At 50.3% G+C, this 117,275-nt stretch overlaps 2 protein-coding genes across 8 annotated transcripts; both read right to left on the minus strand.

Moving 5' to 3' along the window:
* Positions 1–9,765: 9,765 nt before the first annotated feature.
* Positions 9,766–41,523, minus strand: ARHGAP27 (Rho GTPase activating protein 27). 6 transcript variants are annotated; one of them, XM_059906990.1, is made up of 19 exons: positions 41,329–41,523; positions 40,257–40,389; positions 39,156–39,354; positions 38,292–38,966; positions 17,880–18,287; positions 17,449–17,631; positions 17,151–17,231; positions 16,995–17,078; positions 16,531–16,598; positions 16,135–16,225; positions 15,500–15,604; positions 12,841–12,939; positions 11,769–11,874; positions 11,501–11,623; positions 11,329–11,427; positions 11,061–11,138; positions 10,840–10,974; positions 10,577–10,682; positions 9,766–10,470 (listed from the first exon to the last, which is right to left on the minus strand). In XM_059906990.1, exons 4-19 carry the CDS (start codon positions 38,946–38,948, stop codon positions 10,293–10,295), a joined length of 2,601 nt encoding a protein of 866 aa, XP_059762973.1. In that variant the 5' UTR covers positions 38,949–38,966; positions 39,156–39,354; positions 40,257–40,389; positions 41,329–41,523; the 3' UTR covers positions 9,766–10,292. The 6 variants fall into 6 exon arrangements, with proteins under 6 accessions (XP_059762973.1, XP_059762974.1, XP_059762972.1 ...); XM_059906991.1 differs by lacking the exon at positions 39,156–39,354 and having other exon boundaries at positions 40,272–40,389; XM_059906989.1 differs by lacking the exon at positions 39,156–39,354 and having other exon boundaries at positions 41,329–41,522.
* A 1,660-nt stretch (positions 41,524–43,183) lies between these two features.
* PLEKHM1 (pleckstrin homology and RUN domain containing M1) lies at positions 43,184–94,225 on the minus strand. Of its 2 annotated transcripts, XM_059906861.1 has the most exons (14): positions 94,071–94,225; positions 91,200–91,361; positions 86,998–87,086; positions 84,105–84,352; positions 81,708–82,334; positions 73,744–74,149; positions 61,596–61,857; positions 57,312–58,235; positions 54,790–54,935; positions 51,384–51,631; positions 46,872–46,935; positions 46,185–46,342; positions 45,735–45,845; positions 43,184–45,422 (listed from the first exon to the last, which is right to left on the minus strand). In XM_059906861.1, exons 3-14 carry the CDS (start codon positions 87,043–87,045, stop codon positions 45,311–45,313), a joined length of 3,354 nt encoding a protein of 1,117 aa, XP_059762844.1. In that variant the 5' UTR covers positions 87,046–87,086; positions 91,200–91,361; positions 94,071–94,225; the 3' UTR covers positions 43,184–45,310. The 2 variants fall into 2 exon arrangements, with proteins under 2 accessions (XP_059762844.1, XP_059762843.1); XM_059906860.1 differs by lacking the exon at positions 45,735–45,845 and having other exon boundaries at positions 51,384–51,577; positions 94,071–94,224.
* Between the last annotated feature and the right edge of the window lie 23,050 nt (positions 94,226–117,275).

Below are 117,275 nucleotides of genomic sequence, written 5' to 3' on the forward strand. Positions count from 1 at the left end.
CTGAACTGCCCCATGACATGATGCAGGACCAGAGGAGCCAGGTATGACCATTTGGACTTGAGTCCTGAGAGCAGAGTTCCCTGAACGCCGGCCATTTGCACTCCATCTTCAAGAGACCTGTCATGTCCTCAGACTTTCATTGTCTGAATGCTTGTCTTTATTTTTTAAAATTTTTCTTTATTTTTAAATTTCTTAATTGATTTACAATGTTGTGTTAGTTTCAGGTGTACAGCAAAGTGATTCAGTTATACATAAATATTTTTTTTCAGATTCTTTTCCCTTATAGGTTATTACAAAATATTCAATATAGTTCCCTGTGCTATAGGTAGGTCCTTGCTGGTTATCTATTTTATACATAGCAGTGTGTGTATGTTAATCCCAACCTCCTCATTTATCCTTCCCTAAATGCTTGTCTTTAAATGTTTCACTTTTTAAAAACTTAAATTTAAGTAATTTTTTCTTGACGTACAACACATATGAAGAAGTACACAAAGTTAACTTTCACTCATGTTAAAAAAAGCAATTTTTCACCTAGGTCAATAACAGAATATTATGAGCCCTCAGCAGCGGGCCTTGTGCCACCTGCCAGACATAGCCCCGCAGGTAACCACTCCCTGACTTGTAACAGCATAGATTAGTTTTGTTTGCTTTTGAACTTCATATAAATGGAACCATAAAGGCTGTTCTTTTTATGTGTCTGGCTCAACATTTGTGTAGTTTAATTTATTCATTCTCACTTTTATACAATATTTCATTATGTGTATATACCAGAATGTTATTTCTCCATTCTACTGCTGACATGTAGCTTGTTTTCAGTTTCTGGCTATTATGAGTAAAGCTGCTATGAGCATTCTTGTGCACGACTCTTGGTGAACACATGTACCCATATGTGTTGGGATCATACCCAGAAGTTGAATTCCTGGGTCAGAGGGTAGTATGGAAATGCCCAACATGAGTGGATATGGCCAATTTCCCAAAGTAGTTGTCATAAATTACATCCTCACTACCAGTGAGTCAGAGTTCCAATTACTCCACAGTCCTGCCAACATTTGATACTGAAAATCTTTTTCATTTTAGTCCTGGTGCATGTACAGGGATATCAAACTGTGATTTTAATTCATACTTCTCTGATGACTAATGTAGTTGAGCACTTTTCATCTGTTCATTGGTCACTTATATATGGTCTTTTTTTTTGAAGTGTTTAAGTCTTTTGCTCATTTTTCTATTTGATTTTTAATTTCTATTCCTTTTTTCTTACTGATAAGTAAGAGTTCTTTATATATACTGGATGTTAGTCCTTTGATGGATATATGATTTACAATATCTTTTCCCAAATAAATTTATTTTATGGGCCATTGCTACTATAACTAAAAAACCAATATCACATGTCATAGATAGTAGGCAAAATACATAAAATAAAAATAAGACCATGTTATTACATTCTAGCTAAATATCTCATGGCTGGCAGAATGGATAGAATCCTGTTAAGAGATTAGCAAGTGAAAAAGAGGTGTTAAAGACATTCTAGCAGCACACGGAGACTTTCTCCTTGATGTCTTCAGAAGGTTGGAAAACATTAGAAAAGTTATAATTTTCTCATTTTGCAGCTCCATGTTAATTATCACCCCAGTGTACCCTTTGTCCTTGAGCCTCCTATAATTATGCCACCCACTGTGTGAGGTCTGCACAACAGTTAGGAGATGTGGATGCAAGGAGGGTTTTAACGAAGGGGTTTAAACTAAGGGGTTGACATAATGAAACTGATGTTTTAGAAAAATCGTTCAGCTAACAACGTGAATAAAAAAACAAAAATAGAGGTGAGGAACCTAAGTTAGGAGAAGTTGAAGAAGTCCAGGTGGTAAGTGTCAAGGGTCTAAACCAGGGGTGAGCCAGGGACTGGGGGTGAGTGTGGGGACTGGAAAGACAGGAGGTAGAATCTGGGCAACGTAGTGACTGATTGATGTGTTAAGAGAGAAAAAGAAGATGTCTGGGTGACTGTGGGATTTCTAAGTCGGAGGACTGGGAGGAGGGGGAGAGCAAAGACTGGAGAAGCAAATCATGGGAGGGAGGAGGTGGTGAAATCTATCTGGAATGCGTTGAATTTGAACTGTTTGCAGGACCTCACAGGGAGAGTCTCCGTTTTTTTATTCATTTCACAAATATTCACTGAACACGTATGGGTGCCAGGGGTACAGCAGTGGATCAGACAGATAAGATTTCTGCTCTGATGGAGCTTAACGTTCATGGGAAAGATGGACGGTGGGAAAGACAGATAAGGACCAGCAAAGTGTGCACGTGGCTCAGGGCTCTGGGCCGTGGGGTGGATTGGGGGCCTGCTGGAGTCAGCGCAGCAGTTAAAGCTGTCAGTGTGAGTGAGCTTGCCCAGGGAGAGGGACAGAGTGAACTGTGCAGAGGGGAGGGTGGAATGCCAGCGTTTAGAGGCAGCAGGGGAAGGAACACCCTCAAAGTAAACCACGGAGGAGTCATCAGGGGAGGAGGAGGGTGGAAGTGGGCCACAGGAAGAGGGTTTCAAAGATCTTTCAACTGATGCATTCATTCATTTATTCAATCAAACTTTACTTGGTGCCTTCTGAGTGCCAGGCTCTGGGGAATCAGAGATGAATGTGAAGTCTCTGAGGGAGGAAGTTGTGTGAACTACAAATGATTAGGCAAGGCTGCATGAGAAAGATTCTATTATGGAAGCACAGTTGATGTATGTCGTGGGACCGCAGAGGATGGGAACTCCCACTTTTTGAACCTACTATGCGTTAGGCTTCCTGGAGGGGTGGGCACGGAGCTAGACAATGGGGGCAAGGGCCTTGACAGAGAAGGACCAGCCTGAGCAAGGGCGAGGAGGTGGAAAGCTGCTTGGTGAGTTCTGGCAGCCAGGATCCACAAGCACAGGAGGGGTGGAGCAAGCCAGAGGACCAGAAGCCTGGGACAGGCTTAAGATCATGCCGAGACAGTGGGCTCAGTTCAGAAGGTGATGGCGCCAGTGCAGATTTCGAGGAGAGTGCCTGCCACTCGGCACAGTTCCACCAAGCCCACGGGAGCCAGAGCCCCTGGCAACGCCCCTTCTCTTCCCAGCCCCCAGCGGTTAGGAGGCGCCCGCACGCTGCGCAGCCAGTGTCCACTCTGCGCGCTCCACACAGCCCGGAGCGCCCTGGAGAAGCCCCGGGAGAAGGGGTGGGCACGTGCTGGAAGGCATCTTTCAGAGAGGCATGTGAGAGCCGGGTAGAGTATGGGGCGCTCCAGGGTCTTGGGAGCGTTCTCGGAAGAGTGGACGGAGAACTGAGGGCATCTGTCAGGGATGGAGAAGGGTGGATGGGGCGGGAGGTGCCAAGGTCCAGCCCGGGGGCCTGAGCTCCGAGCCACCTCCTGATGGAGAGCCCCGGGCTGACGAAGGGCCAGAGCTCTCTCCCTCCGCACCTCCTCCTAGTCCAGGCCTCACCTTGCCTCCTCCCCCACTACGGGTCATCAGCCTCATCCCCCAGCCTTGGAACTCAGGGCTGCACTGAAACTTGGGGGCTGAGGGCTGGAGGGGCACAAGACTCTAGGTTCTCTTGGCGCACGCCCACAGCGGCCCAAAGCGCCAGCAAATCCTCCCTGGTGTTCAGGGTTGGGAATCGCCCTTTGGGCGAAAGACCTCTGGCGCCCCCTACTGCCAGCTCTGCTTCAACAGCCCCGATCCCTCCTCTCTGCTGCCGACCCTGACCCATGTGGCTGGAACACATCGAGGGCCAGTTTCAGGGGCAGGAAGTGATGAGGAGCCCCGTCAGGACGCAGGTCTGGCTTGTGATGTTTACCTGGACTCCAGCAGCTTCCTAATTGGTCTCCCTCCCTCCCTCCTCCACCCACAGCTGGGAGAATCTCTTTAAAACGTATCGGTGGAATACTACTCAGTGATAACAAGTAATGAACTATCCGTACTCGCAACGACTTAAATGGCTCTTCAGGGCATTATGCTGAGTGCAAAAAGCCAACCTCAAAAGGTTACATACTTTATGATTCCATTATATAACATTCTTGAAATGACACAATTATAGAGATGGAGAACTGACAAGATTGCCAGGCCTTAAGGAAGGGGAGGGAGCGTGTGGCTATAAAAGGGCAGCAGAAGGGACTTCTTTTAAGGTGATGGAACAGTTCTGTATCTTGATTGTGGTGGTGGTTATATGAATCTATACATGTAATAAAATGTCATAGAATTATACACAAAGACATACAAAAAAATAAGTGCATGCCCAAAATGGTGAAATTGAGTGAGGTCTGTAGTCTAGTTGTGTCTAATGTCAATCACTTTTCTGGTTTTCGTAACACTAAAGTTATGTAAGTTGTCACCACTGGGGGAAGCTAGGTGATGGGTACACGGGACCTCTTGGTACTATTCATGTGACTTCCTGTGAGTCAATAATTCTTTCAAAATAAAAAGCTTATGAAAAGAAAAAGCATACCTGGCCATATCACCTACCTTTTGTTTTTGTTTTTTTTATAAATTTATTTATTTATGTATTTATTTATTTTTGACTGTGTTGGGTCTTTGTTGCTGTGCGCGGGCTTTCTCAAGTTGTGGCGAGCAAGGGCTGCTCTTCGTTGTGGTGCGCGGGCTTCTCATTGCGGTGGCTTCTCTTGTTGTGCAGCATGGGCTCTAGGCACGCGGGCTTCAGTAGTTGTGGCACCTGGGCTCAGTAGTTGTGGCTCTCAGGCTCTAGAGGGCAGGCTCAATAGTTGTGGTGCACGGGGCTTAGTTGCTCCGCGGCATGTGGGATCTTCCCGGACCAGGGCTCAAACCCGTGTCCCCTGCATTGGCAGGCGGATTCTTAACCACTGTGCCACCAGGGAAGCCTCCACCTACCTGTTTATCTCTATCTTGTGGCACCTGGTGGGCCACAGAGGATGAAGTCCATGGAAGGAAAAGTGCCAACTCCTTTAGTATACCAAGCCCTCCTCTGAGGCTGGCGACAGAAAAAGAATATTCTCTCCTGGAGGGCACAGGGGGCTGGACCTCACAGCCCTGATTCTACCTGGGGAGACTCACTTGTTAATCCCAGTGCATCCCCTCCTGTACTGGCCTGAGGGGGTGCTCTTCCACCTCTGATGCTCTGGTCGCCAAGAGGACAAAGTACCCTTCCCTTAACACTGCTGGGCCTCAGTTTTGTTTTGTTTTGTTTTTATTGTTTTTCTCTTTTAAAAAAATTTTTAACAATCATGTAAATTTTTAAATCAGGAAATAAACTTTTTTAACTTAAAAAATTTTAAGACACATCAAGCTTCCTGTCTAGATACAGTCATGTATGAAAATCGTATCTTAGGACTTTTCTATATCACTTTTATAAAAGGGATCATTTCAATGGCTGTGTTCCTCTATATGAGTTAGAGGGCTAATTAAGCATTGAAAGGCAAGTTTTTCACCAGCTAAATACTTAGTCTTATTTCAGTAAGACATTTCATTTAGACATAAAATTTCACAAAAATACAGCTTGGGAGTGGTATAGCTATCTATTGACAGAAGCTACTTACATGTGTAACACAGTAATAAACCTTTATGAAAATGTTTCTGCAGGTATGCTGGTGTCCTCCTGGGTATCACAAATACATCTGTGGGGATCAGTCTTGGAAAAAAGGCTGCTCTGGAGCTCCGGGAAACAAAAGCTGAAATAAATTATGTTTTCAGACAATGCAAAGTAAGCTTTCAGGCTTCCACGATGTTGGGTGAGGCATTATAATGAGCTGGTTGGTCCCCATTTTTAAAGTGCAGCAAAGGATAACCAGAATGAATTTTCAAGATTTCTTATTCACTTTCCCCTTAAAATGAAACTGGCGAATGGTAGTCAGTGTTTGACTATTGTTAAGTTTACCCCCCAAAATGTTGATGAATGAATGAATAAATAATTTTTACTCTTAAAAACAAAAAAAGAAAAGAAGAGGAAGAGATGAGCTCTCTCTCTCCCCCCCGTGCCGTGTGAGGTCACAGCAAGAAGGCAGCCATCTGCAAGCCAGGAAGAGAGCCCTCACCACAACCCCACTCTGCTGGCACACTGATCTCAGACTTCCAGTCTCCAGAACTGTGAGAAATAATTTCTGTTGTTGAAGCTACCCAGTCTATGTTATTTTGTTATAGAGGCCCATGCTGACTAAGACCGTATTTCCAATAAAAACTCGCACCTGAATGTTCACAACAGCGTTATTCATAACAGCCCCAAAGTGGAAACAATCCAAATGTCCATCAATTAGTGAATGGATAAAAAAATGTGGCATATCCATACAATGGCATGCTATTTGGCCATAAGAGTGAATGACGTACCTCCATGGACTACATGGATGAACGTGGAAGACATGTAGCCCTTAGCCTAGTGGGGAAGAGAAGGCTATGAAAGCACAATTACGTTACAGCGAGGCAAGTGTGATGAGGCAGAGAGGCACGTGTCAGAGATCTGAGGAGGGGTGTTGGGGCAGGTGTGAGCTGAGGCTGAGAGGAGAAGGAAGAATTAGCCAGGAGAAAGGGAGGAAGACAGGGGACTGTGGGCCCAAAGGCATGCAGGCAAGGAACATTCTGGAGTGTGCTGGGAGCTACAGGCATGGGCACAGCTGGTGTGCAGAGAGGTGGGAGGCGTGGCTGGGGAGGGCCTCAGAGGCCACACACCAGAGTGCCATGGTCAGATGGCTGCTAAGTGGACGATGGAACTGGAAGTGGAGGAGTCCATCCAGATGAGAGGCTGAGCAGGGGTGGGAGAGGCAGACCCAGGAAATCTTTACGGGGTAGAAGATAGGGACTTGGAGGCTGCCCTGAAATAGGGGGAGGGGTGGCTTCAGTTTTGTTTTAGGCAGGTTGCACTTGGGGTGCCTGGCAGCCACCCGTGCAGGTGGACATTTGCACTTGGAACTCGGAAGCGAGCGGTTCAGGCTGGTGACAGAGATCTGAGTGATGCACATGCAGGCTTGATGACAGTCCCCAGAGTGGAACGGATGAGCGCCATCAGGGAGGGTGGAGAGGAGAGAGCAGTGGGCCGGGGCATCACCATTTACAGGCTGGGCAAAGACCCATGTTGCTGTGAGCAAAGGACAGCTTGTCTAGGAGGATGACAGGCAGGCAGTTCACGAGTCCACTCACATGAGGGCTGGGCGCGTCCACGGGACTTAGCAACCAGGTGGACACCGGAAGCCTTTTCTAGGGCAGCATCAGGGCAGATGCCTGGCTGTCGGAGGACCTGGGGTATCTGCTGGGAGGGGGACAGAGGCTTGGGGAGAGGCCCCCCTGTGACAGCCCTTATCAACTGTGTCACTTATTTCTGTCTATCCCCCAACCAGATGGCACTTCAAGAGGGCAGATACTCTTTCTCTATATGTGAGTATATATATACTCTTTCTATGTATCTTTGTGCCTCCAGACAAAATCCAATTCACCCCAAACGTATTCACTGTGCACCTGCAGTGCTCACCATACACTGTGCTCGCAGTTGAGGGTTTATGGCTGAGCTCAACCTTCTGGTGGGGCTCACTGTAGGTGCTCAGACTGTGTGCATGAAGCTCTGGGCAGGCTCTGCTGCCAACCTGCCGTGTGACCTCAGGTGAGTTACAGCTTGTCTCTCCAGGAGTTTACTCTTTGGCAGTAGGTGATTTCTGAAGCTCCTCCTGGTGATAGTATGTGATGATCCTGGGACTTCCGTGCCTGCAGCTGCCCACATTACTTGCTGCCCACCAAGCTCTTGGCAGGGTCAAAAGCTTGGGGTGGGGTGGGGAGCTGACACTTCCCAAGACCTTCCTGCCCAAGGATCCTCCTGCCACTGTCCCGCCACAGGTCCCCATTCGTCGTGGTCCACAAGGCCCCGTGCACTCTGCCCCCTGTCAGCCTCTCCAGCATCACCTCCCACCCAGGCCTGCTGGCTTTCTGGGCTCCAGTCACGATGGTCTTCGCTCAGATTTTGTTCTCCCCACAAGCCTTCTTGCCTCAGAGACTTTGCACATGCTGTTCCCTCTGACTAGACACCTTTCCCTTAATTCCTCACCTTGTTGACTCCTCCTCATTCTTTAGTGCTTGGCTCAAATGTGGCTTCAGCAGAGACATCTTGGCCCCCTGGGGGACAGTCACACCCCAGTGACACACCTTCAGAGCACCCTGCGCTTTTCTCAGCTCCTGTACCAACATGGTTAACCAAGTAGTTGGGTGTTTAATATCCATCCAGTTCCGCCCTTAGACCTGTGAGAAGGGTCTCTGCCCTGCCATGGGTCCCACTTTAGCTCTGGACCTTCTCTGTCTGTGCCTCTCCCCCCCAGGATGAGGAATCTTTGAGGCCCCCTTGGAGCCCAGGCCCATCCCTTTAGACCATGCTCCTGACAGGTGGGACCCCAGGCCCATTCCCTCAGAGGGTGGACCATGTGAGGTGACCAAGGGGCAGCAGTTTGCACTGCTGTGTCCACCTGTGTGCACCTCCCCTTGGGCCAGGATGCTCTGAGGGTGGGAAGATATGGTGGGTGTGGCTGAGAGCAGAGCCAGCTCTTCTCATGCCAGCCATCTGGGCATGGAATTCGGAAGAGTCAAAGAAGTTTATGTTAGAACCTGGCCTTCAGGGATTCCCTGGCGGTCCAGTGGTTAGGACTCCTTGCTTTCACTGCCGAGGGCGCAGGTTCGATCCCTGGTTGGGGCACTAAGCTCCCACGAGCCACATGGCAAGGCAAAACAAAAAACCAAAAAAACCCTGGCCTCCCAGGTCATTATGAAAGATATTTGTCAAAGTAGGAGAATAGAACACATTTTATTGAACGCTTGTTAGCTTGATTTATAGCTTTACGATATGTTGACGTATGGTATGAGGCCTCCACTTGTACTCTTGCCCCAGCCCCTCTGGCATTAGGGGTGGGCTTCGGTCAGCCCTGCCCGCCCAACCATAAGCTCCACCAGGGAGGCAATGTGCGGTACCCCTGCCCCAGAACACAGTGCCTGGCACAGAAGAGCAGATAATAAATATTGGCTGTGAGAAACAAATGAGATAATCCAAGTAAAATGCTTGGTATGGTGCAAATGTCAATAAATATTAGCTATTATTGTTTGAACACATGAACGGGTAGGTGGGGCAGGGTGCTGAGACCCATATACTGAGGTGGTTTGTGTACAAGAAGGGAAGGGGGGCTGATGACCCCAGGGTTCACGCTTCCTTTTCTGAGGATGTGCCCTCCTTCCCCCTACCCATCAGGCCTCTCCCTCTCAAGGTGGGCACCAGGGAGGCATACCTGACAGCCAAGGCACTGAGAGGGGCTAGGAGCTCCTGCCAGGGCTATTTCCCCTCCCCGCAGAGAAGAACAGCTGGGGCAGATTCCCTCTTTGCCTTCAGGGACCTCCCCAGGCCCAGACAGAACCCACTCAGCTTAGTTTCCCTGCTTTACCATAAGGCCATGCTGGGGTTGAGGGGTAGCTGAAAGGATTGATTTCACCCTCACAGGAGGCTGTGCTCTGGTGTGAGAGGAGCCTGAGCTGGGGAGTCAGATCACCCACCAGACCCTGAACAAGGCACTTTGCCTTTGTACGCCTCAGTTTCCTCATCTGCAAGATGGGATTACTAGTAGAAATGGTGCATGTCAAGTGGCAGGTGCAGGGTGCACATTTAGTGACCAGGAAGAACCCTTGCACAGAGCACAAGTGGATCAGGGAGGGCAGAGGCCCAGAACCCCAACAGGAAAGTCAATGAAGAGGGTCTACAGCCAGCCAGTGATTGGGCCTGGCAGGAGCTTCAGTCCAGAGGCCTGGGGAAAGGCAGCTTCAGTTGCCCGCTGGAGGCCCGGCTCAGTCCTGTTTCCGCAGCAGGGAGGTTGTCGATTGCTGCTTCATGATGGGCACAGTGCCATGCACGGGGCCGGGGACCCACAGGGTCTCCCTGAAGGCCTCCACCAGGTGCAGGCCTGACGAAGCCAGGAAGCCCTTCGGCCAAATTCCTCCTCGCAACAGCGGCCATCCCAGAAAACTCTCCCCCCACCCCTCATTCTCGCACACGCACAGTAGGTGGCGCTATGATAAAGAACAGAGCCCAATTAACCCCCAAACAGGCCAAATCAGAGAAAAAAAAAAAAAAAAAAAAAAAATCACATTTTGCGCACTTCCCACCAGGGGTCACCATACCCTCAGAACCGAGAGGTGCAGAACTCGCACCGGCCTGCGGACTGGTGGGAGGCGGAGGGTCTCAGAGATAGAGTCCAGCCGCGTGGCTTCCAGCCGCCCCGCTTCTATGCAGGACCACTGTCGCCGCCCCCACTCCCAGGTCCGCAGCGCCAGCAGCGGGGGTAGGGGTGCGGGCCCGCGGTCAGTGCGGCGGGAAGACGTCTGAGCACTGCTGCAGGATGAGCTCCACCACCTGGTTCTGGAACACCATGGTCATGGGCATGCTGGTTTCCTCTGTCTCGGGCCGCAGCAGCGTGGGCCCGAACACTATGGCCACGCTCTGCACGGACATGCGGTTCTGTTCTCCGTGCTCGATCACCCTGCGGTGGGGGTGGGGTGGAATCAGGGCCCAGAGCTGGGGGGAGGCGTGCGGGGGAGGGTCCTATCAGGCCCGCCTCCCCATTCCCGTGCGGCTCCCCGGCTCACCTGCACAGGTGCTGGAAGAGCAGCCGCAGCGTGTCGTGGTTGGGGGCGGGCAGCGAGCGCACCAGGTTCCGAACACAGCGGCTGCGCTGGGCCTGGTCCTGCAGCTCTGGGCAGGGGAAGGGTCAGAGGCAGAGAGAGGAGAGGGAGGGAAACAGAGGGGGCTGACTTCCAGTATTTTGCGGGGGCGGTCCCAGCCAGAGGGGTGCCTGAGGCAGCCCAGCCCCACCCCTACTCCATCCGCCCCACTTCCCCCAGGCGCTCACTGATGGCCGCGATGAACTGGGGGAAGTGCGAGAAGGGGAAGAGGGGCTCGGGCAGCTCTCGAAAGAAGAGCTTCAGGGCGCCGGTGATTACGTGGACGTCCTCCCAGCGTCCGTCGTCCAGGTCCAGGCGTTCATCTGCGGAAAGCGGGGAGGGGAGGAAGAGGAGGTCAGCATCCCTTTGCGCCTTCGGGCCTGGGGCAGGGACAGGGGACGGGCCTCACCGTGGTCCACCTTATAGCGCAACTTCTGGATGGTGGCCAGGTTTCCACTGATGCGGTATAGACCGTCGATGTCCAGCCCTGGAGCGGAGGGAGGCGCTGACCGCGGGTTCGGTGGGATGGCGCTAAAGCCCCTGCTATGATTCCTGCTCAGGAACTCCCGTTCTTTCCCCCTCGACCCTGCGCTCCCCGGGGGTTCCGTCTGGGGTCCTGGAAGGAGGCCTTCAGGCTCCCGGAATGCCAGGCCCAGCCGGCCGGCGCGCGTACGTACCCCGGGCCTCGACGGTGCGGATGCACTGCTGCACGAAGCGCGGCACCTGGCTCCTCTCGCGCTCACACAGCACGGCCAGCGCGCAGCCGAACACCTGGTCTGGGGGAAAGGCTCGTCAGCGTCGCCTCGCCCCTGCGCCACCGGTGCCCAGCTCTCCGGGTCCCTCCTGTACCTCTGATGTAGCCCTTCTCCCGCAGTGACTGCAGCGTGGGCCGCCTCAGCAGGAACTTGCGGAGCTTGTGCCGGACCCTGCTCAGGTCGCTCTCCAGACCTCCGGGCCCCGGGGTGGGCACGGCTGCCCAAAGGGAATGGGAATGCGAGGGCTGGGTCAGTCGGTGGCGCCGGGGACCACTGGCAGCCCTAGCCTGGTCGTCACCACCCCGCCCCCACCCCGCCCAAAGGATGCCCACCCCCTCCACCAGCCTCACCCCCAAGCACACCTGCACCAGGCCGTGCCTCATCCTCCCGCCAGCTTCCTAGGCGCTCACTCGACCCAAAGTCCACGCTGCTGCTCTCACTTTCCTCCTCGGGGGGCAGGTCTGCGGACTAGAATCACACAGCCTCAGAGAGGCAGAGCCTTGGGCCAGCTGCGGGTCCTTCTGGGATGGGGTGAGGGACCCGAAGTGCCCTCCCAGCAGGCCTGGACTGGAGACCCCCAGGCAGAGAGTTTGCTGTTTCCTTATCCAGGTCAACCCCCTTCACCTCCACCAAAGAACCCCAGAAGCTCACCTCCCTTGGCTGCATGGAGCCCTCCAGGTGTTGGAGACAGTCATCCTGTTCTCCCCCACCTTTTCTTATCCTGACTACCCCTACCCACCTCCCCGTTCCTGGTCCACTTCCCCCATAATTTTCCTTAGCTCCTCTGTACACACTCCAGTAGGTCAGTATTCCTCAGTATGTGGCTCCCAGTTCGAGCTTGCAGTTTGAGCTGGGGCCAGAGCGCTGCCAACAACCTCACCGGCATCACCTCCCTGGATCTGGATTCCTACCTCTATTAATACAGCCAAGCAGGGCACCCGGTGTTGCCTAGTCCCTTAATAGGGAATTAAGGATCAAAAAGCCTCAGGTTGTTTCCAGGTGAAGAGCTGTCAGAGCGGGCCTGCCCCATCTCTACTTATGCAATTGATATATTGAACTTAAAAAACAATGCTACAGTAATCATTTCAATCCTTTTATTCTGTCTTCTGGCTTCAGCCTGTCTTTCCAGCCTGAGGCTGTTTAGCAGAGTATTTACTTTTCTCTTGCCTCAGTGTGGAATGGGACACTCCTCTAGGATATGCCCACCTGGAGGGTCCTCCTGTGCGGCCAACCCCAGAGGCTGGATTCACTTCCTTAAGAAAGGCTATTTCTTCAGCAGCCCATCTGCATCTGCAGAGAGGGCTACTTACCCACCGGTGCCATGGAGCTCCCAGTGCCCGAGTGGAGGGCCCCACCCACAGTGGGCACAGCTACCCTGCATAATGGCTGCCCATCCCCTCCCCACCAGCCTTGGCGGTCCCCAGCTCTGCCTACCAGCTCCTGGATGCCCTGGGCGATGGCCTTGTGCCAGGTGCTGATGATGGCCTCCGAGTCATGCTGGATCAGGTACTCTGAGCCATCTCGGCTCCGCAGCTGGTGGGACACAAATCACTCAGTCATCTCTGGTTCGCTGGGTCTGTCCCAGGGGGGATACAGAGGTAGAGGTGATCTGTTCCTGTCCCCAGGAACTCAGAGCCTAATATAGCAAGGGCCTCACCCCAAGCCAAGGTATTTCACCTCATTAAAGCGGTAGGTAACAGCATCTCCGTGTTACAGATGGGCAAACTGAGGCACAGTGAGTGTAAGCAACTTCCTCATAGACACACAGCTAGTGAATGATGGAGCAAGGACCTGAGTGCAGAAGATCTGCACATCTGTCAACAGTCTGGTGTGCTTTTCCCTGCCCCATCCTGTCTCTGTATGAGCCACAGAACACGGCAGGCCTACCCAGAGCACAGGCCAGCAAAAAAGTCAATGAAAGAAACTCCCGGTGGGAGACCCCAAAGCCACTATTTTATACTATTGAGGAGCAAGCAGATATTAACAGCCTGGGCTATTTTTCAGCTGACTGCTGTTTCCCTAACAAAGTCTACAAAGAACAAGGTGAGGCAACTTGGATGGATCTCTCCTCAACCTCTGGCTCTGAGAACCAAGCGTTCAAGGTTGATGGGAATGGTTGGTTGCCACAGCTTTGGGTCAAATGAGAGTCAGAGTCAGCAAAAACTGTCTCAGACAACAGGGTACAAACTTCCAGAATCAGAGAGGGCTGTGTTTTGGCTGTCTACCTATTTAACTCAGACTTGAATGCTACTTAAAATGCTTTCCAAGACAAAACCAAACAAACCTGCATGTTCTACCCCATCCCCCTTCCTGCAAAGACTAGAGAATCTTCAGTGGGCAGATAGCACAACCTCGTGCTAACCTAAACTGACTGTCTGTTATCCCAGAGAATGGCCTAACAATGCCTCTAAAACAATAGCCATTATTTCTGGCAGCTGTCTCAAAACATAATCAGTTCATATTTGAGTTTCATACAGAAGGCACATCTGTCTAGTTACATATCAATATACTGCTCAAGACATTCATTCTGTTGACTGCACAGGCAAGCCGAGCTCAAACCAGCCATTCTCAGGGGACTGTTACTGAAGTTTTCTGTGACTCTGGGGTGACTAGAAAGACCGGCCATCCTCAATGATATAGAATTTGGGGCGGTCTCTTGAGAAAAATCCAGTCACCTACAGGTCACCCCTGAGTGGAGGAAGGATGGCTGCCAGCCAGTGGGAAGCAGGGGGCTCCAGGATTTCCATTCAAGACTGTCAGCCTTCCCATCGGCTTGAGGAGCTCTGCAGAGCCCCATCTGCCTTCCAGTCCTTGCCAGAAAAGACAACTCAGAAGCGTCTACTCTGAAACTTTCATCAAAAGCCCGGTCAGAGAGGTGACATTCAGAGAGCCCTGTTTGAAGGATGTCCCTCCAGATCAGGAAGGAACATACCTAGCAAATATGATGTCCCTCCTCAATCTGACGTCCACGGCAGACATTGCTAGTCGATTACAGCGCTAAGCCTGGAGAAGGCTCCAGACCTACTGATCAGAGTGGCTCATGAGACAAAACAGGTTTCCAGCTCTGCTCTGTGGATACTCTGGTTCTAGAACTGAGTGAAGCTGGGTGAATTATCATTAAATGACACACTCAAGCTCCTTGCAGAATTGCTTTTTCTGAGCTGAGATGGAAGGTCATGCTTTCTGGGCTTTCATCAGATGTTAGCTGAAGCAGCCCAAGAGTCCCTTTACTAAATTAGAACGGAGCTGCACACTAGAAACTGATTTTCCTCAAAATCTAGGAAGGTTTCTCCCCACCCCAATAATAAGAGCCATGTAACTGATTGCCGTTCTCTTTTCACTCTGGCAACCAGGAAATCTGGAGCTGATTTTTTTCAGCAACAACAACCTTAGTACCTGTACATCATCCTAATCTCTCTCCACACTGCCCTCTTCCTCTAACTTGTTTTGTGGGTCCTGGCTTTCAGTGGCTTTTACCAGCTCACCATATACATTTTTGTGGTGAGCTGCCTCAAAACATTTGGGGACTGAGGTGAGGGTAAGAGTAGTTTAAAAACAAGACAACACACGGACAGTGAAGGGAAACACAACAGTGAAGACGGTGAAGACAACACATGGACAGTGGCCTGGGAGGGTCTTGCCTGGGCCCCACCTGGCCTCTCTCTTCCTGCTGCAGAGCCTGAGAAATGTGTCCACTACCCTGGTTTATTCACTGCCAGTTGGAAGCTGGGCTCTGACCAGCTAGAGCAGGTGTCCCAGCCTACCAGAGTAAGTAGTTGGGGACCCAGAGCCTCCTGTCTGTTTCAGGCCGAAGCAGCTGGGATGAGGACTGCGCTTCTAGGCACGACAGTTCCATTCCCCAAGGACCCCTACTTGGGACCAAGGGCCCCAGTGAACTCCACTCCTGGAGAGGGAGCTGCAGAATCTGTGATGCCAGGAAACACTGTGGACGGATCCCCAAGGTGGAGGCAGTTTTGGTTTTGAGCCCCGAGAATTCCAGCCCTAACTCCCCAGGTCCACCTTTTTGGGGCTTGCTTAGTGAGGGTCCCAAGCCATCAGTAAGCCCCTTCTCCTCCCCCACCCCACCACTCACCTCCAGCACATTCTTCTTGCTGGATTTGTCTTTGGGGGCCCAGGCGAGAGAGGCCCCCTTCAGCTCCACCGTGTACTCGGGGGTGGAGAGCTTGGAAGGCTGCCTCTGTGGGAAAGGGAAGAAGGGTTGGAGGGAGCATGGTTACAGGGCACCCTCAGCTCAGCTTGGGCCTGTCACAGCATCCTGGCTCCAATCTACCAGGCTCCCTTGGCTTCAGGGACAAAATGGGGTCACAGCTCTGGGGGCAGGGGGCCCAAGCGTTCCTGGAACCCAGAGATCCTGGTACTTCTTAACCATGGAGCCTGCAGGCTGGCTGGTTGTTTGCTACCTGCCCACCTAGGAGAGGAAAGGAGAAAGGAGTGCAGCCCCATCTCCGCGAGCGGGTGTGTCCAGTCCCCAGCCTCCCTGCCCACCAGGCTGGAGCTGTCCATCCTCAAGGACTGGTCCCCACGCCCAAGGTGGCTGGAAGTGCTTGTCCTGGGGTGATCTGCTCTCATCACCCCCTGCCAAGGCCCAGCTCCCTTGACACTCATCTTCCATGGTCTCAGACCTAGCCTTTGGCAAGCCTGATGCGGTAAAGACCCACAGGAGTCAGAAGCAGATGGGGTGGTCCCTGCTGGGCGCCTGGGCCTTACCAGGCCACCTGCAGTCGAGGTCTTCGAGTCCTTGAAGAATGTCAGGATGCCGCCCTCCAGCACTGTCCAGGAGGCACTCCAGTTCTTCTTCCTAGGCGGGGCAGTGGTGGCAGGGCTTGGGTTTGGTCCTGGGCTGAGGCCCCCCTCCCACCCCCAGGAGCAGGGCGCAGAGTTTAAGAACACAGCTTGGGGCACCCAACCGTAAGGGGTGGACTCCCAGCGCTAACACCTGGTAGCCAAGGGACCTGGGGCAAGTCACTTCCTCAGTGCCTCAGGGTCCTCACAGGACCTCATAAAGTCGCTATGAGGGTTAACAAGAGCCTGGCATACGGGAAGTGCTCAGTGAACGTCATCGTTAAGGCCCACCGTGGAGTCTGGGGGCAGACGGGTTCTCACCGGAGCCGCTTTCCTTTGTCCACCGTCTTGGTTCGATGGAGCACGCCTGCCTTGTCCAAGGTCTTGATCTTAGAGAAAGAAGGGGAAGGAGGAGGCAGTTAAGGGGGGAGCCACGGGGGGGCAGGGGGGGGGCGGCGAGAGGCTAGCCTCCCTCTCAGCCAGCCACTCCCCACAGGTTGGGCCTGAGTCTCCACTGAACCCTCTTTGCCGGCACCTGGCCGCCGCTTGGTGGGGTGCCTGCTCCCACAGCAGGAGCAGCGGCAGGAGAGACTTCCTTCCAGCTCCGAGCCTCGCCCAGCTCTGAGCCTGGGATGACCCAGAACCCAAGTTCATTCAGCCCAGGCTAGTGCTCGGGGCTATGGTGGAGACGTGCCTCCAGACCCAATCCCAGCCTCCAGAGCCTCCAGAAACACCCCAGTTTTTCTGTGGGGGTCCTGCCAGGTCCTACATGCCCCCTCCCTTACCTTCTCCTCAGGTGGGCTGGCCTGGGCCGGGGTCTCATTGTCCTGGCTGGATTTGCGGATGCTTCGAGGGGCAGGGACAGGGACCTGGGGAGAAAGACACTGTCATATATAACCCCCCCTCCTCTCCCCGGCACTCTCCCTTCCCCACCTGGTTACCTGGGGCAGCTCCCACTGAACGGAGGCGTCATCCGGATTGTAGAAGTAAGGCTTCCCGTGTTGGTCCTCCAACCTCATCCACTGTGGGGAGAGGGATGGTCAGGGACCTAGCTCACCTCATGATGGGGGAGCAAAAGGTTCCCTCCAACCAGAGCCCAACATAGCGCCAAAGAGTTTACACGGGCAGGTGTGGGTGATTCGGTCTTGGGCTGACTTGGAGCCCGCGCGGGAACTCAGTTTAGAGTGTTAAGGGGAGCGACCCCGCGGCTGTCTGGGACCATCCGCCCACTGCCCCTACCTGTTCCTGGGTGAAGTTGTTAGTGTACAGCGTCTGCCCATCCTGGCTCACGTGGCAAGACCAGCCTGGGGGTGTGACCAAGGGAGAGGCGGGGCCGGGCTCACCGAAGGAGCCCACGGGGGAATAGTCTTCCTCTGGGTAACTGGTCAGCAACTCGGGGTAGTCCGTCTCAGGGGTGGGGGGCTGCAGGGAGCAGAAGAGTCAGAGGCTCTCAGAGCCAGCAGTGACCCCAGAGGCCCGGCCCTTTCGGTCCAGGCCACGCCCCCTCACCCTAGTTCCCCGGAGCTGTGGGAGACAGAGGCGGGGTCAAAGTCTCTCAGAGATAGCCCCGCCCACCCATGACCACGACTCCTCTCTCTCTGAGGCCCTCAGAGCCAGCCCCGCCCACCCTGGCCAGGCCCCGTCCTTTCAGACGAGGCCCCGCCCCTCACCCTCTGGTCCCTGGGGCTGCCGGGGCTGAGGCCAGGCTGCATCTCCTGCTCGTCCTCCGGCTGGTCCTCGGACTCGTCCTCCCAGGCCGTCTCGCCCGTCAGCGGGTTGTAGAAGAACACCCTGCGGCTCTCCTCATCCCAGTACTGGCCCCACTCGGTCTCGAGGCTCTCGTGGCTGCCCACCGAAGCCGGAGACGTGGCCGGGCTGGCGGCGCCCTCGGCAGCCTCGAAGGGCGACTCCCAGGTGGTCACGCCCGTGTCCGGGTTGTAGTAGTAGGGGCGCCCGGTGCCCGCGTCCGTGTGCGTCTCCCAAACCGAGCCGGGGCAGTGGGCTGCGGCGGCGCCAGGCGACGTGGCCCGAGGCTGCCTCTCTACGTTCGCGTACACGGGCTCTGGGAGGTCATCCACCTGAGGCAGGAGGAAAGAGACGTGACCTTCAGGGCAGCCCCGCGGTCACATCGTCCCCACTCGGGCACTCGCCACTTGGGCGACTTTCAGCAAGTCACAGCACCTCTCTGCCTCGGTTCCCCCAGCAGCAAAATGTCTGCCCTGCCCACTCCGGAAATTGTAGTGAAGAGAGAATGAGGAAATGTTCTTGAAAGTGCCTTGTAAAGTATGAAGTGCCCCAGATGCATGGGACAATTAGATTAATTATTTATCAACAGTAGTAAAATATCGATAACGAAGTTCTCCAGCTGCACACTCACAGGTGTGAATCAAAGGTTGCCCAGGAACAGAGAAATGCCCTGGGCCCAGTCCTTTCTCGCCCCAGGCTTCAGGACACCTGGGGGCAGGGCCCTGCTCCATTCTACAGCCCCCACGAAGAACCCCCAGCCCTCCTTCCTCCTCTGCCAAGAAAGCTCTGAACTGGAACCAGTACTGCCTCCAGTTCCAAATTTGGAGCTGGAACTTCCCCAGTACAGGGTTTGCAGGCCTCAGAATCAATTGCAGACAAGAGAAAGAGAGCCAGATGGGAAGGAGGAAGGAGGGCAAAGAAAGGTGAGCCCCACTTCCCCCTCCAAAGTAAAGTGAGGTGGGCTGGAGGGTCCAGTCACACAGAATATAAGCCTGGTAATGCTTTACACCCTCACGGCTTCCTGCTACCTGCTGGGCAAACTCTAAGCCCTTACCAGGGCACCAGAGGCCTTCCGTCACCTGCCTGTCTTCCCCCCTATTTCCTGCCACTCCTGACCCTTGCCTTGAACTTTAAGCTCCAGTAGCACCGGGTTGCTGGAGGCCCCCAGCCTCTCTGCTGTGTCTGCTACAGGCCTCTGCTCCTTCACAACCTGCCCCTCCTGGCTGACTCCTATTCCTTCTTTAGGACTCAGCTCAGGTGTCAGGTTCAAGATCTCTCCCGAGATTTCTCCTGTGTGCCCACCACACCCAGCCTAGCACCCACCAGAAAGATAAATAATGACACTATCAAACCCCAGGCAGCAGAATAGCACGAGGAGATTAATACTGTTTTCTAAGAATACATAATGGTACAAGGGAAAAGCAGATTTCAAAATGTAAACTTAGCACAATTCCAATTTTGTGTTTTTAGAAACTCTCCAAAATGCTAATGGAGGTCATCTCTGGGTAGTGTAATTATAGGACTTGGATTTGGTCTTGTTTAGTTTTTTTCTCTTCTGCAGCATCAAAATTTTGTGCAATAAATCTTTTTTTAAAAATCATAGAGGGACTTCCCTGGTGGCGCAGTGGTTAAGAATCCACCTGCCAATGCAGAGGACACGGGATCGAGCCCTGGTCCAGGAAGATCCCACATGCCGTGGAGCAACTAAGCCCATGTGCCACAACTACCGAGCCTGTGCTCTAGAGCCTGCGAGCCACAACTACTGAGCCCACGTGACACAACTACTGAAGCCCGCGTGCTCTAGGGCCTGCATGCTGCAACTGCTGAAGCTTGTGTGCCTAGAGCCCGTGCTCCGCAGCAAGAGAAGCCACCGCAATGAGAAGCCTGCGCACCGCAACGAAGAGTGGCCCCCGCTTGCCGCAGCTAGAGAAAGCCCGCGTGCAGCAACGAAGACCCAACGCAGCCAAAAATAAATAAATTTAATTAAAAAAAATCATAGAAGTCCCTCTGTTGCTGTAACACCTTCACTAAGCTATAAACCAGGGGTCCCCAACCCCCTGGCCACAGACCGGTAGTGGTTCCCAGCCTGTTAGGAACTGGGCCGCACAGCCCGAGGTGAGCGGTGGGCGAGCAAGCGAAGCTTCATCTGCTGCTCCCCACCACTCCCCATAGCTGGCATTACAGCCTGAACCATCCCCCACCTCCCCCCCACCCCGGTCTTCCATGAAACCGGTCCCTGGTGCCCAAAAGTTTGGGGACTGCTGCTATAAACTACTCGAGAGGGGAAGCACCTCCCACTCAAGGCAGCCTCTCACTGGGCCTTGGGCAGGCGCCTACAAAAACATTCACTTGGCCAGCAAAGATTTGCCTGCTCTGTGCCAGGCACTGTTCTAGGCACTGGGAAATGCAGCCGTGGACAAATCTGCCCTGGCGGAGCTGACACTCTAGTGCATATGTGTGTAAATGGTGGTGGGGTGAGGAGGGCACTAAGCAGGGTGATAGGGAAATGCACCACACCTCAGTGATGACTGCTGTTAACAAGAAAACAAAAATGGAAGGGGGTGTTGCCATTTTAGACAGTGTGGTAGGCCCCAGGCATGGAGGGGGCAGGAAGAGCTGCGTACACCAGTCCACCCCTCTCCCTCGCACCACAAGCTCCTGTGTGGCTGAAATGGGACCTTCCACACCACTTCTTTCTCTCTGTCCACAACAGCCCTCCGGTGGCATCCTGTATTCCAACCACACTGGTCTGCTGACCCTCCCCCAAACACAAAAGGCATCTTCTTACCCCTATGCCTTTGCTCCAGATGTTCCTGCAGCCTGGAAACCCACCACCCTCCCTCCGCATTCCCTGCTGGTCCAAATCCTGCTCCTCCACTGGCACTCTGCTTGTCGCTCTGTTGGGGCCCGATGGCATTCTGCCTTGGTGGTCCGTTCATTGTCCACCCATCTGCCTAACTTCTCTGCCCCCAAAAGGCAAGAGTTTCTTGAGATCAAGACCCAGGATGATGTAACTGACCATAGTCGACCCCCAGCAGATGGTCCAATGCCCTGAGCCACACAGCCGATCCATCAAAAACTCTTACTGAGACTTCCCTGGTGGTCCAGTGGTTAAGACTCCGTGCTCCCAACGCAGGGGGCCCGGGTTCGACCCCTGGTCAGGGAACTAGATCCCGCATGCCACAACTAAGAGCCCACATGACGCAACTAAGGATTCTGAATGCCGCAACTAAAAGGTCCCACATGCCGCAGCAAAGATCCCACATGCCGCAAATAAGACCCGGCGCAGCCAAGTAAATAAATAAATATATTTTTAAAAAACGCTTTATAACAAACAAAACAAACAAGCAAACAAACGAAAACACTTACTGCATGAGTACGCAAGTCAATTCCATGCCAAACTTCAGTAACAAACAAAAACCAAACACACCCGATATTACAGGAGAGACTGGGGTTAGCTTTGAGCAAGAATTTCCTGAAAATGAGAGTTCAGGCACAAGAACCAGGGAAATCCTTGGGAGAACAGGATGCAGGCAGCGGGTGGAGGAAAGTGGATGACCGGACACACCTCCTACCCACCCCAGCTGGACCCACTGAGGTAGTGGCCTTGCTCATCCTGGGGACAGGGGCTGGAAGGGTGCCAAGGAAGGAGACAGGCTCTTGGGAGTGGGGATTTCCACGTGGCCAGGCTGCTGGCCTTGCCTCTGAGTCCACAGGGAGTCCCGGGCTGGTCGGGATCTTGTACAAGGAACACCCCCAGCCGGTATAGAGGAGATTTGGGAGGTAGAAGTTGAGGCCCCCCACGTGACTGTCACCAGGAAGAGAAGACACAGAATTACACTGGGAGCTCCAGACTGCAAATCAGAGGCCAAATGGGGGCAGGGCAATGCCCCTTGGAGGGAAGCACAGTCTAAGGATTGGAGCTGCCCCAGAGACACAGGCAGCTTTGGAAGGTTGTGAGGGGCCTTCGTTTGAGGTGGGCAAGCAGAGTTGAACCACTGCTCGGGGTGCTGCAGCGCTGTGGAAAGAGCTGGACTGAAGTAGCCCCGAGGCCCTTTCAGACTCTAGAACTCTCTGTAGAGCCCCCGCAGTGCTGAGATAGAGGTACTTTCCTCTCCTGGCAGAGCCTCAGACAGGCTCAGACTGGCTCCTGGAAGCCAGGTGGTGAAGCCAGGCCCTCCAGGCCCTCAGGCCTTCAAGGAGGAGCTCTCCCCGCTTCGAGCAGGGCTGCCGCCCATCCCCCAACTCCTGGAGGCCCAGACTAGATGCAGACACAGGGGTCTGACTAGGGCACCAGGGGCTCTTGGGCCCCAGATCCCAGTCATGTTAGAGACACAGGGGACACTGAGTGGGAAAGAGAAAGTGGTCTCCCACCTCAGTCCGGAGAACAGAGCCAACAGGGGCCTGGCTGTCACCACACCCAGCTGCCCCCGTGCCCCTCTCAAAACCAGTCCCCTCCCCTTGCCCACAGGCAGGTGACAGGCCTGCCTCTCCCCTCCCCGCCCCCAGCCCTGAAGCAGGTCACCACCTCTCAGCATCCCTATGCCGCCCCTCTCAGACAGGCGGGGCCTCAGAGAAGGAAAGAGGAAAGAAGGGAGGAGTCCCAACCTCCATGAGGCTCCCTCAGCTCCCAGCGGGGCCAGAGGATGGAGGCCCACTGGCAGCCCCTGACCCCATAGCCCCCTCTGCCATCCCCATCAGAGGCTGAGCTCTCCCCCCGATGCCAGGGTCCCCTACCTGTCCCCGCAGGCCCCGACTCTGCCTCCTGGTCAGTTTGGCAATGATGTCCACCATCCTGTGCCCCTGAGCTGCTGGGATGGAGCCCTGGGAAGGCTTTGGGGGTGGAGCTAAGGGGCACAAGCCCAGGGCTGGTACAGGGCAACAGGGAAACAAGAAGTTGCCTTGAGATGGCGGGAGGCTGAGCCTCCAGCCCATTTCCTGTCAGGGCTGCGGAAATGCTGCCTGAGAAGGAGGCCGCCTGAGACAGGGTGGGGTGGAGTCGGGTAGGGGTGCCTCGGGGCAGGGGTGTTTTATGTCCAGGGAAACCACTGACCACCCCACTCAGTGCTCTGATTACCAGTGAGTTCTGAATCCCAGGCCCAGACACAGACGTGGAGCAGGCCGCACAGAGGACGGCACTGGGCCTGTGGGTGGGGGAGGGGTGGGCTGCACAGACGGGGGCCGGCAGAGGGGGCAGCTGGGCGCTGGGGCCTGGGCTGGTGTAGACAGGACAATGAGTGGCCATCAACTCCTCCAAGGCCCAGGGAGGATGTGATGGAAAAGAGGAAGCTTGTATGTGGGGGGATGTCTCAAAGAGGAAGGGGTCTGGGCAGATGTGGTATCAGAGGGAGCTGGTGTCTGGATCCCTCCAGCCACGCGGAGGACAGGAGGGACTCTGGCCACACCACAATCTACCCGCCTGACCGCCTGGGTCCACCTCCTCCAGCCTTGGTCACCAAGACGCATGCGTGCACCCTCACCTGCGTGCCCACACACACGAGCAGGTACGCCTGGGCCCCTCCCCCGCCCTCCATGGACCCAGAGAAGGGGATGGGGACTAGCCCCCCAACCCACTCTACCCTAAGAGCTTTCTTCTGGCCTCCCCTCTCTTCACCCCCTCACCAGGTGGGTGCTCACAGAGGACACAGCACGTCCTGGATGAGAAGCTGCGGCCTCTCCTCCGAGCCTCTGGGGTCCATCTTGTCTTTATTAACCCCCTCAGAGGTGCTTCCTCCTCAGCCCTAAGTGCCCACCACCCGGCAGCCCGCAGGCTCGCCCGCAGTGGCTGAACAGGACGCTCTGACCCTCCCCCTCCCCCTCGCATCCCAGGGCCCTCATCTCCCATTTCAGCAATCCCTCATCCCCCAGCCCTGGCTCTCCTTCCTTCCCGGCCCACATCCCCCAGGCTCTCCTCCCCTGCACCCACTGTGGGCTCAGGACGGGGACACCCAAGTCGAGCCAGGCATGGTGTAGATTTGGGGTGTGGAACACTTGGGGAGACCCCATTCAGAGCAAGTCTGAGGGCTATGCCCTACTCTGCCTTCAGGGCTCTAGTATCACTTCACTACCATCCCCTGTGCCCCAACTCAGAAGCCAGCAGCCCAGGGGCAAGACTAATGCCCCAGAGAGGCCTGGAGTCCTCACTTGTCACACATATGGCACAGCACATTGTCCCCACCCTGAGGGCCAGGGCACACACACACACACACACACACACACACACACACACACACAGCCACCAAGAGAGATGGAGCCAAGCCCCAGAGAAGGGAAGAACCTCTGTAAATTCCAGAGCAGCTGAGCCACCAGGGAGGAGCTGGGGTGGGGAGGGAAGACAGGAGGACAGGTGCGGGAACCTAGGCCCTCAGCACTGCCCTGCGGGAGGAACTGGGGAGCAGGGTCTCCCTGTGGCAGGGACCAGGAGTGACAGTGGGGGGATGGCTAGGACCACAGAAAAGGCAGCCAGCACCCCGCCCACTGCTCCTCCCCTCTAAGAGGCCTGGCCCCCACGCCTGGGACCAAGCAAAACCCACCCACACAGCTCTGGCCTGTCCTGGTCACCGAGGTTGGCTCCTCAGGCCTCCTGCCTGGGCTTCCCCTCCCCCGGTGAGAGGAGGTGGTGACCACAGCGGTTCCCCAGCAGGGTCCTCCTCGCTCACCACACCCTCAAGCCTCGAGAGGCACACGCGGGGGGAGGGGACACAACAAGCCAGCTGCATATCACCCATCTCTCCAAAACTCTCACAGAAGTATCGGGCCAGGAGCAGGTGCAACCAGAAAATCCTATCAGCTCTCTGGGACCAGAGGCAAAAGAAATGCCCACAGACCAGTGACTGAGCCTAGGGACTGGCTAAGGGGGGCCGGGGGAGGGGGGACAGGAACTCCTCGGCTGCCTCTGAGCCTGCTCTGTGCGACCCGGGCTGGGGTGGAGGGGGAGCGGGAATGAGTCATGATCTTTGTCCCCAGGGGCTTAGCCGTGTACAGAACTGCCCTGTTCTGGCGTCTGTCCCTCCTCTGAGCACACCTTCTCCAGCACAGAGTCCAGGCCTCACTCCGTATCCACCCCTAACCCTGAGCGAAGGCTGCACCAACGCGCAGTGCAGAGCCATGCCTGGCCCCGCCCCCGAGAGGCACTTAGTGTGAGACTCCAAACACAATGACCTGAGGTGAGGTTCTTCTCCTGGGTTTGGGGCAGAAGCTCCATTCAATTAAAGGGAAAAAAGAATGGAGCCAGAGTCCAGAGACCTGGCTTCTTGTGTAGACTCTGTCTCAGTGTCTCTCTGGGCAACCCCTGGAATCTCTGGACCTCAGTTTCTTTATCCATAGCGTGGGCTGTCATTCTCTGCCCCCCTCACAGGGTTGGTTGGTACAAAAGAGCCAAGCAGGTACCTGAGTTCCCACACCCACATGGGGACATGGGGAAGAAAGCAGGGTTGCACTTCTGCTTTTCTGGTTTTGGGTTTCAGTTGGGTGCCCTTGGCTCTGGACTCTGCTCCCAGCCTCTTGGTGCCCATCTCCTGGGTGCTTGGTGTCTCATCTCTGCTTCTCACTCTACTGTGCTAGGAAAGCTCAACCAGCTTTATTAGGTTAACAACTTGCAACTGTATCTCCAGGTTACTTGGTGGGGTGAGGCCTGGGGTGGAGCCCCTTCACCACTTACCACCCCCTGTGCTCTGAGGAAGGCTGGCAGACACCCAAGAGGTTTCCTGCTGCTGGGCCAGGAGGAATCAGAAATGGTCTGTTGAGGACCCCGCTGGCCAGCAAACGCTGTGATTATGAGCCAACCTCAGGAGGTGGGAAAATGTGACCGGGTGGTCATCTTCTGCCACCCCTTCAAGCGAATCTGTCCCTGTGCTCACCTTTCCTTCTCTCTCCCCTGATGGGGGTGCAGGGTCCTCCTGTCCAAGCCGACCTCCCCAACGGGCCCGGGAACCCGACTAACTCTCATTTGCTCAGAAGCTGCCTCACCTCTAATCTCCAGCCCCTTCTCCAGCCTTTGTCCCTTTGGCATTTCAACAAATTCAAGGTCTCTCCATCTTGGAAAGAAAAAAAGTGTGTGCCTGGACCCAGCCCTCCCCTCCTCCTTTTCAGAGCCAACTTCTTGAAGGAGTGCATTCACCCACCATCTCGCCCAGATACCCAGCCCCCTGCTCGGGTCTCCCACAACCTCCTCAATGACTAATGTGGTCCTGGTCTGGCCTGACTTCTCTCTGGTCCTTAGTCCTTATAATCCTCCCCCTCCTGGACTGCCTCAGGCTGTGGCCTCTTGGTCTGTCTCCTTCCTCTGTCCATCTCCTGGGTGCTTGGTGTCTCATCTCTGTTTCTCACTCTACCTTCCTGGGAAAGCTCAACCAGTTTTATTAGGTTAACAACTTGCAACTGTATCTCCAGGTTGAGAAATCCAACTGCCCCCCTCCCCCCGCCCCAGGATGTCCTTGGTACACTGAAAAGATGCACAAACCGAGTTCATCTTCATCCTCCTCCCCATCTCAGCATCACCTCTGTTGCTCAGGCAGAAACCTAGAATCATCCTTGATTCCTGCTTCCCTTGTATCACCTGTCTCGGAGCCCTGGCGATCCAGCCTGCGGAAACCTTTCAGACTTACCCGTCCCCAGGTAACACCAGGCTTAGAGGAGCACGGGAACATCACCACAAGGAAGCCAACATTCAGCTCTAAAACAGACATTCTACAGGACAACTGGTCTGGTCTCTTTAACAAGTCCGTGTCAGGGCAGAAGGAAAGGAAGGGGGTTGTCAAGGGAGATTTAAGAGACAACCAAATGCAATGAATGCATAGGATTGGATCCTGGTTTGAACCGGCTGTGAGAGACTTGTCTTAGGATAATGGGGGAAATTTGACTATGGCTTGGATGTTAGAGGATATTAAGGCATTAATGTTAGTTTTGTTAGATATAATAATGGTATCATGGTGATAGAGAAAAAGATCATTTTTAAGAGGTGCATGCTGAAGTTTTCAAGGGTGAAATATAATGAACTCTGGAATTTGTAACTTTTATAATTTTATTCTTGGCAAAAAAGATAGAACAAACATGGAAAACAGTAACTGTTGAATCTAGCTAATACGTATAATTATATTCACTTCAGTATTATTTTTTCTTTTTTGTATGTTTGAAAAATTTCATAATAGAAAGAAAAAAAACCCTCAAACTTTTTTTTTTTTCTATTCTTCATCCTCAGTGTTACTACTCCACAAGGTATTCATTATTTCTTATCTGGAAACAGACCGGCCCTTCCAGCTCTCCCCTACTCCCAATCTGTCATAGACAAAGGAATTTCTCTCGCTTTAAGATATAGTTCTGGGGCCAGGGATTCTGAAATATAGCAACTTAAGCATGCCCTGCTTCTCTTCTTCTCCCAGTTGCTACCCTCTACTGCCCAAACCAAGTGGGAGCTGGTGCAGGTGAGTGGACAGGACCTGGCTGGCACAGGTGAGAGGTCCTGAGACAGAGGCTGGGACCCGGGAGACCCTGGTGTAGACTGCCCCTGCCACGGGACTTCACCTAGGGTGAGGCCGGGGGAGACTTGTCCAGACCCCTTGCCCCCAGGAGCTGACGGGGAGCCAATCAGGTGGGCTAAACACCCTCTGTCCTTAAGGCTGGGCCTGCCGAGGAGGCAGGGAGAATTCACACTGGCAGAGACCACCGCTGCTCTAGGGACCCCCCCACCAAGCTCACCCCCAGCCCTGATGAGCAAAGACTCATAATAAACTCCACTCCTCTGACAGCCCAGGGGCTGGAGAGAGATGGAACAAACAGAGCCACCAAACCGGCCACTGCTATCAGACCCCAGTACGATTGGGACGCAGGACACGCTAAAGACGCCATCACAAATCATGGCAGGAAGAACTTGTCAGTAAAGGGGGATGGGACAACTGGATGACCATCTGGAAAAAAAAGGTAATTAAAAGTGAGTCGACATCTCACTCTGTCCACTCAGACATACCCCCAAAGGATCAAAGATTCAGATGTTAAAAGTGAAGCCATAACAACAATACTCAGAGAGGAAAATATAAGCAAAATTCTCTTGAAAAAAAAAGCCTTTGTGGGATTTCCCTGGAGGTCCAGTGGTTAAGACTCCGCACTTCCAATGCAGGGGGAGCGGGTTCGATCCCTGTTGGGGAACTAAGATCCCATATGCTGCGTAGTGCAGCCAAAGGAAAAAAAAAAAAAAAGAAAGCCTTAGTAACAAAGACTCTAAATCTAAACGCCATAAAATAAGTGAGTTATACATTTGACTACATAAATGTATTTTAAGAAAATTTGTGTGGCCAAAAATTACCATTAGCAAAGTTAAAAGACAAACTTTGACAAGGGATTACAACTCATGTAATAGACAAAGGGCAATTTTCCCTACAGAAAGACCTCCTGGAAATCAACAAGAAAAAGACCAATAATTCAATAGATAAATGGGCAAAGGATAGGAACAGGCCATGCACAGAGAAAGAGAAACAAATAGTCCTCAAATATGTAAAAAGATGCTTATTCTCACTGGAAAGAGAAATGCAAATTTAAGCTACCTTAAGATAATACATTTTACTGTCAGATTGGCAGAAAACAAAATTTTGATGACACTCAGTTGGCAAGGCTGTGGAGAAATAGTCGTGCTCATTTGCATTGGTGGGAGAGCAAATTGGTATAAGCCCCAACCACAGCAATTCGGCAACATCTAACAAATACCTACTGTTTACCCTTCAACCCAGCAACTGTACTTCTGGGATTTATCCTCGATTTACCTGTAAAGGTGTAAAACATTATTTATTAGAGTGTTGTTTGTAATAGCAAAAGATAGGACACAATCCAAGTGTCCATCAACAGTGGACTGGTAAAATGAATTATGATACATACCTACAATGGGAAACCATGTAGCTATAAGGAAGGATACTTTCTGTGTACAATCTCCAAGATACACTGTTAAATCAAAAAGGCAAAAAATAACAAGATGTAGGACTCTGTGTCCTGCATACTATCTTTGTGTAAGAGAGACAGAAAACAATCAAATATATATTGATACCAGTTTGTGTTTGTATAAAGAAACTCTGGAAGAATAGAAAAAGAATTAATAAAAGTGCTGACTTTTGAGCTGATGAAGAACAGGGCATGGAAGCAACGGTGTGTGTGAGAATTATTGCTATATACTTTTTAATATTGCTTTGATTATTTTTAAACCATGTAAGTATATTACCTGGTTTAAAAAAACAAAAACGAAAACACTTTGAGGCTATTCGAAAGATAGAGAGCTGGAAAATATAATTACAACGTGAACAAAAAATAAAAACTCTTAAGGAGGTTCAAGTAAGGCACAAAAGAAGGGAAAAAAGGACTATTTTAGAACTTAAAATATATTGTTGTACTACTAATTGAAGGAGAAGATAGTCACTCTTGAGATTCAAATGTGTGGCCTGGGAGATCAAGCAGAAAAACGTCTCAAACCTCAGAGCAAAAGCACATAGAGATGGAAGTAAAGAGGGAAAAGATAAGAAACCAGGGGGATCCAGCCAGGAGAGCTAACATGCAAAGGAAGGAAAAAGTAAAAGAAACAATAATCATGTAACAAAAAGATTTTCCTAAGCTGAAAAAAGACCCAAGTCTACAGACTGACAGGGCTCTGAGAGCTCCAGATGGGTTGCTGAGAAAAAGAATCCTTATCACACACATCCTCTACAACACACTGGATACGGAACCCCAGAGAAAAGCAGAAGCCACTAATGACGAGCAAAGTGCAGCAGGACAACAGATTAACAGGGAGAGAAAAAGGGAATCAAGAGCAACCTGACTGAAGGGGAAAAGAAAACCACAAGGTAAACCAATAAATCTAAAATAAACCATTAGTGGGACTTCCCTGATGGTCCAGTGGTTAAGACTCCGTGCTCCCAATGCAGGGGGTCCGGGTTTGATCCCTGGTCAGGGAACTAGATCCTGCATGCCGCAACTAAAAGAGACCGCATGCTGCAACAACTAAAGACACCGCGTGGCAACAAAGATCCCCGCGTGCCGCAACTAAGACCTGGCGCAACCAAATAAATAAATAAATAATAAAATAAAATAAAATAAACCATTAGTAATAAAATCAAGGACAGTGTAGGGCTTCCCTGGTGGCGCAGTGGTTGAGAATCTGCCTGCCAATGCAGGGGACACGGGTTCGAGCCCTGGTCTGAGAAGATCCCACATGCCGCGGAGCAACTGGGCCCTTGAGCCACAACTACTGAGCCTGCACTACTGAGGTCTGTGCTCCGCAACAAGAGAGGCCACGATAGTGAGAGGCCCGCGCACCGCGATGAAGAGTGACCCCCGCTTGCCACAACTAGAGAAAGCCCTCGCACAGAAACAAAGACCCAACACAGCCAAAAATAAATAAATAATTCCTATTTGAATTTCTCCCTCCTCCATTTAAAAAAAAAAAAAAAATCTTGGTCCATCAGTTCTAATAATTCAGTTTCAAAAAAAAAAATCAAGGACAGTGTATCAATTGTTAAATGAAATGTGAACAGATTGAATTATCCCATTAAGAGACAGCTTGGGTTTAAAAAAAACAGTGATATGATATATACAAGAAATACACTTTTAAGAAAAATGATAATGGTTGAAAATAAAAGGATACTCAGAGACCAGCAAGTGCAAAAAATAAAATAAAATGAAATAAAAAGGAAGCATGGCCATACTAATAACAGAAAGGTGGAATTTCAGGTTTAAGCACTAAGCAGGATAAAAAGGGACATGGCATAATGATACAAAGGCACGATTTGTGATGACAGGACAGTCAAAATCTGTATGCTTCCAATAGCTTTATAGTTAAACAGAAAAAGCAAAAACTATTAAGAGTACAAGAAGAGGGCTTCCCTGGTGGCACAGTGGTTAGGAATCCGCCTGCCAATGCAGGGGACACGGGTTCGAGCCCTGGTCCGGGAAGATCCCACATGCTGCGGAGCAGCTAAGCCCGTGCGCCACAACTACTGAGCCTGCATTCTAGAGCCCGTGAGCCACAACTACTGAGCTCGCGAGCCTAGAGCCCATGCTCTGCAACAAGAGAAGCCATCGCAATGAGAAACCTGCGCACCGCAACGAAGAGTAGCCCCCGCTCACCGCAACTAGAGCAAAGCCCGCGCGCAGCAACGAAGACCCAACGCAGCCAAAAACAAATAAATTTTAAAAAAAAAGTACAAGAATAAATTTACAGAGAGAATTTGAGTGGGAGATTTAATAAACCTCTATCAGAATCAGAACAAAAGACAAAAAAAGAAGCATACAAAGGAAATGCATTTGAATAATATAATCAATAAACTTGATTTGATACATATGGACCCTTACATCCCTTAAACAGAAAATATATACAGTTTTTGTAGGTCTATGAAAAACTTTGAAACCTTAAAAAGGAATACTTTCCTGGTAAAATATGAAAAGGACAAAATTAACTAGAGAACCAGTGGAAAACTTGAAAAGACTAATTACCATTGATGAGAAGAAGAAAAAAAAAAATCTGTCACTGCAAAAGCACCAGGTCCAGAAGGTTTTGCAGGAGGCTGAATTGTAGAAACCGTTAGGATTCACCTCTGACATCCCCTCCCTGGACAGGAGGATTGTAGATTTCCCTCTCGCCTGAGAGATCCCGGGAGGGGGGGCTTCTCGGACGTGCCCCCCACAGCACCGTGCAGTGGCATTCGCCACAAAATACTGTAACTGTCATTTACTTGTCAATCTCTCCCCCTGGACAGTAAGCTACCTGAGGGCAGGGACCACCTCTGATTTTTCATTGTCTCTCAGTGCCTGGTAACATCACCTTCCATTTACTGAATCAAGGAACGTGGAAGTGAAAAAGTACAGCATAATTGTCAGCACACTGGGATGCCTGCAAAACTCCCCAACATGTAAGCCTAGGAAAGCAGAATGGATGGAGAGAAACCCAAATCCTAAATCATTAGATTGAAGTTCCCCCTCCCTCCCCTTTATCCAAATATTTGCAATGGGGTTAAACTATTTTTATAGGGAAACAGTAATTTACAAGTTCAGACAAGGCGAGGAGTACTCCAGTGTATAATGAGGAGCGAAGAGGGCGGGCAGGGTCTGGAGGCAGGGCCCTTCTGGGCTTCCTCTCTCGGGCCCAAGTGGGCCCAGCCTCCAGGACAGACACGGAGCCTAGACATGGAGTCCTGGCCCACTCACCTTCATGCTCACGGTGGACCTCCAGGCAGGGCAAGGAGAGGATGCAGGGCGGCACCATGGAGCCCAGAGCCTGGGCTGGACAAAGGGTCCTGCAGGCCTCACCTTGCCTAGGCAGTAGCTCTGGAAATCCCCTCAACACCACAATCCTTCCTCAATTTGGAAACAATCTCCGAATTTTAGCAAGCACCCCTTCCCGGGACCCAGCGCCGGGAGCCCCATTTCCCTCACCACCAACCAACATCAACTATCCCCTCGCTGCTCCACTTAGATCCAGCTCCAAATCTCCCCAACACTCTGCCGTGGAACCTTGACCATGTTCTGATCATCAGCTACCTCCGGTCATGATCATGGGCTTTCCCATGCCCAGGACCTGGCATTGACTGGCCATCGGAGCTGGCATTCAGTACCGACTGCCCGACCCCTCCCACTGTTGGACCGACAGCTCCAGGAAGGGCAGAGAAAATAGATACAGAGTGAGGCCAGCTGCCGGGGCCCAGGAAGGAAGTGGGGAGGCAGGTGGGCTTGCCGCGGGGTTGTCTCAGGAGGCCTGGGGGCTGAAGGGAACCGAGTGAAATGAGGCCCAGGCTGTGAGAGCGGGGGAATCACCCAGTGACAACAGTCTGCAGGGTGGGAGGTTGCTCCTTTCCACCTTGGGAGCAGTGGGCAGGGGGGGGCTCTCAGTGGGCAGGAATGTGGGGTGAGGATGGGAGGGAGCTCCCCAAGAACCTGCTCTTTCACAAACCAGGTCATAGGCTGGGCAGTGGGGCTCCCGGGTCAGCCTGGGGCTGCAGGTGAGCCACGGGGAAGGTAAGCTCAGGCCAGGTGTAAAGAAAGCAGCTGGGCCACCCCAGGGCAGCTGCCCTTGCTGGGTGGGGGTGGGCTGAGTTGTTGGAAGGAGGGCGTATGGACAAGGGGACTCATTAGGTCCTTCGCTTGGCCTCTGCTCCCCTGTTCTTACCAGCCCCCCGTTTTAGAAGGCCCCCTGGCTGGTCCCAAAGGGGGATCCAGGTGGGTCAGCCCAAGGCCAGTTCCCTTATCTCCATCACAGCTGCCTGGGTCTGCCCTTGGAGTCTGTCCCAGGGAGTGTGTGCCAGGGCTGGGATCCGGAGAGGAGAGCGGGGCACCTGGCAGCAGGGGTCACCGGGTGGGTTCTAGGGTACAGGGAAAGGCCAGGAGGGGAGTCGGGGAGAGCGTGGGAAAACCGCTGTGGCACGCCCCTCCTCCCCCCAGGGTCCCAACTCCTTGGGAGGCGAAAGGTCACTCACAGTTCCTGGCAGAGGAGGAGGGAGGAACGAGGGCCCTGGGGCTCCTTCCAGTCCAGAACACGCTCAGGTGCGGTGCCTCCTGGGCTGTTTGCATAAGCAGCTGCAGAGGCCGGGGGCTGTAACGCCTTCCTCCCTGGGGCCAATGCCCCGGCAGCTGGGGCGGGCTCCAGTCCAGGTGACCGGCCTGGGCCTTCCCACCTCTGAGTCATCTTGGGGCAGCGATGGTGACCACACCCTGAAATCCCAGAGTCAGGACGGCCCGACGCCCAGGGGTGACCCCGCAGCAGCCACCGGGGAGGAGTCTCAGAGGCCCCTTCCTCACCAGGCTTCCCTGGGCTCCCCGGGTGCCTCCCGGCGGGTGTGCGTGGCTGGCGGGGGTACCGTCCTCCAGCTCACCTCCCGCCTCCCTCTCGCCCGCCTCAGAAGGGTGTGCTTCTGCCCCCTCCTGGGACATCTCATTCTCAAGGGGAGTGTTTGGAATCCCTGCCTCCTCCGTGCCCCCATGCCCATGGCTGGGCACATACGGAGCACACAGAAAAGTGAACACTTGGGGATTCCCTGGTGGTCCAGTGGTTAGGACTCCGCGCTTCCACTGCCGGGGGCCCAGGGTTCAATCCCTGGTCAGGGAACTAAGATCCCGCAAGCCGCGCGGTGCCGCCAAATAGTACCCAAAAGTGAACACTTGTTTGCCTTGGGCTTGTACTGTCCTTGCTGAGAACAGGGTGGCCAAGCCTGAAAGCCACCTGGCTGAGACTGAGCCTGGTAGTCAGGGTGGGGTTTGGGGTCTGGAGGCCTGCAACTGATCTGGAAGCAGCCACCTCCTGGCCATGTGACCTTTGGCCAGTCACTAAAGCTCTTTGAACCTCTGTTTGTACTCGAGACAAACGTGGGGGGGTACCCATGCCTGCCTTCCGGGCTGCTGGGAGGATGAGTCTTTGAGAGCCCACAGGACCGTTAGCCCCTTTGGGACAGGGACTGTCATGTCTTACCATGCTTTGTGTCCCAGTGGCCAGCACATGCTAGATGATCACTGTGTGCTTCCCTAGCCAAGTGAATGGTTAATGACGAGGCTATGAAATGCCCCACGTGGTGCAGGCTCTTCTCTTCTGGCAGGGACAGTCCCTGCCTCTGCCAATTGTCCTGTCCTCCTCACCACCATCTCCCCTTGTCCAATGGTCCATCAAGTGGACACTGTTCCTACCCCCCCAATGACCCCATGTCACCTCCATGCACACATCCTTGCTCCTTCTCAGAGGAAGCAGGTCCCTTCCCCTCTGCTCTGGGTCCCTCCCTCACTCCTTTCTCCTGGGATCTCATCTCTTCAACTACCTCCTCACCATCCTCAGCCTCCCCCTCTTCCTGCCCCTTCACTGAGATTCGGGGGAGTCTCCACCCTAGATCTGCACCCACATCTGACCACACGGGTCTCCCTCCCTGCTAAGCTTCTGAGAGTTGTCTACATGCTATCTGTGTCCTCACCTTCATTTCTCTGATCCTTTGCTCTCTGCCTTCAGCAACCCCTTGACCCCTTGACCAGCTTCTGATAAGGTGGCCGCTGACCTTCTGGTGGCCACTACCGATAAACGTTCGATGGCCTTTATCTAACTTCCTTTTTCTCTGGACACTTCCCCTCAGCTTCTGGGCCAGCACTCCTTGTTCCCTGACTGGTCTTTCCCCTTATGCTCCTCTCTCCTCCCTCTGTCAGTCACCCAAATGCGGTAGCCCCAAGGCTGTTCAGGTGCTCCTATCCCCACGTCCACATTCTCTCCACACCCATGGCTCCGCCATCACAGGCTGAAGGTCTCCTCCTGGACGGCAGCCCCAGCTATCCGACTGCCTACTGGACCAGGCAGGGCCAAAGTGGGCACCACGTCTTTCCTCCACCCCTTCCTCCCAGGTTATCCCAGCTGTGAACAGCACCACTGTCTGCCCCAGTGTGCAGACTGGGAGACTGGAGTTCCTCCTGATTTCCCACCCACCCCCTCGACCCATCAGCCACCAGGTCCCGCAGAGTCTACCTCCCAAACCTCCCATTATCACTGCGTGCCTGGGAGACCATGAAGGTCCTCGTCATTCTCCAAGGCCCAGACACAGGGGTTTTTCCTCAATCCCCCTCCCTTCTCTGCTGAAAGCCTTCCAACAGCTGCAGGATAAAGTCCAAGTTCCTGGCGAGAGCCCATGAGCCCCTGCTCGGCAAGACCATCCACCCCCGACCCCAAACCCCCATTCCTGAGCCCCAGCTGTAAGGCCCCAAAGGTGCCGCATCTTCCCGCACCTCCACCTCTGCCCATGCACCCCGAGTATAACTCCATCACAGGTGGCCTGTGCCAGGCACTGAAGCATCTGTCCCCTCCTCCCAATCTCCCGTCCCAGACAGTGAACCCCTCAGAGCTGCAGCTGTGCCTCAGTCACCTTTAGATCCAAAGGCTCACCTGGTGCTTGGCAGGTGTTCAGTCAATTCACATGTAGTGAATGGAGGGGAAAGGCAGGACTTGCTTCTCCTGCATCCTCCAAGGAGAAAACAGGCAGGCTCACCTTTCAGGAAACTGCTTCTCTAAATGCTACCTTGAACAACTGAGCGCAGGGTGGGATTTCCTTCCCAGGAGGGAACCACCTGCCCACCCCTGGAGTTTGTCAGGGATGGGGTGTCAAGGGAGGCCCACAGCTGACACTTGAATAAAGCACAGTCACAGGGAGAGTGGTATTATACCCATTACACAGGGGAGGAAACAGGACCAGAGATGCTAAGTGACTTGTTGAGGTCACACAGTGAATTAGGGCCAGAAGTGGGACTGGGCAGAGCCTCTCTGCCAAAACCCAGGTGTCTGGGAGACACCCCAGTTCCTCCCTGTACAAGCCCTACCCCCATCATCACCTGTGTCCACATACTCCTAATACACCACTGCAGCTGCCGCAGCTAGAGGAAGAAGGTGCAGTGACCCTGGCTCCTGGGGTGATTTCTCTTCTCAGGAGGTACCAGGATGCGGGGAGTGGGGTGGGGTGGTGTCTCCTCTCCCTCTTTCTCCCATCTTGGTCCTGGGCTCATGGGTGGAGCCCCTTGGGCAGACCTGCAGAGCCCCGTCCCTCTTCAACACATTCGGCAAGGCTCTGGGCCAGGCCCTATGCCAGGTGCTGGGGTTCAGACAGCAAGGCCAGTCCCCCACCTCAAGGATCGAGGAGTGCACCTCCAAGGGCCAGACAGACATTCCCACCATCACAAGGACAGAGAATGTGGAGAGGCCCCAGAGCGCGCCGCCGAGAGCCTGCTCAGGAAACGGAGGGGCGCCGGGGAAGGGCTGCTGGCATCCAGCCATGTATTCCAGAGAAGCTGTCTGGTGGGTTAGCAAAGGCGCTTGGCTGAAGGATTCGCCCCATTCCTGCTCCGCCCCCGCTCCGCCCCCGCAACTCTCCCCGCTCCGGGTCTGTGTCCCGACCTCCTTCCCCACCCACCGCATGCTGTTCTCCGCTCTGGTCACCAGGGGGCGGCTTGGCCCTTGAAACCTTAGCAGAGGTGGCGTGCACCCGGAGGAAAAGATACCCAGTGGGACCTCAGCCAGTCTTGGCTGACCGCCTACTACGTGCCAAGCACTTCCACGCTTCACCTCGTTTAAGGCTCTCAACGCCTCGAATCCTTTGGTATTGTTCTGCATGTACACAAGAGGGCATCGTGGCCGGGGGAATGAAGCGGCTTGTCAAAAGAGATGGCAGGTGACCCAGCAGAGTCAAATTCGAGTCTCTGCCTCAAATCCTGAACACTGCACCATAACGAGACCGGGCGACCGGGCGGAAGGAAGACCCAGGAACTCACAGATGGGGATGGTGCCTCTTTCTTCCCAGACTCAGTCCCTGCACGTGGCAGGCATCAATATTTATTGTAATCATATTGGGTCCAAAGAAGGAAATCAGAGACTCACAAGTTTCAGGGGTCATCCATCCCCTACCCCCTTGATCTAAACGCTAACTGAGACCCTGAGAGAGGAAGTGGATTGCCCATAATTACACAGCTGTCAGATGTGGCACATGTCAGAGGGGGCCTGTGCCCCTCACCCCCCCACCTCTCCCTGAAAAGTCCCTAAACTTGCAGAAGTCCAGGCCGCCGAAGGATTCTGAGGATGTAAGAGTTTTAAAAAGGTGCTCTTATTTTAAATGATACTTAAATAAAAATTTAAAATTTCCCAAATTTACGTAACTGGATTCTGAGGCAAAAAGAACATCCTCGCGATAACTGGACTTCTTTCTGAAACAAAACCATCGAAATACAAACAAACAAACAAACAAACAAAAAAAGGAACTAAAATGTTGGAACCAGTCAAAAAAGGAAGCAGACCCCTGACTTTCACATCCATTATCTCCTCCGACGCCCAAGCTCATGTGAGAAAGGCGAGGCAGGCAGAGCCGCCGGCGGCAGGTCCACAGTCCCCTATTTCATTCCGGATACGTTTCGGAATGGTTCGGATTTTAGAAGGATAACCGGCGCACACACCTGCCACAGGTGACATAACTCTCCCAGCAAGGCTTGGGCAGCAGCCTGTAATCGGGTTTATTTGCACTTCTGCAGCAAAACTTGAATGTTCACACTAAATGGGATAAATTAACGCCGTCCACGGCCGCACATCGGTTCAAGTCAAATTTTGCGATCAGCTGAGTTACAAAAACCCTTTGGGCTCCAGGGAGCTTTGACATTTGGGAATTGCAGGTAAGAGATCGTGAGTGAGCCTGTACCCCTCTCGTTTCGTGGTTGAGGAAAGTTAGGCTCGGCGTGAGTGGTCCAAAGCCGGCGGACACTGCTGCTCCGTGGAGCCCGACGCAAGACTGAGCGGGTCTCCTAGCGCCGCCGCCCGCGGCGGCCGTAACTCCCGCCCGTCTGCCCGCTCCCGGCTCCCCGTGGCGTACCTGCTCCGGGTGCTGCTCCAGCGGCTGGCCGCGCACGTCCTGGATGGCCTCGTAGACGTTTTCGGAGTTGCTGCGCGCCAGGGGCCGCGGGCACACCCACGAGCCCGCCACGCTGCAGGCCTTGAAGCTGCCCCCGCTCCCGAGGAGACCGGCAGGGGGCGCGGCGGTGCGGGCCAGGTCGTCCAAAGACTGCGCGGGCCGCACAGGTGCCATGGGCCTCGTGTACAGGCAGGAGGGCAGGCAGGGCGCCAGGCTTCGGCGCTGGGTTGCTGCGCCGCGCCGAGCTAGGCCGCACATGGAGCCCGCGCGCCCCCGGGCCTCGGCGGGCGCGCCGTCGGGACCGGCGGGCGCCGACGCTCTCACGAAGCGGTAGTCATAGGCGACCGGTTCGGAGTCCGCGGGTCCCGGAAGGCGCGTGGGCGGCTGCGGGGCGGGGGCAGGGTGGCCGAGGGCCGGCAGCTCGCGCACGTACTGCGCCGGCAAGTAGAAGGGGCGGCCGCCGGGCTCGCTGCGCACGTGCCACCAGTGCTCCGTGCTGCGGCGCAGCAGTCGGTAGCGCTCGTTGGGCTGGATGGCAACGCGGCGCCCGTCCTTGCCCGTGTACTCGAAGGGATGCTCCACCAGCACGTACACGTCCCCCTCGACGTCCGCCGCCATCGCGGCCGCGGCGTGTCCCTGTGGGCAACGAGGAGGAGGGGCGCGGAGGTCAGGGCCGCCGAGCCGGGAAGCGCACCGCACTAGGGAGACGGAAAACTTGGGTTCGAGTCCCGAAGCTACAATCGTTTGTGTACGTTCAGACCTCAGTTTTCCTGTCTCTAAAACGGGGGAGTTGGATAAAATAATCTCTAAGGTTCTCATTCTTACACTCAGTGATGGAATTAAGACAGCCCTTTCATTCTGTTGCGTTGATTGTAAAATTCTATCCCTTGGTGGGGAGATTGTGGGTAATACTGGTCCAGCTTTTCAGCCAGGGAAGCTTTGGCTCAAAGAGATGGGGGTGATTGCCCGCGATAAAGTCGACACCACGTTTGCCTAAAAGTTGACTGGGCCTCAGTTTCCGCGTCTGTGAAGTGGGAAGAATAGCCCATTCCATTACCCCCGTCCCACCCCTCCCCGACGCTTCCAGCCCTCAGGGAATCGCGTCCTTGGCACCCCGCTCCCCAGGCGTGTGCGCCCCAGGCCCGCGGGGACAGGGTTGGGGCGCGGGCTCCAGGAGCGGCCCCCGCTTTGCTCTACTCTGGGAGTGTCCCTGCCCCGCTTAGTCCAAGGGCCTTGGCGTGAGGGGCCGCGACTGCCAAGGCCGGGGGAACCGGTTCTCTCGGTTGCTCTTTCCTTCCCCAGCGGCTTTGCCACAGACGTGAACCCGGAGCCCGGCCAGCCCAGACCGACCGGCACCGCCCCCTGCTCTCTGGCTCCCATCTCCACCTCCCGAGAGAGGCTCGGCCTTGCGGCCTGCCCCCCTGCCCTGTGATCTCTACCTTGCCCCATGAGAATGGCCCCTAGGGAATGCACTTTGTGACAGTGACTACCCGTGCGGTGTACCCAGGGGCCCCCAAAGCTCTCCTGGAGTGATCACCACAGCACGCCCCCCTCCACGCCAGCTCAGTCTGGCCCTTGGTATGTTGGGGGAGGGAGTCAGAGCCCAGTTGTAAGCCTGCCTGTGTGGCTGGTCCCTCCAAGCCTTTACATCGACCACACCTACTGACCCACAAAGGTGACCTGGGACCAGCAGCTGGGAGCTCGGCCTCTCGCTGAGTCTGAGGGATCCAAGGCACAAGGTCTGGTCTGGTCTAGCGCTCCGCCTCTTTCTGAAGCTTTCCAGGATGGGGAAGGGGTGTAAACTGAGTCACTAAGCACACTGGACCCTGGAGGCGGGGTCCTTGAGCTGACGGGAGCTAAGCCACCAAACCCTAGAGGGGGACACCCCTTCTCACCACCTTCCGCTGGACCCCCGCGCTCACTCACGTCGGCAGGGCTGACCTCACGGAGCCCATGGGCTGGCTGGGCGGAGCCGGCGGATGTATGCAGGTTAGGTCCCTGCCATCTCCTTGGGCGGGGCTTCAAAGAGCTAGGCTGGAGAGACCTCGGGGAGCAGGAGCTGGCAAGGAGAGCAAAGAAGGAGAGGGCTGCCTTCAGTTCCCAAAGCGGCTGTGTCTGGGAGGGGCGAGGAGGAGCCTGAAGAAGTCTGGCTGGGTCGGTGGGGACTTTGGGGGCGGGGCCCGGGGCAGGAGAAAGCCTGAGGGAGGGGCAGGGGCAGGGAGGGCTGCGACCGAAGGGGCGCTGGAGGGTCGCGAGCGGATCCAAGGGAGGGTAGGTCCCGACCCTGCCCCGCCCCACCCCTACGCGCGAGATTTCGTTGTCCGCGAGCCTCTGCGTCCCGCGGGCGCGCTGCTTAGGGACTGCTCGACCCAGGCTTGCAGTCTTGCCGGGGCGTTCCCAATCCGAGCAAGGCCATTTGCATCCTGAACTGTACGGATTGCAGGCACTACCCGCTCCGGTCCCATCTACGTCCTCCCCAGGCTCTTTCCGAACGCAACTCGTCCGGGCCTGGAAAAACTTGGAGCGGGGTTCCCACCGCAGGGACGCTCCCCGGAGCTCAGGGTCACTGGCTGGGTGGGGAGGGGACCCAACCCTCGGCTCCTTCCCCGACCCTGGGGGAGCGAAGAGAACGGAAGGGATGGGGGAGCGGGGAGGATCCCTGGAGCGCGAGGACGGACCCATCACCAGGAGGTGCACTGCGTCCACTGCCCGGGAGACAGACAAGAGCCACAGGGGCGCCAACGCCTGGGTCGAAGCTGGGGGCCTGGGCCTGCGCCCCTCCTGCCCCGGGACGGAGGGCAGCCCTTCGCCTCCCACCTCCTCCCGGGGGAGGGGAAGATCCGTCCCGCGCGGCCCTCCTTCCGAGCCCGCGCAGCTCAGGCTCCAGCGCAGTGCGAAGGGGCTGGCGCGCGATGCTCCCGGGTGAGGACCCGCCACCTGCGGTTCCCCTCCCCGCCCCAGATCAGCACCCCCGCCCAGTCCGGCCCTGCCCTGGCACCTCGGGGTGTCCGATCGCTGGCCTTGCCTCCACTTGTTCTGGCAGCCGCGCGGGGGCTCGGCGTCCGGCGCTCCCTCCTCCACCGCCCTGCTCCCACGCTGCCCTGTTTCCTGTTCAACAATATAGCGAGGGAGGCACCGGCGGAGAGCACCCGGCAGAACTTCCTCCCGGACTGGGGTTGCGGCTCCGAGAGACAATCCCCGGTGTCCTGGCTTCCTGTCCCCTCTGGGACGGGCCAGCGCCCGAGGAGCAGAGGCGCCACCCCTTCCCCTGCACCTCCCGGGATCCTGGGCCACACCTGGCGGTCTCCCGGAGGTGGAGGCAGCAGAACCAGGATGGTGGGATGAGAGGGGAGGAGGCCTTCTCACCAACTTCTGGCCAGATTTCCCTCCACTGCTCTACTCCAACCCTTTCCCCCACCGCCTTGCCTTGATCCTTGTGGGGGAGGAGGGCCTCCTCCAATCTGTCCCTAGGATAAGCTCAGAGCAGGCTCCTGGGGCTTGAACTCAAGATGCTCACCTTATCTCTGCATCTCAGTTTTCTTTCCTGTAAACTGGGCATAATAACACCTACTTCATAGGATTGTTGTGAAGATTAAATGAGATGCACTAAGCAAATGTATTGTTATGATCATATTCTAAGAACACACATTAGATTCGTTATTACCACTAATTTTATTATGAGGTGAGCTGTCCTCCTCTTTGGGGTTGAATTGAGGTCTCCAAACACTCCCCCCCCCCAATCCTTCTTTATGCAGGAGGGGGAAGGGAGACACAAGTGTTCTCAGAAACACCTTGCTAAGGATGGAGGATTGAGTCCAAAGGTAGCACACAGGTCATGTGCTCCTGGCCCTCCTCTGGGCCTGCCTCCTCTAGCCCTCGCACCAGGTCCCTCAGGTTTCCTCGGAGCCCACCACTACCTGCCCTTGAGCGAAGCTGGGGCTCATGCAATGGGCGGAGAGTGAGTGGTCCCTCGAAGGCTGAGAGGCATCTTCAAGGACAGGAAACCGCAGACCTGAATCTTTCAGCCCCATTTTCCTGCAACCTGATTTCCCTGGGAATTAGTCTGTTTCCTTCTTCTGTCTTTACAAGGGGCAGTGGCGGGCTTCCCCCTGCAGGCGCCCCCCACCCCTGGGACTTCTGGCACTTCAGAGGAAAGTTGGCAGCCAAGTAAAGGCTATGTTGAGCCCTAAAACCATGAGCCCTGAATCGGGCCCTGCTCACGAACCTTTCCTTCCTGAGCCCCTTCTCTTGCCTTGGATAACCCTGTGGGAAATGGTTTCACATGTTCCAGTGTCAGGAGTCCGTGCTTTGACATTTAAGGAACAGGAAAGAAGCCATCACGGTGGGATTTCAGGCATTAGCTTCATTAGTTATATGAGTGTATGTTAAGTAAACCTCCCCAAAGGCCCTGAAATCCTATCCCACGGTGGGGGAGGGGGGCTGACTCCGAGGAGAGGCAAGGGTGGGGGGGTAGACTGAAGAATTACTTCCCCTCTTCTCCATGCCCAGTCCTGGCACACAAGCCCCCTGCTTGCAAATGTTTACCAATAACCACTCTCCTCCTGCCCTCCGTTGCCTAGGGTTTGACTGACAAGAGAGCAGGGGCGGCTATCAGATGGTAACTGAGGGCCTGTGGTCTCCCTCAGTCAGCGGCAGCATTAAGATTCAGAAACCAGGGACTTCCCTGGCGGTCCAGTGGTTAAAACTCTGCGCTTCCACTGCAGGGGACCTGGGTTTGATCCCTGGTCTGGGGAACTAAGATCCTGCATGCCAGGTGGCACGGCCTAAATAAATAATTATATAACCGCATTACTTACTTAAAAAAAAAAAAAATTCAGAAACCAGACCACAGATTAGAAAGATCAGGTCTTTACTGCAAAATCATTCAAAAATCACACGCAGCAGTTCCTTCGGTACATTGCAAAGCACTTCTCAGGGCCAGGGCCCCTCACTAGAAAGTTTATTGCATAAAATGAAATTTTAAAAATAGTGTGGGCACTACCGAGGTTCACATCAGCTTCCCATTGGAGGTGAGGGGGTTAAAAGTCAACTCATCCGAAAGCATCAGCAGCTTTTTGGTATGGGGGAGGGGCAGCTCTAAGGCTACTGATCTCAGGGAGGGCGGGGAGTGGGGCGTGCCAGGCCCCGCCAGACCAAAGTGAGCTCCTCCAGGGCCTCACTCCTGCTGCCTCCTAGGGACCCTCTGGAATACAGAATATACTCACAGGCCTGAGGAAACAGGGCTGGGCTCACGCGGCACTGCCCACCCCAGGCTCACTCAGGGATCTGGACCACTTACGGCTCTGATCAGGCTGTGTTTGTGGTGGAGCATTAATGCTGGCTATGGGGGGTGGGGATGGGGGTAAGGATCCACTTTCTTTGGTGCGCTGGGCACAGGTGTGCACCATCTTCCGTGATGGGGATAGGGAAGCTGTGTGACAGCCCCCTCCCCCATCCACCTACCACCTCCTCGATTCTATTGCACAATTTATCCAGCTCCACAGGGCCGGGCAGGTGACTCAGCAGCCAAATCAGCCCAAGGGAGAGGTGGGAGTAGGTTCGTATCTTGACAGTGAAGGCGGATCTCCACCTAAGGCCCCCAATCCAAGCTAAGTGCAGATAGGATGGCCAGAAGACCCCAGGGCTGAGGGGGGCCTGCTGGATCCAGGAGAGGTGGGGGGGGGGGGAGGCAACAGAGAAATCATGCCCAGATTTCACCCCCCAACCCCAAGGGTCTAAATATCACTTTGAAAACAATTCCAGGCTCCACCCCAAGACCCCTTCAAAAGGCAATTGTGCTCCAGTGAAATTTTCCAGTCTCTCGGCAGCGCCCCTCCTGGGCCAGTCCAGCAAAGCTTTGTGAACTCTCATGGCTTTGTAAACTGAGGCTGAGCATCCTTCCACGAGGGTGGCTTCTCCTGCGTGTCCCTGCACATCTCAGCAGCAGGGCTGACACTCTTCGTGGAAGGACGAGGGTCACTGTTCCACAGTGGGGACCCAGCCTACCTCTGTCCCGGTGGGGGTCAGTCAGGCAGGGATGCATTCCTGCGTCTGCAGCAGTCCCCCGCCCGGCTGGCTGCTTGTCAGTGGTAGGAGTGAGGAGGGCGGGGGGCTGAGGGGTGGGCTAGATGGCGACCCTTCCCTGGACCAAGGAAGGCTCAAAGTGCTGACAGTGCTGGTTCCGAGTCACTCCCCTCCTCCTGCGGGACCAAGATCCCAGGCTATGGGAGAGCCAGGGGCTCTGACATGGAGGAAGTGATGGGCTTTTCAGGTGAGGAGGGGGCGGGGAGCAGAGAGGAGAGGGAGAGGAAACACACGGTCCTCAGGACTGAGCCTGCCTGGCCCCCCGGGGGTTTGGCACGTTGTACAGGAGCTGTCGGCAGCGAGCGCTCGGTGACGGGGAAGGAAAGGCACCCGCCAGCTGTCAGGCTCTGTCCTAGGGGGCCTGTCCACCCAGCTGCCACCCGCCTACAGGCCTGGCCTGAGCAGTTCCTGCACATTTGCTCAGGGTGAGAGTGCCTGGATTTCTTGGGTGACTTGTGGAGGGTCAAGAATAAAAAAATATTTTCTGTTGAAATATGAAGGGAAAAAACCCACCTTAAAAAAACTAGGCCTTTTAATCAGGAATGTGGAATTGAAAATGCTTCCCAAGTCTTATTTCCACAGTGTTTGAACAGCCCTAATGGAGATGGTGTGTCAGTGAGGGGATCCGGGCCAATTAGTGCAAAGCCCCTCTCCTCCCGCATCCTCAGACAGGGGCATCTGCTGGTGTCCCGGCCTCCTGGAGCAGGTGGGTGGGGGGCAGGAGGTGTCATCAAGAGCTCCCAAGGCTCCCTCTCATAGGCTCATGCTCTGATCACATCCGAGAGTCTTCCTGACAAGGGAGACATCTGTGACACCTTGAAAGCGTGACCCAGGCTGATGGCCAACCCAGCTGGGATGGCTGAGCCCCGGGTCCCCGGTGGGGACAGGAAATGGGGTTAGGCGAGAGTGCTCTGTTCCTGGTACTTGCGCCGGCGGGCACAGCGGGGGCAGCCCTTCTTCATCACGGCCTGACAGCTCTGGTGGAAGACGGTCTTGCATTCGCCACACCTGGGAGAAAGCAGCAAGCACTGCTGGGACCGATGGGCCTCCCAGGGCTCGAGGCTGGTCAGTGTTCCTGACGGGGGCCTGCCACCCATGGCACATGGCACTGCCTCTCTGTTCCGGGACAAAAGGTTCTCGCCACAGTGCTTACCCCTAAGCCCCGCAACCCACGCTCATACTCTCTATTCTATTTCCCTTTTTATAAATACTGCTGAGACTCACAGAACGATTTCTTGCCTATGTTTCAAACACTCTGCAGTTTAAAGAACTCAGCCCCAGGTCTGTTCAGAGGTCAAATCCGGGTCCGGGGACACCTACTGAAAATGAATGAATGCTCCCACCAGTTCAGTTTTCCACTCCCACATGGGTTGGAATGGAGGTTTGGTGGATGAATTTTTCCATTTAGAGGCCTCTGATAATGAGCAATAACTGGGGACAAGAACAATTGTTACAGGGGCAGAGGCAGTGGCAGGTACCACCCACCAGGTGCCCGCTTTATGCCCGGCCTGTGCCAACACTCCAGGCCAGAAACTCATCCAGCTCCTCCTCCACCTGCTCATAAAGGACAAAACTGAGGTCCTCCCACCGCAACCCAAAGAGGCAGCAGCCACCTCTTCTCCAGAAACATGGATGGCTCGGTGGAGGCAGGGAGTCCTGTGAGGGCTCGTCTGGTCCCCCTCCCTGGGCACCGGGCCTGCCGCCCGGGGACTCCGGGGGGCCGGGTGGGAATGGGGGTGGGGCGGGGTGGCTGGCTGAGGGTCCGCATACCTGACTGTGGTGTCAAACTCAAAGGGGAAGATGATGTCATGGTGGTGGCAGATCTGGCAGATGAAGCCGCGCTGGGTGCACAGGTCGCAGTGGTAGACGTGCTGGGAGGCAAATTCGATCAGGGACTTGAGGAATCCTTCATACACCCCGTCCGCGATCTGTGGAGGGCAAGCCCGGGCCGCCGGGGCCTCTTAAGCAGCTGTGCCGAGCCTGAGGCCGTCTGCAAGACGTGGTCTGCTGCTGCTCCTGGCACCCTGCCTGAAGAACTCCTACCCCAAGAGGAGTTTCCTTCCACTTGGGCGAGAAAACCTCCCAGAATCAGACTGAGCACGTGCAGCCCTTGCGCACAGAGGAATCCACTGTACCCTCCCTTGAGGAAAGGAACGTCCCAAACCCTCACCCCTCCCTCTGTCCTCCCTGCCGGGGAGGAGTCCAGACGCAGGGAAGGGGCTGAGCCCTGTGATCCTGGGCTTTGCTGCAGTGCCTGCTTGTCCCAGGGGCGCTGGGGGCTCAGCCACTGCCCAGGAAGTGTGGACGGCGGGACACCCGTTCCGAGCTACCAAAAAGCTGAAGACGGCCGTCTGGCCTCAGTAGACTGCAGGCACTCTCCCCCACCCCATCATCTCCCTTTCTGATTTCTCCAGGAATAAGGTCCTTCTAGAGAGGTCTGGGGGGTGGCATTCTCACCTGCTGGAGGTCCGCGACACTGTACTTGTGAGGAGACTCCAAGAGATAATTCCTGTGGTTGAGTCTTCAAAGAAAACACAAGAGATTCCTTAGAAGGAACCCGGGCCAACCTGGGTTTGGTTTCATTCCCTCAGCGCTGCTGACCAGGCATAAACAGCTCCCGCCTGGGCGGAGCAGTCAGCCGCCTGGGCTTGGGATCTGGGCTTCCAGGTGACAAGCTGTTGGGACCTTGGGCAAGTTACTTAACCTCTCTGAACCTCAGGTTTCCTCACCTGAAACAGAGAGCTGTTCTGAGGATGAAATAATTTATTTAAAGCATCTGGCACAGTGCCTCATACATAGTAAACAATGAATAATTATTAACCTCAGTTGATAACACTGCACTGTATAATTGAAATTTGCTAAGAGTAGAACTCAAATATTCTCTCTGTCTCTGTCTCTCTCTCTCTCAGACACACACACACCATGTATATACATAAAAATATATAAAATATGTGAGGATGATGGATATGTTAATTAACCAGATGGGAGGAATCCTTTCACAATGTAATCATATGTCAAATCATCACAACATACACTTTAAATGTCTTACAATTTTGTCAGTTATACTCAATAAAGCTGCAAAAATTTTAATTTGAAGATATAAAAAAATAAACATCTGTTTAAAAAATAATAATGATGAGGATGATGAGGAAAGCTAACGCTTGGTACCGGGAACGAGACTAAGAGCTTTATATATATTAACTCACTTAATTCTCACAAGACTCCTGTGAGGTTGACACTATTATAACCCCCATTTTGCAAGAGGAAATGGAGGCCCAGAGAGGTTAAATAACTTGCCTGTGGTCACACAGCTAGTAAGTGGCGGAGCTGGAGTGTGAACAAACGCAGGAGTCTGGCTCCAGAGCCTGCATCCTTTCCACCCAGTGAATGCCTGTAGGTGCTAGCTGTTGTCATTATTGCCACCATTACATGCCAGGGACAGGGCTGGGGACAGAAATGCACAGGACGTGGCCTCTGCCTTCCTGTAGCCCCTGGTCTAGTGGAGGGACAGACATTCAAGCATCTGGTTTCAGTGCTATGGGAGAGGAGCTGAGACATGTCCTGAGTGCAGCAGATCCCATTTCAGAGGTGGGGGAGGGCGGGGGGCGGGGGAGGCAGAGGATGAGGGCTCAGCTGCCAACCCAGCTCTAGTTTCCACCTCACCAATGGCACAGATCCCAAGGGTCACATCCTGAGAGATGGAGAGGAAACACCTGCAGAAATTCCCCTGGTACAAAAACTTGTCTGACCTTGCTGTGTGTCCGTGTTGGTACTGGGGTTGGGGGGAGAATTCTCCCAGTCTGAGGAAGCGTGGGAACCTGCCCCAGGATGCTCTGGACATCTGGGGGCAGGAAGGTGCCAGGCCCCGCGGCATCTGGAGTGGGTGCTTGGCTTTGCCCACCCCATGGCCTCAGTTGTGGTCCAGGGGGGACCCCACCCGGGGCCAAGACGGCAAGTTCCACCAGGCAGGCAGGCAGGCCAGGCTGTGCTGCGTGGGGTGAGGATGCGGCCACTGTCCGCTCAGCTCAACATGCTGGTCTCCCCAGTAAACTTCCAGCTTTCTGGGAACAGGACGCTGCCGTTTATCACCAGGAAAATGCAGGGGGTGCGGGGTGCACAGGCTGTTCCTGAGCCGGCAGGAAGGGTGGGGCTGATTTGGATGGAGAGTCCTCTCTGTCGTCTGCCCTCTGCCCGTAGTCGTGGAAGCCCAGGGGGCCAGCTAGGCCCAGGGCCTTCCCTACGAGCCACCTACCCTGGGTCTGTCACACCCTCAAGTGAGGCCGTACAACTGTTGGGGTAGATGAAGTCAGGGAGGAGTCCCCTTCGCCAGGGCAGCCCCCTGAGGGAAAGGGGATCCCACATCCAAAACCTGCCTGTTTCTCCTCAGCCCTTCCCGTCCTCTCACCCTTCACTCTGGCCGACTCAGTCCAGGCCTCCTCACCTCCTGGGCCAATTCCTACACCAGCACCCACGCCCCACTGCTGCTAAACTGGTCTTTCCTAAACTCCTGACTGAACGTGACCGTCCCTTGCTCAAAACCCCTCAACAGCTCCCCACTGCCAGCAGAATGAAATCCAGACGCCTTTGCTGTGGCACAGGGGACCTTCGAGGTCTGGCCCCTGACCCACCATCTGACTGCCCTGAGCCCCCCGAAGGCCCTGGCGAGCCATGCTCCTGCCCCGCCTCCTTGCCGTGGGTTCCCTTAGCCAGGAAAGCGGGCCCTCCCTTCCGCTTTCTCCTCTGCTTCTTTTGCTGAACCCCAGTTCACTACGTACGTGATGCCGTTTGTGTTGTGGCAACTCCGTTCTCCTGTGTGAGGACCAAGTTGGGTCTGGAGCATCTAACAGAACTGATGGTGGCCAGACTAGAGAAGGGGGATCCCAACTTTCTGCTTGACTCTCTTTCATACTATTTGAATACTATCTTTGTAAAGAAGAAAAAGAAAAGCACTTTTTCTTTTTAAAAGAACAAAAGAAACGAACTTCACAAACCCTCAGCTGATGCCACCTCCTCCGGGAGCTCCCCTGGCCCTTCCTTCCTTCTTCATGGCACAGACCGCCCTGACCCAGGGCCATCTGTGCACCTGTCCCTGTCCCACCCCAGACATTGAGCCCCTCATGTGGCCCTCACCACAACTCTGGTAGGCCACGTCAACACAGGGATCACTGGCCCATTTTACAGACAAGAAAGCTGAAGCTCAGAGAAGTGAAGCAACTTCCCTGAGTCACACAGCGGATCTGGGGCCAGGCGGAGGCTGCTCCTGAACTCTTTCCCCCGCCCCACGCTGCTTCTGAAATGGGACTTCCACAGGCCTGGCCTTGCTTTCTCAAAGGCTGGGAGCACCGTGTGCAGTGCTGCCGCCCAAGGATGGGAACAGCAGGGCCAGAGAGAAAGAGGCAGGACTGTCCCCAGTGCCCAGGCAGGGCAGCCCGGACAGGCCAGTAAGGCTGCTGACCAAACACTCTCAGCACGGCAGGGATGGGTGAATGAGGCCAGCACCCAGGACGCACCCTACAGGCACCTGGTCTTCTCAGGTCTGCAGAGAACCCTGGACTGGGGAGGGTGACAGGGTCCCACCTGACCTGAGCTTCTACCACCCTGGACAGGGGGGCAGGAGGGCAGACTCTGGAGCCCTGGGCCCTGGAATCTCAGAAAGGATGGGAGTGAGTAGGGACCCAGGCACTCAGCTGATGATGGAGACAGAAATAGCCTCCCCAGAAGCAGCCTTCTAGGTCCCTCATGGTGGCCCCCAAAGGGCTTTCTGCTCTTCTGGGCCCTGCGGGGGAGACCAGGGCTCAGCCGGCTGCTCTGGGAGCCTGTGAGGGGCCAGCCTCTGCTCCCTGCCTAGGAGAGGGCTCCCCGCAGCAGTCTCTCCCTGCGCCGCCCTGGCCCTGAGGAGCCGAGCGGGAGCGGCTCTGGGAGCACGGGGACCAGGACTGAGCAGGCGAGCCCGTCAGACAGGTGGTCTCTGTGCCAGCCCTGTCGGGAAGAGTGGCTGCAGGGGGAAAGTGGAGGGGCTTGTGAGCTGCTCCAAGACCTCAGAAACCCAGCAACGAAGCCCAACTGGGCAGCAAGCACCAGCTCATCCACCTGAGGTCTGCCCTCCTAGGGCCCCAGGATAGCACAGCCCCACAGAAGGTGTCACCCCTCACCCCCGACTGAGCACTGAAGGCCCCCCTCAGGCCCCGGGTACCAAGAAGCTTCTTGAAGGGCATCCTAAGGGTCCCATGCAACCCTGTCCTCCGGCGAGGATTTGGGGACGGATGTTGCCACAGCAGCAAAGCAAAGCCGCCATGGGGTGAATGGCGAGTGGGAACCAGAGGAGCCAGGGCGACACAGCCCTTCTTACCTCTCCAGCCTCCTCTCACCACATCCCTACTTCCCTCCTCACTCCCCCGAAAGTTCTCCCTGTTCTTTCCACGCATGGGGCTTTCACTCACAGCCTGAGCACATCACTCCTTCTATCTGGAACAGTCTTTCCTGCGTCTCCTCGCTTTCCCACTCATTTGGCAGGTCTCACCCTGGATGTCAGTTCCTCCAGGAAGCCTTCCCCACTCCGCCCTCCTCCAGTCTGGGTTAGATCCCCTGCCCCTCTAGTAGGACTTCCAGGGCGTCCTACTCTCTCCTCCAGCCCTCACTCTTGGTGGTAGCTGCTGCCTTACTCACCTGCCATGCCTTCCAGAGGGCAGGACCCAGGTCCACCTTGCTCAGCGCTGGGGCCCATGCCCCAAGCCCAGTGATGGACCCTGAGCACGTTCTCAGTAAATATTTGTCAAACGAATGAATGAACAAATACACGCACAAATAAAAGCCACTCCTAAACGCAAAGGGAAGGAGTTCTCCTCCCAGCCCTGGCATTTCTCCCAAGAAGCTGCTTTTGCACTGACCCTGTGTGTGTATGTGTATTTTTGTGTGTGTGTGTGTGTGTGTGTGTGTGTGTGTGTGTCCATGCATGCCCAGGGTGCTCACCTCTTGCTCAACTCCTTCAGGGCTCCGCTTCGGCACAGGCCCAGGTAATCCCCCAGGAGCTTCAGCTGTTCCCGGCTCCTACCGATGAGGTGCATCCGCTCCACGTGCTCGTACAGAGACGCGTTCACCAGCTGCAGGTTGATGAGGGGCTGGGCCCGGATCTGCGTCAGGAACTTCAGGGCCTGCCTGCAGACCTGGGGACACCACCAGGCAGCGAGGGTGAGACAGGAGGGCCGTTTGGTGAGCACCTGAGGGCCAGGCACTGTGTTACCTACTCACTCGCTCACCCCTCCAACCACCTGCCGAGGGAAGTGGTACCTTCTTCATTTTATGGATGAGGAAACTGAGGTTCGGAGAGAGGAAGTGACTTGGCCAAGGTCCACGGCTCGTACAAGTCATGATGTGAACCCAGTCTATCTGACTTCCAAACCCACTCTTCCCCCTTGACACCAGCTGCTGCCCCTCCTGGCAGTGCTGGGACGGAGGAGGGGCTGCTCCGGTCAACGCGCCTCTCCTCCTGGGCCTCACAGATCCTTCCCACTATTTCCTGTCGTCCCTGCCCCCATTTTCCTGCCGAAGGGAAACAGGCAATACCCCGGGCCGACTCAGGAACCAGGTGACAGGTCTGAGTCAGGCTCCAACCACAGGAAGCTACGGATCAGACACAGCTTAACTAGAGGTTTCCTGAGCTCCCTCCACCCCTGCCAGCAGCACCAACCAGGGCCCCCCAAGTCTCCATGTGGATTTGAGTGATCAATCTGGGCCTCTCCCACGTGATAGGACTTTGAAGGTTCTACCCGCAGCCCTGACCCTGATGCCAAAGCCAACTACTGAGCACCTACTATTTGCCAGACACTGGGCTAAGGACCTCGACCACATCCTCACAACAACCCAAAAGGGAAGGTGTCATCATCCCCATTTTACACATGAGGAAACTGAGACTCAGAGAAGCTAAAGTGGCTTACCCAAGCCACCAGAAGAAAGCAGAGCCCAGGTCTAAACCGAGGTGTTGTCTCTGCACACTTGGCTGCCTCACGTGCTGAAGAGAAGCCCCTCTCCCCTGCAGTCTCCTCCTTGCCGTGATAAGGATGGAGGAGCTGAGATGTTCTCCACCGTCAACCACCCTGCAGCGCTTACGAGTCGGGCTTTGGCTCCTGGTTCACCCCTTCCCAGCTGTATGGCCTTATGAAACTTACTTAACTTCTCTGTGACTCAGTTTCCTCATCTGTAAAATGGGGAAAATAAAACCTACCTCCCACCTACCGCATGGGATAATTTTGAGCTTAGATGAAAAGAAAATCCATGTAAGCATATCCTCAGTAAAGGGGAGCTGCCATCAGGCTCTGTGAGTGCCTGTGTGGTCCAGGTGTCTGTCCCCTGGCTCAGGGGGATGTAATAGGGCCCTCAGGAGACTGTTAGGCTGGGGGCTGCTCCACCAGCTTCACCAGCATCTCTCGCATCCCCCAGCAGCTGACAACTCCATCTTTTCCCACTTCCCAGAGCCCTGAGGAACCAGCCCCCAGCCAATAGGCAGCCCACGGGCAAAAGCCTGGTGAGTCCGTGACTCAGGTCAAACTGCTGTTCCCCAGCCCTTCCGACAACTCAGTCCCAGGCTTCCGGGGAGGCTCAGATGAAATACCACACAGGAATGCGCACTGAAAACTGCCAAGTGCTGCCGACAGGCATGGGCTTCGAGCTCCCCAGGGACTGTTCCTCCCCCGTGGGTGTGGAGGAGACAGACAAAGAGAGAAGCCCCAGGCCTGGGCTGACATCCTGCCAAGTAGTGCCAGCCGGACCTCGCAGTAGTGGGTCAGCCAGAGTGGTAACAGTGGACAAAGGGCCCCTAACCCGCCAATCAGCCACTTTCTAGTGTGAATTTTCGTGTCCTTCCCAGGCCCGGGATCTTTGAGAGAGCTGGATATTTCCTGACCTCAGGCACACTAAGGGAAGTGTTATAATTCTCCAGTTGGAAAGAGGAAGTGGCACCAAAATTACAGGAGTGAAAAGAAGATGGCTCAACAGAGGTATCTGGGTGCTGTAAATAGTGAGGGTGTTTTATGGCCAGAGGGTTCTTTGCATTTGTGGTGATCTTGAGGTTTAATTTTCTCCATGTAGTTAGTTAAATACTTAACATTGAGGGCAGGGGTGGGGATGAGGTAACCAATAAAAAAGCCAAAGTGAAGCTAATGTCTTTGGGAGGTTCTCACCCCCAGGGGGGTGGAGGTCAGGGTGGTACAGGCCCTGAGAATCATGTTCCCTGGACTCTGATGGGGACACGTGAAGACACCTCCACACAGTGAGGCGGCACGGCCGGCAGGCCTGGGTCTTGAGAGAAGCAACCAACCTCTTCCCGGTGTTTCTGTGTCTTGTCTTAGCAGAAATCTGTGCCTTTGGAAGAAAGCCAAGTTTGCACTCCTTGAGGCAGACCCTCAAGCAAATTAGGGGCAGAAGGTGAGGCCTCAGGGCACTAATGTAAGGCACCATCTAAGTGACTGGTGGGTACTGTCTCTTTTAGTCCTCACACAGCCTGGGGACAGACGCTGTTATTAATCCCCCTTTACAGACGAGGAAACTGAAGTTAAATAGTTTGTTCATGGTAACACAGCTATGTAAGTGGGTAAGCTCAGCTGAAGAAGAGGAAAATCTGAAAGATCATAGAATACATCTTATGCAGAAGCATTTGGTGAACATAAAAAAGTACCCAAGATGTAATACTAACTAAACAAAGCATGTTATAAAGCAGTATGAGTCCAGTATGATCCCAAACTTTACAAAAAGTAGATGCAGGAGCTTGTATTCTTGGGGGTGGGGAAGAAAGGCTAAACAACCGAATAAAGATGATTTTCAACGGTGAAAAAAAAAAAAAGTAGATGCATATGTAAAAAAAAAAAAATGCACGGAAAAATGCTCCCAGGGGAAGTGCAGCCAGCTGGCTAGCCCATTCATCCACCTACCCACCCATCCATCAACCCACTCATCCTTCCATCCACTCATCCACATCTATCCACCGATCTACCCATCCATCCATGCATGCATCTACCCACCTAACCCATCCACCCAGCCATCTATATCTAATCTATCCTGTCTATCATTTCCATCTACGTATCTAGTTGTTGGTGCTTTAAACAGTTTTATCTGTATCCATGGGGAGCTGCAGCAAACCATCCTCAGATTCCCACCTGAGGACAAAGGTAGGCACTGACAGAGCTCTGTCCAGGGGCTGGAGACCAGCACCCAGTTACTTTCTTGGTCAACTCCCCCACATCATGGGGCCTGAACTAGTGACCCGGGCTTCCCTAGAGCCAAACTCCCCCAAACATATGAACAGCAGCCACAAAGAGGAGCGACCCCTCCTCTGTCACTCGGCAGCCCTGTGTGGCCACGGCAGGCTGGGCTCCAGACTTACCGGGCGCTTGGTGAGGTCCCAGTTGTGGATGATCCTGGCCGGGATCACTGAGGCATCGTCTTGATGGCAGATGTCACAGTAATAGAGGCCAGAGAAGGCACAGAGCTTGGGCCGTACAAACGAGAAGCCGATCTGCCGGGAGCAGCCTGGGGAGAAGAACAGTGAGAGGGTGAGCAGCGGTGGGGATGGAGTCAGCTCCTGAACAACACGGAAGCGGCCAAGGCAGAAAGGGCCCCCTATCTAAGGAAAGTATCCATAGAAAGATTAAAAAGGAGAGTACGAAGATGAAAACCACCACCGCTCATATTCCCACCAGTCAGAATCAACCCTATTAATTAATCTTTACGACCACCGCTCATATTCCCACCAGTCAGAATCAACCCTATTAATTAATCTTTACGACAAAACACTGTTAAGAATTATCAGCGGCACTTCACAGCTGAAGAAGCTGATGCACAGAGAGGTCAGGAAACCTGCCCAGTCACACAACGATTGAGTGGCACAGCTGGAGTCAGATTTGGGTGGGGCTGGTGTACAGCCCTCATTCTCTTATGCCCAGCTGCCTCTCTTCACTGCTTGCACAACAATGCCAGCCTCCTCTAGGTCCACCCCTCCACGGCGGCCCAGAAATGGAAGCCACGGAGTCAGGGTCTCGGCAAGCAGGGCAGGGGCTGGGGACATGGGGCTGGCCACAGGGAGTGGGTGGGGAAGCCAGCCAGAGGCAGGGCTGTCTGGACATGGCCTGGTGCCAGCTGGAAGCCACAGCTGCCTGATAACCTCGGGACAGTGGTTCAGGGCCAGCTTCAGTCCCTCTGCTGGAGGGCCCTCCACAGTGGGGCGGGAAGGTGGGGGGACCGGGAGTGGGGTGCGCCCAGGGCACAGCAAAGGCCTGGCTCGAATCCTGAGCACAGGCCCTGCCTCCTACAGGGCCAGGGAAGGAGTCCCTTCCGCCTCCTGGGAACTAGAAGGACCGGTTCTTCTGCATGCTAGCTGTCTCATCCTGACCTTCACCCAAGTTTTGCAAGGTTCCAGTTCCCTACTACTTGCTATTCTGTAGGGTTATTGCAAAGTTTAAATGGAGTTTTGAAAGTGCCCTGTAAACTATGAAATACAAGGCCAGATGTCAGAGGTTGGTGTCTGCCCGGCCACCCAGCTGTGCTCGCAGGCAGAAAGGAGGCCCGAGCTCCCCAGTTTCAGTCTGGCCGGCAGGCTGGCGGGTGGCAGGCGTGGGGAGAGCCACCCACCAGCATCCACATCCCCAGCGAGGGAGCCCTCCTCCCAGCCCCGGAGGCCTGGCCTCCTCCCTGAGACTGGCACCCACGTGCTGAAGGGCAAAGTGTGAGTGTTAGGGTCTGGCAGGTGGGGGGCGAGGGGTGAGCAGCAGCTTGAAGATAGTTTCTGCAGGAAGCGCTGCTCTGCTTAGCTTCTCCATCCTCCAGGGGCACCAGCAGCAGACCACTCCCTTCTAGATGCCTGAAGCAGGCTTTCCCCTCCAGTCCCACAGGCTCCTCCCCCACGATGGGACAGCTCCTAGACCACGTGCAGCCGCAAGCCTCCCTCTGGCACACTCTGCAGCCGCAAGCCTCCCTCTGGCACACTCTGCAGCAAGGCCACCTCCTCACAGTTCACCCGGAGGGCCCAGGGTGATGGATGTGGGTGTCTGGGTTGGGGAGAAGAGCAAGAAATGGAACGTGAGCAGCAGCAGATCACGAAGCCTTGAAAGCAAGGGAGTGGAGAGGCCCTGTGAGGACCTGGAAAAGAGCACAGGTTCTGGGACCATCAAGTCCTCTGCGGGCTCCACCATCACTCGCCGTATGAACGTGGGACAGGTACTTACCAGCCCTGTGACTCAGTTTCCTCAGTTATAAATAGAGACAAATCCCTACAGGGTTGTTGTGAGGATTAAACAAGACAATCCAAATAAAGCATCTGGCCCAGTGCCCAGCACAGGATTTGATGATGCTAATGACAAAGCAGATGTACTGACTTAGAAGAATATGCATAATATATTCCTAAGTAGAAAAAAGCCAAGTTGCAGAACAATAGTTACAGCTGCGCCGTCTAAAACAGTGGCCACGAGCCACAGGTGCCCATTTACATTTAAATATATTTACATTAAAGCAAATTGAAAATTCAGTTCCTTCCACACTAGGAAGCCACATTTTAAGTACTCAGTAGGCACATGTGGCTTGTAGCGACCGCACTGGACAGCACAGATCTAGAACATTTTCATCATCACAGAAAGTTCTGTTGGACAGCTCTGAGTAGTACGAGCCCATTTTTGTAATTTAAAAAAAAAATGTGTCCACTTGCAAAAGCATGCAAAAATTTTTTGGAAGGGTACCATGCCCCTGCTCCAAAAGAATACAATGTGATCATGGAACAGCCTCATTTGCTGCAACTTCCCCGGGGCAGGATGGGGGCACTCGTGGGGAGCAGGAAGGGGTGCAGGGCCTAGAGTAGGAACCCCACTGCGGGCAGAGCGAGGCTAGCAGGCTGAGGGTGGCGGGACAGCGAGGCACCTGCACAGAAGCAGCCCTGGGAGTCGAGGCCTTTCTCCGTGGGGATGGCCACCAGGTACTGCAGCAGGAAGCCGTTCTCCCGCGTGGCGAACTTCAGCACCTCCTGACAGTTTTCATCCAGACTCCCACCGAGTGTCACTGCCTCCTCAGCCGTCTCTAGGTAGGACGCCAGGACCTTGCGCACCAGGTCCCTCCACAGGGCGGCCTCCTCAGCGTTCCCGGCCTGCAGCTTCAGGATGGCCTTGGCCGTGATGATTTTGAAGAAGGATGGGCCCCCAAGGCTTGTGTCCGGCAGGATATCTCGGATGGTCTCGACTCCATGGCTGTCACTTAACATCTTCTCATTGTTTCTCACGCGGAAGCACTTCAGAGACTCCAAGGACAGGGAGAAGATATAGGGCATCCAGGTCCGGTCTGTGTACAGGTACAGAAGGGATTCTTTAATAGCATCGGGCTCGGGAACCTGGGAAGAAGACCAGTCAAACTGCGGGCCCTGCGGGGTTTCAGGCTCCGAGAGCAGGTCCGAGTGGGAGGGGCGGCCACCCTGGGGGGCCTCTGGAGGGTCCTCGGGCTGGTCTGGGTACTGGATGGTCACCCACTCCTCCTCCTGCTGGGGCCGCCGGCACTTCTGCAGCGCCTCGCGCACACGGTCCAGCCAGTCCTCGGCTTCATCCCGGGACGAGGAGCGCAGGGTCAGCTTCTTGCCCGAGAAGACCAGCTCGAAGCGGCCGTCGCTGTGGGCCGGCCCCACGGACTCACAGCGCAGCAGTGAGCAGTTCTCCACGCAGGTGCGCTCCTCGCCGCTCAGGTAGAGGCGCAGCTCCAGCGGGGAGAGCTCACAGAAGAGTTCCTTCCAGATGCCCATGGCCCCCCGCCGCTCCACCGTGCCCAGCTTCAGGAGCCCCCGGAATGGGTTAGACAGCCCTGGAGGCAGAAAGAGGTGCTTTAGACGACGGGCCTGACCCTTCACCACCCAGGAGAACCTCCGGGGCCTGAGTCCTGCCCTGGGTGCAGACGACGTGACCACCAGAACACAGGCCCGCCATGGGCCAGATGGGAACATTTTTTGAGAGCCTCCATTCCATCCTCACCCCAGCCGTTGACCTTGTTCTTCAATTTCACCGAGAGAATAAAAGCACTCAAACAATCACCTCCACATGCCCCTCACTACCCCTCCCCCTTCCAGCATCTGCACCCACACTCTGACCGCCCCCGTCGCCAGGGATGAGCTGACTATGCTTATGTCTGAGGCCAACCCTCCCATCTGTGCATCTGTGCAGGGGGTCCCACCACCCCCCACCTACTCAAGGACAAGGACGTCCCTCCAGCAATCCTCCCTCCCTCTCCTGCACTGCTGTTTCCTCCCTTCTCTACTGGATCATTCCCACCAGCCCACAAACACGCTGTTATTTCTCCCAGCTTTAAAAATACCTCTTGACTCCACTCGCGTCTCTAATTACCACCCTGTGTCTCTGTCTCCTTTACAGAAACCTCCCTGGGGAGGTGTGGGAACTGTCTCCAGTCCTCCTGCTCCCACTCCTTCTTCACTCTGCTCCAGGCAGCCTTCTGTCCCCTCATTCCACAGAACCTGCCCTTGGGAAGGCTACCAGGCCCTCCTTGTCGCCAAGTCCAAAGGCCAATCCTTGGTCCCCATCTGGTCTGGCCCATCAGCATCACTGGACACAGCTGAGCCCCCCTTCCCTTGGCTCTTCTCGGCTGTCACTGTGCCCCCTCCTGTCTCCCAGGCTCCCCCTCCTCTCGCTGGCCTCTTGATGCTGGAGGCCCCGGGCTCAGCCCTGGATTCTCTTCTCTACTGACATCAGCTTCCTAGCTGATCTCCCCTGGTCTCAGGGTTTTATGCCAACAACTCCCCAGTTTTTATCTCCAGCCTAGACCTTGCCCTTGAACTTTAGATTCTGATCTTCAACTGCTCTGTGTATGTCTATAGGCTTCTCAAAGTTGACATGTCCAAAAATGAATTCCTGATTCTCCCACTCCAAACCCGCTTCTCTCCTGATGTTCCTCATCTCATAAAATGACAAACTTCATCCTTCCAGCTACTTGGACTAAAAACCTTGGAGTTATCCTTGATTTTCTTTCTTTCACACCCCACATCTAATCCATCAGCCAATCCTCTTGGCATATCCAGAATCTTCCTCCACTTCACACCGCCTGCACCACTACCTCAGGGGTTCAATCCACCGTCATCCCTGGCCTGGCTTATGGCCGTGGCCTCCTAACTGGTCTATGTCCCCTTGTAGCCCTTTAACAAATAAGCCAGTATGACTCCCCCTTTTAAAAGATAAGTCAGATCACGTCTCTCTGCCCCAAACCCTGCAAGGCTGCTGTCTCCCTCAGAGCAAAAGCCAACGTCCTTTCTGTGGCCCACGAGACCCTCTGTCACTCTGACCTCATCTCTAACCACCCCCCTCCCCATCTCCTCTGTTCCAGCTACTCTGGTCTCCGTTCTTTTCCTGGACACACCAAGTACATTCCCATCGCAGGGCCTTTGCACGTGTTCTCCCCGCTCGAAACACAAAGATCGTCTCGTGCCTTCCTCCCTCCCTCTCCGATTTACTATTCCCCACAGAAATTATTACTACCTGCCCACACTGTACTTTTACTTGTTTATTTGCTTATTTCCGGCCTCTCACACTAGAATATAAGTCTCATGAAGATAAGGACTTTGCTTTGTTTCCTGCTGTGTCCCCAGCACCTAGAATAGTGCCTGGCACATCACAGATGCTCAGTAAGTATCTGCTGAGTGAGTGAGTGAGTGCGTGCCTACGTACCACACACAGCCCAATGCTCCCTGCTCCCTGGGGGTCAGCCATCCCCTGAACCAGGGGGTCCAAAGGACACACATGTCTCTGTCCCAGACTAGACTAGCCTTAGAGATTTCAAACCATTGTGTAGGGTCTTCCCACCCTTCAGGATACCTGATGATGTAGGCATAACACACCTTCTCTGGTACGGCTGCAACCATCACATGGGCTGAAAGAAAAACCTAAAAGGAGGCAGCATGGAGACCAGGGCTCTGCCCAGACTCCCAGAGCCAGGGCCCCAGGAACCTGGCCAGAATTCTCCGCTGGGTCAATGCAAACAGGAAATGAGGAGAGAAAGAGACTGACTCTACAGCACACGTGTTTGTTTGTTTGTTTCTGAGGGTTACAGAAAAATTAGGTTATGGTTATTTAATGCTTTCTGGAATTTCACAGGGTGTGGAGATCAAGGTGGCCTCACTGTAAACTGCACATAGAGGACATTGAACAAACAGCAGATCTAATAAACCCCATCAGAGCTGTTAAATAAACTAAGAGAAAGGCCTTGGGAAGGAGCAGTTGAAACACCTGGGCCTTTAAGAGGCGGGGGTTTGCTCTGGGCTACAGACAGAATCACGATGTCTGTATACTCATAAGATTATCTTATGTATCTTACGTATAATCATAAGATTTATAGGAGAGTTTCAGGGAAGATATTTTCCATTTCAATATGTGAAACAGTATTTATGTACTCTGTAGGCAGTTTTGAGCATTACTTTATTAACATTTTATGAGAGGGACTTCCTTGGTGGTCCAGTGGGTAAGACTCTGCACTCCCAATACAGGGGGCCCAGGTTTGATCCCTGGTCGGGGAACTAGATCCCACACATATGCCGCAACTAAGAGTCTGTGTGCCACAACTAAGTGTCCCCATGCTGCAACTAAGAGTTCACATGCCACACCTAAGACCCGGCCCACCCTAAATAAATAAATAAATAAATTAATTAATTAAATAAAAAGGGCTTCCTTGGTGGTGCAGTGGTTAAGAATCTGCCTGCTAATGCAGGGGACACGGGTTCGAGCCCTGGTCCGAGAAGATCCCACATGCTGCGGAGCAACTAAGCCTGCGTGCCACAACTACTGAGCCTGCGTTCTAGAGCCTGTCAGCCATAACTACTGAAACCCATGCGCCTAGAGCCCAGGCTCCGCAACAAGAGAAGCCACCGCAATGAGAAGCCTGCACGCAGCAACGAAGACCCAACGCAGCCATAAATGAATGAATGAATGAATGAATGAATGAATAAATAAATAAATAAAAGATTTTATGAGAAAATATAGTACTCTTCCTGAAATGCTTTCCCGAATTACTCAGCAAGGGTGCTCCTTATTACATTTTGGGATGAGGTTTTCCTTGGGAGAAGACACCGCCCAGTTGGTAACGGAAAAGGGGACTTTTGAACTGCTTTCTGAAAGGCACTGCCCACGTGCAGTGCGGTGCCCGGAAGCCTGCAGAGTCGCCTACCCATCTGCCTGCGATGCACCACCCTGAAGTTCTTATGCTCCGGCGTCGGGGTGGCCTTGCTTCTCCTGCTTCCTGGGGAAGGCACGCAAGCTTTGTCTAAGGCCTCCATGGAACAGCTTCTTCTTGGTCCTTGCGAGAGGAGGCCAGGCCTTGGCTCTGGAGTCCCTCTGGGAGAAGCCACGGAAGCATGGGAAGGACTCTCCGCGGGCTGTTCCTGGGGAGGCCGGTAGAAGTCATCTTCTGAGATCCAGCTCGTGCTTTTCTATTGGGAAAGAAGTAAAAACAGGTTGTTTTTAAAAACATCTTTATTGAGACATGATTCACATACCATAAAATCAACGCATTAAAAGCATGTAATTCAACAGTTTTCGTGTATTCATGGAGTTGTGCAACCATCACCACAATCTACGTTTAGAACATTTTCGCTGCTCCATAAGGAAACCCCGTACTCATCAGCAGTCACTCTCTGTTTCCGCTCAACCCCTACAGTTCCAGGCAACCAATAACCTACTTTCTGTTTCCAGAGATTTAGCCATTTTGGACATGCATAAACGAAATCTTATAACATGCGGTCTTTTGCAACTGGCTTCTTTTCCTTAGCATAATGTTTTCAAGGTTGATCTATGTTGTGGCATGTATCAGTACTTCATTCCTTTTTATTACCAAATAGTATTCCAACGTATGGATGTACCACATTTTGCATATCCACTCGTCAGTTGATGGACATTTGGGTTGTTTCCACTTTTTGGCAATTATGAATAATGCTGCAGGGAACCTTGACATAAAAGTTTTTCTGTGGACACTCGTCTTCTATTCCCTTGGTACATATCTAGGAGTGGAACTGATGGGTCATATGATAACTATGTCTAACTTTTGAAGAATTTCCAAACTGTTTTCCTAAGCGGCTGCACCATTTTACATTCCCACCAGCAACATATGAGGGTTCCAATTTCTCCACCACCTCTCCATCATTTGTTATTATCTGTATTTTTGATTATAGCCATCCCGTATGGCTGTAATATGAAGTGCAATCTTACGGTTTTGATTTGCATTTCTCTAACATCGAATGACACTGAGCATCTTTCCATGTGCTTATTGGTCATTTGTATATTTTCTTTGGAGAAAAGTCTATTCAAATCCTTTACCCATTTTTAAATTGGTTTATTTGTCCTTTTGTTCTTGTGTTATGGGTTGAACTGTGTTCCGCCCCCCAAAAAAAGATATGTTGAAATCCTAACCCTCAGTACCTCAGAACGTGACGTTAGGTGACAGAATGTGAAAACAGGGTTACTGCAAATGCAGTTAGTTAAGATGAGGTCATACTGGAGTAGGGTGGGCCCTTCATCCAGCGTGACTGATGTCCTTATAAAAGGAGAAAAGACACAGAGAGAGAGAACACCACGCGAAGACAGAGACACAGAGGGAGGCCACCATGTGACGATGGAGGGAGGGCCTGGAATGATGCGTCTACAAGCCAGAGAATGCCCAAGATTGCTGGAGACACTACACGTTAAGAGAAAGGCGTGGAACAGATTGTTATTCAGAATCTCCAGAAGGAACCAATCCTGCCTGCATTTGGATTTGGACTTCTAGCCTTCAGAATATCAGATACAGTAGTTCCCCTTTATCTGTGGCTTCACTTTCTGTGGTTTCAGTTACCCACAGTCAACTGTGGTCCAAAAATATTAAGTGGAAAATTCCAGAAATAAACAATTCGCAAGTTTCACACTGCGCGCATTCTGAGTCGTGTGATGAAATCTTGCACCATCCTTCTCCATCCCGCCTGGGCAGTGAACCATCCCTTTGTCCAGTGTATCCCACCCATTAGTCACTTAGTAGCCCTCTTGGTTATCAGATCTCCTGTCATGGTATCACAGTGCTTGTGTTCACGGAACCCTTATTTTACTTAATAATGGCCCCAAAGCACAAGACTAGTGATGCTGGCAATTCGGATCTGCCAGAGAAGCTGTAAAGCTCTTCCTTTAAGTGAAAAGGTGAAAGTTCTCAACTTAATAAGGAAAGAAAGAAATTATATTCTGAGGTTGCTAAGATCTACGGTAAAAGAAATTATATTCTGAGGTTGCTAAGATCTATGAATCTTCTATCTGTGAGACTGTGAAGAAGGAAAAGGAAATTTGTGCCAGCTTTGCTGTCGCACCTCAAACCGCAAAAGTTATGGCCACAGCGTGTGATAAGTGCTTAAAGGCATTAAATTTGTACAATAAGATATTTTTTTGGGGGGGGCAGGCCACATTCACATAACTTTTATTACCGTATACTGTTATACTTGTTCTATTTTATTATTAGTTATTGTTGTTAATCTTTTACTGTGCCTAATTTATAAATTAAACTTTATCATTGGTATGTATGTATAGGAAAAAAATACACTATATATAGGGTTAGGTACTATCCATGGTTTCAGGCATCCACTGGGGGTCTTGGAACGTATCCACTCAGATAAAGGGGAACTACTGTAATACATTTCTGTAGTTTCAAGCCATCCATTTTACGGTCTTTTGTTATAGAAGCCCTAGGAAACAAATATAAGTTATAATGTTTTTTTTTTAATATTCTGGATACTAGGCCCTTGTCAGATACATGATTTGCAAATAATTTCTCCAATTCTGTGAGCTGTCTTTTTACTTTCTTGATCGTGTCCTTTAAGGCACAAAATTTTTAAATTTTGATAAAGTCCAATTTATCTATTTTTCCTTTTGTCTCTGTGCTTTTGGTATTGCACTTAAGAAACCATTGCCTAAACCAAGGCTACGAAGATTTACTCCTATGTTTTCTGCAAAGAGGTTTACAGTTTTAGCTCTTACATTTAGGTCTACAATCAATTTTGAGTTAATTTTTTTTTTAAATGTCTTCCATTGTTTTTTTTTTTAAAAAAATTAATTAATTAATTTTTGGTTGCATTGGGTCTTCGTTGCTGTGCGCGGGTGTTCTCTAGTTGCGGCGAGCGGGGGCTACCCTTTGTTGTGGTGCGCGGGCTTCTTCTCTTGTTGCGGAGCACGGGCTCTAGGCGCATGGGCTTCAGTAGTTGTGGCACACAGGCTCAGTAGTTGTGGCTCGCGGGCTCTGGAGCTCAGGCTCAGTAGTTGTGGCGCACAGGCTTAGTTGCTCCGCGGCATGTGGAATCTTCCTGGACCAGGGCTCAAACCCATGTCCCCCGCGTTGGCAGGCGGATTCTTAACCATTGCGCCACCAGGGAAGTCCTGAGTTAATTTTTGTGTATGGCGTGAGGAAGGGATCCACCTTCATTCTTTTGCATGTGGATATCCAGTTGTCCCAGCACCATTTGTTGAAGGGATGTAGAGTTTTTCAGCACTGCTTGTAGGGTTTGAGATGAGGGAGGCATGGGTGAGCAGGACCCAGAGACCTCACTAGCTCCCTCTGCCTCTGCTCCCCACTTCTGAGCAGGCCCCTTCAGCTCCAGGCAGCCAGGCCCTGCCCCTTCCCTTCTGTTGCTGTCTCTCTGAGTCTGAAGGCTCACTGGCTGAGGAAAGTGGGTGGGTCTGGGGTCAGGAGGCTTGTAGGAATGGACTCTGCCGCCTTTTCTTCACTTTTTCAAGTGCTCCCTGCCTTTCCGTGCCTAAGTGTGGAAGAGCAGAGGCGAGGAAGCTGGCTGGGCGCCTGAGTGGCTGTCTACACAGAGGAAACGAGTCACCCGAGGGGTGGGACAGCCCAGCTGTTTTGTTAAGTGCCACCAACGTCATCCTGATGTTGCTATTTCCAACGCCTAAATTAAGACTGCCCTCCCTGCTCCTGCAGACAGGGAATCGGGGAGCAGGGCAGGAGCTGCCCAGAATGGCCGGAAGGATTGGTTTGGACAGTTTAGTCCATTCAGATGCTGCCAGATTCCTTAGGCCGAGAGTGGCGAGTTCTGAGTCAGGAGCTTGGAGGTGGGCTGGGGGTGGGGGGGGGCTCACAGAGCTGGGCCTCCAGAGCTTCCTCCCCAAACCCTCAGATTGGCAGGTGCTTCCTTCTGCCAGTGACAGGACAACGTGTCAATCAGGGTGACTGCTAGGGACCATTCACAACTCAGGATTCTGAACAAAGCCTGTCTAAGTCATCATGACCCAGGGGAACTCCCCAGGGAAAATGGGCTGGAAGAGCAATCACATGGCTGTCCAGGCAGCCTCCTGGAGCCTGGCACACACACCTGGGAAACCCTGCAACTTTCCAGCCCCGGATAATGGCCCTAATGGGAGAGACCATTAAGACCACTCTCCCTTAAGACTCAGCTCAGGGGTCATCCATCGCCTTCTCCTGGAAGCTGTCCTTACTCACCCTCAGCCTACACCCCCTCCTACCCACCCCCAGCTGGGTTTGGGACCCCTTCTGGGCTCCAATGGCATTCTGTGTTTACCCCCATCCTAGCACCTACAAAGCTGTTTGGAATGGTCATTCTTCTTTGTGCCTGGCACAGAGTTATAAAAGATGAGGGAATACACCTTGACTATCCAAATATCTTTAACATAAAATAACAAGGATGGGATGAGGAAACAAGGAAGGAGACAGATGTGGATTTTGAGATGGTGTACGCTCACAGGTGAGGGCCTCTCTCTCCTTGGAGGAGAGGGAGGCTGCTAGGAAATGTTCACACCTGGTCCAGTGGCCACAGGCTGGCCACCAGGAAGTGATACTCTAGGGAAAACCTTTTGTTCTCTTAAGCAATAGAGAAAAACAGCAGGAATACTGGGGTCCTTGGAGCTTCTGCACATGGGCCTGGACTGAGCTCTAGAGCTGTGCCCCCCTCCAGGACCCTCAGTTATTACATGGAGCGGGGGAGAGGGCAGCACACCACTGTTTCCCCTGCCCCACTAAACCTTCCTGCCTCCTGCTCACTCAGGGTCCCATATCTGGCCCGTTCCCTGCCCCTTTAACAGTGGGGGGAAATCACCAATGACCAAGGATCTAAGCCAGAGCAGCACCTGCCACCAGGACCCAAGACAGAAGAATGCCACTTGGAGTTACTACAGGGACCAGGACACTGTGTACAACAGCTAAATCCCAGAGAGGGGTCTGGCAGAGGAGTGAGATGTCAGGTCTCTGGACCACTTTCAAAAAATCCCTTTTGTTCAGTCTGTCCTCATTATGTCAGGCAAAGGGACTGCCTGTACCCGCTCCTGGGGGAGGGGACCACATGCCAGAGGCCAGTGGTTCATAAGGGCAGTGATTAGGGCCAAGTCTTAGAATTCAGACTGTCCTCTGGGAGTTAAACTGAGAAACCAACTCACCACCTTCCGGATGCCACATAGGCAGAGTCACCCTAGTTTCCCCACTCCTGTCCTTCCCAGCACTTATCACAAGTGTAATTATGATGCAGATAGTTAATTGTCTAACATAGTGTCTGTCCCCAAGGAGCACAGCCTTTGTCCTGTTCCATCGCTGTACCAAGTGTAGTGCTTGGCCCATAGCTGGGGCTTTTAATTAAATTAATTAAAAACAAATTTTTAAAGAAAGATTGAATGGCTCTCGGGATTATAAAACTTGATAGTGACTCCCTCCCCCCCATAAAGTGTCAGATAAAGAGCAGTGACTAAATGACAGAAGCATAGAAAGATGAGAATCACGGGGCAGCACAGTGACTATCTCCTGAGAAGGGAATGGATGGACCCACAGCTCCCCTCTAGAGACAGACTCTGGGAGGGGCGAGTACCCGAGGTTCTCACGCTGAACTCGGCACCCGGTGCTTCGATTCCATGGTCCCCAAGCAACCCTGCAGCAACCAGACTCCCCTGATGCCGGCCAGGAGGCGGAGGGTGACCTGGTCAGACCAACCTGCCTGCCCCAGGCACCTGGTGGAGCACTTCTCAGTGTAAACTTACAAGCTGGCGTCTCGGGATTCTCTGGACAATGTGAGAACTATTCATTGATACCTATGCTTTCCCAGGTACAGTGCTCAGAGCTGACAATATAGAAGTGAACGTGGGACTTCCCTGGTGGCGCAGTGGTTAAGACTCCACGCTCCCAATGTAGAGGCCCCGGGTTCGATCCTTGGTCGGGGAACTAGATCCCACATGCATGCTGCAACTAAGAGTTTGCATGCCACAACTAAGGATCTGGCAAGCCACAACTAAGGAGTCTGCCTGCCGCAACTAAGACCCGGTGCAACCAAATAAGTAAATAAAATGAATATTAAAAAAAAGAAGTGAACAGACATGGTCTTTCGTATCATGGAGCTAATATCCTGGACAGAAATACAGGAAATAAACACGTAGACAATGAAAGCGATAACAGAATCTAACCTAGTGATGAGTGTCATAAAGTGAAGCAGGTAAATGGGAAAGACAGTCATTGGGGATGGTGCTTTTGAAACAGGGTGGTCAGGGAAGGCTGAAACGACAGTGAGGAAAAGCAGTGAGTCGGGAAATGGTCCAGGCAGGGGGAACAGCAAATGTAAAAGCTGGGGCTGGAAGGAGCGGGCTTTGGGAGCAGCTGCACGGAGGCAGTGCGGGGGTGGAGGTCGTGGGGACCGTCAAAGCTTGGTGAGCAGAGGAGGAGTCTTGTTGACGAGGTAAGCTGTTCTGTCCATCAGCTCTAGGACCCTGATAAGATAGGACGTCGGAGCCAGCAAAGCAGAAGCCAGACCCTCAACAGGAGTGAACTCACCACAGTCAAGGCCACGCTGGGGAGCCCTGTTGCGGCCCTCAGCCACTGTCCACAAGGGACATCCCTTTCCTCTAGCTCGAGTGGGGGCTTCAGAGCCTTTCTCTTCAACCTTCGGTGTGTGCTGCTGGTTTTATAGTCACAACCTTCTGGGTCTTGTGACATTCTGGGCCTAAAGTCACCTTCAAGATAGCAAAAACTGGGGAACTCCCTGGCGGTCCAGTGGTTAGGACTCGGCGCTTTCACTACGGTGGCCCGGGTTTAATCCCTGGTCGGGGAACTAAGATCCCGCAAGCTGCAAGGCCCGGCGCCCCACCCCCCCCCCCAAAAAAGAGAGCAAAAACTGAGAGTCTGACCCACACTTACACAGTTCCATGATTTACACAGTCATACTCGATAAATGGTACTAAGTCAATCAGATGTCCATTTGGAAAACACCTACCTCACACCATATACAAAAACGAATCCCAGATGAATCATAAACCTAATTGTAAAAGGTAAAATACGAAAGCTTCTAGAAGAAAATACAGGGATTTCCACAGCCTTGGGGTAGACAAAGATATTAAAAATAGACACAAAACACATTGATCGAAAACAAAAAGACTGATAAATTGAAGTTCATTAAAGCTAAGAACTTCTGGGACTTCCCTGGTGGTCCAGTGGGTAAGACTTCGAGCTCCCAATGCAGGGGGCCTGGGTTTGATCCCTGGTTGGGGAATTAGATGCTGCATGCATGCCACAACTAAGAAGTCCACATGCTGCGACTAAAAATCCCACATGCCACAATGAAGACCCCACGTGCCGCAACTAAGACCTGGCGCAGCCAAAGTAAATAAACAAATAAATAATTTTTAAAAATTAAGAACTTCTGTTCAACAAAAGATACCACTAAGAGATTTAAAAGGCAGGGCTTCTCTGGTGGCGCAGTGGCAACTAAGCCCGTGCGCCACAACTACTGAGCCTGCGCATCTGGAGCCTGTGCTCCGCAACAAGAGAGGCCGCAATAGTGAGAGGCCTGCGTGCCGCGATGAAGAGTGGCCCCCGCTCGCTGCAACTAGAGAAAGCCCTCGTGCAGAAACGAAGACCCAACACAGCCAAAAATAAGTAAATAAATGAATAAATAAATAAATAAGAAAAATATGAAAAAAAAAGAGATTTAAAAGGCCAGCCATAGACTGTAAGAAGATATTTGCTATATACATATATTTTTCTCCAGTAAAAGACACATCTACAGTATATAAAGAGCCCCTACAAATCAATAAGGAAAACACATACAACTCAATTTAAGAATGAGACAATTGTAGTGAGGTGGATGGACTTAGAGTCTGTCATACAGAATGAAGTAAGTCAGAAAGAGAAAAACAAATACCGTATACTAACACGTATATATGGAATCTAAAAAAAAAAGTGGTTCTGAAGAACCTAGGGGCAGGACAGGAATAAAGACGCAGACGTAGAGAATGGACTTGAGGACACGGGGAGGGGGAAGGGTAAGCTGGGACGAAGTGAGAGAGTGGCATGGACTTATAAATACTACCAAATGTAAAATAGATAGCTAGTGGGAAGCAGCCACAGAGCACAGGGAGATCAGCTTGCTGCTTTGTGACCACCTAGAGGGGTGGGATAGGGAGGGTGGGAGAGAGATGCAAGAGGGAGGAGATATGGGGATATATGTATATGTATAGCTTATTCACTTTGTTATAAAGCAGAAACTAACACACCACTGTAAAGCAATTATACTCCAATAAAGATGTTAAAAAAAAAAAAAGAATGAGACAATGACTTTAAAGGATGCTTCCACAAAGCAAATGAAAAGGTATCAATATCATTAGTCATCAGCGAAATGCAAATTAAAACCACCGTGAGATACCACTACACACCTACTAGAGTGGCCAAAATGTAAAAGATTGATAATACCATTGACTATGATAAATAGCAATGAAAATGCTCGTATATTGCTACTGTGAGTATAAGTTAGCACAAGCACTTTAGAAAACTGTTTGGCAGTATCTATTAGAGCTAAACATATGCCTACCCAGTGACCTAGCAATTCCATTCTTAGACGTACACCCAGAAATGAGTACACAGGTTCACTGAAAGGTAAGTACAAGAATGCTCATAGCTGCTTTCTTCATAATAGCCCAAACCTGAAAACAAGCCAAACGTCTGTTAATGGGAGAATGGATAACTATGGTGTGATATATTCTTACAGTGGAATACTACAGAACAATGGAAAAGAACAAACTAGAGCTTCAGGCTACAGGTACAGATGAATCTCACAGACATAGTGTTCAGTGAAAGAAGGAAAAGAGTACATACTGTATGATTCCATCTATATGAAGTTCAACAACAGGACAAACTTTATGGACTAGAAGTCAGAATGGTGGTTTCCTCTGGAGCAGGGCAGTGAGTGGGAGAAGGCATGAGGGAAACTTCTGGTGGCTGGAAATGTTCTGTCTCTTGATCTGGATGGTGGTTACAGAGTGTATATGATATATAATTATTCACTGAGGTGTACACTGAGGCTCTGGGTACTTTAAATACACCATTCCTCAAAAAAATTTTTAAAGGGGAAAAGTGGGACAATTCAATGGGGAAATAATAGTCTTTTCAACAAATGGTGCTCATACAGCTGTATAGCCACATGCAAAAAAATGAAGTTAGATCATAGATTTAAATGTAAGAGATGAAACTGTAAAATTTTTAGAACACATGGGAGTAAATCTTCATGACCTTGGATTAGGAAATGAGTACTTAGATATGACACCAAAAGCACAAGTGACAAAAGAAAAGACAGACAACAACAAGATTTAAAACTTTTATGCTTCAAATGATATAATCAAGAAAGTGAAAAGACAACCCGCAGAATGGGAGAAAAATTTGCAAATCATTTATCTAATAAGTGTCCAGAATATATAAAGAACTATAACTCAATTTATTAAATAACCTAATTTAAGAATGGGCAGGGACTTCCCTGGTGGCGCAGTGGATAAGACTCCACGCTCCCAATACTGGGGGCCCGGGTTTGACCCCTGGTGGGGGAACTAGATCTCACATGCACGCCACAACTAAGAGTTCACATGCCACAACTAAGAAGCCCGCCTGCCACAACTAAGACCCAGCGCAACCAAATAAATAAATAAATAAATATTAAAAAGAAAAAAGTCTGTGACAACTGTAATCTGTTAAAAAAAAAAAAAAGAATGGGCAAATGTGTTTTTTATTTGGGGGGGGGGTTATTTATTTATTTATTTATTTATGGCTGTGTTGGGTCTTCGTTTCTGTGCAAGGGCTTTCTCTAGTTGCGGCAAGTGGGGGCCACTCTTCATCGCGGTGCGCGGGCCTCTCATTATCGCGGCCTCTCTTGTTGTGGAGCACAGGCTCCAGACGCGCAGGCTCAGTAATTGTGGCTCACGGGCCTAGTTGCTCCGCGGCATGTGGGATCTTCCCAGACCAGGGCTCGAACCCATGTCCCCTGCATTGGCAGGCAGATTCTCAACCACTGCGTCACCAGGGAAGCCCCTGGGCAAATGTTCTGAATGGACATTTCTCCACAGAAAACACAAAAATGGCAATAAGCATTTAGATGAAAAGATGCTCAATATCATTAGTCATCAGGGAAATGCAAATCAAAACCATAATGAGATACCACTTGTCACCCACTAGGATGGCTATAATAAAAGCAAAAACAAAAAAAAACAGACAGTAAGAACTCTTGGTGAGGATGTAGAGGAATGCACTGCTGGTTGAAATATAAAACAAGGCAGCTGCTCTTGGCAGTTCCTCAAAAGGTTAAATATAGTTACCATATGATCCCAAAATTCTACTTCAAGGTATGCATCCAAAAAAGTTAAAAACATACGTCCAAGCAAAAAATTATACATGAATGTTCATAGTAGCATTATTCATAATAGCCAAAAAGTAGGAAAAACGCCAATGTTCATTAACTTATTAATGGATAAGTAAAATGTGATACATCCATATAATGAAATCTACAATGGGATACTGCTCAGCAATGAGAAGGAATGAAGTACTGATACAGGCCACAACATGGATGAAACATTTTGCTAATTGAAAGAAGCCAATCACAAATGTCACATATTATATGATTCCATTTATGTAAAATGTCCAGAACAGGCAAATCTATAGACAAAGGAGATTAGTGGTTACCAGGGGTTGAGGGGGGTGAGGTAGGAGGGGAAAGGGACAGGAGTGATTGCTAATGGGTAGAGGGTTTCTTTTACGCGAGATGAAAATGTTTTAAAATTAGACTGTGGTGATGGTTGTACAACTCTGTGAATGTACTAAAAAAATTGAATTATACACTTTAATTAGGTAAATTGTATGGTATGTGAATTATATCACAATAAAGCTGTTAAAAAAAGAGGGTGGATATGCCTCTTCTATAGTCTATTTCATGGCGCTGGCCCATCCTGAGTTATAGGATCTGGAAGCTACAGGCCAAAGGAGAGATGTGTGTGGGGAACTGAAAGAGCAAGACTATATCCCCAACACAAGCCCCAGACAGCAGCTAGGATGAGCTCTGGGTTTTATGGGTCTGTGTCCACGTGCACTCCAATTCCTACTTCTGCTTTTCACGACCCAAGAGCAAATGTGAAATGGCACAAGACCTTGGGTTCACAGCTTGACTCTTGCTTCCCGGGGCCCACAGTTCCAGCCTCTACCCTCGGGGCTCTCTCCAGGACAGACCCAGGGCTGGCTTCCTCGGGTCATCAACACACTGGATTGGCTTATTCTAGAATAGTGCTGTCCCACAGAAATACAATGCAAGCCACATAGGTCACCTTAAATGTTCTAGTAGCCACATTTTACAAAGTTAAAAAAAACAGGTGAAATTAATTTTAATAATATATTTTATTTAAAATACATATTTTAAATGTTTTCATTTTAACATGACCAATAACCAAATTATGAATGAGACATTTTACATTCTTTTTTTCCTACTAAGCCTTCAAAATCCAGTGTTTATTTTACTCAGCTTATCTCAATTTGGAAGAGCCATGTTTTAAGTGCTCCAGAGCCACATGTGGCTAGTGGCTGCCCAAGTGGACAGTGCAGTTCGAAATCTGGTTCGTGTTGCAAAATGAGTATTTTCAAAGCCTGGTGCTTTATGAAAATGTTAATTTAATAATAACAAGTACTGAGGAGGAAACCAAAGCTCAGTGAGGTGAAGTGCCTCACCTAAGGGCATAAGGGCATAACCCCTGAGTGGCAGGGGTTAAGAGAAGAGTCTGCAGTTGGGTGAGAATTAGCTTCTCCACAGGGTCCATGTGCAGATGACAGGAGACACCCATGGGAAGAGATGGGCGCACAGCCCGGCTCACATCCACCACTCACACCCCAAGGAACATTAGCTCCATCATCACAATGCTATTAACACCAAACCGTGCAGGGCGAGAGGCTCAGGGGGAAAAGGCAGAGACCACTCGGGGTCACTAGCTGGAGAAACCCCACACCGCCTCTGAGACATTCACCAACACCCCCCCAAAAAAACCCAGCTTGTACCACTCACCGGACTGGTGGGTGAGGGAACCACAAGGCTCAGCCAAGGTCCATCCGCCTCCGGAGGCTTCTTCTGGCCACTTCCTTGGCCGACTGCTCTGGTCGCCTCCCTCACAGGACTAGGAGGCTGCTGGCCTGAAGTGCTCCCCGAAGGGACAGCTTGGGCACTGGCCGGCTGTGGCCAGCCCAGGGGGCCAGGTGCCTGGGAAAGCGGCTCCTGCTTGTGGTCCCCATCTCGAGTCCCAGGGGATGCTTGGGCGGGGCGGGGCTCTGCAGGTACCTCAAAGTGCAGGGGTGTGCTGGTGTCCAGGCCGCGGAGGGCGAGCAAGGCCTGCAGTGGGGGAACCTCCGTTTCTTGGCTCAGTCTGTCGGTTGGCACAGAGTTTACCTGGGCTTTGCTGAATTCCGACAACACCCTGTAAGTTTTTAAACAAAGAAACCTGTGTGACGGGGTTGTCAGCTGGAATGCCCAAGGCTAAGTGGAAAACTGCTGTTTTGTGATTGAACAAAAAACAAACCAAAACAATCCCCAACCCCTTAATCATCGCTGCGCTCCCAGCTCACACACACAGACACTCCCAGCAAAGTTGCTCCCCAGCTGGGGCTTGGGCAGGTTGGGTAGGCAGGTGAGTTGTGTGGCCCAGGATCTCAGCTGACAAAGCTCAAAAAGCAGAGAAAAGGACTAGAGGCGAATGGGAACTGACTGCCTTTCACCCTCTGAACAGGCTAACCGTGGGCCTGAAGAGGCGGCTCAGCCAAACAGCTGTGTGGCCGGTCCCTGCCCCAAGGCGGCCTCAGCAGTGCCTCAGTGAACAGCATGTCTCAGAGCTGGGCTCCAAGACTCCGCTCCCTGGGACACGGGCTTGGGTGAAGTGAGGACCGGCTTTGTTCCTGGAACAGTAACTGGGCCGCAGGGTCGGGGTGAGGGGCTGGGTGTGGATCCAGAGAAGCCTCAAATCCCCAGAAGCTGCTGCTGGAGCACGGTGCATACAAGCTGTGCAGCGTGTGTGCCCGTGTACACGGGGTGTGTTCCTGATGGGACTGGCACTTTCTGCCCCTCAGTGGTGTGTCTGGAGCCGGGGGAGCCAATGCCACTGCCTTTGTGTACACACACACACACACACACACACACACAAACATAGTTCTGGGACTTCTGCAATGTGTACTGGCTAGTGGCTGCTCCTCCCTCCCTCTCCTGAGGCTTCCGAGAATCCAAGTTCTGTTTCTGAAGTAAATCTATTTGCTGTCTCCACCTCTGCTTATGAATCCAGTGAGGACATCATAGGCAAATGCAGGTTCTGGTGGCAAGAAAGCTGTCTGGAGCCCAAGAGATCTCACAATCGCACATATCTGCCCTAATGGCTTAGACTGGGTGCAGAAGACACATCAAACTCCCCTTAATGCGGTTATGGAAAAGAGGATTTTAGAACTCAAGTTTTCATGTGATTGTCTTCTACGTGAGCTCTGCTCTTATTTACACCATCATAACCCCAAACAACATTTTAAGTCATTTTAGACATTTAGACAAGAAGAGGTGACCAACCCATGCATTTCTGGGCAACTGATTTTCAACAGAGGTGCTGAGACATTTCAGTGAGAAAAGAATAGTCTTTCAACAAATGGTGCTGGGATAAGTGAATAGTTCCATGCAAAAGAATAAAGTTGGACTCATCTCACACCATATAAAAAAATTAACCCCAAATGGATCAAAGACCTAAAGGTAAGAGCTAAAACTATAAAAGTCTTAGAAGGAAACAAGTGTAAAGCTTCATATCTTTGGATCAGGCAATGGTTTCTTAGATATGACATCTAATGCATAAGTGATTAATAAAAAATATAATAAAAATATTTGCATATAAAATGTGCAAATATTATCATATAGCTGATAAGAGTCTAGTACCCAGAATATACAGAGATCTTACAACTCAACAATAAATAAATAACCCAATTTAAAAACAGGCAAAGGGAGGGACTTCCCTGCTGGTCCAGTGGTTAAGAATCCGCCTTCCAATGCAGGGGACGCGGGTTTGATCCCTGGTCAGGGAACTAAGATCCCACATGCCACGGGGCAACTAAGCCCACGTGCTGCAAGTAGAGAGAAACCTGTGGGCCGCAACAAAGAGCCCACATGCCACAACTAAGACCCGATGCAGCCAAAAATAAATAAATAAATAAATAAACAGTACAGATAAACTGGTTTGCAGGGCAGAAATAGAGACACAGATGTAGAGAACAAACATATGGACACCAAGGGGGGAAAGTGGTGGTGGTGGGGGCACTGGTGGTGGGATGAATTGGGAGATTGGGATTGACATGTATACACTGATATGTATAAAATGGATAACTAATAAGAACCTGCTGTATAAAAAAATAAATAAAATTTAAAAAATATTTTTAAAAAGAAAAAAAGCACAAGGCTTTCAAAAAATAAATAAACAAATAAAAAATAAAAATAGGCAAAGGAAAAAAAAATCAAAGGATTTGAGTAGACATTACTCCAAAGAAGATATACAAATGGCCAATGAAGACATGAAAAAGTGCTCAAAATCATTAGACAATAGTGAAATACAAATCAAAACCACAATGAGATACTACTGTACGCCCAACAGGATGGCTATAATAAAAGAGACAGAGAATAACAAGTACTGGCAAAGATGTGGAGAAATTGGAACACATATACATTATCAGTGGAAATGTGAAATGGTGCAGCCCCTGTGGAAAACATTTGGTAGTTCCTCAGAAAGTTAAATATAGAGTTATCATGGGACTCAGTAATTCTACTCTTAGGTATATACCCAAAAGAATTCAAAACATATGTCCACACAAAATACTTGTAAATGAATGCTCATAGCAACATTATTCATAATAGCCAAAACGTGGGAAAAAATGTCCATTAATTGATGAATAAATAAATTGTAATATATCCATACAATGGAATATTATTTGCCCATGATATGTGCTTATACAACGTGGTTGAACCTTGAAAACATTGTACTAAGTGAAAGAAGGCAGTCACAAAAGGCCACATATTTTATGACTCGATTGATATTAAATGTCCAGAAAAGGTAAATTCATAGCTAATGGGTAAGGGACTTCCTTACAGGGTAATGAAAATGCTCTTGAAGTAGACAGCAGTAGATGTTGAATTCACGACCTTGTGAATATACTGAAAACCACTGAACGGTACGCTTTACAATGGTGAATGTTATGCTATGTGAATCATATCTTGATAAACAAACAGGTGATCTCTCAGAGAAAGGTGTAAATGTGTTTGTGGAATAGTTACGGGGGGGCATTTGCTAACCACTTATATGTGTCCAAACCACGGGGTCCCCTTCTGAAATGAACTAGGGTGTCAGATTTTTAACAAGGTCCTCTGTGAGGTCCCGGCTCCTCATGGGCTCCCGGGAGGTGGTGTGGTGAGTGATTAAAAGCAGGGGCTCCCAAGTCCACCTGGCCTTGGTTAACACACGGCTGTGGGCCCCACAATGTGAACATTAAGTTCATGGACTTAATTCCCTTATCTGGAAAATGGATGTGGTACCAGCACCCATCTTTTATGACTGTGACAAAGATTAAATGATATAATACAGGTAAAGTGCTTAGCACAGTGTCTGGCACAAAGTGATCAATAAATGTTAACTTCATTATCACTGATAAGACTGCTTAGCCTCCGTGTACACAAACATAAACATGTAAGGGAAGGAACAGATTTACTGAAATACTCACTAGCATTACCAAAACAGTTATCAATTAGAAGTGAATCCTAACCTGCAAGAAAGATTTTAATGACAAGCGTAGACTGGGTATTAGAACAAGTGAGTGACTTAATGCTTAGAGAAATGTCACCAAACAGCAAGAAGCTTGGGTGATCCATTAGAGCTTCTGTCAAATCAAAACCAAGGTCAAGGGGAATTCCTTGGCAGTCCAGTGGTTAGGACTCTGCAATTCCATTGAAGGGGGCATGGGTTCAATCCCTGGTCAGGGAACTAAGATCCTGCAAGCTGTAGGGCATGGCCAAACCCCCCCCCCAAAAAAAAACCCAGGTCAGGGTGAAATGAAGCTCACAGAGCTTCACCAGAATTGGTGAAGGACCCAGTGAGAATAAGAGAGACACGTACATCAAGTGGAAAAAAGAGCTAGAGATGAGATTTTGAAGGAAAGGCAAAAGAAAGAACATTTTTAAAAACTTTGAGGAAAATGAAACATAGAAATGAAACTGGGGGGGGGGGGGCGGAAAAGGAAAAGAAATGAAACTGAAACCACTACAGTCCTTCCACTTTGGTCTGGTTCAGGGCCGTGTTTCCCAAAACCTTTCTATTCGAAAATTGTTTGTTTTTTTTTTTGGCTGCGCCGCCCGGCATGTGGAATCTTAGTTCCCCGACCAGGGATTGAACCCAGGCCCCCCCTGCATTGGAAGCACGGAGTCTTAACCACTGGACTGCCAGGGAAGTCCTCTATTCAAACATTTTAAACTTTGTGCTTTCATTTAGAGAACAATCTGGAAAAAAAGTATATGTATTATAAATACTTATGTACGAAGTAAATTAAAAGCATGGCCTGGAGAATCTGAATGGCCACCTTATAAAGTACCCCTGACAAGTGATCCTGAGCCTGCGGTTTTCCTCAACATGCGGACTGTTGTGTTGGTGATACACAGTACTATTTGGCAGTCAAGGGCCACTAATAAAAGCAAAGAGGTGGGCTGCACATGCTAAGAATCATTTCCCCCAAGGGAAGGCCTCATGACAATGACCTCTGACAAATATTACTAACCAAGGTTTTGCAGCAGTGTATGTGAGGACAAGCAGTAGGAGAACGGATGTCACAGGTACACAGTAGTAAAATGACACCACCACCCAGTGAGCATGCATGCTGTGCCAGACACTGCTCTAAGCATTTGACAGATCTAAATTCATTTCATCTCCCCAGCATTCCTTTGAAGCATTCTTCCCCATTTTACAGATGAGGACATCAAGGTCAGAAAGGTTGAGTAACTTGCCCGAGATGGCAAAGCTGGTTGATGGAGGGCTCAGGCAGTCCGGCTCCTGAGTCCACACTTTTTACCACTAGACTGTACTTATGCTTCTCAGTGATATAATTATAATTCAGACCTAATGAACACAAAAGAAGCTGTGTGGGGCAGTCGATCCTCTCTTCACAAGGCAAACTGTAATTTGGCTTCTGCAAAACATTAATAAGTTTCATTTGGAATGTTATGGGTTTTGCACTTCATGTTTAAGTTGTAGATTTTTTCTTTTTTTTTGGCCGCACCGAGAGGCTTGTGGGATCTTAGTTCCCTGACCAGGGATTGAACCTGGGCCCTGGCAGTGAAAGCGCAGAGTCCTAACCACTGGACCACTAGGGAATTCCCAGTTTGTAGATGTTTTGATTTTATAGTTGCAAGAGTTTTAAGCACAACGTGTTTATGCCTAATTTTAAGTTATATACATTTAAGTAACACAACAACTTAAGCAAACTCTTACGTGTTGGTGAGAATCTTTACCCTTAAAACATATACTCTGAGGAACGCTGCTCTCTGTGAATGCTCCAAGACAAACTTCCAGCCCAGCTCTAAGAATGATGGTGCTGGCTGCGTGCATGTGTGTGTGTGTGTGTGTGTGTGGTGTCTGCCACTTCCTCACATCACTGTCCAGTGTTGGTCTGTACATCCTGACCCTCTTCCCTTGAGTTCCCCTGGAATACACAGGACAACACTTCCCATGCAGAGTGGATGGCCACTGATTCAGTGACCTTAAGCTGGAATTTTCCAATCACAAGACTCATGAAAGATAAAGGCAAGGCACATGACAAAGAGAAGGCTGGCTGGTCTGCGGGAGGAGGGAGAGACAACCAAGGGCTAAGACAGGTGACTGAGCCTCAGTCACGCCACGGGCCCAGCCATCTCTGGGGCGGGGGCTGCTCCTTCACAGCACGTTATATCTAATCCTTCCGTTTGACATGTGAAAATTCTATCTGATGTGCTCCATGTTCGGAGGCCATTTCTGGGAACTACCAGACATTCTTATGTGTGCATCTCACTCATGGGTATCTCACCTGATTCTCAAACAGCCCTATGAGGGAATTTCCATTTTAAAGATGAAGAAACCGTAAAATAGGTAACTAGTAAGGACCTACTGTAGAGCACAGGGAACTCTACTCAATATTCTGTAATGACCTATATGGGAAAAGAATCTAAAAATGAGTGGATATAAGTATATGTATAACTGAATCACTTTGCTGTACAGCAGAAACTGAAACAACATTGTAAATCAACTCTACTCCAATAAAAATTAAAAAAAAAAAAAAGAAAAAGATGAAGAAACAGAACCTCAAAAAGAGTTAGCCATGTACAAGACATTACTGGGCTTGTAGGTGGTGGAACGGGGCTTGAAACTAGATCTGCTCCAGGGCCAGTCCATGACACCCAATCCTGGTGTGATTCCCACACCGGGTGAGAGCCCTGTAAAGACCTGAACCAAGGTGGGGGGAAGGGTGGGGAACAGCAGGAGTGGAAAGGTCCTAAACACAGCTGATGTAACACAGGTCCTACTAGAGGAAATGCTTCAGAGACGGCTACCATTTTTTACCTATGAGACGAGCAAACTTCCAAAAGTTTGATAATACCTTCTGTTGACAAGGCTGAGAGGACACAAGCACAACCCTGATAGAGTGCAAATAGGCAATATCTGTGAAAATTACAAATTAATTTATTCCTTGGCTCAGCAATTTTGCTTCTGGGAATTTACTGAACAGAGATAGCTTGCGTAGGCCTAAAGGACCACATACACAGGTTATTTATAGAAACACTGAACTCCAATGTCCATTAAACTCAGGGCTGATTCAATAAACTAAGGTACATTCATACAATGGAAAAATCTGTAATAGGAAAAAAAAAAAAGAAGCTCTGATATGAAAAGATCTCCCAAACAAGGTATAGAATAATGTATTTATAATTTATACTAGCTTTCATGGAAAGAAAGGAATAAGAAATAAGAAAGATAATAACCTATAAGGGAAAAGAATCTGAAAAACAATATATTTTTTATATATATATAACAATATGTTATATATATATTTATTTATATATATATTATATATATATAACATATTTATATATGTGTATAAATAACTGAATTACTGTGCTGTACACCTGAAACTAACACAACATTGTAAATCAACTATACTTCAATTTAAAAAATAAAGAAAGAAGAAAGAAAATTCTAAAATTTGTACATTCATATTTGTTATAGATGCATTTAGAAACTGGAAAAATATGCAAGAAATTAATAATTATGGTTACATAAATACAGTGGGAAAGACTTTTCACTGTATATATTTTAGATTTTTTTAAACTATAAAAATATATTATCTATTCAAAAATTAATGTTAAAAAGCCTGAAGGAAGGAAGGCTGTGGCCAGGCTCCCTTCTCCAGTCAAGTTCGTCACTCCATGTCCTCCTCCTCCACACACTTGCTCGTCCCCATTTGTCTGCCACCCCCGTCCTGGCATCACTAAGGTTTTGTGTCCCCCAGAAGGTCTTCTGTGAGGTCCGAGAAGATCACCCTTATGTACTGTGCTTCATTGCACTTTTTTGGAAGTTGTACATAGAGCTCTGAACTATAAGTTTCCTTCTCTCTAGATGAAGACGACAATAATATTTCACACTAAATCTCAGAGAGATTAAATAACTTGTCACAGGTCAACAGGACAGAGCTGGGGCTGGAACCAACTCTGAGCCCCATCTAAATGCATTCTCCCCACTGGCCCCAGTCTGCCTGAAGGTACAGCTCCCAGCAATTCCAGTCCCTGCCCCCTTCGTCTGTCTTTACGCCCTAACAGAGTTCCGTGCTCAGTGACAGGCAATCACACGCCCCAGGAAGGGAGGGAGGGCAAGAGGAAGAGAAGGAAGGAAGGAGAAAGAGAAGGAAGGAAGGAGAAAGAGAGGGAAGGGGTGGGGGAGGGGTACTCACTCTTGCAGAGACAGGTCTGAATCGTCAGCATTTACCGTCCCCAGGTCTGAGTCGCAGGACATGGGCTCCTCGGAACGGTCTGGACTCTTAGAGCCATTCTCTTGGAGCAGGCAGCTGTCAGAGTTGAGGCTGCAAGAGAGCTGGGACGAACTAGCCGTGTCCAGACTGAGGGAGGAGGCCATAAGCCCCCTGTTCCGTCGGATCTTATGGCCCGAGTGCTGGACCTCGATGTCCTCCGAGCCTGAGGAATGGGAGATGGAATCCAGAGACTCCTTCCGCTGTAGTTCCGCTCCAGAGGTAGTGAGGGGGTCGAGCTCCGAGAGCGGGCAGAGCCCGGAGAGGGCCAGCGGGGTGAGCGTCCACTCGTTTAGGATGGCAGACTTGTAGGAGAGCTCGAAGGACAGGGACGTCAGGCCCTGCAGGAAGCTCAGGAGGAACTCGCCCTCCTCGGCGTCCCGGAGCAGGGCCGTGGGCTGGTAGTACTCGCACAAGCGGGCCTGCTCCTGCAGCAGCAGCTTCAGGTAGCACTCCATCAGGCCGTCATTGAGGGCCAGCCGCAGCCAGGCCCGGCAGCGGCCCACGTCCGTGCTCACAAAGATCAGGTGCTCCAATTCCGAGATGATGTGTCTGGGAAGGCGGAGAACGCACGTGCTTCAAGAAACAACTCCAAATCACGGACATGTCATTTTATCCACTGGTTAGCAAGAGCCAGTAACAACGACCGCAAATATACATAGGCATGAAAAACTCCTGGATAACAGCGTTCAAAGGGGAATTTAGAAAGGTTCAGCTCTAACCCCCCAACTTTTTTACGTTTAGTGTCATGAAGGATTGTTGCCATTTTCATGACAACTAACCGTCCGGCCCCTGACATCATCTGCTCATCCAGGACATGTCTGCTAAGCCCCTAAATTTTAGGTTGAGGTCCTTGGAGCTGTGAAGACACAGGGTAAAGTCATGGTCCCTACCCTCGGTCCAGGAAACCGCCTTTCAAGGGCATATTGAGGTGAGCCCTGCTGTTAGCAGAGCTGGGGTGAGGGCTGGGTAATCACCTCTGGGTTGGAGTAAGAAAAACGTCACAGAAAAGGGCAGTATCTGAGCTGGGCCTTGAGGGACTACAAGAGGCAAAGATGGATGGAGAAGCTTTGAGGCACAAGGGACTGACGGAGAAAAAAACATAAAGGGTAGGAAAGCAACAGACTGTAACACGAGTGGGGAGCGCTCCAGTTACAGCACAGGGACGAAGAGCGGGTAATTGGGTTGCAAAGCCAGGTAATGCAGGGCCCTGAGTATCAAACGGGGGAGGCAAAGCGGGGCGATGCTCCCCACACCTGGCGGTGCATCGGAATCACCTGGAGAACTAGGTTAGGATACAGGTTCCAGGGCCCCAGCCAAGTGAAGCAGACCCCAGGCTGGCTGGCATTTGGGAGCCTGTGGGCTACAGGTTTTTGCTCAGGAAAGTGACGTGCTCGCAGCTACGCAGACTTCAGGGTGGGGTGCTCCTACCCAACCCAACCCCACGTGTACCAAACTCAGCTCCTGAATGCCTCGGTCTGATGTAAACGCCCCTCCTCTGACTACCGCCATCCCCTGCACACGTCTCCTCCACGGGAGTGTGGACGGTACTCTGCAGAACCCAGTGATGGAGCTCCGGTCAGCTTAAGCTCAGTAAATGTGGGCTGACTGACCAAAGAAAAGACAGAATGAGATAAGGGGGACAATTAGAAAGGCACTGCCACCCAGGAGTGAGGTAAGAGCCTGAGATAGGGCAGCGGCAGTAGCACGGGAAGGAAGATTAGAGACTGACAAAGGCACCTTCGGGCAGGAGGTGGCATTTAATAGCCCTGAGAGGCACAGTGTCAGCTGCTTGCTCCAAAGCCCAGGCGGTTCAGGGCAGGGCCAGCAAGACAAGTGTCTCAGAGCACACATTCAGAGGCTCTAGCTGGATGCCACTCTTCTTAAAAAAAAAAGAAACAAACCCTACCTTGTTACAAGTATGATACGTAGCACACAGATGTGCAAACATCCTAAGGCAGGGTCAGCAAACTTCTGGAAAGGGCCAGACAGTAAAGATTTCAGGCTTTGCAGGCTGCACAACCTCTGTTGTAACTACCGAATTTGCCAGAGAGTGGTAAAAAGAAGGCTCCTGCTCGTGCTCAGGGCGACCAGCCCAGGGGCTCGATGCTGCCCCAGGCCATGGTCTGAGGGGCTCACTGAGCCCTGGTCTAACATCTCCCCCCCAACCCCGCTTGGTCCACCATCTCCTCTCCGGGACACAGGGCTCTCTGTGTCTTTCCCGCACGGCTGGAGGGAAGAGCCCAGCGTCCCACACTCTGAAGCTCCTCCCCGACGTGAACCGCCTCCAATCCCCACCCCGCCGCCCCCAGCAGCTCTCACTTGTGGGTGACAGCTTTCAGGAGGGGCCAGAAGACGGGCTGAGGCAGAGGCTTCTGGTGGGCACTTTTCTTCCTTTTCCCTCCGGCCTCGGCTCGGATGTGCTTGGTGTGCAGGCCGTGGATGAAGACGGCTTCCAGGGCGCTGCACATGCTGTTGGCATCTCCGTCTTCGCTTGTGACCGCTGTGTCCAAGGACACGTACTGCTTCTGCAGTGCCTTCACGGAGCCCACTAGCTTCTTCTTGATGACCTGGGTGGCGCCAGACATAACACAGGCCTTTAGAGGCTCCTATGGCGACCCCTGCAATGTGACTCTTCCTGTGGCCAAACACATGGGTCCACATGCATGCACAAATCTACATATCTGTGTAGCAAAACGAGTACAGGCTAACGGTAGAAAATAAAGAGAAAGCAGAGAGAAGAAAAGGAAAATCGCCCCAAGATGTGTTGTTAGTTTTTGCAAAGATATGTGTGTTTTTAAAATTTCTTTGTTTTCTATTTTTTATTTACTTATTTATTGGCCGCACGGAGAGGCTTGCGGGATCTTAGTTCCCCGACCAGGGACTGAACCCGGCCCACGGCAGTGACAGCGCTGGGTCCTAACCACTGGTCGGCCAGGAAAATCCCTGTTTGTTTTTTAAACCAAACTTCAGTAAGCTGATAGCCATATAAACCTTGTGTTTAAATACTGGCTCCATCAGAGTTACAGCTATGGGAGCTTGGGTAATCCATCTAGGGCAGGGGTGAGGCTTTCCACCTTAATCACATGACCAACATTCCACTGACAGTCAACAAGTTAAGAGGCAAAAAGTGCTGCTTTAGAACAATAAAAACACCCAGAAACAGGAGCATGGTTTACATGAAGAAAGATCCTAGACCTGGCAGTCAGAGCCTGGGTTTAGTCTCAGCTCTGTCAGTCACCAGTTGGGTCACCTCAAATATTTCACTTAACCTCTCTGAGCCTCAACTTTCTCATCTGTTAAATGGAAATAATACTTGGTGATTTACAGCTGGGGGTATTACTCTTTCAAGGTAGGACTAGTTTTTTATTCATCCTTGTGCCCTCAACAATGGGCCTGGTTCCTGGCACATGTACTCAGTAAATGTTTGTTAAATGAATAAATTATAAAATATATATAAAGTCCTTTGAAAATACAGAGTTAAGATCGTTCTATCATAATATAAGTACATATGTCAAAATTACCTAAGGGTTTGGAAAAGGACTGGAAGGGATTGCAGAAAAACTGGTTTGAATTATTAGGTGATAGGATTATGGACAAATATTTCACTGTTTCATTTTTATTTTAGCCAACACAATTAATGTTAAATGTTCTGTGAAAAGTTAAATGTTCCTTTTTTAGAACAGCTTTAATGAGACATATCATAAAATTCACTCATTAAAATACACAGCTCAGTGGTTTTTAGTACATTCACAGAATTGTGCAACCATTTCCGCTATCTAATTTTAGAACATTTTTATGACCCCCAAAAGAAACCCTGTGCCTATTAGCAGTCACTCACTATTCCCTTCTCCCCCAACCCTTGGCAACCACTGATCTACTTTCTGTCTCTATGGATTTGCCTACTCTGGACATTTCTTATAAATGGAATCATACGATATGCAGCCTTTTGTGTCTGACTTCACTTAGTGCGTTTTCAAGTTTGTCTGTGTTGTAGCACATATCAATCCTTCATTCCTTTTTATTGCCAAATAATATTCCATTGCATGGATATATCACATTTTATTTATCCATTCATCGATTAATAGATATTTGGGTTGTTTCCACTTTTTGGCTACAATGCTGCTATGAACATTCATGTTCATAGTTTTTTGTGTAAATATATGTTTTCAATTCTCTTGGGTGTATACCTAGGAGTGGAATTGCTGAGTCACATGCAACTCTATGTTTCACTTTTTGAGGAACTATCAAACTGTTTTCCACAATGGCTATACCATTTTACACTCCCACCAGGAAGGTATGAGAGTTCCAACTTCTCCACAACCCCACCAATACTTATTATTGTCTGCCATTTTGATTACAGTCATCCTAGTGGATATGAAGAAGTATCTCATTATGTCTTTTTTTTTTTTTCTGGCCGCGCCGCACGGCATGTGGGATCTTAGTTCCCCAACCAGGGACTGAACCCATACCTCCCCGCAGTGGAAGCACGGAGTCTTAACCACTGGACCACTGAGTAAGTCCCTCATTATGACTTTTTTTTCTTACTATTTTATTTTACTTTTTAAAAAACATTTGTATTGGAGTATAGTTGACGTACAATGTTGTGTTAGTTTCAGGTGTACAGCAAAGTGAATCAGTTATACATAGACATATATCCACCTTTTTTTTTTTTTTTAGATTCTTTTCCTATATAGGCCATTACAGAGTACTGAGTAGAGTTCCCTGTGCTATACAGCAGGTTCTTACTGGTTATCTATTTTATATATAGTAGCGTGTATACGTCAGTCCCAATCTCCCAATTTATCCCTCCCACATCTTGTTCCCGGTAACCATGAATTTGTTTTCTACGTCCGTGGTGACTCTGCTTCCGTTTTCCTCATTATGGTTTTGATTTGCCTTTGTCTAATGTCTAATGATGTTGAGCATCTTTTTATGTACTTATTGGTCATTTGTATATCTTCTTTGGAGAAATCCTTGGTCCTTAGGTAACCTACATGCAATCTCCATTGTTTTTTGTAAATCTCCATTTTATCACCAATAAGATGATCTAGAAAGGGCAGGATCTCCTTGGAGCCTGCTTCTGCTATAACTTTTTCTCAACTCCAGGCCTCTCTTTCTGAACAGTGCAAATGCATTTCAAAGTGAGAAAAAACAATGAAATGACTGTCCCAGGCACCCCTTCCCTCACCCTTGATTCTCCCTTGTTGCCTACCGGGATGGCAGCCCGGGGGTCCAGTCCATTCTCCACCGCTGAGAGCATTTCCACTCAAGCAGCAGCTCCCCAGAAGAATCACATGACACCTGCAGGGACAGACACGGCCGGATGAACAATCACTGCGCCCAGACGATCTCCTCCCCACACCCCACCCCCATCTTACTCAACCTGCAACTGCAAGGACTTTCAATACAAAAGTAAAAACTGAGAGTGGATTTTAAGGATGGAAACAAGGAAGGAAAAAAGATCTCGTGGGGTGTGCCATGGGCAGGTCTGTCCCAAAGGGTGGGTAGAAAGGGCTCTTGACTCCACTCCAAATGCTGGCACAAAAAAGCAGGGAATAAAAGGCTAACTTAGGGACTTCCCTGGTGGCACAGTGGTTAAGAATCCGCCTGCCAATGCAGGGGACAGGGGTTCGAGCCCTGGTCTGGGAAGATCCCACATGCCGCGGAGCAACTAAGCCCGTGCACCACAACTACTGAGCCTGTGCTCTAGAGCCCGTGAGCCACAACTACTGAGCCCGCATGCCACAACTACTGAAGCCCGTGCGCCTAGAGCCCGTGCACCGCAACGAAGAGTAGCCCCTGCTCGCCGCAAATAGAGAAAGCCCGTGTGCAGCAATGAAGACCAAACACAGACAAAAATAAATAAATAAATTTATTAAAAAAAGAAAAAAAGGCTAATTTAGATACAGAGCTGAGGCTGCAAGGGGGGATGCTGCAGCTGAAGGTGCCAAGAACCCACAGGGGCGGGGAAGCAGGGGCTCACAATTCACATTCAGGGCCTGGGCTCTGCAACTGTCCTGACTCCCATCCCAGCCCAGGGTCGGCCAGCTCAGTGGGGAAAAGTACAACTGAAACGCCTTCAAAAGGAAGGGCTCTCTCGCCACACAGCTGCTTCTCCTTTGGGCTGCAGAGGTCTAGCTTGAGCAGCACAGGGACATATCTAAAGGGGAACAACACGGGTTCTGATCTCAATTTGCCACTAACCAGCTAGGCACACTGGGGCACGTATCAGACCTCTTAAGTGGAGACTATGAGTATGGAAAACGCTGAGCACAGGGCCTGATATTTACCGAGGATGAATGGTATCTCCCAGTGGATGCGGCTGCCCAAATCTACAGGCAAAGAATGCCACTACCTAATTCAGCGTGTGCCAGCAGCTGAAATCAGTACACAGAGAAATCTCTCGGTCTCTCGGGGCAGCTGGCTCTCTCCTGGGGTGGCTGAGGCTAAGGGTGGGGTGCGGGTGAGGACTGCAGCCTGAGCCTGAAGGGGCTGCTGCCTGGCCTGGCCCGCCCTGGGAACTTGCACAGAGCAGGACTGGACAGGCACACTCACATCTAAACAAATCTCTAGTGGCCACACAGCTAAGCATGAGGGGACACCACTAACAACAAAAAATAATAAAGAGAGAGAAAATTAGGTTACTGCTCTCTCTGCTCTCAAGAACCCATGGCCCAAAGAAGTTAGTAAAACCAAGACCTGTTAAATGGGTTTTGTGCCCTTTACATGTATTATCCCATTCATTCCTGATAACCATCCTAGGAGTGTCTTATCATCTCAGTCTGACAGATAAGAAGTAGAAGCTGACCCAGGTCAAGGAAATTCCCAAGATCCCAGGGCGGGTAAGTGGCCAACTCTACCAGCCGCCGCCAGGACAACAGCAACCCGAGCGCAAGAGAAACCCCCTGACTCCAGAAGGAGCGTGACCACCTCCCTCTGGAAGAGGCGGGTGTGGGCTAGGGCTAAGGGGGCGACGGGCAAGGGGGCAAGGGAGGCCTGGGAGGAGGGCTCTTCAGCCAGGGGCCCAGGTGAGGGGCCACAGTGGAACACTGAGGTCAGTCTGGCAGGAAAGGTTTACAGGAGGACATGAGCGTGACGCTTGGAGATGAGAGAAGCAGAGTGGCCCTAAATGGTAGGAGCTGCTCTGATTCAATCCCTGGCCTCTGGAGTGGGCAGTGGGTAAACAGGACCCAGAGCCAACCTCCCCAAGTAAGGTGTGTGGAGGGCGGCCCCTGCAGAGCCAACTCTGGTCAGGGTGTGAGAGACCCCAGAACACGGGCCCCCGGCCTCAGGCCTTGTCTGACTTACCTCACCCTCACCTCATCCCCCTCCCACCTACCAGGGATTCTTCAGGGCCCTCCTGCACACTCCAGCCACCAGCGCCCCAGATAAGGGGACATGTGCTGCAGACAGTCCCTCTGGACAATGTTCCTTCCAGGCCACCCTTGTGCAGCCCAGGAGGCCAGATCCAGGTTCTCTGGCTCCAAGACCCTGGGTTCCAATCCCCTCCAGCAATTCCAGCAGCCAAAGGCCTCCCCTCCGGCCTGCCCTTCTAGACAGAGCCTCAAGCTGCAAAACTGCCCTTCCCTCAGCCAGCCACAGGCCAGGCCAGGAAGGGCTTAGGCCTCAACAATCTGAATAACAGCCTGGCTGCATTAAGGCCTCATTAACTAATTAACTGAAAATAATATTCATGGGAGGGAGGGAGGCCTGTTAGTAAGTGGGTGCTCCAGCCCAGTAAGGGTCTGCTAAAAACCCAAAGCAGGGCTTCCCTGGTGGCGCAGTGGTTGAGAATCTGCCTGCCAATGCAGGGGACACAGGTTCGAGCCCTGGTCTGGGAAGATCCCACATGCCGCGGAGCAACTGGGCCCGTGTGCCACAACTACTGAGCCTGCGTGTCTGGAGCCTGTGCTCCGCAACAAGAGAGGCCGCGATAGTGAGAGGCCCGCACACCGCGATGAAGAGTGGCCCCCGCTTGCCACAACTGGAGAAAGCCCTCGCACAGAAACGAAGACCCAACACAGCCATAAATAAATAAAAATAAATAAATTGAAAAAACAAAACAAAACAAAACACAGAGGCCCCCCCATCACTGCTCATGAAACCATTGTTTAAAAAAAAAAAAAAAACCCAAAGCAAACTGATGCTGAGAGGTCAGCGCAGGGCGAGACACGTAATCGCCCCCTAAAACCAAGAGTCAGAAAAGCCACAAAATGACTGACGACAGTGCAGAGGAGTCCAGAAGGAGAATGGCCACTTGACAACTCACAAAATAGGACTGAGGCTTTGGGGTTCGGGCCACAATTCAGGGCACACCTTTCTTTGCAAGAAGCCAAAGCACCCCACCTATGTGGGTCTGCTCCATCATGCCTCAGGGGGCAGGAGACACGAGAACTTGCTGATGGAACCATAAGGGGGCTTTGGGTCTCCTGACTGCTGGGTCAGCACTCCGTCGTTCTCCAGACCCCCAGTCCACCTTCCTATGGGACTGGTTTCACTTCCTGTCCTCAGAACAGTCTTCATTGACACCAAAAACCAAAGCAAAGAGAAGCGTGGCTGCAAGGAGACCTAGGCTAAAAAGAGTTAAGGACAGAACGTGGGCAACATTACCAAAGGGCTCTTCAAACATTACTGGTGGAGTTTAGCAGAAAAGGTGACTTCTGTCTGCCTTTTAGGCAACTTCTAACCACAAAAAGTCTACCTCTCCCCCTAAGTATTGGTTCATCCTGACATCGCTCTCCTAGCTTCTCTAATCTCATTTAATTCTTAAAACAGTCCTGGGGACTTCCCTGGTGGCACAGTGGTTAAGAATCCGCCTGCCAATGCAGGGGACACGGGTTCGAGCCTTGGTCCGGGAATATCCCACATGCCACGGAGCAACTAAGCCCATGTGCCACAACTACTTAGCTTGCATTCTAGAGCCCGAGAGCCACAACTACTGAGCCCACGTGCCACAACTACTGAAGCCCATGCGCCTAGAGCCTATGGTCTGCAACAAGAGAAGCCACCACAATGAGAAGCCCGTGCACCACAACAAAGAGTAGCCCCTGCTCTCTGCAACTAAAGAAAGCCCGCGCACAGCAATGAAGACCCAATGCAGCCAAAAATAAATAAATAAATAAATAAATAAAAACAAAAAAAACAAAAAACAATCCTGTGAGAGAAGGATGATTATCCCCGTTTTACAGAGAAGACTAAGGCTCAGTAGAAAAGAGCCCCAGGTAAGGGACAAAACTGTCTAGTTTCCTGATTCTAAGTCTTGTGTCAGACTTCACCAGATCAAACTGTCTCAGGTCTCTGGTTCCAAGAGTTTCAGGCAAACTGATTACTTATAGACTAAGTAATAATTAACTTAGTACTCAGAAAGCTCCATTTTTATCAAATAAGGCTAAAATCAACAAGAAACAATCTTACCCATCAGGTCTGTAGTCCCAACCAGCTGAGGCCAGGTCCTTTCCATGGTACACAGGTTTCACAGCTGTCCTTTCTTAAATGTTCCAACACACAGGAAGGAATTGTTCTGGTAGCTTGTCTTTATTATACTGCCTGGGCTTCTATAAACGTCCAATTTCACTTCTTCCAGAGACCAAGGAAGAAAGAAAAGAAAAGAATGGCTTATATGAGACTTACATTAAAAGAAGAAATGGATGGCTTGGCTTCCCCGCTTCTGAAACACTCCATCCATAGGTAAACAGCAACCTCTTCTCCTTAGAGACTTCTCAGCCATTCCCAACAGCCTCCTCTCTACAGCCTGAATCCAATCCTGTACCAGGCTGTTCAGAACAAACAGCCTGACGTTTAAGCCATCCAGCTGCTGTACCAGTTGATGAGTCATGGTTTTCAGTTGGAAAAGAATGACAAAGTTATCTTCTGATTCAGAAAGGCAGCTGATCTTTCAGACATGTTAGTGCTGAGTAAACTGCACCTCCTCCCACCTGAAAAAAGCTGGATTTCTGGACAAGTGTCCTGGAGGACGGAGGATGGAGAGAGTGTGCTAGGGGAACTGCATCTTTGAAGCAATTGGATACCAGCTGGAGGGCAAGAAACGTCTAGCCTGTGATTCCCAAACCAAAGGCTAGTGAGTGAGCCCAGAAATGTGAATCAGTGAACATGGGGTATCTTTCTTTCCCCCCTCCTTCCTTCCATTCAATAACACCCATCTCCCCCATATTTTTGTCCCATCCTTAGGATTCCAGCAAGGACCAAACTCTGAATGACTAAAAACAGGAACTTTGCTCAACTCATTCACCATTACATTTCTAGTGCCTAGAACAACACAGAGCATGCAGTGGTGCTCAAAAAATACCTGCTGAATGAACAGAAGAATAAAACAAAAATAAGGCTCAGGGGCAGGTTATCTCCATTACACAGACCGAGGAAAGCCGAGGTATACAATTCTCAGCCACGATGGAACTCCTTTCATTAAATCACCCTGCCAGTAGGCTGAGACCACTCTGATATATTGCACCGTAATGGGGGGGGGGGGCGGGGGATACTGAAGGGAGAGCTTCAACTTTCAAAGGAACAGGACTATAAACGGCAAGCAAAGACAACGGGTCCTGTTTGGGGCCGTTTAAAATTACTGCCAAATGGCCAACCCTCTTAAGCCAGGTCACTAGAATTTGGAGAGAATGTGTGCCCCCAAAGCCCAGGAGATGATAAATGCTGAACTTGGGGCCCGGGTGCCTCAGGAATGTCCCCCTGCCTCAGCTACTCAGATATCTCAACTACCCATGTTCATGGGTAACCAAATGGCCAAAACTCACAAGATTCAGCACCTGCAAAAAGAGGAAGTGATTCAACAGCCTCTGTACTCGCCTAAGCCTTAGCCTCCTGGGAACCCTCTCACCTACACTCTTCACAACATGTAACATCATCTCTGGCGTCCATTGTGTTCCCTGTGTTAAGCGTTGGGACAGGTCTGCTGTCAGCTCCAGCCAGGAGGAACACTGGGTGAGGAGGGTCCTTTACAAGTGCCAGGACAACACACATGGACGTGGTTCTGTTACCACAGTCACACAGTGGTACTCCCTGAGTTTCTCCTGGGCCAGAAAACCAGCCAAAAGGAAGTGATGGCTTCCACTGGCCCAGGCTATGAGTGAGCTAGGGGAGTGGCCATTCCCCACCTTCCAGGTATGTGGGCGATACCCACCATTCCAGCAGTAACACAAGTCATTTAATATGAATGCTAGACCCATAATCCCTGGGAGCAGGTACAGGGGACAAGACACCCGGGAAAAAAAATCCCTGACCCTGACCCGAAGGCCGATCTCTACTTCTCCACACTTATTTACCACCTGAGGCCCTGCATGCACCCAGCTCAGTCTCTAACTGCTGGCTCCCAGCAAGCACCTAAATTTGGCTGTTGAGGGGCAGCCGGTGGGGTTGGCAGGGGACTCTGCACTAAATTCTCAGATTGAATGGGGACGGGGTCAAGGGAAAAATGGGTGTAGAGTTGAGGTGGGGACAGCAGAAGTGAAAGGGCAGGAGATCTCATTTTTAATAAGATTGGCTGAGGGTGGTAGTAACTGGGGCACCAAGAGTTGGGGGCGGTTTAGCAAAGACTTAGGGATGGGGGTGTCCTCTGATGATTGGAGATGGAAAGGAAGTATATGGTGGGCTAGGAAGTTAGGGGTTGAGTCTGTGAGGGCAAGATACATGTAAGACTTGGGATAGGGCTGAGATCAGAGTTATCAAAAAGAAAAGGGTGTGCTCAACAGGGCATCTATTTTAGTGGTGGGTCTTAAATGAGAGTGGGACAGAGGTGGGGTGTTCAGGATGGGCAGACCTTGGGGAGCTGACCAGGGGGGTGTGGGAGATTCGGATAAGAAAGCTGATCCCGAAAAGGGCAAACCAGAATGGTGGCTCTCGAGGAGGCCTGCGTGCAGCACTAGCACGGCCAAAGGGGTTGAGAGGTGAAGACGAGATGTGTTAGAGGGAGGCGGAGGGACGTGGCCAAGGTCGGGGTTGGAAGTGGGCTACAGGGAGGTCAAGGGTGCGGCTGCATTTACGCAAGACCGGCGGTGAGAGGGTGGGGGTAAGGGCTGGGATCAGGTCACGAGTGACAAATAGAGGGGAGAGGCCAGCAGCGGCAGTGCGGGCCGAAGGTTAGTTGGAGTGGGGCGCGGGGCTTGGGGTGGGAAGGGTGAGGACTCTGAAGCAGGACAGTCTCAAGGTAAGCAGGGGTTTGGGATCACGGAGAGGGCTGCTGTTCCCTGTTCGCCTGTTCCCGTCCCGGCCTCGCCGCCCCTCTGCTGCCCGCCTCGCCCCCGACCCCTAACTCACCAAACGGAGTCGGGAGGGGGTCGGGGGCACTCCCGGCCGCTGCAACCCCTAAGCCTCCGACCGGGCGCTGCGGCCTCCAGACGATTGACAACAGGAAGCGGTTGCCGCGGCGCCTGACGCCGTCCATCACGTCGGCTGGGCGTCCGACCCCGCCCCGGCCCGCGGAGCCAATCGAGGGGCGCGGAGGAACCGCGGGGCGGGACCAGCGCTCTCGGACGCCCCAGGGTTCCCAGCCCGGGAGCAGAGACATGATCTGGGAGACTCGCGATCCCTGCATTCCTGTTGGGCCCAGAGAGGCAACGCCACAGACTCCGGGCGGAGTGCGTTCTCACTGCCTGCCTCTCACAGGGTCTGCGTCAGACGAGGTCCTGGCTTCTGGGTTCCTGACCTTATCTGGCCGCAGCACCATCTGCGTAGAATTGGGGCCGACACATGGCCTCCTTCAGCGAAGGTTGCCCACTTGTAAAATGGGACCAACGCCTACCCCGTTTTTGCCTCCCCCAGGGCATCAGCGTAGCCCGGTGGGCAGAGCCCAGGCCCAACTTAGAGCTTCCCTCCTGCTCTCAGGAAAAACGTAGATGTTTTGAGCACAGCTTATACCAAGTGAGCGCCTTGAGGTCCTCTGGGCATTGTTCTGTAACGCGCCATCATCCCCGCGCCGCACATGCTCAAGCAGTTATTCTCATAGAGCCTTGTAGTTGTTTGCTTTACATCGTACAAGTGCTGTTTCTCTTTCAAATGGAATCAGAGCAAAAGGTCAAAAGTAGCAGGGGTGTCCCGCCACACTTCAGACATTTAACACATGCAGGCTTTGATCAACTGAGAGCCTAGGGTCTGAGCGTGGGCCAGGGGTGGAGAGGTACCACTACATGCAGGTCCAGGGGACCCTGGAGTGGCTTACAGGGCTGGGAGAGGAGGGGACAGGCCAGTTCTTAGGAGCAAGCTCCACTGATCTCTGCTGGATTCCTGTGCTCCATCCGCCTCTGCAGGGAAGGTGTTCCTCATATCTCTGGGAAGGCTGAGGTCCCAGTGTAAGCAGATGTGTGTGTGTGTGTGTGTGGGGGGGTGTTCCCAGGAGGAAAAGAACCCAATATAGCTTTTTGACATTAGAGAAGCCATTTTTGGCCTAAGCCATTTTGTGATCTAAGCCTGGCCACAATGCTTGCCTTTGAACAGGTCTCAGTAATTAATGATCTTAAAGGAACAAAGGAATGGAGGAAAGCAATCAAGAAACAATAATTCTGCGATAAAACAGGAGTCCTAGTTCTTCCTTAAGGGATAGACTTAATAATCTGATACATATCTTTGAGTTGTACTACAGGAACTAAGGGCCCCCACCCAGGTGGAGGGTGGTAACTACTAAGACCGCAGACTGGTGGAAAATTAAGGAATGATGATGTTGACCTTTTCTGACCCTCGTGACTTCAATCAAGTAAAGCTTGGACTCTGTCAACCTTTGCCCCTATTCTATGTTGAATTCCCCTCTGCTCAAGCCCCTTCATGAATGTGCATACACCACCCAAGCCCCTTCATGAAGTATGCATGTGCCCTTAGTTTAAAAGTGCCCCAATTTTGCTGTTTGGGGAGATGCTGCTTTGGGAAAGAGCCTCCATGTTTTCTTGCTGCAAGTAATAAATCCTTCCTTCTGGTCTTTGACTTGGTTGTGATATTGAATTGGTCGACTGGACCTGTGCCAGGGTCCTAGCCAGCTGAGACCCCTGGTCTCTGCCAAGGAGGTTTTTTCTGCTTGGATTCGCACAGCCAATAATGAAACCGATGCTGAGACTGGAACAGACAAGCTTTATTCAATGGCTAAAGAATGGAGAAGAGGGGCTTCCCTGGTGGCACAGTGGTTAAGAATCCGCCTGCCAATGCAGGGACTCGGGTTCAAGCCCTAGTCCGGGAAGTTCCCACATGCCACGGAGCAACTCAGCCCGTGCGCCACAACTACTGAGCCTGCGCTCGAGAGCCCGCGAGCCACAACTACAGAAGCCCATGCGCCTAGAGCCCATGCTCCGCAACAAGAAAAGCCACCGCAATGAGAAGCCGCGCACTGCAAGAACAGTAGCTCCCGCTCACCACAACTAGAGAAAGCCCGCGCAGCAACGAAGACCCAACGCAGCCAAAAATAAATAAATAAAATAAATAAATGAATTAAAAAAAAAGAAAGAATGGAGAAAAGGAACTTTTCTCAAATCAACTTCTCAACCCAATTCAGGTGGAGACACCATATATATAGGAGGGTCGAGGTAAAAGGGAGTGAATTGGAAAGAGAGGAGGAATATTCATGAGTTATCCAACAACAGGGGTGTGGTTTGGACCCAGAACTGATGCAATACTCCTTTTCAGTCTTTGTATGGGCTCTTCCAGTTGTCATGGCAATTGTCAACTGTCATGGCGCCGATGGGTGTGTCATTTAGCATGATAATTCATTACAATGAGGCTTAAGGTCTACTGGAAGTCAAATCTTCCACCATCTTGGGCCTAGTTGGTTCTAACCACTTCTTGTTTTTCTCTTTGCAGCTTCCTCCTGAAACTTAGATAAGAGAATTAGTTTCTGTTCGAGGGAGGGGGTAGGTGGATGATTCTGGAGAAACAGCCTTGGTAGTAACAGTTGTGTCTTTAAGGGACTTCCCTGGTGGTCCAGTGGTAAAGAATCCGCCTTCCAATGCAGGGGACACGGATTCAATCCCTGGTCAGGGAACTAAGATCCCACACGCTGAGGGGCAACTAAGCCCGTGTGCCTCAACTAGAGAGCCTGCGTGCCGCAAACTACAGAGCCCACGTGCCCTGGAGCCTGCGTGCCACAACTAGAGAAGAGAAAACCCACACGCCACAACTAGAGAGAAGACCGGCACCACAGCAAAGGGCTCGTGCACTGCAGCGAAAATCCCGCGTGCCACAACGAAGATCCCGCGTGCTGCAACTAAGACCCGACGTGGCCAAAAATAAATAAATAAAAAATAAATCTTAAAAAAAAAAAGTTATATCTTTTGGCTTGACAGCCAACAAGAGGTGAACCCAGCTTTCTGGTGACACCAATGACAGTTTCCACTTACAAAAGCGTCTGCTGGGGCTGTGGTCGGCCCCTTCTGTAATTCTCCAGCAGTGAGAACCACCGCATCTTCGGCTTTAGGCTAGATGCATCTGACTGCTGAGCGCCTTCACTGGAGCTAACGGTTGAGCGGAAAGATTAGAAGTAAGGGCATAGAGGCAAAGTGTTCTCTCAGCGCCAAACTCATTGTAAACAAAGTGGGAAGTAAGAGATTTACTAGGGAAATCCGGTTACCTTGGCAGAAGGACAGTGTTTCTGGTCATGATTGGCCCAGCAAGAGCCTCACTGGCTTGGCACGAGCATGCCCTCCCCACAAATGGAACATGCAAAGTCCCTTGGTTATTTTTTTTTTTTTTAATTAATTTATTTATTTATTTTTGGCTTCATTGGGTCTTCATTGCTGCACGCGGGCTTTCTCTAGTTGCGGCGAGCCGGGGCTACTGTTCATTGCGGTGCACGGGCTTCTCATGGCGGTGGCTTCTCTTGTTGCAGAGCACGGGCTCTAGGTGCGCGGGCTTCAGTAGTTGTGGCACGCGGGCTTCAGTAGTTGTGGCTTTCGGGCTCTAGAGCGCAGGCTCAGTAGTTGTGGCGCACGGGCTGAGTTGCTCCGTGTCATGTGGGATCTTCCTGGACCAGGGCTCGAACCCGTGTCCCCTGCATTGGCAGGCGGATTCTTAACCACTGCACCACCAGGGAAGTCCTCCCTCGGTTATTCTGATAGTGGCAGAGTAAAGTAGGTGATTAAATAGTTAATCCCACTAGGGGATTGTAAGCAGAAAATAAAGTATGGGAGACCCCTGTAAGTTAACGATTACTCAAGAAAGCAGGTTTGCTTAACCACAAAGCCAAGCAGGCTTGCTTAGCAACAAAACCATGCCACAGAAGCAAGAGACATGCCCCCAAACTATAAAACAATGGTGGCATGAGACCCACATCCTGCCCAGTGAGCTCAGTAAGTTAATGACCCCTAAGACATGCTCTCTGCACACATAAAAAACAATAATTTATGGAAAGGTGATATTTCAGAGCGAAAGACCCTCATTGTACTGAGACCTGGAATAATTTTTCCATAGTCTCATGAGAGAAAACTCCGCCCGACATAGAGGAGGACTAATGATGGAAGCATGACGTCTACTCAAGAATGAGGAAGAAGGTGGTCTTTTCCCCCTCCCCACTTTTCCTTTGATTGTACAACTGTAGCCCACTAAGTTCTCAGGGCGGGGCACCCTCTCACCCACCCGCTTGTAAGCCTCACAAGCGTCCTCTTCTAATAAATCACTTCTTATCTATCACTTTGCCTCACTGAATTCTTTCTGTGCTGAGACATAAAGAACCAGAGCTCTTTGGAGCCCCCTGAAACGCCACCTAGCGGTTTCAATTCCAATGAATTTTTGCACAGCTGCCATCTGCAAAGCTGTGGGAGTCCCCTGGATTAATGCTGTCTGACTTTTCAGGAGCACCCCCATCTCCCGGTCTTCTCTTATTTCCCAGGCTTCTCAGCCTCTGTGAAAAATCTGTGGGCTTGTCTTCCTCTCTTCATCTTGCTCTACAAAACTTTGTGAAGCTGAATAAAGCCTTGGATCCTGGCAGGGGGTTGGGGGTGGGACGGCTGGAGAGTGAAGGAGAGTGCTCATTTCCATGAAAGGTTTTACACATGGACCATGAGTCCACCAGGTAGACTCCAGCTAGAAAAAGAATCTCACATTACCACACAATTTGAACAATAATAAAAGCACTTGCAAAGTGCTAGACAAGAAGCTTGAAATGCATCCTGGAGGAGGTGACTTTTGATCTGAGCCTTCCTGTCAAGTAGAGGAAAGGGCACTACAGAGGAAAGGACTGGCAGAGAAATGGCTGGTGGGTAGGAATGCAGGCTGAGCTCGGGGTTGGGGCGGTGGTGCATCAAGAGGTGGAGGGAAGCTAGGAAGTAAGAAAAGGGAAGAGTCAGGGAACAGGTCAGGATGAAAGGGAAGATAAAGATGGATTAGGCCAGAGAGAAAGGGAGGATGCACAGACACAATTGGAGGCCAGGGCAGGGAGGGCTCAAAACATTTGCAAAGGCGGTTCACATCCTACTGGTCTGAAAGCTTAGATTTCTAGCACTGTCCAGAGTTATTTGAAGCCAGACAGAAGAACTGCAGGCATCTGAATTCCCTGGGGACAGGTCCAACATACAGATTCCTGAACCGCACCCCTACCCTAAAGAGTCACTATAGGCTGGGGTCAAAAATTTGGGCTTGATCATCCCTCCTGTCCCCTGTCTTCACCACTGATGGATCTGAAGCATAATAAAATGAGAGGATCTCTGTCCCAACCTAGGAGATGAGGGGTAAGGATGTGACATTTGTGGAAAATAGAAGCTCCTACTGTTTGCCAGGTTGGAATTGTGATCTGCCCTCACCAAGCATCTGGAAGATAAGGGCCCTTGTTATCCCCATAGTGTTGCAGGAAGGGAGATCCCTTCTAGGGCCCGAGAGTGGGCTCTTGTCTAACACTCAGAAATGATTGTCCCAGGAAACACACGTGCTGACAAAACAAAAGACTTTATGGGGAAGGGGCGCCTGGGCGGAGAGCAGGAGGGTAAGGGAAACCAGAAGGACTGCTCTGCCACGTGGCTCGCAGATAGGAAGGATGGGATTAGTTTCCAGGTTGTCTCTGGCCAATCATTCTGACTCAGGGTCTGTCTTGGTGGCACACGCATCGCTTAACCAAGATAGATTCCAGTGAGAAGGATTCTGGGAGGTTGGTAGGACATACGGACTGGCGTCTCCTCTCTCCTTTTGCCCTTTTCCAAATTCTTCTGGTTGATGGTAGCTTGTTAGTTCCACATTCCTTACCAGGACCTCCTGTTGTAAGATAACTCATGCAAGTGGTTACTATCAGGCCTGGCCAGGGTGAGTGGTACAACTGTACCAATAAGAAAACAGGCTTAAGAGAGGTTAAGTGACTTGGGGGCCCAAGGCCACACAACTAACAAACAGCAGAAGCAGGATTCTCACCCAGCTCTTTCTGATCCTAGTTGGAGAGGAAGCATAGTTCAGTGGCAGAGCAAGTGAGTTTTGGAGCCAGGAATGCTTAGATTTGAATCCCATACTGTTTGCTGGGCTTTCCCTAAAACAGTGCAGGGTCCAGGACAACCCAAGTGTGGAGCGAGGACAACTTCCACACTGTCATTATTTTTCATAGGTCCCTTGAGATAGCACTGAAGATAGAAACTTCTAAATTGAATTTTATTGATGTTCAGAAAAGAGAAGTAAGTCACAACATTCTCTGGCCCCTTAGACTCAGGCAGAGGGGTCCAGAGTGTGTGACTTCAGGGAAGTTCCAAAAACTCGCTGAGCCTCACTTCCTCATCTGTAAATTGGGGAAAATATCAGATTAAATAAGATAATATAGTTAGGACAGTTTCTGGTCTGTAGTAAGCACTGGAAGATAACTAGCTATTATCAGTATAGTTCTGGCTAATTCTCACCTTCCCAATCCAGTCAGGTCCCTGGCCTTCACTGCTCTTCTGAGCACTGGAGTGAGATCTTTTATTGTTTGGACCCCCCAGATATATCCTTATTTGGCATCTGATTGAAATTATGTAACTAGTATTAAGGCAACTATCTCTCTCAGCTCAGGAATAGCTAGTGTTCTCCTGGGTTCTGTAGTAGGAAGTTGGTTCTTCCCACTCTCTCTCTCTCTCTCTGTCTCACTCTTTTTTTTTTTTTTCTTTTTGGCCGCACCACACGGCATGAAGGATCTTAGTTCCGGGACCAGGGATCGAACCCTGGTCCCTTGCAGTGGAAGCGCGGAGTCCTAACCACTGGACTGCCAAGGAATTCCCCTTCCCACTCACTTTTTAAAAATGGATTTAAGTTTTAGGGACTTCCCTAGTAGCGTAGTGGTTAAGAATCCGCCTGCCAATGCAGGGGACACAGGTTCAAGCCCTGGTCCGGGAAGATCCCACATGCTGCCGAGCAGAGCCTCCTCTGCTCCCTGTGATTCAGTGGGCACTGAAGTACTGGTTTAAGACCCCGCCCAGCATATGCACATGACCATGGCTGGCCAATCAGGGTCTCCTCCTCCTGGACACATGGTCCAAAGGTGTGGAGTGGGAATGACTAATGACCATCTTTGCTGTCAGGGGGCAGGAGTCCTCTGGAGGCTGAAGCCATGACAGAGGAAAGCAGAGTCAAGGGACAGATAAGGAGAGGATGACGTTGTTTGAGTCCTGGAAGCAGCCAGCTCTAAGCCCGTAGGCTTCCTGGTTATATGAGCTGATATACTGTATGCCATTTGTGGTTTAAGCATATTTTAGTTGGATTGCTTTCACTTGGAACATAAAGAGCAGTGACTAATATATTATCTTCGTGAACTTGGGCAAGTTATTTACTCCCCCACCCCCACCCCCAAGTCTCAGTTTCCTTATCTGTTAATTGGGGAGAATAAGATCTACCTCACAGGTCGCTGTAAGATGAGATAACATACACACTCAATATGTGATAGCTGTTAGTGATACAATAATTCTATTTGTGAAGACACAGGATTTATTGGCTCTGCAAACAGGGCTTGGTGCACACGTGTGTTACGAGGCCCCCTGCTGTAACTCGTCTTCCCAGGACTTGCGGCCACATCTTGGAAACCCACCTCTCCACGGGTTGCCTCTTGAGCAGAGCAACGTCTAATCTCCTGTCCCCTTTTGGTCTATGCTTATTCCTTCTCTAAAAGCATCATGTGGTGTTGCATATTCCCCCTACCCCTGTTGCGGGAAAGAAAGTGGGGCGTGAGTGGATGGTCACGTCCCAGGTCTCAGGGGAGTCCCTGGGATGGCTGCCGAGTGTGGGTTCTTGGCTTCCCGCAGGAAAGAATTCAAGAGTGAGCTATAGTAAAGTGAAAGAAGGTTTATTCAGGGAGATACACACTCCACAGACAGAGTGTGGGCCATCTCAGAAGGTGAGAGAGGCCCCAGGGTATGGGGCTGTCAGTTTTCATAGGGGTGGGTAATTTCATAGGCTAATGAGTGGGAGGAGTATTCCAGCTATTTTGGGGAAGGGGTGGGGATTTCCAGGATTTGGACTATGCCCACTTTTTGACCATTTATGATCAGCCTTGGAACTGTCATGGCGCCTGTGGGTGTGTCATTTAGTGTGCTGATGTGTTACGAGTGTGTACTGAGGCTCAAGGTCTAGTGGAAGTCGACTCGTCCGCCATCTTGGACCTAGTTGGTTCTAACGTTTATGTCGCATGCTCGGGCTATGTCATTCTTTAGAGGTTGTGCCCTGCCCCCTTCCTGTCTCACCCACATTCCCTCCTTAACTGGTCTGGATACAGGTTACGAGCAGGATCGCCGTTCCCTATTACACCAATTCTCAAACTCATTCAGGAGGCCGGGTGCTTGTGAAACAGGAGGGAAGGGGGGTCAGGGCACAACCTCTGGAAGAATGACATAGCTCTTGAGGGCTCTCACTTTCCAAGATGACCCCATTCCCTGGGGCTGCTCTTGCCTTTTGAGACATTCTGTCTATGGAATGTGTATCTCTCTAAATTAATCCATTTCTTACCTATCATTTTGTCTCTTACTGAATTCTTTCTGTGATAGACATCAGGAACCTGAGCTCCATGAAGTCCTGAGACCAGATATGTGATCTCAACTAAAAGCCAGTGGGTTCAAGTCCCAATCTGGGTTCTGGCCGGGTTCGAGTCCTGGTCTGTGGGTACAAGTCCCATCTGAGTTGTGCATGGTGTCGTCTGGGAAAGTGAGAGTGGCCATGGGAGAAACACACTCCACAGAGCGTGGGCCATCTCAGAAGGTGAGAGGCTCAAGGTCTACTGGAAGTTGAATCTTCCACCATCTTGGACCTAGTTGGTTCTAACCAGTTTATGTCATATCCTCAAGGGCTATGTTATTCTTTTAGAGGTTGTGCCCTGCCCCCTTCCTCCTGTTTCACTTGGAAGGTATGCATTCTGCAGAACACTTCTTTCTGTTACACAACTAGGAATACCCTTACCAACAGGTCCCATGGCTGCTGTTTATTGATGCAGAATAAAATCACAATCATGTGCATACATTTCTCAGGAAAAAAAAAATGCTGTCAACCAGTGCTTGACAGTAGGTTGTTTTTCCTTTTTTAAAAAAAAAAAATTAGGGGCTCCCCTGGTGGGGCAGTGGTTGAGAATCTGCCTGCCAGTGCAGGGGACACGGGTTCGAGCCCTGGTCTGGGGGGATCCCACATGCCGCAGAGCAACTGGGCCTGTGAGCCACAACTACTGAGCCTGCGCGTCTGGAGCCTGTGCTCCGCAACAAGAGAGGCCGCGACAGTGAGAGGCCCGCACACCGCAATGAAGAGTGGCCCCCGCTTGCCGCAACTAGAGAAAGCCCTCGCGCAGAAACGAAGACCCAACACAGCCAAAAATAAATAAATAAATAAAATTTGTTAAAAAAGGAAAAAAAAGAATAATGACTTAAAAAAATAAAATAAAAATTCATTAATTTATTTATTTTTGGCTGCATGAGGTCTTCGTTGCTGCACGTGGGCTTTCTCTAGTTGCGTCGAGCAGGGGCTACTCTTCGTTGCAGTGCGCAGGCTTCTCATTGCGGTGGCTTCTCTTGCTGTGGAGCACGGGCTCTAGGCGTGCGGGCTTCAGTAGCTGTGGCTCGCGGGCTCTAGACGCAGGCTCAGTAGTTGTGGCGCACGGGCGTAGTTGCTCCGCGGCATGTGGGGTCTTCCCGGACCAGGGATGGAACCCGTGTTCCCTGCATTGGCAGGCAGATTCTTAACCACTGCGCCACCAGGAAAGCCCTGTTTTTCCTTTAACATCCCCTTGCTACTTCACATTGTTGTCTGTGAGCTCACAGGAGCAGAGAGATGGTGGCAGGAGCTAAAAGTTTACACTGCGAAAAAAAATTAAATGTGAAATCATAATATCTATTAGCTTATTTTGTTTTAGGCTGATTGCAAAGTCATCTCCTGGGAATCACTGTCCTGGTACAGTGACCTTACATGGAGATTTCTATTTATTTATTTATTTATGGCTGCACTGGGTCTTAGTTGCGGCATGTAGGATCTTTAGTTGCGGCATGTGGGCTTCTTTAGTTGCAGCATGACAACTGTTAGTTGCAGCATGTATGCGGGATCTAGTTCCCCAACCAGGGATCGAACCCGGGCTTCCTGCATTGGGAACACGGAGTCTTACGCACTGGAGCACCAGGGAAGCCCCCCTATAGGGGATTTCTAATTCCCAGTTTGTTTTTTTAAATTTAAGTACTTAATACAAATACATGATATAAAATTCAAAAGGTACAAAACGCAATATGGTGCTGCAGTCTCCCAGTATTCTTCCCTGAGAGCAACTACCATTATCAGTTTCTTGTGTGTCCTTCCGGAGATATTCTGTACCAGCATCATCCAATAGAACCATAGTGATGAAAACAGTCTATCTGCATTGTCCAATATGGTAGCCGTTAGCCACATGCGACTATTGAGCACTTGAAATGTGGCTAGTGTGACTTAGGAGCTGACTTAAAATTTATTTAATTTGCATTAATTTAAATTGGGATTTACATAGCTACATGCAGTAATGGCTACTGTATTGGACTGTGCAGTTCTATACTGTACATCTAACACAAAGTGTATAGTAGCATCTTGCTTTGTTCACTTAACACATACATCTTGGAGATAGATTGTTCCAGTCTGCCTTATTTTTAAAACCTGCTCTGGTAATCCAGTAAGGCAATCCCTTACCCAGCCTAGAGAAGTCATCACTTTTAATAAAAAGCTCTAAAATCTTTTACATGCATCATAACCAACACATCTCTCAAGAATGCTGCGTTCTCCACCCCTCCACTTTTACCGGCCTGGGCCTGAGTAGTTTGACATTGAATAGTCCCTTTTAGGGACTGGAAGCTACAACTTACCACGAGTCACTGCCCTAAAATACGCTTTCCACCCTCATGCCCTGTGTCTGGAATTCAGTGGTGATGGTGGCATTCTTTAGGGTTAATCATGGCTCCCTTTAAGTGGTTCTCCTTTAGGGTGAAAAGTCTGCAGGGCAAGGCAACAATGAACAGAGAGCATCTGGGGCCAGTTTTGCTTCTGCCCCGATGACAGGGACAAAGACATGATGAGAGGGGCCAAGGGGCTTTGTGGAGCCATGCGGGCTCTGATGATGAATCTCACTGTCCTTAAAGTTGTCTTTAAGTTCACGTGGGTCCCTAACTAGGATTGTGCTTTTATTTAAAAAAATTTTTTTTTTTTTTGGTCACACCACACAGCTCGTGGGATCTTAGTTCTCCGACCAGGGATCGAACCTGGGCCCTAGGTAGTGAAAGCGCCTAGTCCTAACAACTGGACCGCCAGGGAACTCCCTAGGATTGTGCTTTTAGACAGCCTTCCTCTTAGGATATTTCAGGCAATGAGTCTCTTTCCAGTTTCAAATGGAGTCTAGAGAAAGACATTTCGCTAACCTGTTTTGATGTTTACCCTGTACAAACCTTTTCTTCTCTGAGGTCCCTATGTGAGGCTGATGTGGGTAAAAACTCAGCTCCAAATGGCATAGTCCCTTTGCAGCTTATGGGGCCAATACATATCATCTTGTGCTGACCTCTAGGAGGTCGGTCTGTATTTCACAAGGAATCATATGGGGAGAATGAAGAAATGGTCTAAAATTCACTGAAGAATATTCCTGAGTCATCACTGGGGGCAGGGCCTGCTACTAGACATTGGGGAGAGGAAGGAGATATGATTCTTGCCTTGTCAGCGTTCCTGACCTAATAGAGAAGAGTGGGTCTGCATGCTGATGGACACTGTCTTTCACAATATTCCATTTAGAGGTGACACCTGAAAGAGTGTGAAGGTGTGCATTCTGCAGAACACTTCTGTTACAGAACTAGGAATATCCTTACCAACAGGTCCTATGGCTGCTGTTTATTGATGCAGAATAAAATCACAATCATCTGCACACATCCCAAACCAAGACTCAGCCACATCCTGGGACAGATAGAATTATTAGCCCCGATTCCTCATCCCTCCCTGCATCCATACTCTTTGCCATGTCTCACTGTGGGCAGAGTGTACTGTCCAGTCCCCTGGCTTGGGTCTTGGCCATGTGACTTGCTTTGGCCCATGGAATGGGCAGAAATGAGAGTGTGCCAGTTCCGTGCCTAGCTGGAGGAAGCCTGATCATGCCTGCCCCCGTATGCTTCTCTTGGGTAGCTGCTGCCTCTTCAGCCTGGGCCCCAGGATGAACACACATGGAAAAGAGCTACCTTGGCTGATCCGCAGACCAGCAATGAGAAGCAGAGCAGACCCAGCCAGCAGAGCATTAAACCATAGCTGTACCAGCCAAACGGCAGACTGATGGGAATCGTTATTCCAACCCACTGAATTTCTGGATGGGTTTATTACATAGCATTATTGTGGCAATAACTAACCAATACATGTACCCACTCTTTTATTAGGTTATAAGCTCAGCTGCTGCAATAGAGACCCTAAACAACAGTGGGTTAAATAAGAAAGACATTTATTGATCTCTCGTGTAAGAATCTGGTTAAGTAGTCCAGGGTTAGTTTAGTGGCTCGTGTGTCAGGAAGCCAAGCTCCACCATTCTCCGTGTGACCGTCTTCCACCCGAAGCCTTCATATTGTTCACAGATCGAAGTCTTACCGAAATATTCCACAGTGTGGCGCCAAACCCTCTTTCCAACATTACCGTCCAGCGCCTAAGGCCTCACCTTGAACCATGATTCCGCTTCTCTTTCAGGCCTCGGGACTTGTCCTCTTCTTGAATGGGCGTGCTCCCCCAAACGTCCCCAAGCTGGTGCTCCACTGCCATCCTCCAGGTGTCAACAGCATCTCACACTCACCAGGACCTCAGGGGCCAGAACTGGCCGGGGCCTGGTGCTCCCCAGGAGTGAGAGGCCCTGACCTCCATGGGGGGTGGTGGTGGGGGGAGCCGTCCAGTGTCCAAGATAACAGTCCAGTCTGCCTCCCAGTCATCTTCGCACCTGGCCTCTCCCACCCTCAAATCCCTGCTCACCTCCGACCCTGAAGAAGCCAGAGAACCTCTGCAGCCCCTACTTCCCTGCCCCTCTTCCTTCCACACCTCAGCAGTTCAGTGAGCGTAACTAGGCTTGTTAAAATGGGTCCCTCTGCTTCTGAGGTTGACTCAGGACGGGTGGGCACATGGGTTTGGAGTGTGACAGACTCTCTGCTGGACCAAACTCTAGCCAGGCTCCTCTGAGCCTTCCTCTAGATCCAACCTTGGCCTATAAAGACTTCAACAAACACTAACATAGTTTCTAACAGCTCAAGACCACATCTCTAGGATGACCCTAGCCCTCCTTAAAGTGCCTGCCTGAAAAAAGTTCAAGGCTGCCTAAAGGATTTGCTGTTTGTTCTAGCCAACACCTAAAGATAGGGCCCTTGTCTCCCAGCTTCTGGGACAGGGTAGGAGCCTAACTTTGAGAAGCATCAGTTAGCCAGAACAGATGGGTTTCACATGACCACCCCCCCTTCCCTTTCTCACTTCTCTGACTAGACAGACCCTCCCCCCTCCTCATCCCCTCATCCTCCCTTTAAAACCCCTGTACCAGTCACAGTTGAGTTCAGTTCATGATGGTCTCTTTCCCTCTACCATTGCAATTGTACATTATTGATTGAACTCTGATTTTACCACTTTAAGTAGCATGTGGCTTTGTTTATTTTTGATAAGGGGGGGGGGGTGTGTGTGTGTCCAGGACTAGACTTTTATTTTTACTTACTTATTTAGGATCAGCCTTATTTTTAAATTTTTATTTATTATTTATTTATTTTCTTTACATTTTGGCTGCGTCAGGTCTTAGTTGCTGCATGCAGGATCCTTTTGTTGCAGCGCGCGGGATCGTTTTGTTGCAGCGTGCAGGATCTTCGTTGTGGGGCTTGGGCTTCACTCTAGTTGTGGCGAGCGGGTTCTCTCTCTCTAGTTGTGGCACGGGTTCCAGAACGCGTGGGCTCTGTAGTTTGTGACGTGCGGGCTCTCTCGTCGAGGCGTGCAAACTCAGTAGTTGTGATGCGCGGGCTTAGTTGCCCTGTGGCATGTGGGATCCTAGTTCCCCGACCAGGGATTGAACCCACATCGCCTGCATTGGAAGGCAGATTCTTTATTTATTTATATTTTTATTATTTTTTTTTAAATTTATTTTTGGCTGTGCTGGGTCTTCATTGCTGCGCGCAGGCTTTCTCTAGTTGCAGCGAGCGGGAGCTACTCTTCGTTGCGGTGCACGGGCTTCTCATTGTGGTGGCTTCTCTTGTTGTGGAGCATGGGCTCTAGTCGTGCGGGTTTCAGTAGTTGCAGCACGAGGGCTCAGTAGCTGTGGCTCGCAGACTCTAGAGCACAGGCTCAGTAGTTGTGGCACACAGCCTTAGTTGCTCTGCGGCATGTGGGATCTTCCCGGACCAGGGCTTGAACCCATGTCCCCTGCGTGGGCAGGCGGATTCTTAACTACTGTGGCCACCAGGGAAGTCTGGAAGGCGGATTCTTTACCACTGGACCATCAGGGAAGTCCCAGGATCAGCCTTTTAAAGAAGCATCCCAGAGATGTTTGAGTGTAGAGGTCCACAGACCATATTTTGAGAAATGGTATTTCCCTATGGACACGTTTCCTCTGGCAGCCCTTTTGAATGGCAGCTATGTTCTCTCCGATGCTGCACTGCCTGCAGTCTACCCAGCTTTCATTCCAGTGAGAACATTCCAGAGACCAACTAAGGATCAACGCCAGGTGTTTTTGAGCTGAAGGGGTGTAAAACCCACACTTCTTTTTTTTTTTTTTTGCCAGAACATATAAGATTTTTAGAAATTTCATGTAATGTCTGAAACATTTATATTAACATATTTCCATACATATTTCCATACAAATACAAATATAAGATTTTTAGAAATTTCATGTAATGTCTGAAACATTTATATTAACATATTTCCATACAAATAACCCAATGAAAGTTTAGTATTAGTTGTTTTGTTTGTTGTTTTATACTGCAGGTTCTTATTAGGCATCAATTTTATACACAACAGTGTATACATGTCAATCCCAATCACCCAATTCAGCACACCACCATCCCCACCCCACCGCAGTTTTCCCCCCTTGGTGTCCATATGTCCATTCTCTACATCTGTGTCTCAACTTCTGCCCTGCAAACTGGCTCATCTGTACCATTTTTCTAGGTTCCACATACATGCATTAATATACGATATTTGTTTTTCTCTTTCTGACTTACTTCACTCTGTATGACAGTCTCTAGATCCATCCACGTCTCAACAAATGACTCAATTTCGTTCCTTTTTATGGCTGAGTAATATTCCATTGTATATATGTACCACAACTTCTTTATCCATTCGTCTGTTGATGGGCATTTAGGTTGCTTCCATGACCTGGCTATTGTAAATAGTGCTGCAATGAACATTCGGGTGCATGTGTCTTTTTGAATTACGGTTTTCTCTGGGTATATGCCCAGTAGTGGGATTGCTGGGTCATATGGTAATTCTATTTTTAGTTTTTTAAGGAACCTCCATATTGTTCTCCATAGTGGCTGTATCAATTTACATTCCCACCAACAGTGCAAGAGGGTTCCCTTTTCTCCACACCCTCTCCAGCATTTGTTGTTTGTAGATTTTCTGATGATGCCCATTCTAACAGGAGTGAGGTGATACCTCATTGTAGTTTTGATTTGCATTTCTCTAATAATTAGTGATGTTGAGCATCTTTTCATGTGCATCGTGGCCGCCTGTATGTCTTCTTTGGAGAAATGTCTATTTAGGTCTTCTGCCCATTTTTGGATTGGGGTGTTTGTTTCTTTAATATTGAGCTGAATGAGCTGTTTATATATTTTGGAGATTAATCCTTTGTCCGTTGATTCGTTTGCAAATATTTTCTCCCATTCTGAGGGTTGTCTTTTCGTCTTGTTTATGGTTTCTTTTGCTGTGCAAAAGCTTTGAAGTTTCATTAGGTCCCATTTGTTTATTTTTGTTTTTATTTCCATTACTCTAGGAGGTGGATCAAAAAAGATCTTGCTGTGATTTATGTCAGAGAGTGTTCTTCCTATGTTTTCCTCTAAGAGTTTTATAGTGTCCAGTCTTATATTTAGGTCTCTAATCCATTTTGAGTTTATTTTTGTGTATGGTGTTAGGGAGTATTCTAATTTCATTCTTTTACATGTAGCTATCCAGTTTTCCCAGCACCACTTATTGAAGAGACTGTCTTTTCTCCATTGTATATCTTTGCCTCCTTTGTCATAGATTAGTTGACCATAGGTGCGTGGGTTAATCTCTGGGCTTTCTATCTTGTTCCATTGATCTATGTTTCTGTTTTTGTGCCAGTACCATATTGTCTTGATGACTGTAGCTTTGTAGTAGAGTCTGAAGTCAGGGAGTCTGATTCCTCCAGCTGCATTTTTTTGCCTCAAGACTGCTTTGGCTATTTGGGGTCTTTTGTGTCTCCATACAAATTTTAAGATGATTTGTTCTAGCTCCGTAAAAAATGCCATTGGTAATTTGATAGGGATTGCATTGAATCTGTAGATTGCTTTGGGTAGTATAGTCATTTTCACAATGTTGATTCTTCCAATCCAAGAACATGGTATATCTCTCCATCTGTTGGTATCATCTTTAATTTCTTTCATCAGTGTCTTATACTTTTCTGCATACAGGTCTTTTGTCTCCCTAGGTAGGTTTATTCCTAGGTATTTTATTCTTTTTGTTGCAGTGGTAAATGGGAGTGTTTCCATAATTTCACTTTCAGATTTTTCATCATTAGTGTATAGGAATGTAAGAGATTTCTGTGCATTAATTTTGGATCCTGCAACTTTACCAAATTCATTGATTAGCTCTAGTAGTTTTCTGGTGGCATCTTTAGGATTCCCTATGTATAACATCATGCCATCTGCAAACAGTGACAGTTTTACTTCTTCTTTTCCAATTTGTATTCCTTTTATTTCTGTTTCTTCTTTGATTGCCGTGGCTAGGACTTCCAAAATTATGTTGAATAATAGTGGTGAGAGTGGACATCCTTGTCTCGTTCCTGATCTTAGAGGAAATGCTTTCAGTTTTTCACCATTGAGAATGATGTTTGCTGTGGGTTTGTCATATATGGCCTTTATTATGTTGAGGTAGGTTCCCTCTATGCCCACTTTCTGGAGAGTTTTTATCATAAATGGGTGTTGAATTTTGTCGAAAGCTTTTTCTGCATCTATTGAGATGATCATATGGTTTTTATTCTTCAATTTGTTAATATGGTGTATCACATTGATTGATTTGCGTATATTGAAGACTCCTTGCATCCCTGGGATAAATCCCACTTGATCGTGGTGTATGATCCTTTTAATGTGTTGTTGGATTCTGTTTGCTAGTATTTTGTTGAGGATTTTTGCCTCTATATTCATCAGTGATATTGGTCTGTAATTTTCTTTTTTTGTAGTGTCTTTGTCTGGTTTTGGTATCAGGGTGATGGTGGCCTCATAGAAGGAGTTTGGGAGTGTTCCTTCCTCTGCAATTTTTTGGAAGAGTTTGAGAAGGATAGGTGTTAGCTCTTCTCTAAATATTTGATAGAATTCACCTGTGAAGCCATCTGGTCCTGGACTTTTGTTTGTTGGAAGATTTTTAATCACAGTTTCAATTTCATTACTTGTGATTGGTCTGTTCATATTTTCTGTTTCTTCCTGGTTCAGTCTTGGAAGGTTATACCTTTCTAAAAATTTGTCCATTTCTTCCAGGTTGTCCATTTTATTGGCATAGAGTTGCTTGTAGTAGTCTCTTAGGATGCTTTGTATTTCTGCGGTGTCTGTGGTAACTTCTCCTTTTTCATTTCTACTTTTATTGATTTGAGTCCTCTCCCTCTTTTTCTTGATGAGTCTGGCTAATGGCTTATCAATTTTGTTTATCTTCTCAAAGAACCAACTTTTAGTTTTATTGATCTTTGCTATTGTTTTCTTTGTTTCTATTTCATTTATTTCTGTTCTGATCTTTATGATTTCTTTCCTTCTGCTAACTTTGGGTTTTGTTTGTTCTTCTTTCTCTAGTTTCTTTAGGTGTAAGGTTAGATTGTTTATTTGAGATTTTTCTTCTTTCTTTAGGTAGGCTTGTATAGCTATAAACTTCCCTCTTAGAACTGCTTTCGCTGCATCCCATAGGTTTTGGGTCGTCGTGTTTTCATTGTCATTTGTCTCTAGGTATTTTTTAATTTCCTCTTTGATTTCTTCAGTGATCTCTTGGTTATTTAGTAACATATTGTTTAGCCTCCATGTGTTTGTCTTTTTTACGTTTTTTTCCCTGTAATTCATTTCTAATCTCATAGCGTTGTGGTCAGAAAAGATGCTTGATATGATTTCAATTTTCTTAAATTTACTGAGGCTTGATTTGTGACCCAAGATGTGATCTATCCTGGAGAATGTTCCGTAGGCACTTGAGAAGAACGTGTAATCTGCTGTTTTTGGATGGAATGTCCTATATATATCAATTAAACCTATCTGGTCTATTGTGTCATTTAAAGCTTCTGTTTCCTTATTTATTTTCATTTTGGATGATCTGTCCATTGGTGTAAGTGAGGTGTTAAAGTCCCCCACTATGATTGTGTTACTGTCAATTTCCTCTTTTATAGCTGTTAGCAGTTGCCTTATGTATTGAGGTGCTCCTATGTTGGGTGCATATATATTTATAATTGTTATATCTTCTTCTTGGATTGATCCCTTGATCATTATGTAGTGTCCTTCCTTGTCTCCTGTAACATTCTTTATTTTAAAGTCTATTTTATCTGATATGAGTATAGCTACTCCAGCTTTCTTTTGATTTCCATTTGCATGGAATATCTTTTTCCATCCCCTCACTTTCAGTCTGTATGTGTCCCTAGGTCTAAAGTGGGTCTCTTGTAGACAGCATATATATGGGTCTTGTTTCTGTATCCATTCAGCCAGTCTATGTCTTTTGGTTGGGGCATTTAATCCATTCACGTTTAAGGTAATTATCGATATGTATGTTCCTATGACCATTTTCTTAATTGTTTTGGGTTTGTTTTTGTAGGTCCTTTTCTTCTCTTGTGTTTCCCACTTAGAGAAGTTCCTTTAGCATTTGTTGTAGAGCTGGTTTGGTGGTGCTGAATTCTCTTAGCTTTTGCTTGTCTGTAAAGCTTTTGATTTCTCCATCAAATCTAAATGAGATCCTTGCCGGGTAGAGTAATCTTGGTTGTAGGTTCTTCCCTTTCATCACTTTAAGTATATCATGCCACTCCCTTCTGGCTTGCAGAGTTTCTGCTGAGAAATCAGCTGTTAACCTTATGGGAGTTCCCTTGTATGTTATTTGTCGTTTTTCCCTTGCTGCTTTCAATAATTTTTCTTTGTGTTTAACTTTTGCCACTTTGATTACTATGTGTCTCGGCGTGTTTCTCCTTGGGTTTATCCTGTATGGGACTCTCTGCGCTTCCTGGACTTGGGTGGCTATTTCCTTTCCCATGTTAGGGAAGTTTTCGACTATAATCTCTTCAAATATTTTCTCTGGTCCTTTCTCTCTCTCTTCACCTTCTGGGACCCCTATAATGCGAATGTTGTTGCGTTTAATGTTGTCCCAGAGGTCTCTTAAGCTGTCTTCATTTCTTTTCATTCTTTTTTCTTTAGTCTGTTCCGCAGCAGTGAATTCCACCATTCTGTCTTCCAGGTCACTTATCCGTTCTTCTGCCTCAGTTATTCTGCTATTGATTCCTTCTAGTGTAGTTTTCATTTCAGTTATTGTATTGGTCATCTCTGTTTGTTTGTTCTTTAATTCTTCTAGGTCTTTGTTAATCATTTCTTGCATCTTCTCAGTCTTTGCCTCCATTCTTATTCCGAGGTCCTGGATCATCTTCACTATCATTATTCTGAACTCTTTTTCTGGAAGGTTGCCTATCTCCACTTCATTTAGTTGTTTTTCTGGGGTTTTTTCTTGTTCCTTCATCTGGTACATAGCCCTCTGCCTTTTCATCTTGTCTATCTTTCTGTAACTGTGGTTTTTGGTCCACAGGCTGCAGGATTGTAGTTTTTCTTGCTTCTGCTGTCTGCCCTCTGGTGGTTGAGGCTATCTAAGAGGCTTGATGGGAGGCTCTCAAACCCACACTTCTTATTGAAGAGTAGTCAGCAAAGAAAGTATATTGAATTAGGCTACAGCAATGTATTTTCTTTGTATTTCTCACACTACAGCTGAACACAAACAACGTCTTTTTCCATACCTCAAAGCTTCCTATTGGCCACAGATAATTCACTTCAGAGATATATGCTTTTTGAAAAATAATGTTCTGGGTGGCTGGGGAGAGCCCTGTGGTGGGTGTTCAGGAATTCTTTCTGCTTTACCATTTAAAAGAGCTAATAATGCTTGGGGAAGCACCCACACCTTTTGCTCGCTGAAGAATTCAGTGCTAAACTTAGTTCTTTGCAGCTCTGTGTTGCATACATTTTAAGCAGTTAGGAACTTTGCACATGAGCAGGAATCAAAGTGAAATTCAAAAGTGGAACTTCATGGACCATTCGCATATTGGAGAGGCATCAGTGGGATTCCATGACAATGCTAATTTGAGTGTTTTTGCTTGGAGCCTTTTATTGCCCGTGCCAAAGATCAGTACTATGGAAAGCAGAGCGTTTCATATATATGAGTTAAACAGGTCTCTTGGCCTCTTTGTACCTTACTTTCCTCATTTGAAAAAAAATAAATGGCTCTCCAGACATACTTTCCGGAATTCATACTGGGCTTACACCCAGCTAACCAAGAACTGCATGATGTTTTTACACACAGTTTTTTACATGTATTCATCTTCTATTTCACTTACAACTTGTGTAAAAACTGCATTCCATGCCAGGCCTGAAACGTTCCAAAGCTCAGTTCTGTGAGTAAATTGCAACCAAGACTTCTACAAAAAAAGACACAGGCAAAAGAAGAAGAAAAATATATATTCTTTCAGAACATTTATCCTTTGGCAATAATTCTAATTTATATATGATGAAACATAACAACACTACTCCCTCCATACACTAAGGAAATCTCACTGTGGAAGACATTATGATTTATACTTTCATGATTATATATGTGGTGCATTAGATACAAAATAGTAAATGCTCATTAAATACTTATGTTAAGTGATCTTTATTTTCTAGAAAGGCAGCACTATTGACATTTTGGGCTGGATAATTCTTTGCTGTGGGAGGCTCTCCTGTACACTGTTGGATGTTTAGTAGCATCTCTGGCCTCTGTCCACTAGATGCCAGTAGCATATACAGTTCTGACAAGCAAAAATGTCTCCAGACACTACCAAATGTCACCTGTGTGCAAAATCACCCTGGTTGAGAACCACTGCTCTCTATAATGATTCACTCTGATCTGTGTAATAATTCTCACACTAATCTTTGCTAGAGACAAAAAGGATTTGCTACAAAATTTTAGTAGTAATTTTAATCATATTTCAAAATGAGTAACAAATTAATTTTATAAAAAATTAAGCTTTACAAAAATTCCAAATATAATGAAGTTATACTTGTAACTTACATAACCTGCAAAAAAGGTAGTGGTTCAAATGTACATCTTTCGATAGACTGTATTTTATTGCAGGATAAATCTCTAGGAAAAGTAAAATATTACCTCAATTAGCTATTAGATATCTAATTAGTAGGAATAACTAGTAGACTTTAGAATGATAATAATAAATAAGAAGCTTTGGTCTAAACTCCAAACCTTAGGAATTATTATTTGAACCTTCCAGAGCCCCTAACCCTGCCTTCACCTCTCTTAAGAGTCTCACCTTCAGGATCTTCATAAATTAAATATAAAACAATAGATCTTGATAGATTTTGGAGGTAATCTTTCCTGAGAGCAGAAGCATTGATTAGATTCCACCTTTCGTGGTCTCATCAAACTCTAGATTATGAGCTCAAAGTTTTTATCTCTATATATCATTATAATTTCTAATATTAAAAGGAATATTCTTATATTTACACACTTCCCAGTAGAGTTCTGATTTTCTAGGTCAATTCATTACCAGAAGAAATAAAAGATACCCTTTCACACAACTTGAAAGGAAGTTACTTCTCTCATTAATATGTAACTTTAATTCAGTATTACACTTTCTATCATATTGACTTTTATTCGAAAATACCTACTCTTGACTATAGCTGACTATCTTATTTCCATTGATTCCAGCTTAGTCTCTCATTTCACCGGGATGGGTTTAACTGTCTTCTGACTGGTGTTTGCATCTCTACCCTCTCCCTTTCTAAGCCATTCTCCGGGAGTGGTTCTCAAATACCAGCATCACTTGTGAACTTATTGAAGATACAAATACTCAGCCCTACTCTGGACCTCTTGAATCAGTAGCTATGGGGGTGGAGCTTGTGTTTTCACAAGCCCTCCAAGTGGTTGGTTCTGTTGCAGGCTAAAGCTTGTCCTAAAGCATTGCTGTGGTAACATGGTAGCTTGACATGTTATCCTTGGCTTGGCCTCCAAAGCCCTGGATGATCTGGCTCTAATCTCCTACTCTTCCCACTTGTACTCTACAGGTACTCAGAGTATTTTTCCTGTGTTTTGCCTTTCTCCCACTTTCCTTTTGCAAGCTTATTCTTCCCAAGGTGTCTGTCATTGATACCCAATGGCCCTTCGAGGTCCCGTTTAAACAGCATTGCTCTAGTAACATCTTCCCTGATCCAATTTGAAGTCTTTTTTCCCTCTTTAGTGCTCCAATACCAACTTATAGCTCTCTTTGCCCATATTCATTTCTTTCTTTAAATATAGCTGTTTTTGCAACCCATTTCCTCTGAGCATAAACTCCTTCAAAGTATGGACTAAATCCTGCTTATGTGCATCGTCTACCATGTTTAAAGCCAACGCGTGGACATAAAGCAAACTCAAATATTTATAAAATCAACAAATAGCTGGGGAGTGGATAGAAGGAGGAAATGACTGTTTTAAAAGAAATGTAGTTTTATTACTTCATGGTGCCTCCACAGCACTTTGTCATTATGGTTTGAGCTTCTATGTTTATTTTCCCTGTGAGATCGTGAGTTGCTAAAAGGAGTCCTGTCTTACCCACCTTCGTGTTCACAACACTAGGCATAGTGCTGATTAGCATATTCTGTTTTCGCTATTTTATTGATTGGCATTTTTTTTTAAGGAATGAGAACAATTATGCTA

This window comes from Balaenoptera ricei, chromosome 20 (assembly GCF_028023285.1).
Source record: "Balaenoptera ricei isolate mBalRic1 chromosome 20, mBalRic1.hap2, whole genome shotgun sequence".
Taxonomy (NCBI): Eukaryota; Metazoa; Chordata; class Mammalia; order Artiodactyla; family Balaenopteridae; genus Balaenoptera; species Balaenoptera ricei.

Coding starts and splice junctions, on each gene's coding strand:
- ARHGAP27 (XM_059906991.1), bottom strand. CDS start 38,948: ATGGCGGCGGACGTCGAGGGGGACGTGTACGTGCTGGTGGAGCATCCC. Junction 16,599..16,994: donor CCAGCCCACCTGAGGAGAAG/GTAAGGGAGGGG, acceptor TCTTTCTCTAAG/ATCAAGACCTTGGACAAGGC. Junction 11,875..12,840: donor CCCAGGGCATCCAGGAGCTG/GTAGGCAGAGCT, acceptor GTGTGATTCTAG/TCCGCAGACCTGCCCCCCGA.
- PLEKHM1 (XM_059906861.1), bottom strand. CDS start 87,045: ATGCTCTCAGCGGTGGAGAATGGACTGGACCCCCGGGCTGCCATCCCG. Junction 82,335..84,104: donor CTGAAAGCTGTCACCCACAA/GTGAGAGCTGCT, acceptor CCGCCTTCCCAG/ACACATCATCTCGGAATTGG. Junction 46,936..51,383: donor CTGAAGGAGTTGAGCAAGAG/GTGAGCACCCTG, acceptor TTTTCTTTGAAG/ACTCAACCACAGGAATTATC.